Below are 136,348 nucleotides of genomic sequence, written 5' to 3'. Positions count from 1 at the left end.
CGAAGGACAGGGACAGGCTGGGCAACCAATGGGACCCCTCTCACCCACCTCTGACAAGTCCCTCCTCCGGAGGGAATGCAACGGTTCCATGTGGAATGGATAACAAAACCAAACCCTTTCATCCTGCTGAAAAGGACAAACAGCACACCCTTACGTGGGAAACAGAGAAAATCTTATTTTGGTTGACCAGACGAATAGAGTAGACAATGCCCTCAGAGTCACCTTCATTTTGGATTCAGGAAATTGTTTCCCTTTGTCTACACACAAACACAGAAAACGTGCATCAATTCATCCTAATCTCACAGAAATTCACTGCAGCCTAAGACTGTGGGACTGAACACCGTTGTTGCTGGCTGGGACAAGTGATAGTGACCGGCTTAGGGAGTGGGGTGTGCCAGAGATGTGTGTTGGTTCAGTTCTTCTGAGCCCCAGCCTTCGACCTTGACCAGAGCTGATTTACCAGGAAGCTAATGAAGCTTCAGTTTCCCTCACTTGCTCCAGCCCCTTCCAAAGACTGGGAGGCGCCCTTGAAATGCCTTCATATGTGACATAGTTCTTAAAATCTGATGGAAGTGAGTATGGTTATTCTGATATCAAGAAACAAATTATAAACCCCTCCCCCCACCAAAATCCCTCAGATCACATTAAAGTATTAATTCATGAAGAGAAAGACAAATTTCCAATAGAAATGATAGATTTCTGTTAGGAGTAATGAGCGGGTCTTGGGTTATTACATAATCCAGTTAAAGGAAAGGAATGAATTATATGCTCACATGGGAGAGAGATTTCTTTTCTTATGCTGATTCAACAAAAACTAGCATCATTAACAAAGATAACGTAACACCGCAATGGGATGATAGACTGGTTAATGAATGTTGGCAATTCGGAGAGCAGGTAAGATCAATCACTGTATTTTAAAAAATGGACATTTTTCAGCTGATATGTGAAAGAAACCTAATAGGGGTTTTCCAAAATTTGATGATACTTCTTAAAAGGTACATGACATTACCAAGGAGAAATTGTGAGCCTGGAGGAGACTTTCCTGAATATCGCTATTAAAAAGCAAAATGTGATCACCCGTGCTACCAGCGAGGCCAAGTTCTCTTTCTAGTCTCTCTCTAGAAAATGACACGATGAAACTCTGACCAGATGTGAAGAATACTCAGACCAAAAATATGGGAAAGAAAGTATCATAGAAGCTTGATAGGCAATTAATGAGTTTATTTGTATCAGGCTTCTCATATTTTCTGATTGTTTAATGGTACCTATCAACCTTTAACATTCATAATATGTTGTGATTTATTTTTCTTCTTTAACAACCTGTGCTGGTTTGTTCGGGCTGCCATAGCAAAGACATGCAGCCTGGGGCTTACACCATGGGACATACTGCCTCCCAGGTCTGGGGGCTAGAAGTCCAAGACCAAGGGTGGGCAGGGCTGGTTTCTTCTGAGGGCCTTGGGGGAAGGGCTGTTCCAGGTCTCTCCCCTTGGCTTGTAGATGGCGGTCTTCTCTCTGTGTCTTCACACGGTGTGTCTTCCTTCCATGTGTGTCTGTGTCCTCACCTCCTCTTCGTATAAGGACACCAGTCATATTGGATTCAAGCCCACCCTAATGACTCTCTTTTAACTTCATTACCTCTTTAAAGACCCTACCTCCAAATGCAATCACATTCTGAGGTACTAGGGGTAGGATTTTAACACTTTGGATTTTGGGGGCTGAGGGAGGTGTGTGCATAATTACGTCTGTTATGGTACTCAATCTTTTTTTTTTCAGTTTATTTATTTTTGAGAGCGAGAGAGACAGAGCGTGAACAGGGGAGGGGCAGAGAGAGAGAGGAAGACACAGGATCAGAAGCAGACTCCAGGCTCTGAGCTGTCAGCGTAGAGCCCAATGTGGGGCACAAACTCATGAGCCATGAGATCATGACCTGAGCCAAAGTCGGATGCTTAACTGACTGAGCCACCCAGGTGTCCCTTTACTCAAGCTTTTGTTGTTTTTAAAGAGGGTTTCAGGGGTACCTGGGTGACACGGTTGAGCGTGCGACTTTAGCTCAGGTCATGATCTCACGGTTTGTGAGTTGGTGCCCCGACAGTTCGGAGCCTGGATTCTGTGTCTCCCTCTCTCTCTGCTCCTCCCCCACTTGCTCTCTGTCTCTCTCACTCTCAAAAATAAATGAACTTTAAAAAAAAAAAAGAAAGAGGTTCATATATTTTCTCTAGTTTCAAGAACCAGGAGATCTGGACATATGGGTATCACTTTTGTTTTTAGAATCACCTGTTGTGAAGTTTATAACCCCTTGCACACAAGAAGTCTTTTCAATTCAGTAATGTTTATTGAGGACCTACTATCTGTGGGCACTGCTCACACTGGGGCTCCAGCAAGGACAGCCACGGGCCCTGCTTGCCCAGCCCCCAGTGGTGGTGAGTGCTGGGAGAGAAGAACCCAGTGCTCTGGAGTCCAGACCAGGAGCCTGCAGGCTTCACAGGGTTCCACGCAGGCAGTCACCCAGGGCCCTGCCTATAGAAGGGCTCTGTGCTTAGGGTTAAGATTTGTTTCTCATTTATGAATAAGAGACTCCATGTTTGCCTTTTGCATCGGGCCCTGCACATTCTGTCCCCAGTCCCGAGGAGGGAAATGGCAGCAGCTTCTGGCAATGGCCAAGTTGTCCTGATACTGGCTAGTGTTTTCCCTTCAGAAAAAGTGCGTCCCCCACATCCAGAAGGGGTCCGGTGCGTGCAAGACACGTGGGAGCACTGTGTATGCAATCCAAAACTCTCTCCCTCCTCATGAGTTGGAGGACATGAGTTTTGTATGGGGAGCATTCTGAGGCTTGTGCTCTGGAGTTGGAGGGTGCAGGACTAAGTGCCAGCACTCTCCTGCACGTACTGTGACTGCGGGCGAGGTACTGACCCTCCCTGGGGTGCAGCATCCTCGTCTGTCTCAGGCAGAAAGTCATACATTCAAGAGTCCGTACTTCACACCTGTGTCACGTCTCCTTTTCCAGGCATCACGTTCAAGTCAGAGCAGCGGGGCGGGTGGGGAGGGGGAACCATTGTATGTCAGGGAAAGATCCGCGTTGGGCATGTGCACCGCAGGTCTGAGAAACAGGGAGACAATCAGCGGGGCTGATCCCAGTGCCTGTGAGAGAAAGAAAGAGCCAGAAAAGAGGTTGGGCTGCACTGTCAGTGACCCCAAGTGCCCAGCCAGGAAGCTTGGATTCTAGCAATGGGGAGCTCCTGGAAGCACTTGGGTGAGACCTGATGCAAGTGACAATTGATGAAAATTCATGTCTGGGAATACTCTCGTTCAGCTCCTTTGAAAGCTGAGAGGAAAGCCGGCCCTGCCGCGGGGCTCCTGCTGGACACGGTAAGACCTTACCTCTTTTGATCAGCAACACAGGATACACAATGCAAAGAAGTCCATGGGGCAGCCAGGAGCCTTGTGCTCTGAGGGCCACCAGAACTGTGCTGTCTGTCTTCCTACCCTTCTAAAGAATCATAGCCTTGCCACCCGCAGGCTGAGAAGGGAAGTGTGGCTTGCCTGCCTGGAACATGCCTGTGGGTTGCAGAGGCAGAGGAGGCTGGCTCCACTGGGCTGACTGTCAGGTTGACACGAAGCAGGGTTCATGTCAAAAGTTCAGGAGGAAGCATGACAGGATAAGAGGGAGAGGAAGCAATGTGGACAGTGTAATCATCCCGGGACTGAGACCCAGCATCTGGACTTCCAGCTGCAGGAGACCACAAAGGGCAGTAACCAGAGCTGGTCCTCCCACCAGGACAAGGGGACCAGAGAATGCACGCGGGATGCCGAGTGATGGTGCAGAGCCAGATGATGGCGTGAGTGATGCGGTGGCCCTGCCATATGCAGAGTCTTGCGTCCCCTTTCTCCAAACCTGGCTTTCAACCCACCAGGATGCCTCTGGGGCTTTCCCTTCAGCCTGACTTTGAACATGTCTTTCCTCCAGAGAGGATGTAATAGCCCATTCTGTAATGTACACTGGGGCTACCACCTGGCTGGCCACATGTGCTCCTCCCACTCCAGGCAGGTCTGAGTGTGCACGGATACAGTGAAACAGCTGGTTCAGGTGGTCCAGAGCACCAGAGGGTAGAGAGACGAAGCTCAGGGCCCTTCTCGAACAATGAGACCCTTGGACCCCTCTTAACCTGTCTACTGAAGGCCATTCTTCTGCTTCGCTCCCACAGACACAGACTCCCCCTCTTCTGTAGGACTAGGTTCAAGTTCCTTACATGGCACAATTGGCCTCCATGATGGGACCCTTGCTGTCCTCACTATGTTCCAACAACACAAAGCTATTGGTTGGCTTGAGGCAAAGAGCCTCTTATCTTTGCCTAATCACAGTCTGCCATGGACTACCAAAACATTGATCACATTGCTATCTGTGCCTCTCTCTCCAGAGGAGTGCTGCAGTCTCAGGTGGGTTCCTGACACAGAGCCGGTCCTGAGAGAAGAGAGCATGGATGTGGCCAAGAGACCCTTGCCTCATCTGAGTTCCTGTGGTGGGACCAGTGTAGGAGGGTTCACATCTGTAGCTCCTGATGGGCTCATGAGCTCTCACCTGTGTGTGTTTCTCCCGCCTCTTGCTAAGCAGAAAGGACCAGGACAGGGTGATGTCTCACCAGAAGCAGGGTCAAACCTGAGCCCTGGTAGAGCTACTGTCTGCTAGACCACAAGGAGGAGAAAAGGTAGATGTTGCAAAAGAAATTAGGAGAAATGGGGAATCCTCTGCTTTATGACCTCCTCATCCAGTTGGTACTGGGCTTTTGGAGCCATACACACACACACACACACACACACACACACACATATATATGGTTTTGTGTTTTTTACAAGGACTTCAGAAAGCTTTCAGATATGGTCTGGACTAAAAAAATCACAAGCACTGGAATTGGCTTGAGCTGCAGCCTGAAGGATTTGGGCAAGAAAAAGAGATGCCTCCTCAGAAGTGAGTGCCATCCTCAGAAGGATGCGTCCTCCTCACACTTGCCTCTGTGCGGTGCGGCCGGCTGGATCCCCAATCTGTGGAACTGCAGGTGCAGGTCCTGGGTCTCAGGGGGAGAAAGCCTGTGTTCCTGAGAGCATCCTGGACACCAAGCGTGCTGCCATGTGCCTCCCATGTTTGCCTTCCATCCTGACAACTTCCCAGTGGGGGAGGCAGAGTGGATGTGAGGCTGGAAGGTGTCGATACAGCAGGGCAGGTGTTAAAATACCAAATGACTTCTGCACCAGTTAGAAATAACTGCTGCCCCAGGTTCCCCCGAGGGAGCTCCCACCACCTTTCCTCTGGGGTCCTCAGGAATTCCTTTTACTCCAACACTCGGAGAAGATCCAGGAAGGCCCCCAGCCTCCCTGCTCCAGTCTACCGCCATCCGCTGGTCCACACTGCCTGCTCCAGCCACAGACATCTTTACTCTCTTCCAAGAGGCAGGTCCTACACTGTTTCCATTTTATAGGAAACTTGAGACTGAATGAGATCAGGGAACTTGCCCAAGATCACATGGTTATGAGTGGAGAGATCAGGGGTCAAGCGTAGGTTGGCTGGACTTGGGTCCCCACATCTCACCACAGATCTGAGGGGCAGTCTCTGGAGGGTCTGATAGCCATGGATGGAAGATTCCATGTGGAAGAATCTGGTCTCTGAGAAGTTCCTGGAAACAGCAGAAACATCTGCTGGCCGGGCAGATGCTGGGATGACATCTTGCAAATGCTTTTCTGCTGGCCCAGTAGAAGCTTTTAGGCTGCTCCTATCCATCACTCCTGCAGCTTGGTCAAGAAGAAGCCTATTGAGGCAGTGTGGAGGGTTTTCTGGACAAGATGACAGAAGATCTAGTTCTCATTTTAGCTCTTCCCTGCATATTGGCTGTGTGACCTTAGCCGGGTTGTCTAACCTCTCTGGAGCCCAGCTGACATAGTAGGGTGGGGAGGGAAGTAGTGCTAATGGCCTTTCTGGAGCTTCCCAGAGGCCTCCCCACTTGCCTCTCCTTCTTGCAAACTCAAATCCTTACCCCAGCCACTCATTTTTAAGGTAGGCTGGCATAGCATCCACGATATTTTATAATTGAATGAGGAATGTTTTTATACCCACTTTTCAGGAAAGGAAAACTGAGGGTTGCAGAATACAAAGGACTCAACTACAGTCTCAAGAAAAGTCACTGTGATGGGGATGATGTCTTGAAATATGACTTAAACGAAAAGAAAGCCCCCTTGGGGTACCAGAGCCAGAAACCTATCCTTGGGTGGGGCAAACCTCTCCCCCCACCCTGGTTGGGGACCTGCTAGCAGGAGCCAGAGGCACAGAAGTTCAGAGGGAGTGGCCTTGCCCACCCCCTGCATTCCCCACCCCAGGACTTTCAGCATCTGGAAGGGGACCAGAGGGCCCTCCCTGGCGGCAGGAGGGAGTGACTGAGTCTTGTTTCTCTGGAATGGAACAGGTTTGACAGGGTAAAAAGTCCCTCAGAGCGAGGGGAGGCTGAAGAAGACCCTCTGGCGAAAAGCAACACTATGCAAACAGGAGAATGGGGTGCCTAAGGTCTCTGATAAAAAGCTTTGCCCAGAGATGATTCATTCATTGGGCCCTGTTTGCACTTCTATTGCCAAAGCCTGACTGTTGACTTTTGGTTACAGATTCTCTGCTTCAATTAGGGCCACTAATTGCTTGGATCTAGGAAATGTGCTTGGTTTCCCTGAGGTATACCAATGTTTGAGGCTTGAAGTTCAAGCAGCAAGCCTTTTTTAATCATGACAATGCATGGCGTGTGAGACCACCATCCCCCTGCCCCACCTGCTCCCTGTTCATTCCCATCCTTTGCCTGTTTTGTGTTTCTTCTTAGCAGTTACCACTGCCTGGAACAATTTTATATACATATTTGCTTATTTCTTTGTCTTTTTTCTCTGTCACACCCTCCAGACAAGGAAGCTCCACTAAGGTATGGGCGTCATCTGCTTGTTTGTCATTATACTAATCAATGCCCAGGAGGAGAGCTGGCATGTTGGTAGGTTTTTATGAAAACCTGTTGACTGGATGTGTGCTTGAATGGTTGAATGACTGCTCAACCGGTACCTGATTGTGCTTTATTTAAAAAGTGTTGGGGCGCCTGGGTGGCTCATTCAGTTGAACTTCCTTCTAACTCTTGATTTTGGCTTAGGTCATGATCCTGGGGTCATGGGATCGAGCCCTACATTGGGTTCCTCGCTGAGCGTGGAGCCTGCTTGAAATTTTCTCTCTCTCCTTCCCTCTATCCCGCTCCCCTGCTTATGCTCTCTCTCCCTCTCTAAAATAAAACTAAAAAAAATTTAAGAAGTGTAAACATAGCCCTGGTTCATGCCCTTGTGTTTTGCTTCCCTTAATTTATATTTAAAAGTTGTTTTCTTCCAACTCGGGTTCTCATCCCAACATTTCCACCAATGGAATAATGGAGTCTCAAAGCTTAGGACTGAAAAAGACATTATGATTGCAGAATATTGGATATTAATAAATTTAGAACTTTTGCCTCCCAAACATATTTTCCTAACTCATCATCAACATCTAAATGACTAAAGAGCAATACCATCATCCATACTAATCCACTCTCCCTTAGGTTTGACTGAAATCCTTCTTCCTGTTGTGATCCCAGTTTATGAAGGGGACTCCTTCATTTGTTTGTACTATAAATATTGATTGAATGCCTACTGAGAGCACAGTGCCCAGCGTTTGGGATAGGCTGTAAAACCAGTTTGGTATCTACCTACAGAGATTACAGCCAAATGGGCAACATATCCGACAAGTGATCACATAAATAACTATGTAGCTCATTTTGGTTGTGCAATGTGGTAGGGGATAAAATTCCGGGTGCTATGGGAACATAAAACGGTGGGGAGGGCTGGGTGATGAAGTCAGGAGAGGATTTCAGGAAAGGTCCCACAGGGAAAAGGAATTTACAAACTGATATCTGAAGACTGAGCAAGAGTGAATCAGACCGAGGGAGGGGAGAACAAAAGAAGAGCATTCAAGGCAGAAGGAATGACATGTCTGCACCTCCAGAGCAGAGGGTGTTTGGCTCCTTCCAGGATTTTCCTAATACTGAGAGAAATCTTTTATTTTCCTGATTGACCAAGAGGCTTTCAAGGAGGCATGTTAACAATTGGTAGAGGTCCTGGCCCAGAAAATAAAACCACAATAAGTCCTCTTTTGACAGAACCTTTAGATTTCAGCTTCCCAAGATCGGACTTCTCCCTTTAAAACGTACCCTGAATTGTCTGTGATGGTAGTATCCTCAAGCTGATTGCCAAGACACATCTCCAGGGAGTGACACAGCCCTGGGCCTCAGCATGTTCATTTGCTTCTCCGCAGTCATCTCCAATATGTCTGTCCAGCTTTCAAATTGATAAAGGAGGCAGGTGGAATAGAACGCATGCAATGGAGCCCTGACTATAGATCCCCAGAAGAATCCAGATTCCACACCCTGATTTGCTGATGCGCTTCAACCCATCCACAGAGCTTTGACTAGACCCATTTACAAATGGCTCATCTATGCTGGATTATTCCTCAATAAGTAAGAATTGTTCTTTTATAACCCCAAGCATAAGGCTATCTTGAAAATCAACTCTCTGTTGGCTTTCTCGACCTTGATGTCCCATGGCCCCCTCAAACTCACTGTCTATCATTCCTGCCATCAAACCCACACATCTTGCTGTCCTCTTGAATTTAGAACCACAATGCCTTGAGAACATTGTGGTCATCTTCCTTAACACCTTCCTCTCTCATCTTCCACATCCATAGGTTACCAAATCTTACTGATGGCATTTCAAAAATGCTTCTCCAACCTGATGTTTCTCCCCAGTCCTACTGCCTTCTCCTTAGCCTGGGTTATTTATTTGCTGATCTTCCAGCTAGCACTCTATCAACCTATCTCCAGTCTGTCAGTTATATTGCCACCAAATCATCTTCTTGAAAAAAAAAAAAGCTGAAAAAGCCCTTATTGACTCCTCATTGCTTAGCAAACCAGTGATTCTCAAAGTGTGCAGCACCATCACCTGGAAACTTGTTAGAAATGCAAATTCTCAGGCTCCACCCCAGAGCTAAGGAATCAGAAAGTCAGGTGACAGGACCTAGCAGTCAGTTCTAAGAAGACTTCTTGGTGATTATTCTGGGGCTAAAGTTGGGGGTACCCAAGTAATCAAATACAAATTTCATAGCCTTTCACACATGGCTTTGAGTTATTTGGTCCCAGCTTCTCCTTCCAACTTCCTATAGTCCTGAAAATTCTTGTTACCCCAAGTTATTTACTTTTCTCTATGTAGGTCAGACCCCTTCACCATCACATACTTTTATAGGCTATTCTTCTGTCTGGAATATCCTCTCATTATTCCTGGTCAAACTCCTACTCATTCCTAAGAGCCAGCTCAGAGGTCACCTCCTCAGTGAAGCCTTCCTCAACGGTCCCAAGCTACACTTAGTTGCCGATTTTCTGGGCTCTTGTAGCCTTTTTGTTGACAATTTAGTTAGAGATGTATCTGTGGATGTGGCTTTCAACATAGGGAATGGATTTCTATCAGATAATTAGAGGAGGTGCTTATGGAAAAGATGTGGAAATGATAAAGGCCAGTCAACGCTGCTATGCCTTAAGGTCCCATCCTTTCCACTCACTGCTCTTCTGGGAAGGATGACATCTCTTGTGCTGAGTCCATATGGTTGGACAGGGTGCACGACATCTCATAGAAATTCCACAAATTAAAAAGAAAAAGACTGAATGAACAAAAGACTTTTGCCTTGGAAGGGAGGATGAGAGTTTCGAACTAAATTTGAAATTCCTGTTCCCAGAGAAATAATACAGCAATGCTGATCTTTATACTTCACGGGGAAGCCGCAACCACCTTCTCCCTAGCACAGTTGATTGTTAAGCGGCTGGATGGGGGAGGGAAAGTGTGGGGTAGGAGGGCCACTCATGTTCCCCAATCTACTGAAATTCTCTGCTGCTGAGAGCTGCTGCAGGAGTCTGGCAGCTCCTTCAGGTGGAGCGATTGTTGGGGATCTCCGCTGTACTTTAGCCCTTCAATCTCCCCTGTGTGCCAAGCACATGCCATCCTCCTCACGCCCCCCACCCCATTGCGATTGAGCCATCAGGGTCCCCTGAAGCACTCAGCATCTTCTCCATTACTGTGTTACTCAGTTAAAAGCCTTGTGCCTCCAAACTACACAGACCTCCGGGGTGCCAATCTGGGTACTTTCCCTTACTAGCTGTTCAGCCTTGGGCAAGTGATAACTTTTTTTAACCAGTGTTCTCAACTGCACAAAAGAGTTAAAACTCCCAGGTGCACACGGTGCCTTACACAGAAAGATCAGCCAGTAAATGGTCACCATTACTATTATTTATTCTTTGGTCCTTATCTTCCACCCACTAAGCCCAGTACCAGCTTCCAATGTTTTCCTACCAAATCAGAAAGCCCACGATTCCAGATCCTTCTGTTTTGGCTGGTGGAGGATGCCTGATGCCTTTTCTGTCTGTAAATCCTCAACCCTGATCAGCCTGTTTTCTAGCCCCAAGAATGTTCATTTTCCATATGCTCCCCAGCTGGCTACCAGCTCAGTCTCCTAAAGGTTAAACTTGTGTTCCAGGGCATTCTTTTCCAGCATTACCTTCCCTTAAAAAAATGCAATACATCAGTGGTTAGGATATCAAAGCAGCTACACACACACACACACACACACACACACACACACACACACAAATGCATGCATGCACACACGCCCATCCACCTCCATGCATCTCCTTGTGAAAAACCATCTAACTCTTTAGGCTGTATTTCACAATTTCCCAGTAAACTTTTATGCTTTCTTGCCACAGAGACCTCTATTATTGACAGGCAATGTCATTCACTGAACTCTGTAACAACTCGGCCAAACTCCTCAGTGATAGCCAGCTTCTAGAAAAGGCTTCTGTTATCTCTTTGCCTTCTACTTCCTTGCTTGTCTGCACCCCTGGCTCCCACCACAGGCACGTCTGTGCTTGTTTCATTGGCCTTCTGTATACTGTAGCCAAATATAGGCCAGCACTGAAGGAAACAAATCCACTGCCCCTCAGAGTGCTTCTGACCTGCTCGGTGGTTCTGCTCTTCTCAGCTGGGCCAGCCTCCATCTGGAACCAAAGACCCAGAGGTTCCAGTCAACACTGAGGTGCCTGCATTGCAGCTTGTTGTGAACATGTGTGCCTTTTGAGACATCCACTCACCCGGTGTAACTTGAGAAGGTATGTGTAAGGAGTCTGGGTCTCCTTAGATTTGGGGGTTAGTCTGAAAAAGGTCCCAGTTGAGGGACCTTTCTGATTCTAGCCTGCAGTGGCTGTGGCTTGTCCTGGGTTTGTGGAACCCCGAGCACATTCAAGGACCTTGGGCCAGGGTTGAAGACAGTGTCGGGGGGCGGAGGCACGGGTGGGGTTAGAGTGGAAGGAGGGACTGCTGTAGGCTATTGGCTATTCTCCAGGCTTCAGAGCACCCTCCCTGGGGTTGAGCAGAGCTGGAGTTCTGGGAGGCAAAGCCAAGCCTAATCGAGGACCTGGCATTGGATTTGCACACCCAGGGCCGTCAGAGCTTGAAGTCTGGGGGATGCATCTTCCTGGTGAAGCCAAACAAATCTCTAGGTAGCCATAAACTGACTACACAGATTTCATTTCTGAACACATGTTCAAAGGTGATAAAATAAATGCAGATGGTTCCTCCAAGCTGCAGTGGAGCGTTTTTACATTGACTAAATAAACTAAAAAGCACACATGAACACATATAGGGGAAAGGGAACAACAAAGAAATCCTCAAAAATGCCAACCCTCATTGGGTACAAGTGTAAAGGAGATGTAGCAAGAACAAGGCTATCTCAAGAATTTGCGAGAAGGAACAAAATACGCACTCGTGCACATCGGAAAAGCACATAGTTGCTAGTAGTTCCACTGAGGAGGGTTAGGAATACCTTTCTTGGTTTGTCAACTGAGGATTCAAGTCCAGTTAGGAAGAGTGGGCCAGGGGAACTAGGTAAATGTTACCCTGAAGACTGCCTCCTGGGAGTTGGTGATTAACATACTTTAATCAGGGTCAATCCTCCACTGTGAAGTTTAGAAATTCCTACCAGAATTCCAGAATGAGGACTCCTGCAAATCCCCCAATAGCTAATCATCATCATTGTCATCATCAGTAACACTCAGAGGGACTTACAAGCCAAGAACTGGATGATTTGATTACATTGTGAAACAATCTTATGAAGTAGGCTCTATCCTCATTTTATAGACCAAGAAACAACGGTTCAGAGAGGTTAAGCAACATGCTCAAGTTCACACAGCCTGTAGATGGAGGCAGCCTGTAGACTTAAGAGAGGGCAGAGAGAAGCCCCCACCAATGGCCAACAGAGCTTCTCACTGTTGCCATCATTAAGAAAGTGAGGAGTGTCCAGTCTGGTCACAGCTCTCTGTGCAGGAGAATCTCATGATGCTGAAAGGCCCCATCAGGACAGGTGAGCTATCCATGGACATGTAGATGCTGGCAACAAAGCTCAGCCAGAGCCTGTTTCCTCCTATTCAGTGAAGCTTGTCACACTGAATCATACCTCCTTGTGTCATGAAGCTCCAATAGGAAACCAGGCAATAAGGGAAGATGAAGGTGAGTGTAGAGTTTTCCTGGAGCCAGACACCAGCCCGCCAAGTCTCCTCAATCACAGCGATGAGTTTAACTTTGGAGCTATCTCAATGGCAAGTATTGATGCTGGATAGAGACGTGCCTCCTGGGAACCCTGAGGAAGGCTCCACCCTGGGCCCACAAGCCCAACATGTTGACTTTGGCAGCACTTGAATGCCCTCTTGTGCCAAAAAAAGTTACTGGAACCAGGTAATGCTTCATTACTCTGCCACCCAGCACAGGGGAGGCAGAGCCGTTCCAATGGGCTGAAGGCTGGAGTCCTTTCTGGAAGGTTTTCATCTTATCCTCAGGCTCACTCTCTCGCCAGAGCTGCCCTTAGCCCAGAAGCACACTGCTTCAGACTTGCTCTCAACGTGCAGGCAAACTTCTTCCGCTAGGGATCTATTGTTTAGGGATGGTGCCTTCCCAGACTGGGGTCTCTGTCACCCAAGCCCGTCTCCCCAGGTGGCCAGGCCCTCTAGACAGGCTCTACACCGACTTGGAATAGCAGTTCTAGAAAAGGAGCATTAGTTCCAGCCTGAGAACTGGGCTTGGCTCAATCATAAGACAGCCACTACTCTCAACTGGTCGGTTGTGTTCTTCTTCATGAAGCAGGAGCTACAAAAGGTTTCCACGCAGGCAACTAAGCTCTCCTTTTCCCTAGGGCTGTTAATGTTCATTCTGAAATGCAAAGTGTTGCACAGAAGGCGGGGGCCAAGGAGGCTTAGAGAAGAGGAAACAAGACTGTGTCCTCATTCAAGCTTGGATTTACCTCTTCACTCTGCCACCTGCCTGCTCAATGACTGTGGGCAAGTTAAACCCTCAAGTCTCAGTGTCCTCATGTGTAAACTTGAGGTTGTAATGCCTACCTCAAAGGGCTTGTGACAATGAAGGGTGGCAGTGTTTGCAAGTGCTTAGCAGAAGGTGGGCACAAGGCAAATTCCTCATGTCCTGCCTTCATATTTTAGGCATCCAGAATCAAGTGTAGTATAATGATGCTCTTAACCAAAGCCACTGCAATTTGTTGAATCTGTTTCAAGAGGCTCATGCCACATAAAGAACATATATTTTATTAGGCATGTGTTAGAGAAATCTTGGGGCCTGGGCTGCTCTAGACAGAGTACACACAGGCCCTGAAGGCAGGGGAATGCAGGAAAGGCACAGGACTGGGCTCCAGAGTGGGAGAGTGGGTATTTGTGCCTCAGACAAGATGGGAGATGAGAGTCCTTGGGCTCTAGCACCAGGGGGAAGGTCTGCTTCCCAGTGGGGAAGGGCTTGGGAGAACCACCTGGGGGAACTCCTTAGGCTTGCCTTTGCAAACTGGTGTGGCTATCACCATGGCAATCTCTTTGGGACTCAGTAGCACCTTCCTTCCATCTCAGAATGATGAATCCACCAAAAAATGTTACAGAGGGATACAAGAGCTAAGAAAGAAGAGGAAGGGAAGGAAGATGGAACTATGTTGAATGCCTACCCTATGCTAGGAAATCTAGTCTATAGTGGTTATTTAGCTGACTCTTCATGATAGCCCCATGAGTTGGCAAGAATCCCTATGTGGGGACCTTCTGACCCTAGGAAACAGAGGCTCCAAGAGGCTTCAAAGCCTTGCTCCCAGTCACAAGGAAGTGAGGACCTAGGATTTGAACCCAGGTCTGACTCCAAAGTGCAACCATTTTCTAATTCCTCATGCAGCTCTGGGAGGGGCCCCGATAGGAGTGGGGAGGCCATGTGCTCAGAGGATCTCTGATGAGGAAGGAAGTTTGCTGCCGTGTGTAGATTATCCATGATCCACTTCAGCTTGCTTTTGGGTAACTGTACAATTGTTCTGTTACAAACAGTTAAAACATTTTTTCCTATATGCCTAAAAGGATGAAAACCACTTACAGAAAGCAAAACAAAAGGCAAAGCCAAAAACCAAAAAAGAATCCAACCCTTAACCCCAAACCCCAAAACAACAAATGTGCTGAAAAGAAACTTCCAAAACTAAAATTGCCAGGTTTGTTATTATTGTTCCGTGGCCGTAATGTTGGAGCAGATCATGATTTTAATTGGCAAAAGTGACAGCAGAGAAAGGAGAGAGCAAGTCCTTGATGGTGAACTTGCTGGCCAGAATTAAGTGTGGAGCTCAAAGCTACTGGGTATCATTTCAACGGACGTGGTAACAGTGCATTTAATGAACTAATCAAACATGAAGTATACCAGAAGGGGGGACATCCTGTGTCTACACACAACTCTGACAGCATCTGATTTTAACAAGTTTACTAAAACGACAGTCATGGCCTTGACAATACTGAATGCAGAATACTGGTGTACACAGATTTTACAGAGCGGCAGAACGGCTCCTGAGAGCCGGGTCACAAAATAAGGTTTAACAGATGGCAGAGGCCTGAGGGAAGGCAAGCACACTGATTTTATTGAGAAAAAAGCTTATATACTGTAGGGTTGCTGAAGTTTAATAAATAAAGGTCAACTTATAATATATAAAAACAATATAAACATTTATATGCTACATGCATATCATATAATTTAAAGTAATAATTTATATATGGGGAGAGATGCCAATTTATGTTCTTCCAATTTTTCTCGACAAGGCACACACACAGGAGGTGTCTATCCGTATCCATCGCCAGCCTACAAGTTTATTGTTTTCTGACGTCAGTGCGCGGACGTAGGTTTGGGACGTTTTGCACTGAGAGTTCCAGTGTTTATCGTCAATCCCCCTGCAACCGTTTTTGACAGGCCTGGCTTCTTTACATCTCGTCTCATAAAAATATTGTTTGACGGGAGAGTTGCCGGTTTTGATCTCCCCCAGCACCGTGACCTGGTGTCCCCGAATGTCGATGGCCGAGGACTTGTCGGTTACCCACAGGCTCTCGCTGTCGCATACCGAGTACTCACCTCGGTGACTCTTGTGCTCCGCGTACCTCTTCCTCCGCGACGTTCTGTTGGCCGCCACGGGGTTGCCCACGTAATCCTCCATGAGATACAAGGGAGGGGGCTCCAAGGGGGTGCTGTCACTCAGCAGGACCCGGGGCGAGCTGTAGCGTCTCTGTTGCCGCAGGAGTTCTGTGTCCATTGCAGTCACTGGCTGGAACTCCGACTTGGTGGGCTCTCCCTGCTCCGGCTTTCGGGGGGCTTCTGCTTTAGGCAGGGTGCTCTGGTAGTTTTCCTTAACGTCCACCATCTGCTTAGAGAGCTTGTTTTTCAAAATATCTGCCTGGATCAGCTTAATAATCAGGGAATTTAGCGAGTCTTCAGGCAAACTCCTTTGATCCATGTTGTTACCTTGGATGCCACGGAGATACGCGAGAAATATCACATAAAACAAGATGGACATCACCTTGTTCACCTGTAAGATCTGAAAAGGAAACGCAGGTGTTAGTAGCAGGCTGTGGCAGCTGAATCCATGTCATTCTGGGTTGAGTAACCCTGTGAGAGAGCAAGCAAGAGCAGGGTGTCACCTTCCAGAGTCCTCTCTGATGTCAGGGACCAGGGCTGTCAATTTCTCTCCTTGGGAAATACCGTCTCAATAGGAGTCCTCTGAATCTTTAAAGTACCTTTTTCTCTTAGACCTCTCAAATCTTCCCTCCAGCATTGTGGCTGTGTGATAGGGAAAGAAGTGTGTGTGTGTGTGTGTGTGTGTGTGTGTGTGTGTGTGTCTTGTGCAGGTGAGAGACAGAGAGGGCAAAATAACTTTTTTTAAACCAAATACATGAGTGGCGAGATCTACAGTACACAAGAGTCAGGGCTCTCCCCAGGACCCATGTTCCTAGGAGCCTCAAAGGCAGAGGGACGATGAGGTGAGCACTTTGGACTTCTGTCTCTGCTCTCAGAAATCCCCCACGGCATCTGCGTTTGATGTGTGCTCTATCTGCAGCCGTCTCTTCTGTGTGGACGACGTCCTGCTACTTCTTTAAACATCACTTGAGGGGTGCCTGGGTGGCTCAGTTGGTTGAGTGTCTGACTTCAGCTCAGGTCATAATCTCACCATTCGTGGGTTTGAGCCCCGCATCGGGCTCTGTGCTGACAGCTCGGAGCCTGAAGCCTACTTTGGATTCTATGTCTCTCTCTCTCTCTCTGCCCCTCCCCCATTCACGTTCTGTCTCTCTCTCTCTCTCTCAAAATAATAAATAAACATTAAAAAAATTTTTTAAGTATCACTTGAGCCTGAAAAGACCAGAGTCCAATGTACCTTGGCAAATTATGAAGAAACTGAATCTAAAAATTATAAAGGTGTGTTTACATTCTTTTAGCAACTGGAGCAGACTTGCAATTGTCTCAAGGAACAGAGCTCTACCGCCCTCCCCCACACCTGATGAAGCTTCTGGGTCTCTCAAAGAAATACCTGAGGATGGGGTCAGGTCGGCTGCCTGCATGATGTAGCCTCAGAGATGGGCTCCTCCCTCGCCAGGCCATGTCTGGTGGACCTGTTCTCTTGACCTTGTAATGAACTTGTGGGCTGCTCCCCACTCTGTGAGAAGGCCTAGCCAAGCTCTCCAGTGGACATGCTTCACCAGGGTGCCCAACTGCTTCACAGAGAACCCCCCTCCCCGCAAACCCTTCACAAAGGGGAGGCCCTGCCAGAGCGCTGCTTGTAGGAGATGGAGACAGAGCAACAACCAGCTCAAGTTAATGGGCTGGACTTGCCCTGAACAGCAAGATTCCCTGTGGATTCACTTTTGTTTGTTTGTTTGGCCTTTTAAGTTTCTAGTACAAAATGTTTCCTTTGGTGGCTGTGTCTTAATTTTGCTATCTCCTTGTTGAAGTGGCATTTTAACCCATCCACACTTTCCTTCCGTTGCCACAGCAGAACCTCTAGACGTGGTTTCTGTCGGGTCCTTACGGAATTATAGGGCTGGCCTCAAGATACCTTTCTGGCTGGTTCTCTCTCACTAGAGCAAAGCCCAGCTTTTCCGAAGGTCGGTGCTGCAAGGAGGCGCTTCAGGTGGGGAGGGCTGGCTACAGGAGTGATCTCCACCTGTACTCTGTGATCCACACCACTGCCTTGAGGTTTCCATCCCTTAGTTACCATCACTACCAACTCACTGGCCTCCAGGGCTTCTCAGTTTCCCCTTTAAGGCTCTAAGCATGGAAAATAAAAAGCCTTCCCTCGGTTCACCTTTGGTATTTGCAAAAAGACTTTACTAAATCCAGGGGGAAAATAGAAGGGAAATAAACAAGAGCGGCACAAGAAACAGAAGCAGCCCTGCTTACCAAGTACCCATGCCCGAGCTTGCCCAAGCTAACTAGCTCCCGGGACTTCCAGACGCAGCCTCTTTCCCGTCTTGTCTGAAGCACTGCTCTCTCGTTCCCAAAGGCCAACAACGCTGCAAGCACTTCGCTCCAACTTCCTCCTCCTGGCCCTTGGCCCACCTCTTTGATAAGGGGACCATCTTCTTTCCATGGGAACCACTCTTGTGGGACAAATGACTCCTTCAAGGTCAAAGCCAAAAGAAGGATTCTAGCTTTGCTGCCCACCCCTAGAGACTGTCCCAGGAATTGTATTATCCTAGGAAAGTGGTTCCCACAGGATAACTGCTCTCCCTCCCACTCTGCGTATCACTGACATTTCCTTCAATACTGCAGGCTTGACAAACTGAAACTTGAGCCCAAAATGAATGGCATACGTGTAGCTAGAATTGCACGCTCATTCCCCGCCCCCAAAATGGAATACAGCTGCAATAAAATAACTGGGGACTAAGAGTCTATCAAAAAACAATTTATGAAATCCTCTCAAGGCCCAGCCACTGTAAGCTAAGAATACATAGGATACCTGCTCGTGGGGAAATAGATCAAGTAGGGTCAGTGAGAGAGATCCTAGGGACATGGAGAGTAGATGTGTAGATTAGCAAGGTAATTTACAAGGGGGAACAGACAGGAAGCAAAGTGGATGGTGCCAGTGGATGGCCTTGAGATACAAAAGGAAGAATCTTTATGGTGCTTGAACACGGAAACAAAAGCTTGTAGGAGTAGAAGAGAGATATAAAGCAAGCATTTAATCCAAGTCCTGCATTTTATAGATGAGGAAAACTTAATTGCAGTTGAAAGAGGAAGAGAAATGCACAGGGTAGAGGGATCCCCTGCACTTCTGGCCAGGTGGCCCTTTTGGTCAGATTACAGCTAGGCTCACACTCCCAGGACCCAGCCTTGTTTGCTCTTCCAAAAGCTGCCAGGACAAGCTTTAGGAGCCGTGTGCACGTGTCGTTCTTCTCCCCTGGCACACATTCATCACCTTTCCTGTTGAAGTTATTTTCATTCTTCAGTGCCCAGTTGGAAAGCTAACTTCTCCACAACCCTCCCTCCCCCACCCCAAAGTAGTAACCACCACTTTCTTTGCAATCTCTCAGTGTGTTTTCCAATTGCCTGTGGTACAAGGTATCACAGGCCTCAGGGCACTCCATGCTTTCCTCACAAGATCCCCTCTTTTCCAAGGCCAGGAGCCCTTTCCTGTCTGTGCCTCTCCCCTGCAACCTCTCCATGGTGAATACGAGGTGGAGGTCTGGGTGCAGTGAGCCAGGAACGGAAGTGAGGGTGGCTGAAGTCAGGACAGCTACCTAAGTTGCAAAGCCTTGTGTGAAAATAATGGTGGCAGGAGGTGTGACTGTATGTGAGCAAACCCTCCCAGCCCTCAGGTGTGTGCTCCATGGTCCCACCAGACTTCACATATAAAACACAGATTTGAAGATAAAATTCTTAAGAACTTCAAAATGGTAACCATAGAGCATTAAAGCGTGAGTGTGGGATCCCCTTCTTGAGTGCAGGACCTTGTGCTATGGCACTTGCTGCACACCCAAGAAGCCAGCCCTGGCTGCAGAGATTGTTTGAAGGTAAGAGTAGCCATCCATTTTTGGTCAGGAGGGACGGGCAGAGCCCAGTCCACCAAGGACTGCATGGGAGGGTGTCCTGTTCAGAGCTGTGGACGAGGGCTATAACGTCAGCTGCAATCTGGCTGGGAGAGCCTGGGGTTGTGCAGAGTGAAAAGGCCCTCATGACTACCTGTTTTCCTTCCCTGGGCAGTGACAACCAAGGAAAGTGGGAATTAAATGGGGGCAATGGGAGAAGTCAGGATCACCAGGAAGGAATATTTTATCACTGATATGGCTAAAAATCACCAAAGCATGCTGACCATAAAAAGCAGACCGACTTTTAGTTGATCTTATTACTATTTTTAGGTTCTCTCCTGACAATATTCACTGCTGTACCTGGGTGGACCTGCTCCTACCACCCCTACCTTGTTTGGCATTGCCTCTGGGAGCCCAGGGCATGGGGGGAGGGGGCTAGAACACAGGTCTCCTGACTCTTTTAGACAACTCTGGCTCTCTCTCAAGTCCCAAGCACAGAAACTCAGCACAGAAAAATCAGGCCATCATGGGTGGGGGTGGGGGTGAGACCAAAAAAAAAAAAAGTGCTAATATAACAAAGCTTCCAAATGCCTCTTAGCATCAGTCCTACCTCTTTCTGGAGCTCCACTGTTTCTTACCATCAAATCCAAAACCTTATGATGATACCTGGGAATATGCAGTGGGTGGAAATCATCTGCAGGCTGGTCAGTGTTTCTAAGGCATTTGCAAGGCTGCATTAAAAACCCAGCAGGGTGGGGCACCTGGTGGCTCAGTCAGTCAAGCATCCGACTTCGGCTCAGGTCATGATCTCATGGTCCATGAGTTCAAGCCCCATGTCAAGCTCTGTGCTGTCAGCCTGTGCTCCAGCCTGTGTCTGGAGCCTGCTTCAGATTCTGTGTCTCCCTCTCTCTCTGTCCCTCCCCTGCTCATGCTCTGTCTCTCTCTCCCTCTCAAAAAATAAACATTAAAAAAAGATTTAAAAAACCCAGCAGGGTGCCTGTGGCCTCCACCTTGATAATCTGCTTGTAGATTTTCTGTAGAGGGCAAGTCTAAGAATGGTGCTAATAGAACTCTCTAAAACACAGATGTTTGAAGGAAACTGAGGCGTGGCGTGGGGTGGAGGGCGTCTTCTAAGGTTCGACGCCTCAGTTAACAGTAAAGAGTGACAGAGGACACCTGGTTCCTAAGCTCAATAAAGATCATGTGGCTCATGCATAATCAACATTATTGTGAGAGGTACATAATGAAATCTGTATGAAAGCACTGAGCACAGTATCTGGCATGTTGCGGTACACTGGAAATGTTATTGGGACATGAACTTGCATTATCTGTGGCAGCAGAGTCGCTGCATGCCTGTCCTCGAGGCACACATACAAGGTACCGAGCAGCTGGAGTCAGGAATTCCTTTTCCACAGACAACCCACAGCAATTTGCACCAACACAGAGCTCTCTCCCAAATGCCACCACTAGCAAGTGCTTGGATCTCAGACCAGCCACACTCGTTGTGGGAGAAGAAAAGATTATTGTGAGCTGGAAGCACAGAGAATAGGAAAATCACAAAAGCAAACAGGTATGGGAGGCTGGGAAGTGGTGTTTCTGAATAAGCCAGGGGCAAGAAGGGCCTGAATCTGAGCTCTGGCTCCTTCTGGTCACCAGAGCCTGCATTTTCCACCCCATCTTCTGGGGTGGGCTTTCCCCAGAAGACGAGTTCCCTGGAGTGGGGAGTAAGAAAAGGAAGGCAGCGCCAGCTTGACCCAGGCATGGCACGTCAGTGAATTTTTCAATTTAGAAGGATCTCTATGCTCCTTCTCTTTCAGTCAAGTATCCAAGTATCCTAGTGTGTTATCATCATCTGTATGTTCCTCTTGGTGAAGGGCCCATGTCCCCTTCATGTACACATGCCTGCTGCCTAGCACGGGGCTGGACCACTGCAGAGTCCCCATGTCTCCTTAGTGAATGAATGCCTACCATGATCAAGACCTGCCCAACACACTGCTCAGTGGCCTGAGATCCTGTATGGGCTTCTGCCAAGCCTGGTCTGGAAGCCACTCAACTCGGCCTTCTTTTCCCAAAGAAAATACAAGGCCTGGCTCTGAAGTAGGCCATGGTCCCCAGGCTCTTCTTGGCTATAATTGGAAAAAGACCTGTTAAAGACCTCAGTAAAACCCCCTTCCTACACTCTCCCCAGTGCCCATTTCCCCTGCTCAGAGTTTTCCAAGATCCTGACCAACTAGCAGATGCTATTTTCCTCACTTAGAAATGCTTTCCCACATATGGTGTTTTCTCAGTCCCCGGAGCAACATTCCTACAAGGTTTCACCATCCCTCAAAATACTCAAAAGAGAGCAATTTCTGATTCCTCCTTTCTGGCTCAGTTTACAACACACACAGAGGGCTTTTGGGCAAAGCAGCACAAATGGAAAAGAGAGCTGGGTAGAGAGCCAGGGTGGGACAGGACCTGAGCCCACAGCCACTCATGTCTGTCACACACAAACACCTGGGGGCGCTCTCCTTTGAGCTCCAATTTCCCACTCCAGGACTAGCTTCCCAGCACCTGTGCCTCCCCCTGAGCCAGCACCTAGAGACCTTGCTTGCTGCACACGTGTGGAGTACATTGTTAGCCTGGATGGAATGGGAGCATCAGGAACAAAAATGCTACGTGCCAGGGGCCGACATACATTAAATCTTTAATCTCAGTAACAGCTCCTCTGAGGTATGGACGAACGTTCCCCATTTCAAATGGGGGAGATTGAGGCACAAGACGGTGAGTAACCAGCTAATAAGCGGCAGAGCCAGGATTTGATCACAGTCTGGCTCTGGAATTGATGCTCTCAAAGATTATGCCATGTGGTCCGTCCGTCCCCGGCCTCAAACATTCCAGAGAGTTTATTTCCAGAGGAAGTTCAAGGTCCACGGCTGGGCAGAGTTTCCAGGTGTTTGAGGACACTGTTCCTATTTCTTCCTCCCCATATTCGCTATGAAAGTGTTCACCATGAAAGTAAGCAAACTCTGTCCTGCTGGGGCCTGATGCCCTCCAAGGTCAGTCCCTCTGAGGGTCACCCGTCTCTGCAGAGGCCGTGTGCTGTAGTGGACAGGGCACCAAACATACCATCTCAAGTCCTGGCCTTGGTGCCAGCACTGGAAACCAGGATGACTTACAAACAAGGCATAGAGGCTATGTTCTAGCTGTTCTCAAGGAGGAGGCATGAGATCAAATGTGGAGGCACTTTTTAATTTGCCAAGTTTTTAATATGCAAATTCAAGAGATTTCATTATTTCTGGTACAGCCACATCCTCTGGAGGCAAATGCATTTCTCTGGCTGGGTTAACAAGGACACTGTCCAGCTGTATCCAAAAGGGTTTAATTCTTTGGAGAATTTCTGAAGCTATGACATGGTCTCTGACTAATACTAAGGGCTCAAAAGACTCCATCCTGCCAGATAACCCTAATATCTTGTTCAGGGACTGGAAAGGGGGAGAGGTGGGAAAGCGATAGATTTAAAGTAGAATGACAAAAGGGAAAGGAATGTGGTGGAAATATTAAACTAAGGCCATATAAAAGACTGGCAAAGCTTGCTCCCCATATCTTAATTAAAAAATTAATTCAAATTGGCTTTGTTCTGAACCCAGGTCCTGGGGCCTGAAAATTAGTCAGTGGGGCCACATGAAGATGTTCTGACCCATGACAAGGCTTGTTGCTGGAAGAGAGAGCAAGAAAGAGAGAGAGAGAGGGAGAGAGGGAGAAAGGAAGAGGGAGAGGGAGCGAGGGAGAGAGGGAGAGAGAGAGAGAGAGAGAGATCCTGGTGGAGCCTCTGCTGGGGATTGGTCTGGTTTTGGTTAATCTCTTTATTAATGATCCGGAAGCAGGAGAGAGGAAAAAGTGGCAGATTAATTAAAATGCACAGATGACGCTCAAAGGGAAGGTGCTGCAAACAGCGGTGAGGACAGACCAATTATTCCCCAGCACCCATGGGGGTTGGCAACCTGGAAATAGCATGATGAGATTCAAACTGGAAACACGTAGGTTAACTCACTGGGGGCAAGATGAATCCAAAACCAACAAGGGAGGGAAATGTTTGTAAAGGGATGAAGGGAAGGAGTGACTTGGAATGGCTACAAGGAGCAAATGAGAAATGAACTCACATGACCAGGGCTGTGTGGGTTTCCACAGCACCGTCTTCTCCTATAGCCCTATGTTCTTTTCTAAATCTCGCCTCATACATTCTGAGCTCGCCTCTGCAGTGGCAGCAACTCTTCCGTTCCCTGTCTCATGAAGCATAAAGAATACATAAATTGAGCCTTAGAGAGGGCAAGAAATGGAGCCAAGATCAGAGAGCAAGTGGATGGCTGTTTACAAAAGGTGCTGATGAGCATGCTCTGGCTTCCCCCAAACCAGAAGTGATCAGGGACCCAAGGAAGGAAGACGCACCTCTCCTTGCTTCATCTGAGAGGCCCAGTCCCTAGGCAGACCCACACCTACACAGTCAGAACAGGTGAGAGCAGGGGGAAGGATTTGGATTGCTCTCTTGTTCCTCTTGTTAGAACTTACTTAAACTCAGGGTTCTGAACTTGCCTGACTTGGACAACACTTGCCCCGAGATCTGGGACAGGACAAGGTCCTCAACTTTCAGGAGATGCTGGCTCCCCAGGGGCAACAAGGCACACAGTCATCAGGGAAGGCACATCCCAGGATGAAACAAAACAAATAGAGAACTTCAAAAGTCTACTCACCTCCCTCGGAAAGGAATCTCTGACACTGGTCCCTCTTGGAGGCCAGTAAATGAGGAAGAGAGACTCTTGAACTGACAAGGAGCCCATATTCAAAACCCAAGCTCAATGCCCTGAGATGGAAGTTGAAAGCTGTGAGTTTGCTTTTGCACAGCTGTTGGAAGAGGAATTTTACGTTATTCAAAGCATACCCTCTCCTGTGGCCCCAAGGCAGTGAAAGACGGAAGGTATGGCACATGTCAAAACAATGTGCATCAGCAGCTCCAAGAGCAAGGTAGTACAGTTATTCCCCAGGCCAAGGAACCCTCTGGCATGGCCCCCATCTTGGCAAAGAGATCTGAAAGAAGCCTGGTATGCCAACACAAGCCCCAGGAAATCCAGATTTTCTTTATCCTTTGCATACGACAGACTCTCATTTCATGGCCAAAGGGTGGACAAGGAAGGATCTGCAGAGAAAATCTGAGTCAATCCAGCTACTAGTTATAACGGCATGTGTTTACAAATTTAGTTTTCTTTGTTCTGGACACTAACAATCCCCCACCAGTGTACATAAATGTGTGCATATATGGGCTCATGTGTGTGGGGGGCATGCTGCAGCCCCCTCAAGATGAGGATGGGGTACAGCCAGGCTATTTCTAAATGACTGTATCATTTAATATTCTAAGACATTTTGGTTTTGCTTTCTGCATCTGGGAAACTCCATTTTCCAAGTGTAAAAACATGCAAGAGAAGGTTGCTTCAGTTATACAGGCAGTTGGGGGTACAGCTGGCATTAAACTCTCAGCATCAGAGAATAATGGTCCAAGTCAACTTTTTGTTTTAGATTTATGCCTTGTGTTTGAATTGGGTTGATGTGTCAAGCATCTGCATTACCTGCAAAGTGCTATATAGCTGAAAGGTAATATTATTACAAGGTAGGGACTGCTGAGTGATCTTTAATAATGAAAATAGATGATGACAATGATGATGATAAATTACTTATCTTGTCCACCTGGCCAAGAATGAGTCTCAAAATGGCAGAAAAAGAAGTTGGCTTCATCTTGAGTGCTGGAAGCTAAGGGAAATCCCAAAGCACGACTTCCATTCACACTCCGGATGCCTCTTCCAAACCAAGACCGCAGCTGACTTGGCAATACCCAAACCTTTGTGCATCAACCAGGGCAGCGGCAGCAAGACCGGGATCAACCCAAACCATAATGGTTTGGCCCCATGAGGACTTGGCTGCAGTGTGGTCAGATGGCAGCCTTTCTCCTCCAGGCTTGGCAATAGGGCTCGTGTCAAATATAGCCTATGTCTCCCCCTCAGCCTCTCTGCTGGCCCCACGGCCAACCTCCTTTCATGAGAATAAGGGATTGGCAAATAGTCCGTGGCCATCTTTGGTCTGGATCCCCTCTCCAGGAAACTCATGGCTGAAGACTGAGTGCCACGGCTTCTGCCTACTTTCTGGGCACCTCTTCCCTCTGCTCACCCTGGCTGCCATCATTCACCTGAACACCCTGGCAGACCAGCAAACCGAGGCAGGAGAGACGTCTATGTGATTTCCTGGACCTCTGCTTGCCCCCTCGTGAAAGGCTACGGGATGTGCACACAGTAAGAAAATCAATCTTCCACCAAAGCTGGAGTGTGCGGTAGGCACTTTGTAAACATTACAACTCCAATCCCAAACAGTCTACTGACTCTCTTTCTGGGCAGCTGGGCGAGACTGAAAACCAACCCAGAGCTTGTCCTCTGAAAGCAATTTTGGCACCAACACTCTGCACCCGAAGCTGTCTTTGATCACAGACACAGTCGTAATAATCGCTTGTAATAACAGCTAGCATTACTGAGCCGCGCCATATGCTAGGGACTTTGTGGGACACTTTACATGGATTATCTCAATTAATCCTCACAGAGACGATTATTATCCCCACTTTTCAGTTGAGGAAACTGAGGCTCAGAAGGATTAAGTCATTTTGTCTGGGATCACATATCAACTGAGAGGCTGAGCCGGGATGCAAACCCCTGTCGGTGTGACCCCATGGGCCTTACTTGTAGCCAGTACCGCATAATGCCTCCCAATTCATTCCAGAGAGTCTAAGGCACCTGCCACTTGCTTGCAGTGAACCAGGCAGTGAGTGCCACACTGATATATTAATGTTCCTTTCCTTTTTAGAGAAAGGGGCTTCCAGGACAGGGCCTCCGGAATGTAAAGAGTACATTTCACAGTCTAAGCCTGGTGTCACCAATTCACAGTGGCTGAAAAATATATCTATGGCATGTGTGGCTAACGGGCTCATTTATACACTCCCTGGCTTCCCAATATGTAAAACACTTCTTCCCTCCTTCCTTATTTGATGGTAAAGAAGACCAAGAACCCAGGGATTTCTTTAGAAAATTGCTGGATTTTCGAAGGTGAGACAGATTCCGATTCTATGGTTTTCTTTGTAGTATATTTGTGGTTGGCAAGCAAAAATAAAATAATGTGGACTCCTGGCACATTTCCTGCTCTGATTCATGAATAAAACCCACTCTGCCACTCATGAACTTTGTGACAACAGGAGAATCATTGCTCATCTTTGGGTCTGAATTCCTGATGATATTTCTCCACAGGGTGCTGCTGGTATTTGGGCAGGATAGTTATTCATTATTCAGTCTTGTCCCCCACACATGAAGCTCTGGTCCCCATCTACTAAATACCAATCATGTCCCCCAGTCATGGTGACAACTGAAAAAATGTACTCACACTTTCTGAATACCATCTGGGGAGGCTGTATCCCTCCCGGTTAAGAATCACATAACATAATGCTGGTAGACTGAAGCAGTGGTTCTTAACCATTTTTGGATCATTGACCCTTTTTAGAATGTGCTAAAAGCTAAAGCATCTTTCCCCTGAAAAACATGTTCACATAAAAGAACAACTTTTCAGAAAACTTTCAAGGCATTTCAGACTCCCTGAAGTCTAACCCAGAGGTCCACAGACCCTAGGTGAAGAATTATCAAACTAAAGGGTTTTAAAGCTTCTTTTGAGCTAGAGTCCTCCATTCTTCTATTATCCTCTGCCAACCCTGAGCCTCATTACTGGTCTCATTTTCTGGTCCTCCCCATTCTATGGAGCCAGCACCAACATCCTAATCCACTAGGATTCTCATAGCATGGGAAGATTATGGCAGGAAAGTGATCTGCCCCAAACGGAACAACAAAATTAGTGGAAGAGCCAGAAATAGAACCCAGCTCTCCATGGGGCACCTGGGTGGCTCAGTCAGTTAAGCATCTGACTCTTGGTTTCAGCTAGGGTCATGATCTCACGGTTCGTGGGTTTGAGTTCTACGCTGACAGTGCACAGCCTGCTTGGGATCCTCTGTCTCCCCATCTCTGTCTGCCCCTCCCCCATTCCCTCTCTCTTTCTCTCAAAATCAATTTTAAAAAAGCTTAAAAAAATAAAGTTTAAAAAGGAAAAAAAAGAACCCAGCTCTCCAGAGGACCAGCCATGTGTTGCTCATCAGGAACCAGCACAGGACAATATATTTAAGAACACAAGGAGGGGTCCTGTCCACAAAGCTCACTGATAGCAGGGCATCCTTGAGGGGGCAGAGGGGTCCCGTGTGAGCCTGACCAGCATGGCACCTTTAACAATACAATGTGGGTGGTCTGAGGTGCCCATAGCCTGACCTAGCCAATGAGGTAGCCCATGGAAGCAGAATCTTTCCCTTCTTCTTCCTTTTACAAATATCTGGGTAGCATCAACACCATCCTCCATGTGATATCCACATTCCTCAAGGGCTTTAGGATTTTGTGCATTTTCCTTCCCATGTGTGATCCTGTCATTACTCTGCATGACCTCACCTCCATGCTGATGGCTTTTCCATCCCTCTGGTGTCCCTGTTCCTCAATGTCCTTAAGACCAATGCTCTCCATTATGTTTGAAAACTTCATTGTTTCTGGAGAGCCTCTCTGGATTCTAACTGTCATTATGCTTCTCAGGATGCTACTGAGTGTGGCTGCACATTCTCAGAGGAAAAGCTGGAGGTCAGAGGACTGCAGGCCAGTCACAGAACCCTGGACGATGGAGACAGTGGAGCCACCCTGGAAGCTTGAGAGGGGATGTTTAAGCACAAATAGAGGCTCTCTTGATACATCAGGTATCAAAAATGGTTCAATCTACAAAGAGGGTCTAGCTGGAAAATACACTGGGGCCAGATAACATAGACAAGTATGTTGCTAGTTTAAAACACAGCTGCCCATTTTTGACACTCCTATCTAGAGGTGGTATCTGTGTGCCCTCGTATGTGGGTGGCCTGTGGCTGCTTGACCAATATAGTAAAGCGTAAGTAATGTTATATGACTTCCAAGGCTGTAAGAGGCCATGCAGCGTCCACCTGTTGCTGGAGCCCTGAGCTACTGCATGAGTCATCTGGCAGGTCGCAAGGCCACCATGTTGGAGAGGCTCCCCTCGATGGTTTTCTGTCTGGCCCTGCCAGGGCACTAGCCTTGCAAGTAAAACTGACCTAAATAATCCAGACCAGCCCATCACCCAAATGAATACCACCAAGCGACCTCTGTTAAGGCCACATGGCACAGAAATATCACCCAGCCCAGCAGTCCCCAAATTCCTGACCCACAAAGTCACGAGAAATGAAAAAATGGCTGCATTTTATGCCACTAAGTTTGGGGTGGTTTGCTACATAGCGAAAATAAGCAAACACCCAGAGCTAGAAAAACTATACAGGATTAAATGTGTCATTTGTTAGTTTCAATGATGACATTTCATGAAATTTGTCCAGAAGCGTCTGAGTAAACTCCTGGAGGACAGATCTAAAATGAATCTCTAGGACCACACTGCTGGCATATTGCTGATGACTTGAGGCAGGAATTGTGAACAGGAGCCTTGGAGCCACCGATCACCTGAAGGCATGCTCGAGCCCAGGTGCTGAAATCCCGAAGGGTCTGACTGCAAAGGGTCTGACTGCAAAGTGCCAAAGCAGGGGAGCGAAGCCACCCTCTACTCTTTGAGGCTTCAGGGTGTATGTGTGTGTATGTGTGTGTGTGTGCGTGCACAGGCACATGTGTGTACATGTGTGCCTCTGTGTGTGTGTGTGTGTGTGTGAGAAAGACAGAGAAAGAGAAGGAGGGAGGAATGGAGAGAGGGAAGGAGGGAGGGACACAGAGACAGAGAGGTAGACAAGGCTTTCCTGAATGGGAGTTTTCGACTGAGTCAAAGGCCGCTAGATGGGTGGCCTTTTTCCTGGCCAGGGAAAAAAAGAAGTGGGAATGAATGTCCTCTCCGAAGCCACCACCACTGTAACCCCAGAAGGTGTGTGCACTTAGATCCATGTTAGAAACTGCTCTACCCTGCCACTGTCCCCCAGATATCCTGCACCAGCTTACACTTTCTTCCCACCCACCAGGGAAATGGCGGGCAGGTAGCCACAGACCAGGTACTACAGGAAAGCACGAAGGCAGGAGAGCTCAGCTTCAAAAGGAGCTTCTGGCGATGGTGTGGAGGCCCACAAAATAGGCCATAATCATTCAGGCCACTTGTACTTTGTTCCAAGAGTGGGTGGGGGCAATGCCAGCAGCCCTTGGTCTTTAGAGGTGGGGAAGAAGAGGAATTCCAATCAAAGCATGTGCCTGGAAACAGGCCAGGCAGCGTGCAAGCGCACATGCGTGTGTGTGTGTGTGTGTGTGTGTGTGCGTGTGTGTGTGACTGTGTCCGCATGCCTGTGTGAACATCTGTGTTATGTCTGTGTGTGTATGCCTGGGTGTATGTATCTGTGAGTGTGTGTGTGTGTGTGTGTCCGTGTGTGAGTGTGTGCATCTGCTCTGAGTGTATAGTGTGTATGTGTGAATATCTGTGTGTGGGTGTGTAGTGTGCCTACATGTGCATGCCTATGTGAAAACTTGTGTGTTTGTGTGAGTGTGTGGTGTGTACATCTGTGTGTGAGTTAAGTGTATGTGCACACTTGGTGTGTGTGTCTATGTGTCTGTGTGAATATCTGTGTGGTGTGTATGTCTGTGTCTGCATGTGAGTGTGTGGTATGTATGCATGTGTGTGACTGAATATTTGTGTGAGTGTGTGCTTGTGGTGTGAGTGTGTACGTGTGCTGTGTGTCTGGGTGCTTGTGGGAATGTCTGTGTGTGTGTGGTGTGCACATCTGCGTGGACATCTGTGTGTGAATGTGTATGAGTGTGTGTGTGTGTGTGTGTGTGTGTGTGGGTTTACGTGTCTATGTGAAAATCTGTGTGTGGTACGTATGTCCATGTGTCTGCATGTGAGTGTGTGGTATGTATGTGTGTATCTGACTATGTGACTACTTGTTTAAGTGTGTGCATTGGTGTGTGTCTCTGTGTTTGTGGGAATGTGTGTGAGTGTGTAGTGTGCGTGTCTGTGTGGGTATCTATGAGTGTGTCTGCATGTGAGTGTGTGGTGTGTGTGAGTGTGTGTGAATGTGCTGTGTGTGTGTGTGTGTGTGTGTGTGTGTGTGTGTGCGCGCGCGCGCACGCGTGCACAGTACGTTGGGAGAGCGAAGCCAAGAAGGGGAGAAAACCGAAGGGTTAAAAGGACTCCAAAGACGGGGCCCCCTGCTCCAGCTTCCCATGTAGTCACTGTGGGACCTTGGACAAGCCTTTTTTCCCCACCTTCCAGGCACTGGTCTGCTCTTCCACAGAGTGAAGGGATCAGAACAAATCATCCTAAAATCATTCCGCTATCAGGGTGCCCCCCTACAGGGGTCTAAGGCAAGGCTCTAGGCTGACACTCTCTTTCTGGCCCCCATGGACACAGAGAATCAAGGGGTGGCCCCGGGGGTCTTCCATAACTCTGCGCCCCACCACACACCCACCAGCTCTGCTCATTTAAGGAGTAAGGCACATGGCTCCGGTGGCCTTCTCTGGTCCCTGTGAATTGGAAACATGTAAGGACAGGCAGGGGAGAAGCCCAAGAGATAGAGAAACTCTGGGTCAAGTTTGCATTTCTCATTATTTCTCCAACCCTTCTCAAATTCCTTTTGTTTAGAAACCTCCTTGAGTTTCTGAGGGCTTCCCCCTCCCCCATCCCACCCCTGAAAAACTCTAGGAGCTCCTCCAGCCTGTAACCCTTCCCGATAACACGTTCCATATGTCGGTCACTCTCTGCATGAAACGTCTGCACTCCCTTTTCTGGTCACATCATCCGTGGGCTCCCCGCACTGCCTCTCCGAGAACAGCCCATCAAGCCCCTCTCAGGCTGGGTATTCAAGAAGCATGGGTTTGGGTCAGGCTGGCGCGCTCTGTGCTTTTCATCCCGGGGCCGGTTCCCGCTTAGGATTCTTACAGGTTTGCCTCCTGAGCTCCTCTGCCCCAGCCCGCCACGCCCGCCGCCACCGCCAGCTGCAGGGAGACCCTCCTTTAAGCACTGAGGCTAATTGAGCAGTGCTCTGACTGAGCTTGCCACATTATTTGCTTAGAGCATGCTTTTATAGCAAGGCAACACAGCATTCTATTGTCTTCCTTCCCCAGCCCGGCTCCCCCCTCCTCCCGTGGCTAGCCACCATGGTAAATAAAGGCTGAAGAGATTTTTCCAACATAACTTCCAATGCTCCTCATGGGGATACAGGCAGCCTTTCCATCCGTCCTCACCCACCCTTACCCCATGCACCCCAACCCCTCACACCAGCCCCCTTGTGACTTTCTGATGCATCTTCTGATGATTGGGCTTGACTTAAAAAATGGCTTCACACTAGTTTTTGTGGGTTTCCGAAGAGACAGAAAGTAGGTTTCCATAGCTCTGGAGGGGTTGAGTTGGAAGGTCTGAAGACCTCAAACTGGTCGAGGGAGACTTGGAACTGTGTATAGCTCCTCTTCCTCAAAAGCGTATTTGTACTTAATGGCTTCATCCCTACAGGTGCTCTGGGGATGTAGAGCATCCCCCTCAAGTAGAGGCCACCTTGAGACAGGCAGTGAGGCAACCCCTTGACCTAAGAGGTGCAAGCAGGGGCAACTGGGGGAAACATGAGACCCCAGGGGCTAGAAAGAAGGCTCGGGGCTTTCCAGAACAGACACATGGATCCAAGGCAGACAAACACATCTGGGGACATGGCAGAACCATCAACTCCCTTACAGGAAGGAAGGATGGTACACTGAGCACCTGTTATAAGCCAAGGGCTGAATTTAAAACTTCTATCCTACTGTCTTTGGGCTTTTTTGGTCTAGATGGAGTTAGGAAAATTAAAAGAGAGGGTATTTCTATTTTAAAGCTGAGACATTTAGGGCATAGAGGTGGTGAGTGATGGGCTCAAAGTTGTCATGGCTGGAAGTAAAACTATAATCAGAATTCCGGCTCCCTGACTCCTGGTCCTGCACTCTTCCTAAAAGACAACCTTCTCTATTACCAAAGTCTTCCAGAGTCCATAGGGCATACCACATGCCTGTGATCCCCCAGGGAGCAGAGATCCTTCATCTGTCTGTGAACTCTGGGAGAGCCCCTCTAATACGAAATGCAGACCTCACTTTTCTCTAGGCTCACTGGATCCTGGATGCACCAGCTTATACGAAGTGGGTCATTTCTGAAGCTGGGCCCCCTCTGGCTGCAAGCCATGAGAGCATCCTCCTGTCTAAGCAGATAGATGGGACCTGCCATTGGCCCAAGTTTTGTGCCCACTTTTTTATAAGCCACCCCTACCCCCACCCTCCCCAACCTGCCTCTCTTCAGTGGGAAGATGGACTGAATTCTGCAGATCAAACAATAGTTTAAGCAGAAATGTGTGTTAAAAGCAATCTTTCTCCACAATACCTGTATTAAGAAAATGACAACAATGAAGGAAAACATGTCTGACGATGGGTTTGGATGATGCGTGGTGGCTAATGAGACAGCTGAACTAATATAATTGGGGGACTGACTTCAGAAGCTCCAATTACGCTTGATGGGTTTGGCAAGGGACGCTGTAATTTGGTGCTAATGAATGGATTAATACGGAGGGTAAGCTGGAACCCAAGAATGTGCAGGAATGTGTCCTGACACTGTGCTGGGCATGCCGTGGTGGGGCCAACAGGGACCCGATGAACTGAGGTGGAAAAGGTCATAGGCCTCATTATAGGCAGTCATTTCTGGCCAACTGACTAGCTCTTCCACCACTGGACCAGCTCACAAAACACTAGAGCCATCTATTTCAGGGAGATCTATTTCAGTTTACTAGAAAGCATGCTGTAGTGAGTTTCCAGGCATGCAGTCTAAATGCCCAGATTAACTGGATTTAATAGAGCCGATGGCAAAAAAGTTTTCCTTCCAGACCTGAGGCTCTGTGATTCTATGTTGATGTTGTGAAGGCACAACACTTCACCACAGGGAGGCTGATGGGGCCACACAGATGTGTGGGAGCAGTGAGTGACTTCCACCCCAGTGTGGGTGAGTCATGGTTGGAGGGAGGGGGTCACTGCAGACTGCGGTCAAACAGAAGGGTCTGGAAATAAACTGGCATTGACTCAGGATGTGGAACTTTTGATCCTATAACATGATACATTTTAATTCCCCTTGGTGATGTTAATAATGTAGTTGGCTAATGCCACACTAACAGAATTTATGAAGCGCCACTCATCCAGGAAAAGGAAGAAGTAATGACCTCAGTTTGCATCCTACTTATGCTTCTGAAAAGGTTGAGTGCAAATCAAAGTTTTGTGAACTGAATTATATTTTAAAGAACACTAGAAGGGCTTACAACAAAAAAAGCTTATTGTGGATTCCCATGGAAAACAGTAAAACATCATTCTTCAATTAAAAAGAATGTATATATTAGACTAGTTTCAGCTTTAAGCAAAGTAAATCTTTTAATGTAGAGCAACTGTGCTGTAAATATGTTAGAATTTCACAATGAACACATATGCTTTGAGATTCAATTCTTTACCAAGGCAATACGACCTATTTATTTGATGAGCTCTTCAACTATCTGGGTGCCCTGTTAACATGCCCTATTTCCTATGGCTTCTTCTCCAGGAAATTAGAAATCTGGAAGAAGGAAAGAGGCATGAGAACTTCTTGAAATCTGGAAGAAGGAAAGAGGCATGAGAACTTCTTGCTGGAAGTTCCCATTTTTTTCCACTCTTGGGTGTTAAACGATGTCAGCTTAAGTTCCCATAATAAACCACACTTCAGTCTCCTCAAAGGTCCCAATAAGGAAGGGAACAGAAGAAAAAGAGGGCAAGCAAAAATCATGCACTCTACTTAGTGAAGGTTCCAGAATAATTAGAATGTCAATAATGATCATAGTCAACCTCACGGAGGTTGACTCTGTGCCAGGAATAGGGCTACACGCTCTATAGTCATAATTGATTTAATTCTGCAATAACACTCCAAGGAAGGCCCTCCGGTTCACAGTCTCTTCTCTGAAACCCTGTATTTTACTGTATATCATCTAATACTCTCAATGGACCTGGGACAGTACCCCATGATTAAACAAACTAAGATTTTCACTGCAAAATTATAAATGCTCATTGAAGGGAGTGTCCATTCAGGTCGTATTTTGTAGCCAAGTGCATCTGCTGTAATCTCAAGAAATGACACTGGGTTTTGGAGCTTTTTGGGGTTTGGATTTATAAAGAAGAGACTGGGGGGCATTTACTGGGCTCTCTCTTTCATAAGTAAGAAACCACTCCCAAGAGAAAGTAGCTTGCCTGAGATCACACCATGGCCATACCACATAGTTAAGTAGGCTCTGAAGATGAGTAGCAGACCTGCAGTTCGAACCCATGCATGTCTGACACCAAAACCGTGTTCTTAAACACGAGGCCATGCTGGTGGTGCTTCTCGGTTAGGTCCTGAGAGAATGGAGACTCCCTACAATGGTTTTTTGAGAAGACAAAATTAAACTATGATTGCATACACCCTTTCTTATGTTTAAAGAATTTTTTCCTTAAATACATTTCTGTAGAGAGAATCTTTTTCTTTATAAAATAAGAGCATATTGAAGAATATTCTAAAAATGCAAAAGTATATAAAGACATCTATCAGCTCCCACAAGTATCATTATGGAATATTTGTGTCCAGCCTTTTTTAAACACATGCAAAGTGTTCCTCTGCAGTACATGGTGGAGAATGTTTAATATACATCATCCTGTGACTTTCTGACTTAATCTTATAATTGAAGCATTTTCCCATCATATTAAAATTCCACACAAACAAAATTTTGATGGCTACATAATATTCCATCATCGGAATGTGTTGTAATTTACTGGATTACACCCCTTTGTGGGAAATTTATTGTTTCCAATTCTCCGCCCTCATAAATAAAGCTGCAGTAAACGTCTCCATGCGCAGAGCTGACTGCTGGCGTGAGTTAGTGCCTCGCACGTGGCCTCAGCCGTTCCCTCACCCTCAGACACATCTGTCTTACACAGCAGGGCTCCGGGCTCAGGTGGACTGGAGCCTCCCTCCTCCCCGCCAGCGGCCAGGCTGCTGGGAAGCAGGAACCCCACGTGTGCGCTGCCTGCTGCCCAGCAAATTCACCTTCCCAGATTTAACTCGGCCCTTGCTGTGGATCCACAACACACCGCTGTTGTTTCCAGGTCCTCGGGACGGCTTTTTCAAAACTACACTGGTCCCCTGAGGTCCCTTAGAACACTGAAAACCTTGCCTCCTACTGCACCAAAAAAAGAGTCCCTCAGACAGGAATTCCTTAACTCCCTACCCGCCAGACTCTGCTCCAATGCACATGGTTTAAGGGACTGGTCCTGTACCCCCCAAACCCACTGCACTCCCGAAAGTGATAGGGGGTGCTATTGACCACATGGGTGGGGTAGGGCCTGCCCTGCGTCAGCCATCATTTCCTCGGAGTGGCCAGTCATCCCTGTCACAGCCCCCTCTAACAGGACCTATGGTGACATGCTGGTCCTACTCCCTCCCATTTTCTCGGGAGCCTCATTCCATCTGGGCCTCCACCTGGGCTCTATCCTCAACTTGTCCTTTCCCCACCATGGGTTTCCTCCCCTCAGTACACAGTGTCTACCTGTTGCCAACCTTAAAAAAAAGGAAAGAAAATAGTTGTCCTCCTCCCAGCCCAGCTTCGCAGAAGAGCACCTGCCATTTCGTCCAGCTCCATTTCCTCAGCCCCCTCGCAACAGACAGGATCCCCACCTTCCATCACCATCATCGGGGCGCCAGTCCTACCAGGACACCCCTGAGCACCTTACTGAAATCGGACAGAGCCTGCAGTCCTTCCTGAATCTGTCCATCTCCCTCCTTCCTCTACTGTGACAGCACTCTCACAGTTTTGTCCAACTGCCACCAGTACGTACCTTCTTACACATTCAGTGCTGTCTCCCCAAATCCTCCGTGTTCTCATCTGTGCTTGCGATGGTGCAATTGTGCACACCTGTCCACGTGTGGGTAACCCCCATAATCCCCACCTCCGGCACAGACCTCAGTCCTAGACTCCACGCCTGCAGATGCAACTGCCCACTGGACATCTCCACTTGACTGTTTCCGAGGCATCTCCAGGGAGATATGTCCCCAAACGACTTCACCACCTTCCTCGAAACGCTGCTTCTCGGGCCTTCTGTGCTAGCTCTCCGGCAAGGGCACCAGCATTCACCACATTATCATGCTTGAGTCTTCACTCTTCCCTGCCCCCCACATCACTGATCTTTAATTCCAGGTGATTCTGCCTCCTCTGTTTCTCCAAGTACATACCCCTTTCCTGCTAGCCCACTCCTCTATGGACTGGGCTACTTCTCTTGCCTAGGTGACGTCAATAGAATCTTAGGTGGTCTCTGAGCCCCTACTTTTGTCTTCTCCCAGACTCCCTGGCATTTCTTGTCCACACTGGAAGGGAATGAGCTTTCTCGAGTTAAGCCTTACCGGGTCACTCCCCAGCTGCAAAAATTTGTTCTTCAGGATAAAGCCCAAATCCCTTGCCCAGGCACGGGGCCCTTCCCAGTGGTTCCTGGCTGACTCCTTTCTTGGCCTCATCTCTCACTGTTCTCCCCTTACTCTATGCACACTACCCACAGGGAGGGGCTTCAGTTCTGTAAACACACCCTATGCCTTCTCACCTCTGCATGGACTCTCTTGTCTCTCCTCATTTCCTATTTGTCTGTCTGCCCCTGTTCTTATTGACCCCCCCAATGACTTCCCCTCTGCACTTCCCACAGTCCTGTATAACCATGCTTTCACTGTCTGTCTTTCCCAGCAGACCAAAAGCTCTCTTTCCATGTCTGATGTCCCTAGCACCTACAGTGGTACCTAGTTCGTGGTAAGTACTGTATAAAGGGTTCTAGAAACAAGAAGTCCCTGGAGCCAAAGGATGAACCTCTTAGGAAGCATGACCATTTATGCTTTTTCCCTGGTGTAGTTATTATTAGGTTCTTTCTTTCATGCTCACTCTTCTCCAAAACCCCTTGATATGGGCTACTTGCATCACTGATTGATTGATTGATTGAGTGAGTGAGTGTGTGCTTGTGCACACTAGTGAGGAAGGGGCAGAGAGAGGGAGCGAGAATCCTAAGCAGGCTCCATGCTCAGTGCAGAGCCCAACGTGGGGCTTGATCTCACAACCGTGAGATCATGATCTGAGCCAAAATCAAGAGTTGGATGTTCAATTGACTGAGCCACCAAGCCACACCTAACAGCACCCTTTAAAGACACTTGTTCAGAGGCAAGACCAGGAAGGTGGATGGGTCAATCAGTTGAGGATGCTCATGTGATGGCTGGGAGGAGTTTCTGGATGTACTGGGAGATGGTGCATGATGGGGGTGATCTCTCATACAAAACTGTGTGTCAGCGACTGCCAAAAAAGGATTCAGATGCCAAAAAAGAAAAATAAAAACTTCAATTCTAGTAGCCCCAGCTTACTGCCCAGGAGCAGCATGATCGCCTCTCATTAGGAGAAGCAAAGTGGAAGGCAGCTGTCTGGGGTGTGGAGAAGGACACTTGGATTAAGCGGGAAGGAACTTGCCCCAAAGTCCAAAGCCCCTCTGGACCTGAGGCTCCTTTTCCTCCCTCTCTACCTGCTAGTAGACCGTGATGCTTGCAGCAGGGCTTCCTGGTCCTGTAGCCCTGGCATAGCCAACGGATCAGATTGGGGATTCCTAGGGATGGGAGGGAATGCACAGGACCGGAGAACCTGCAAATAAAAGCAAGTCCAATAGGACTTGAAAATGTGAGATTACAGCTGGGCCAAAATGCCCCGTTAGCCACTGCTGTGATGCTGTGATGCTGTGAGGCTGGGGCAAGGCCCCAAGAAGACCACTTACCAGGTCAAGGGGCCCGTGCGGCTCTAGGTGACTACTGGGCGTCAGTGGTCCTGAGGGCAGTGCCCACATTTCAAGCATCTCGGCAGCCTCAGCGCCTAGCACCATGCCTCGTGCAACATGAACAACACAATTCTGTGTATGGATCATACAGGATTTACTCTCAGGAGAGGCACAAGGATCTGGGAAGAGCCGATCAGGGAAAAGGTAAAGAAAAAGAAGGCCGAAATCCCTCATGGTGGCAAAAGAAGGCTCGGGCTCGTGTCTTTAGCAAGACCACTTAGGGGAGAGAAGGCTGGTTTTGAAATGAGTAAATGTTGGAACCCTACAAGTAAACCTCAGAGAGGGCCCAAAGGAAAGTAAGGCTCGAGGGTTTTTTTCCCCTTAAGAAGTTCACTGAATAATAGCTCTTGGAGTAAACTGATACAGATATCAACAGAGAAATCTGAGGTCACTGATACTCTAGAGCAGAAAGCAAAAGGTTAGCTCTCAGACTAGCTCCTGGCAGTGGTGGTCTCTGACCTTGCCATTTCCCTTAGCAATACCTTCCCAGGAACCTTGGACCCAGGGGGGAACAGGTGCACACAAGAAGAGATCAGGGAAGGTGGTGACGCCAGCCTTGAAAAATTGCCCAATCGCCTGGCATCATGGGAGATCAGTGCTTCCTCACCCCCACTCCCAGGCTGGTTCAAATCATAGCAACAAAAACTGACCAGAACAAGGGACAGAGTAAGTAACTACTGAGGGGGGTGGCAGTGGTGGATCCCAAATGTCATCATAGTGCCTAAGTTATACACTGTTCTGTGTGTTTTCAAACTGATTGGTACAGTAGTTCAGTGAGATAGGAGGACCAATACTCTTTTCATTTTAAACCTAAGCAAACTGAATTGCAGGAAGGTTAAATGAATCGTCCAACGGCCAACAGCCAGGAAGCAACACAGCTAGGATCAGATCCCCCAACCCCAGACTCGTGTTTTTCCCTAAATACTCACGTACGCTACATGCCTAATCACGCTTTCCCTTCCCACTGCACAGCGCCCAACCTGCTTTTCACCAGTGCAGTCCTAGAATTCTTACCCATTCCATGAAGATTTTTCAAATTATTCCCATGAATAAAAAAAAATAATAAAAACTCGAAACTTCTGAGAGCCTTATTATGTATAGATGGCAACCTTACTGTTAGCTGAATAACATACCTCTCGCCAGGTGATGCTTCCTCGATAAGACCTCAGATACCACATTTGTCAAAATGAAACCAGGTGAAAATTGACAGTAGGCAAACAAAGGTCTCAGGGCCTCCAGGTTGGTTTTCTGTCTTGTACATAATACATTCCTGCATCAGACTTATAGGGGTTGTGCCGTGCACCGGGGAGCTCATTCCCTGTCTCCTTGCGCTCCAACCACTCCTCAAGACAAAACCTCCATGACGCTGAACCCTACTTTCTAACTGCCACTGGGAAGCAGAGACTTCCCTGCCAAGACATCTATCTGTCCCTCAATTCTGTAGAGGTCCAGAAATCTCTCCCCAGTGAACAAATTCAGATCTGTGCAGAGAGCCTACTCACTCTCCAATGCCTTTTCAAGTAGATTTCTTACCATTCTTCACCACCATCCCTGTCCCTGCCCCCGACTCCTTTGTGTGTCACCAAGAAGAGCTCCCTAAGAGAATGGCCACAGCGAGAGATGTGCACAGTAAGGGTCATGCTTGAGCTGACCCTTCTGAAAGGCCTCTAGGAAGGGCCATGGCTTCCCCTCGGCTGTCCGTGCCCCTGCGGTCTACCCAGAAGCTTCTTACCGCAAAGTTAGTCCCTTCCCTTTCCGCACGCGCTGGGTGGAAATGGAGCATCAAGATCCTGCTTTGATATTTCAGCATTAATTTAAAATTTCAAGATACTATTGCATTCGAGTTTTCCTAACCCACATAGTGCTTCTGTGTGACAGACGAGGAAACTAAGGCCTGATGAGGAAAGTGACATATTTAAAGTTACTCCCTGGTTGATGACATAAGGGGAAGTAGGAATCCAGGTGCGCTGACCCCCTTGTGAATTGCTGTTTCCAAAGGCAGTCTGTTCCGCATTAATAGCCCATGAAACAGTCTATAAAAGCCAGAGGAATTTTTAGTGCTACAAAAGACCTTCAAGTCAGTAAGTCCACCTTCCTCAACACAAAGTATACTGTGGAAGAATAAACTATTGAAAGCTTCAATTGCAAGACCCAGTAACAGAACAGGAGAGAGGAGACTAGTCATGGAGGAAATGAATTGCAACTTGTGTTGCCAAATAGAAGGGTGGGGAAGGGAAGCAGCTCAAAGCAGGTGTTGACAACATGCCCAGCTTTTGTGAAAATCAGCACTTGGAAGACACACATTTTGTATTTCAAAATAACAGCCCTTTTCAGATGTCACCTGGGCTGCACACTGCTTTTCCAGTCAGTGTGTGTTTTACTGAAAAGCCGCCCCGGGGCGGGGTGGCATGTCCTGAGGATGCATTTGGATTCTGTAAGTGTCTTCGGGTCTTTGGGTCTCTGCTGGCTCTGCTGGCTGGTACGGATGGGCAAAGGCAGGGGAACCCATTATGTCACCCCCAAGTCCCCTTTCTCTAGTCCCCACTGCACCAGGACCCAGGAGAAGGCAAGGGCATGCCTGTCTGGGATAGGAGGAGGAGGGCACAGCCCCTGCCCTGTAGCTGAGGGAGGATGGGTAGTGGAGGAGATTTACCGACGGGAACTGCACACATCGACCGTCCACTCTGGTTACAGAGGGTCTCTAGGCACAATGCCACCAGAACACGGATGTCCCCACTTCCAGTTGGGCATCCAGACCATGACACAGGATTTAAGAATAGACTTCAGGGCAAGGGGGTGTTTCCTGCTGCAAAACCTAGATGTGCTGGACATTCCCTCCTGAAGCCTGTGGTAGTTAATCCAGCTTCCTGCTCTGGGTGGAAGATAAGAAAGGGCTCTTGTCCCCGTATCAGAGAAGGGGAAGAATCCCAACTGTAGATTTCCTCCCCACACAAACCTGTCCACCAGAAGCCCCTCTTAAAATGAACTCATGAACAACTAATAGTGCAAAAGGGAAATGGGGTTCCTCTCATTCTTTTTTTTTTTTTTTAATGTAGGGAATCTCACTAAATCAAAGACATGCGTAATTAAAAAAGAACAATGGAGGCCATGAGTCAAAATTTATCTCACAAAAATTAAATGTTAAAAAATGCATGGTTCAAAATTATTTTTCTATTATGTTGGAACGTTTTGCTTTGGACAGAGACACACTTTCACCAAGATTTGTGACCTTCTGGTAAGGCTTGGCCACTGTTCCCACATTTTGCCTTACTGGTCAGGGTCAGTTCTGGATTAGTGATAAAATCCCATCCAATTCTATGTTCATCCACAGCCTATAGTTAAGCAAAGATGAGGGAGCTTCCCCATTGTGCTGCACACTGCAAGATGGTGAAGCCTGGGCAATGTCCAGTGCCCTCTGTTGTGGTGCCTCCCAGTATAGTTCTCTGCCTGTCTCTAGGACTCTACTTACCCTAGCTCCCCCATCCCCCCCAGCTATGCTCCAAAGAGCAGGTGTAAGCTTTGTTCAGCCCCCCCACCCCCCCACCAGAAGTGTCCTCTCTTCCCCTGCTGTTTGGGAAAGTGGCTCTGTAGTCACCATCCTCGGACTCTTCCAGCTGTGGCTCTGAATATTGTAAAGTTAATTTTCAGAATTCACAAAACACTTTCCTCTCTTCAGTGCCTGGCTCTGGAAATTAGAGCCATGACTTGCCAGAATCGATTCTGCAATTTAATTGACTTCCCTGTTCTAGATGGTGTCCACCCTCCCCAATGAGGTGATGAGTGTTAATGACCCCACAGGTTGCCGGGGTGGGGGTGGGGTCTTCACTATCACTGGGAACATTGTCCTGCTTTGCTATATCTGCATAACCAGGCAGCATAATTACTGGGCTAGTAGAATTCAGTATGTGATGCATGTACCAAGATTCTACCACTAAGCTTCCATTTCTGACTTCATATCCATGCTGTAACAGACACTTCTAGGGCCTCCTTGTGCCAGAGCTTCCCCAGCACCTCATATCCTTTCTTCCAGACAAAAGAAGGGACCTGTAACAGGTGGTGAATGAAAGCTGTGAAAACACTCCTAGTAGTGGGGATGCATGGAGACGCAAACCACCCACCTCACTCTTCACTACCCTGGTACGTGGATGAGATTTGGGGCTGGGGATGAAAGAAGTCAGCCTTCAGTTGATTGCTCATTTTTGGCCCAGATTTAGATACCTCTTCTTAAAAAAAAAAGTTAATGTTTATTTATTTTTGAGTGAGAGAGAGACAGAGCATGAGCAGCAGAGGGGCAGAAACACAGAGGGAGGGAGACACAGAATCTGAAGCAGGCTCATGTCAGAACAGAGCCCAATGTGGGGCTCAAAGTCACCAACCTTGAGATCATGACCTGAGCCAAAGTCGGACGCTCAACTCTTGAGCCACCCAGGCGCCTGGATAGCTCTTCTTAAAAAGTAAAAAGAGCCCATGGGATTCTCAAAAGGAACCCAGTTTAGGTGACATGCATTAAGACACTGATTTAGAGAAAGATGAAAAGAAATTAAAGGCATGATGGAAAATGTATCGCTCCTTCAATCTATAATACACATACATTACATGTAATATATACACATATATATGCATTTAAGTGTGTATATATAAAACAGCCCAAGAGGTGGAGGACACAGCGTGAATTACACGGACAAATCAAGGCAGAGTTGATATGACGGAACAGACTGTGATTATGTTGATTGAAACCAGGTTTAAAGGGCCAGGGGAATTTGTTTGGGAACAGAGAACAGGACCAAAATATTCCCTGGGAGAGGAAATCTCATCAGAGGAGAACCACGGGGGGTGGGGGCAGTGGGGGGGGGCGGGGGTTGAAGCGGGTACAGCGGAGAGATGGCCGTGTCTGGGGAAGTGGGAGGAAAAAAGATTCCTCTGTCCACTTGCAAGGGGTGTGCGAGGTCTACAGCATGAAAAATCCAGGGGAGAGGATGGTGGGACAAAGGGGAATCTGGGCAGGGAGGGCGGAGAACAGGAAAGGCAGCCAATAAGCACCGGCCCCTCTATCCCTCTGCGGCTGCGGCTGTGTGCTGGGAAATAAATCCACTGCGATGTGGTAACTTAACAGTGAAACATACCTCATTTCTAATTGTCGGAATTCAGGGATGGACGTTCATCATGGTTAGGTTTGAAAGAAGCAAGATTAATGGACAGGTCTAGCAGGACGAATCAAAAGAATCTTTTTAGGTGCAACCATTTGAGGAGGGGGAGAGGTGGGAAGTAGAAGAATCTGGCATTTGGCCAATCCCTTGGAGAAGAAAATGGCAAATTCAGAATTCTTACCTTCTAGGCTGGTCAAAGCCACTCACAGCTGCAGGTGGCCGCAGCCTGACTAGATGACAACCTCTCAGATACATGACAACAGGAGGTCATGCCCCCCCTGGGTGGGGGGAGGGGGGGTGTCTTCCTAAACACATGCTTTGAAATGATGGCGGCATTTAAAAAACAGTCATCACAGAAGACGAGGATTTTAGCACTTAGAGGAGCAGAGAGGTCATCATCTAACTCCTCAGCCTTTATTTTACAGCTGAAGAAACCAAGGCCCAAGGAACCAAGGTGAGCTGGCCCAAAGTCACAGCCACTTAACAGTCCAGCTGGCACTGGGTTCTGTGTAACCAATTAAATGTAAGTTTGTACCAATTCTTTTTTAGTTTTTTTCCCTTTCTTTTTTTAAAAATTTTTTAATGTTTATTAATTTTTGAGAGACACAGAGAGAGTGCAAGCAGGGGTGGGACAGAGAGAGAGGGAGACACAGAATCCAAAGCAGGCTCCAGGCTCTGAGCTGTCAGCACAGAGCGATGTGGGGCTTGAACTCACAAACTGTGAGATCATGACCTGAGCAGAAGTCAGATGCTTAACCAACTGAGCCACCCAGGAGCACCCCCCACTTTTTTCCCTTTCAAGTTGTGTCCTGCTTTTATGACAAAATTATAACCTTCATCAGATCAATTAAATCATAGAGAGGACACTCAAGGGAATCTGGCTTAATAATAGGTTAAGTTAAATACAGAACAGAAATAAGCACCACACTAAATCCTTCTCCTTCCCAGGCACTGGGATGTGTACATTTGGGAGGACAAAATTCTGCTTTTTGAATGCAGTCACTGATAACAGGAAGGACAGAGGAGAAGTTCTGGTGAAGATCACATAACCCAAATCCCAGAACCAGCTCTTCCTAATTTCCTTCCAATGCTCCCAGACAGCCCGGTAAGTCCTTACTCTTCAAGGTCATGGAAGAAAATTGTAGAGGTGGTATGTTCCTGCTGCTCCTGTTCTCTCCCTCACTTCCCTAAACAAAACTAACAAGTACAGAGAGTTCAGGTTCCCCAAGTCGGTCCCAGGGCAGACGGCTGCCAGTCCTCCTGGGAAATCCCAACCTACAGCATTTCTCGCCTTGTTCATTCTAAAGTGGAGGAATTTTTATTTTCAAGTTCGAACAGGAGACTCTACCCAGGGGGAAAGAAAAGGCAAATAACATTTCAGTGAGTATGCAGTACTTTCTGGATATATTTCTCTACCACATTTGAGGAGATTCAGAGTTTTCATTTCCCCTCTTATCCTTTTCCCTGGACTCCCCTGCAGCATGTATGTGTGCACACGCATGTCACTTCTGGAATGATTTGATGCTTAGGAAAGTCTGGATCAAAAGGAGAATTTGTCAGAAGAATTATGAGGGAACAAGAAGTTGTCATAAAAGACACCCTTGGGGCTGGCAGAATATTCTTCTGGCCTTATTCTTGCAGGCTGGTTTTAGAACTCAGCCGCACAAGAAGGGACAGCCCCATTCTGCTGTCCCAGACTGGGAGCTGCCCTCATCATGGTGCATCCCACCACTGGCCACAGGGGAACAGGGCTGGCCCTTCAGGAGGGACACCGAGAGGTGCCGGAGCTGGCTTCCCAGACATGAAAAGCTCCAGTACCGACCTGTGCCCGTGGCAGGATAGAGGCACCTGCAGACTGGAGCATGGGCCTAACCATTCCCTCAGGCCCTGCTTCTGGCTTCCTTGGCCTGGTGGAACTTACAACTCCCAGCGATCTTCAGAGAGGCTGAGCAACAAATGGTATGAGGATGGCTGAGTCAGAGGACCTGCCTTTCAGTCTGGGCTCTCCCACACATCGAAATTGGGTGGTCCTGACTGACTCCTGTCACCTCTCTGAGCCTCAACAAGTTTTTCTGTGGCAATGCTTCATAAGTGGCCACAGGTACTGGTATGAGATGAATACCAACCTTTCCCGGAGATGCTACTGCTGTGGTGCCCTTGTTGGAGCAGCTTAGTAGGTTCCCTGGACTGGGGCTCCGGAGATGCAGTGCCACCACATGAACCACACAGTAGGTGGCTCTGATACAAGAGGGCTGGCTGGAAAGTCAGATAGACCCACACTGGAAGGCCTGCCCTGCCATCTCTTAGCCATCTGTGCCTGTATCACACAACGTCTGTAAGCCTCAGTTGTCCCAGCTATAAAACCAGGCTAGCGCTGCCTACCTTGCAGAGCAGTGAAGAGGAATAAATGAGGCATTTCATGGCACACTGCATTCAATAGATACTAGTTCCATTCACTTAGGAAAAGTACCAACTTTGACCTTAATCCTCCCACTGGTAAGCTTCTGGGTAATAAACTCTGCCTTCTTTCTGCCTCAGGTGAATTCTGTGCAGAGGAAACACCATAGCACATGTCATGGTGCCACCACCTTAGGAAGCAGATCTAAAGAGCTGTCATTCTCAGCAGCAAGGGGTCATTCTAGATCAAAGCCGTGGCAGCTGCCCTGCTCTGGGCGACAGGCTGCAGCCAGTCCTCTGCCACCTTGAGTCTGGCTCTCCATGCAGCTGCCCCCAATGACCCCAGTCCACACTGGCCTCTCCCAGTTCCAGAATGCACCTCTGAAGGGGGAAGGAGATGCTTCTCACTTAGCATGGAGTGCGGAGCAGCACCGAACTGAGGGCAGGAGTTATGCTCTGAGTGACAGACCTCACACTTGCTACTTCTGTGGGTTGTGTGCACTGATTCACCTTTCTGAGCCACATCTGGAAAAAAGAGATGATGGCACCTGACCTGTCTACTATAGGGGCCTCTTTCCAGTGTCAGTACATATAACATGACTCTCAAATGAAAGCTCAAGAGAACGGTTGGTGCAGATGCCAATGACAACATTTCCCAGGTGAGTGGCTTGCCTTCCGGAGGTTGTAAGCTATGCAGGCCCTCGGAGGTGGAAGTCTTCCCATGTTCTAGCTTACACCCTCCATCTGCAGCCCCCACCCCAGAACACAGATGCCTATGTCAAGCACACAAGAGAAAGAAATGGATATTGAATTCAAATAAATGCACAGGGTACAACATGGTCATTCTGAGTAGTGATAATTGAGAATCGTCCTTAGATTGGAGCTCTCTAAACTTGGCCCAGCGTCACAATCATCTGGGAGAGGTTGACGTTACAGATTCTCAGGCCCCAGTCTGGGCTTACTTTATCAACATACCAAGGAATGGGGCCCAGGAACCCACATTTCAAATAAATCCTCTGCAGTGGCTCTAATAAGCATCAGGTCTGGGGACCACTACTCCTTCCATGCCTGCCTGTCTGCCTCAACATTGGTGGGAATCTCTACCCTACACGACCCCAGCACCACACCCCACACAGGAACTGGTCAAAGAGCACTTACTGGACGGCGATTAAATTCCAAGTAGTGGCCCTGCAAATACAGAGCCCACTGGAACCTCCCAGATGAGAAGACGGGCAAACTGTCTACCAGTGCCAGGGCAGGAAACAAAGCATGGCTTAGGCCAAGCCTAGATCTCGGCCCCTGCCTTCTACTTTCATGTGGAGACAGATACCACGTGGCAAATAAATAAACAAATTCCTATCACCTCTCATCATCATCACAAAATTAAAAGGGGCCAGACCTAGAATAACCCAATTCAGCCTCCTGATTCTACACGTATGGCAACTGACGTCCAGAGAGTGAAGCAGCTGCTTGGCCAAGTTCTCACAGTGAGTGGGCGCCCCAGTGGTACAGTGTAATGGGAAGAGAACTGAGCCAGCCGTCCAGTTATCCAACCTTTCCGCAGACCCGCCAAGATCCCACACTGGATCTGTTCGAGTACCTGTACGTATCAGACTTGTGCCTCTAAAATCCAACCTCCGCAAAAGAGAGCATGTTGTCTCCTAGGCCATGTCCTTTGTCTAAATCCATCCTCATAGCAACCTGTACCCATCAAGGCTTTTTATTTGTGCAGCCTCACTCTGGGGGCTCCTTCTGCCTTTCAGTCCTACTGCCTCACCCCAAGCATCCCTGCCCACCCATCCAGTGCCCTAAGGCAAGACTGATCCCAAAGACTACAATCGCTGACCTCCTCCACAAAGCCTTTTGGCATCTGCCTCCCAAGGCTTTTCGATGATGTCTTTAGATTTTCTATTTTGCCCTGACCTTTGTATATTTCTTTATCCCCCACCCCCCATGACAGTTTTTAAGCTGTGTAAGGGCAGGGACAACATTTTTATGGCATTCAATAACCCCTACATTGTCTAGTACACACTTAGGTGATCAATAAGTATTTTTTTCACTTGAACTGAATCTTGACCTGATGAAACAATCTAGGTCCTGTCTCTTTCATTCCAGAAGAAAGGGCAGAAAACCCTTGACTGACCTTTGGTATGGAGCACCCATATTTGAATGGAAAGATATGGGCATCTGGGTGGCACAGTCAGTTAAGCATCGGGCTCTTGACTTCAGCTCAGGTCATGATCTCACAGTTCGTGAGTTCAAGCCCCACATCAGGCTCTGTGCTGACAGCACGGAGCCTGCTTGGGATTCTCTCTCTCCCTTTCTCTCTGCCCCTCCACTGCTCGTGTGCTCTGTTTCTCTCTCTCAAAATAAACAAACTTAAAAACATTTTGAATGGAGGGGCGCCTGGGTGACTCAGTCAGTTAAGCATCCGACTTCAGCTCAGGTCATGATCTCGCAGTTTATGAGTTTGAACCCCGCATTGGGCTCTGTGCTGACAGCTCAGAGCCTGGAGCCTGCTTTAGAATCTGTGACTCCCTCTCTCTCTGCCCCTTCCCTGCTCACATTCTGTCTCTGTCTCTCAAAAATAAATAAATGTTAAAAAAAAATTTTGAATGGAAAGATGAGTCAAAATCCAACGAGAATTTGAAGCCACGTGGAAAAGGTTTACTCAGCTTGCCTTTTTCAGTGCAGTAGGATAAGAAGTAAAATGCATGCATTACATATGACATATATATGTATGTAAACTTGAGAGGGCATTTTAAAGACGTCAATATCTCAGGATGCATAAATTTATGATAGCAAGGGCCCAATTTGCTCAAAGAATGGTCCCTGAGGTTGCTGCTCTGCAAATACTTCCTTCCCAGTCTGGAGGCAAATCTGGATTTCAGTCTGATATCATCTTACTCCTGGGGATGCCCTGCATACCACTCTGCAGTCATCTGACCTTGGAATGAGGTTAGCACAGCGACACCTCCTCCAACAAACCCTCTCCTGCCACCTTCATCCATGTCAACCAGTTGTATAAAGATCTCTACTGAGATCTCTGCTGGTGCTTTCTTCAGTCACGGGAAGATGCCTGGAGAGCCCAGTACTAACACAGGCCTGGTGACGGCACGTGGCCACACACTTGACCTGTCAGGTCCTGACACGTGGGTGTTAAGTGTGCCCTCCCAGGGCAACAAGGGAGCATTATATTGGCTCCTGAAAGAGAGATTTCCTGAGCCCTGTGCGTATGAAGTTAGAGTGCGGCAGATTTAGAGGGCCCAGCTGTCCTCCATGTGCCCTCCCTGAGGACACAAAAGCAGCAGCAAGGGGGAAAGAAGTACCGTTCTCTGTTCCACACATTGGGAGGTGCACGTGGTGCCTGTGCCACTTCAAATCATGTTTGCTTATCATGTGCTGAGTGCTTACACTGTGCCAGGCGCTGTTCTAGGCCCCGCCACATACGCCATCTTATACTTTATACGTTCTCCTACTTAATCCTGACCTCAGACCTCAGTGGTGAGCATGTTTTGCTTATTATAGAAGTTAGACAAACATTATTAGCAATTAATTATTGGTAAGTTATTGGTCAGGGACTAGAATTCAGATATTTTGATTCTGAGCCTAATGTTCTATTAAATGAGAGGTTTCAGTGGGTTTCAATCTAAGTTCCAAATCCAGTTGATGGATACATATGGCTACCTAAAGGCCTGTATAGAGGACTGAAAGACTTGGTGAAAGTCAGTGGGAACAAGTGCTATGATTGATTAGCAATGTCTGCTATGGGCAAGAGAATGATAGTAAGGAGTGCTGTGATTGATTAGTGAGGTCTGATATAAGCAAAAGTAGAGAGTGTCAGCGTGTGTGATGAATTTGTCACCCTTGCACTGAAGCATACTTCAGTGAATGACCTAGTTACCCTGATACAAAGTTTTAACACAAATCTAATTCCCCACCACAACTTTTGAACAATTAACCATACACATACCCCTCAAACATTTTCAACATTCTTTTAATTTTCTTTTCCCAAGTCTTCCAAGTTCTCCATATTTTTAAGTTGCTAGCCCAGAAAACAAGTCTCAGATCAGCATGGCTTATGGACACAGATTTCCCTTCTAAGGGCTTCTTCCTGTAGGCTGCCCCTGTTTGACCTTCCTCATTATCTAGAAAGGCCCTTTGGGGATGGAAAACATTCTCAAAACACTAAGGGTGGCATGTTTTACATGACCCTTGACAATTGTTCCCTGGAATGACCATTACTGACTGAGGGCTACAGCTGATGGAACGTGAGGAATGGAGTCCAGGAGAGTCGGGTGTGTGAGGACATGGAAGGAGGATGGCAAGAAGGCAGGACTACACACGGGGGCCAAAAGGCAGAGCACAGGCAGCTGACCAGGCACTTTCCAAGGGCAGGCAAAATAGCACTGCCTGTTTTGAGCAGGGAGCTGAGGAGTACAAACAGCAAGGCTAATGATCAATAGCCATCCAGTCTAAAAGTGATTCACTGCCTTGTGCAGCCAACCATTGAAAAAATAAAAATAAAAAGGGAGAAGAGAGGGGGAAAATGTCTCTTCTTCATTTTAGCTCCACTGTCTTAATCACTGAAGTCATTTGGACGTTGTGCTTCAGGCAGAACTGACCGCAGCTGAGAGCCTGGAGAAACCGGATCCTACCCTGGGCCCCCTTTAAAGCGATTAAACTCGTATCAGACCAGGCTGGACCCCCTGATAGCAAAGACGTCATGCTTGGAGCAGCAACCCTGGGAAATGCTCATTGGGCAAATCAAGACCTTAAAAAATAATTACAGTTCACACATCCTGAAGCAATAATGACTTCAAAACTCCCTTCACATGTGATTTATATATAAGCACATTTCCCCCTTGAACCTTCTCCCCCATTCCCATTCTGCTCACTCCACCCAAATCCAAGTGGTTAGAAAGTCAATATTCTTAGGTCCTGCTAAAAAGTCCAGATGGAGAAACCCTGGTCTGTATCAGGAGGGAAAGAACTGCTAACACCACCTGCCATTAAAATTCTCATACACCCAATTGTGCATGAATGTGAGTATGTGCATGTATTCCAAGAAGTTCAAAGGAAAAAAGAGAAAAATTAATTAAGCCTACACCTCTCTGCCAAGGAATCAAATGCTCTCTGGGGCCTGGTTTTGAGACAAAGAAATGTACTCCTGCAGGGCTGCTGGTTCTGATCCAGTTTATTGTAGAAAGAAGAGAGAATGAGGTTCAATCTGGGGTGGGGGCACTGGAGTTGACCTTGCCCTCTTTTGTTGTCCCTAAGAAGGTGTCCCGGGTTGTGAGAGGGAATGACCACTAAATGTTCAACTATTATATGCCAAGTCTGCCATGGGTAGAGGTAGAAAGGAACATATAAAGATGGAGAAATCCCTTGGGTGGTTGGCCTTGTGGTGACCAATTCTGCTTCCATGAGATCCCAAGGGGGGACTGATAAGTGGGATCAGGAAAGGGGAAATGCAAGAGGATAAGCTGGCCCCTTAGGACAAACTGCAAGTTGGAATGAGCATCTGGGATGACTAATGTCAGTTGTAAAGACGTGAACTAAGTGCTCAGACTGAGCTCCCATGCGTGTGAAGAAGACAGAACGAGAAGCCAGACACCCTGAAGAGGATGCAGATGAAGAAAGGTGTCCCCTCAAAGGCCCTACTGATGGGATCTGCTCTAGGATTGCGGCCCCTTCTGGAAAACAACCCAAAGCACCTTGATAACCTGGGTCTGGGACATCAGCTGAGCTCTGGTCTTTTCTTTCTCATATTGCAACTGCAGGTGTAAAGAAATGGAAATGAGATTTCACAGCTAGGCAAAGATCCAATCCGTATGTTCCTCCCTGAAGATAACTGAAATAGAAAACAGTCCCAATGAGGATGGAATCACTTATAAGACTTCTGGGAAATAGCCTCTTGCTGAGGTGTGAAGGGCAGGAGCCAGTGCCGGATGTCACTCTGTGGGGGGGAAAACAGCAACATCTTTGAGAACTAAGGGCAGACAAGTCCTTAATTGAGCAGCCTGGGGGCAGGCACTGAGCCTTGAGCTTCTCAAAGCCTCCTCCTCCCCCACCAGCAAGGACTGGCTGCCTCCTGGGAGCTTCCAAGAAACTTGATGGGTGTGGTCAGTCTCCATCCTCTGACTACATCCCATCTGAGAATCCGGAAAAGGAAGAGATGATGAACTCTAAGCACAGAAAGGAGAAAAACAGTTTGGGGGGCGCCAAATCAGGTGTTTGCTTTGGGAGCAAGTAGAGTGCTCAGTAATGAGAAATGGGGACAGGAAGGAAATCAGCAAAGACTGAGCTACAAACTTGACTGTTAGAGTCAAACCTGGTTCCCCAGATTGAAGGTTGATGGGATTTCCCATGGCATGCCAAGAGACCACAATGAAAAGTGAGTTACCATTTTGTAAAACAGAAGAAGGGTTTGGGCATGTCCATGTATGAGCATGATGTGTGTGTATGTGCGTGTGTGTGTGTGTGTGTGTGTGTGCATGTGTGCGCATGCATGCTCCCTTTTCCTACATCATTGGTCACAGAGAAAGATGGACCAGTTTGTCTACCTGCCAAAATCATTTCAGAGCTTGCTTCAAAGAAGGAATAAGCTCCTTGTGAGAAGGGATTAAATCTCATTCAACTTTTTACCTGGCTGTGTGGCACAGAGTAAATGTTTGCCAGAGTGAATGAGGGTTAGTCACAGTTCTGGGAATTCCTAAATCCTAGGCCCGACCTCAGATCCCATTCCAGGTTTCTGCAGGATAAATACCTTCCATTCACTCATCTATTCATTTGACAACTACATAAGTCAGGTACTGCATTAGGTGTGTTTGGAAATGATGCTATGAACAAATGGGGATAGTTCCTGCCCCCAGGAAGTCTTGAGTCTAGTAAAAAGGTGTTGAACAAGTGGTTAGAATACGAAATGCTGTTGTTAGGAAAAATATGAGAGGATGTAGCAGGGGACCCTAGCATAAGACAAGGGACTGGGGACAGACTCCCAAAGGAAGTGATGCTCAGGCTGACACCTGAAGAGTGATAAGAATCAGGCAAGAGGCACTGAGGGTAGGGAGAGATTGTTCTAGGTAATGGGAGCAATTACCTAAATACTGAGGCTCAGAGGCAAAAAGGCACACTTGTCTTCCGAGGAACAACAAAATCCAGTATGGCTGAGGAAGAGGCAGAGGGATAGAGGAGAAGAGAGAAAAGGAGGAGAAAGAGAGGGGAAGAGAGGGAGAGGGAGAAAGGACGTATAAAGAGAAGGGAGGTTATGAACAGTCTTGAGAGTTGTGATAAGGACTCAGAAGCAATGGAGAACCAGTATAAAATTTCAAGTGGAAAAATGGCCCAATTAGCTTTGCAAAGTGTGAATAGCGAGAGTTATGAAAGTGGCTTTGACTAGGGCAGTGGCAGTGGAAATTAGGAGATTGGGACAAACTTGATAATTCAGAGCTTAGAATTAGGATGACGTGGAGGGTGCCTGGTCATGGGGAATGAGAGTAGGGCAAGCTGGGAATGACCCCCAGACTTCTGACTTGACCAAATGCTGTAAGAGGTAGATCCATTTACTAAGCTGGAAAACAATGGAGAACATTCACTGGAGGTAGAGCAGGGTTGTAGCACATGGGAGCCCATGTTGAATTTAAGACGCACTGAGTGTTAAGTACCCTTAAGCCATTTGGGTGGCGTATCTGCTGGACAGCTGGATACATGGGTCTGGAGCCTCAGAGAAAGTTCCCGTGTGTTTGGGAGTCAGTGTTGAGCAGACAGGAGAAGCCACTCGAATGCCTGACATTGGCTGCGGAGAGTGTGGGGGGAGAGGAAAGCCCAGGTCAGGCAGAAGAGAAAAAGTCAGCTAAGGAAAGTATCACAGGAGGACAGGATTTCAAGAAAGAAGACAGCATGGAAAAGGGCCACGCAAGACGAGGCTGGCTCTCTTCACTGGGTTTAGTGACACAACGGCCACGGGCCAGAGGAGGCTCTGTGGCATGTCAGTGGTGACAGCCAGACTGCAGTGAGGTTGAGCACTGAACAGAAACCGCAGAAATGGAGACCCTACTGAAGAGCTGAGGTTGTCAAGAGGAGGAGAGAATCAAGACAGGAACTGGACTGGAGAAATCCCACAGTGGGGAGAAAGACACTGGTGGCCTGAGGGACCCTGGGGGCCTAGCCTCTAGTTCAGAGACCCCAGGAACTTCCTGGCAATGGCACTCAATGACTAGATTAGATTGATTTCTAACTTCTGATCGTGCAGACCTCAAATCTTAATATGCCATCAATTTATACAGTTCCTGGAATTCAAAACACTTCATAAATATTTTCTCTTTGTTCTCACTCCGTACATGTAGCGAAAGTAGCGAGATGATTATTTTCTTCTTTTCGCAGGTGAGCAAACCCGGGCAGACACTGCCTTGGCCCCGGGACTGTGTGTGTGGGTGGCAATGGGAAGGCCGCTCAGCAGACCCCTTCTTCCTCCCGCAACCCTTTCTCCTGGACCAGTGGCTCCAGGATGCTTGGCACACTCGTGCTACTAACACAGCAGTTATTCAAGGACTCTGATAAACTTGGACCCGAATCACTTGACCTAAGGAAGCTTGCTCTGCTTCCCTGTCTATTTCAGGAAGCCTGGTGAAACTCTTGGCAAATATCAGAGCGCAGAAATGGAATCTGGTCCTCGTCATCCCATCTGGGCTGAGCTGTGGAGGGAATCTTACACAAACCTCTCCTCCAACAGTCAGACACTTAGCTGACTAATGCCAGAGCTCTGACCCCAAAGTCACGGCTCCAAGGGGGAGGGGTAGAGGTGGATTCCCCAGGCTCACAGCCGGGGCGGGGAGGAGGGGCACAAACGAAACAACCTAGACCACCTCTGCACAGAGAGCTTTCTGAAAAGCGAGCGGCAGCCCTGCCTGCGGCAGTTGGGTCCAGTCAGCCCCAGCAGCAGGGGGATGGATTAAATAACGCTGGCAAGGTTCCACCTAGGGCTGAAGGTTCCAAAGCTCCCAGTGTTCAGTACGTTTCTACAGTGAGAAAAGGAAGCTGAAGTGTGTTGCAAAATCACAAAAGTTGGAGATCATTCATTCGTTTTGCACTCATTTAATCAATGTTGGTCAACGTAATTCTCTGAAAGGGCTGATACAGCCCCTCCTAAAGGGCATTTGGGACTGTGTGGAGGTGGTCCTGGGTGTCATGGTGACTGGAAGAGGGAAGATGCTAGTGGCACTTAATCACCAGGCACTGTCCTGTGCAAACTGCCCACGGCATCCCTGCTAAGAAAGCTCAATGCCCATTGCAGACCTACAGCCCACCCATTGACTGTGGACTTCCCAGGACACTGGAAGGAAGAAACCATCAACAAGAAAACAGCTGGCCTGTCCTGCAGTGGGACCACACCCCTCCTTTTTCTCTACTCCCAGTACTGACATGTATCCTGTCTGGGGTGGGAAATTATGATCCGTGTGTGCCAGAGTTGGTTCTGTTTTCCTAGACTCTGCAGACCGTCTAATTCTTCCCACTGACCTTCATTCCTGACCCTTCTCCCTGCTCATCCCTGCCAACCACGAAAGGGGCTTCAACAGAAGGATGCACAGGGCCAGCTTCCTGCATCAGCATCTGGGGGCCAGCAGCTTATTCTGCTGGGTGCCCCTAAGCGAGACACTCACTTCTCGGAGCCATCCCTAACTTCCCCTTCCCCATCTTCCATAGAAACATACACAGGATGCAGCAGGCTAAATCGGACGGCATGGGCAGGGCTAGGGTCCTGTGAATACAGGGCAGTGTGTGTGTATGTGTGTGTGCGTGCACGTAAAGGAGAGCTAAACAGGTGATCATGGCCCTAAGATTCACTTAACCTATGAGGGCAGGACATCTGCAGTGGGACCTGGAGCCAGGCCCGGCACTGCTGCCCCATCCCAGCTTTCAGGCACCTTCTTCCACTCAGCTCCCAGTGAAAGCATGGGATAGAGCCCCGGCAGTCGCAGGCTGTGTTCAAGAAGCTTGGCATAGCCTCCCAGAGCTGACAACGATCGAAGACAGATGTGTGCAGTCAGAGAGTAATGCGAATCATGAAAAGGAGTAGCAAGCTTACATGTGGAAAGAGACAGCAGTTGTGGGGGAGGGGGGCAGAGGAGAGAAGTGGGAGCTGTTTAAAAAAGCACTGGGTGACCCTGTGGGTGGGGCAGCTCTGCTGTGAAGATACTTCCACAGGAAGAGGGGCTGGACTCTCTGCAGGGGGCCAAGAGCTCCCATTTGCTCCACCTATTAGGCTCTAATTGAGAGTTCTGTTCTGGCCAGGAAGGGGCCCTAGGGAGCAGCCATCTACCTCCCAATCTCACCCATGGAGAAACCAAGGTCCAGAGAAGTTGAACGCCTAGTCTAAAGGCACACAGCCTAGTGGCAGGACTGGGACAAGAATTCAGGCAATCTTTTGCCACCTCCTCACCAATCTGGTGCTTCACTCCCTGAACTTTCCTCTTCTCTCAACCCTTTCCACACTTACCTCCACCTTCTGCTTTCCCAGACCCCCATCACGTCCTGCTGTTCCCTACCAGCTGGCCTCCCGCTGTGCGTTCTCTCTGTGGACCCTAGAAACTCCCAAATTGGTGGAAGAGGGAGACAGGAGTCATGTTGAAAATAAAAATGGTTGGATTGAGACAAGGAAGGCAAGACACCTTCCTCCTTAGCTCTCAACTATTGGTGAGACAGCCAGAGACTCTGCTCAAATGTCTTACCCCGCTTCATCGTAATCCTGAAAAGCACTGGCTGAATATTTGCACAGAGCCTACTCTTCACAGCATGAAAGTGTGGAGGAGTGTGAATCCTTAACGTCCTTCCTTCCTCTTATGGGTTGAATTGTGTCCCCCCCAAAGATACATTAAAGTCCTAAATCCCCAACACCTCAAAAATACAACTGTATTTCGAAATAGGGTCTTTACAGAGGTAATGAATTTAAAATGGGGTCACTGGAGCGGGTCCTCATATAACTGGTACCCTTATAAAATTGGGAAATCTGGACACGGAGAGATCTGCACAGAGGGAAGACAAGGTGAAAACACACATGCGGAATACCCTGCAAAGATTAAGGATCTGAGTGATGCATTTACAAGCCAAGGGACACATCAAGCTACCAGAAGCTGAGGGAAAGGCATGGGACACTTCCTTCCCTAGCACCTATAAATGGACCACGGCCCTGCCAGCACCTTGATTTTGGACTTCTGGCCTCTTGAACAGTAAGGCAATAAGTTCTTGGTTGTTTTAAGCCACCCAGGTTGTGATGTGTTGTTATGGCAACCCAAGAAAACCCATACAGTACTTCCCAGGTAGTCGTCTTCTCAGCTGCCTGCCCTACCCTAGGGCCTCACTCTGTTGTCCACAACAGATAATTTAGGTTGAGTTTTTGTCAAGGTGCCACAGAGCACAAGCTGAATCACGTATATGTCGTGGATCCATACAGCTCCCAGAACGTGTCTAGGAAACTCAAACTGATGTCCCCAACCTTCCTCCCTCTACGCAGGCACTCCAGGAAGTCCTCGGTCAACATGCCACTGCAGGTGGGCAGGCGAGAGGAGAGCTTCAGGACAGATGTCCCTGGTCTGTGGTCAGCTGGCAAAAAACCCCAAACTAGTGGGGGAGCCGGAAGAGGCATGAGGCTAGGCGAACGGGATAAGAAAATCTAACTACCCACACATCTGCTGGGAGAACAAATCCAGCTCGACACAGATCCAAGAGGTTTCTAAGTAATAGGGAGAGTGATTGTGCCATGCAGTGCACAGAGTCAACTGGAAAAGCTGCCGGCCAGGTTCTGAAGTGGAACAAACTGATAAGGAGGGCGAGCCCAAGAGGGATGGGAAGGAGAAGCATGCACACGCAGCTGGATCGGGACGTGGGGAGAAGTCCACACTCTTTAAAATAGTAGGTGACCAGGGGGAGGGGAGAGAGAAGGAAAGAAAAACACTCAAAGGGAGGAGGGAGCTGGTAACAGGGACTGGAGAGGAAGTCACCAGCAAGTCACACACAGCCGTGCGAACATGCTCCTGACAGACTTTATGAATTAAGTCAAAACCATATGGACACAGATGTTGAGAATGACAGTCTGTTTATCCACCTTAAAACTTATTTAATAAATCGCCATTTATTAAGAGCTTCCTGTGTGCCAGGAATTGTCTGCAGCACTTTACAGGATTCAGCTGTTTCATCCTCACACAATCTGATGAGGTAGTTCGATTATTAGCCCCATTTTACAGGAGAGGAAATTGGGGATGGCAGGCGGGCAAGGTATCTTGCTCAGGTCACCCCACTAGTAAGTGATGGAGCTGGCCTGGCTCCTGCACCCTGCTTCTTTGGTGGTAGGTGGGGTGGGGACAGAAGACAAGAGGAGCAATCCAAAATTAGATTAAGACCACACATATGCCCGAAAGATCCAGCTAACGGAGCAAAGGGTAGGTGACAGTCTTTCCCATAATTCAAACTGTTCTTCACTAGTGCTGCTCCTGGGGGCAGGAGCCAGTGATGTAGGGACATGGGGCTTGGGTGAGGATCCCCTCTGCTGCTCAGATCCCTCTAGGGGCTGATAAACCTTTTAAAAATCACCACTATTTAGGGGCATCTGGGTCGCTCAGTTAAGCATCTGACTAAGCGTCTGACTTCGGGCTCAGGTCGTGATCTCACAGTTTGTGAGTTTGAGCCCCACATTGGACTCTGCATGGAAAACTCAGAGCTGGGAGCCTGCTTCAGATTCTGTGTCTCCCTCTCTCTCTGTCCCTCCCCTGCTTGCAATCTCTGTCTCTCTCTCTCTCTCTCTCTCTCTCAAAAAAAATAAACATTAAAAAAAAATTTTTTTAATCACCACCATTTAAAAAAGTTATCATCTTGGGGCACCTGGGAGGCTTAGTTGGTTGAGTGTCCACTTTGGCTCAAGTCATGATCTTATGGTTTGTGGGTTCGAGTCCCATATCAGGCTCTCTGCTGTCAGCACAGAGTCTATGTCAGATCTTCTGTCCCCCTCTCTCTCTCTGCCCCTCCTCTGCTCATGCACTCTTTCTCTCTCAAAAATAAACAATAAAACAATAATTTACAAAATTTAAAAATGTTAACATCTTTAAGCTGAGAAAGATAACTTCCAGAAATCTATTCTAAGAAAATAAACAGATATGTGTATAAAAATCTACATAAAAACATAAAAATATGGTTAACTGTGGCATAAAAACAGTGGCTAAAATGAAAATACACCACAGCAATGAAATGGTTCAGGTACAGTGCATGATGGACTATTATACAGGGAAAATCATCTTACAAAGGATACTTCAAGACATGGGGAAATACATACAATACGTAGAGGTGGAAAAATGCCACTTAAAAATAGTTTATAAGGTGTGAAGAGCTCCCTTACTAAGAAGAAGAAACATACACACAGAGATACATTAACATACACACACACACACACACACACACACACACACACACACAGAGAAAGAACTGCAAGGGATATATACTAAAAATTGTCTTCCTCATTTATCCTAACATTTTCCTAATTCTCTGTAGTTCACATGCATTGGAACAGGTACTTATTTCACAATCAGAAGACAATGTTGTATGTTATAACTACTTCTGGGAGGGTCCCAAAGCTTTAGCTGTCATTTTTAGCTGTCTGTCTGATGAGACTTTCCACCGACCAGGTGCACCAAGGAATTCCAAGCAGCCTCAATCAACTCCATGGTACTTTTTTGGCCCTGATCTTAATTTAGAGAAAAAACAGAAATTCTGAATTAAGGAGACAATTGTTTTGTGTTTCTAATTAGATAAAAGAACTATAAATATGTTAACGATACCTGCTGATTTAATAGGGACTCAATGAAGGATCATGTTCAGGAGGTCAAGTGGGATGAGGGTGTCTATGTGGCGGGAGACTGTTGCTTACTGCATCTAGTAAATGATAGATGTGCTGTTTATTCAGCTACAATGAAAGGTGCTAGAGGGGGGGAGAACAGAAGGGAAATTATCTATAAATAAACAAGAAGGCAGTGTGATGTAGTGGCTAGGAACACAGACTCTAGAATCAGAAGAGTGATTCTAAGCTTGGTGCCACTGCTTCTGAGCCATTTAACCTTAGGTGAGTTATGTGGTAATTTCAGAAATAGTTACTGAACAACTATCATCTGCCATGTCATATTCCAGGTCTTGGAGATAGAGCAGTGAAGCAAGGATACAAAAATGCCCTGTTCCACATGGAATTTACTTATAATTGGGGAAAAAAGATAATACATTAGGGAAAGCAAGGAAAATACATAGTTTCTCAGATGATCTTAAGAGCAATGAAGAGAAACCTGTCTAAGCCTCAGCAGCCTTGTCTACAAAATGGTGTGGGGATATTCAAATAGTTATTCCATTGAGTACTTGTGAGAATTCGTAAGATCACACATATGACACTGAACACGATTCCCACTTTAATAAATATTAACAATTACCACTATTTTGAGATTAAAGGAGCCAAATTTACTCCTCTTGTCTGAGTAATGACACAGGGAATGATAAGAAATGGTTGCAACCATTCAGAAACTGCAGAAGCAAAGGGGATTCATCCCGAGCGATGGAGGAAACATTAAACCATCATCATGTAATAAGGTCTTGAGTTTCTTAGTGACTGAAATAAAGAGCAAAATTTTTCTCACTTGGGGTTTATCCAACCCCATAAGAAGTCAGAGGAATCCCTGATCACTTCTATCATCATTTAATACAGATAATATCTGCCCTTTGGTTTCTCCCACTTCAGGATTTAACAGAAGGCACACAACCCAGGGAACTTCACCTGCTCCCATGCTGGTCTGCCATCATTTCTTCCCCAAGTCTATGGATTGCAGAGGCCAAGAGGAAAGGAGGTCTGTTGCTCCCTTAAGTCCACATGGCCATTTGGGAGTCATGAGATTGGTCGAACACTTCAGTGGAGTTCGCCCAAAGCCAGGTGGAGCCAGATTACAGACCACAGTACAGATTTCCATCCAGACTTTGGGAATGAGCTCCCAGAATACAGGGGTGCTTCTGATCCATGCCCCAACCACTCGGCCAATGGCCAGTGAAGAAAGAAAGAAATGGTGCCCTGGCTAGGCAGGAGGAAAAGCTTTCCAGAAGTCTATTTTATAAGCTTTGGATTCTAGCCTCCTGGAGAGGAGAAAAGTCATCAGAAGTTAGAAGGGGGCACAAAGAGATGTGTGTGTTTGTATGTACATGTCCCAGCATATGCATGTGCAAGAATGTTTTAAGTAACTAAACGCACAGCTTAAACCAGATGGATTATCCTGCAGTTTCACAGACCAGTAGCTTATTTTGGGTGGACCTCAGAGGAGCTAAGTGATTTGTTTGCACTTGACATCAGAGAGGATACTTGTTGTTAGTGCTTTTCCTCTTCTCTGTGAAGTCAGGTTTGGCAGAGCTCTGGCTCTAACTCAGGACTCAGAAGTACTAGGATTTTCCCCGAGGCCCCACTGCTATACTTATGTCCTTCTTTTCCCGGGACTGGGGTGACAACATGAACCTAGTGTGGAACACAGAGAAACACTTCGGGAACACTGAACCTCAAGCACTACAACCTATAAAACAGAACCCTGTGAGCTGGTGCATTGTGTTAAACTAGGAACAGATGAAGACCCCAAGAGGAGTTTCCAGAAAGTTCAAAGAACGCTCTAAGGGGGGAAATAATGCAAACCAAAAACAGAAAAACGGAAGGGAAGCCATAAGGGGATGCAATAGGCCCTTTCCCCCAAACCGCACTGCCCAAGAGAGGAGGAAGCTACCCTGAGACACAGCTTTTATTACTGCTTTGCATAAGCTCTCTCTTTCAGGCACATTGGTCAAACCCTAAACACTCCATGCTTTTCCCCGCCTCTGTGCCTCTGACTGCGCCATCCACATCTACTGCCCAGAAAATTCTCTTGCCTGATCCACGGGTCTCCTCAATCGCCTACCAAAAGTCTTTAGAGCTCTAACTGCCCTCCGTGTGCAAAATGCCCATTGCCTTAAGCCTTTCTCTTGAGTTTTATTTAGTCGAAGATGTCTTATTTCCCTAGATGTACTATATGTTCTTAGAGGTGGGGAACCACACATTTTTGTACTGCCCACAGCACAGGACACAATACCTTACCATATCAGGCACTCAGTAGCTCACTGCCGAATGAGTGGTTTTTTTAGAATCAGAATTTATGCCCATTAGGTCACTGAGTAGAGTTCATTTTTCAGAGGAGAGAAATGAAGCATACTGAACATTCTGACTTCTTTTCTTTCTCTTGTGCTCCTGATGGTGGCACACACGGCAATCGGGCATGGAAAGCAAGCTCTTTCCTGGGGGGACTTCCAGAACCCCACAAGAACAATGGCGTTGGGGTTCCGACTGTCCCTTCTTCCATCACAGCTTTCCTCCCCTCACCCTCCACTGCTCGTCCATCAGCAAATCCTGCCAGTCCTGCTCCCAAAACAGATCCCCAAACTTCTGGCTCCCTCACATCTCACTCATGACCACCCATGTCCAGGCCACCATTCTCTTTGACCCACGGTGCTGTCATCTGATGGTCTCACGGCCTCCCCAGCCTGCCCTCCAACAAGTAGGAGAGGAACCTTTTAAAAAGGTTAGCCAGATGACATTATTCCCTGCTCCAAACTCTCCCCCAGTGGCTTTCCACCATACTTGAAGGGGAAAAAACTCTGGCTTCCCGACACATTTGCTGGGGGCATGGGGACATCCTGGCTTCTCATTACACGCTTCAACTCATCACACAAATAAACTCTGTAAATGGCCCATGAGGTCCTACACAATCTAGCCAGCCTCTCTTGCTCTCTGTCCCAGCCACACAAACCCTTCCTGCTGTGTCTTGAACACAGCAATCCAAAATCCCCTCTCCCACTGTGTAACATCACTTTGTTTTATTGTCCATCCTGGCCCTGATCCCCATAGGAAAATGTCATTTTTTGAAGTATTTCTATGCTTGTTTGTCTCAGCATTTATGGATTGTCTCCATTGGAATGTAAGCTCTGTGAAGGCAGAGAGTTAATCTTTTCCATTCACTGATCTATCTACCACATCTGGAACAGTGCCTAGCATATAGCAGGTGCTCACTAAATATTTTTGGATGGAAAAATCTTTCAGGATACTGATGTAAGAATTATTGCCAACAGAGCTCTTCCAAATGTCAATATTAATGCCAAGAGAAATTCCTAGAGATCAGAAATTGAAAGCCATGATTTTATAGCCCTGGCCAATCAGCCTGCTTTTTAAAGTTATCTAGTTGAAATTTCTCATGGAAAAAAATAGAAGGCTTTTAAAAATGACCACAAACCTTCCCACAAAGATGTGTTCAGCAAAGATAGATCCTGCAGCGCTGAAAAGAGTCTTGCCAAATTCTGTTACCCATTGTCCTGCTGTAGGTTTGCCTTGGGTTCAGTTCAGTGTAACCAACATTTCTGGAACACTGGAATTAGTCCTGGTGAATACAAAGATGATTAGAATAAGGCTGTTACCAGCAAAATGCATACAGATACACAGGAGAGACAGACACATGAGCAACATATTTTCATGGGACATGTAGTAAGGCTGTAAATGGTAAGCCAGAGATCTGTTTTGGGCTTCAGGGAAGGTTTCCTGCATGAGCAGCTGTAACAGTCTGCCAGGCAAACAAAGGTGAAAGAAATCCTAAGCTCTGGGAAAAACATAAACAAAAGTATGGCTGTGAAAACCCTGTGGAGGCAGACAGAGTATGTCATGGAGGGACAAGCAGTCGTATTCCAGGAGCTTGGACTGTATTTGGTGTGTGATGGAGAAAGCCTTCTATTGCACCTTATTTATTTAAACATACAAGTGTTAGGTGGTTTGGGGTGTGTTGACACTTTTCTTCCATAATCACCAAAATTGTCCATCAACAAAAGTCCCGGCTAATGTGGGAAACAAAGAAAAGAGAGGCAAGACAATGGCTGAGACTTCTGAAGTTCACTCAAAAGTTAATCTAACAATTAGATCAAAGGCTACAGTAAAAGAATTTCACTAATGAAATTATATATTTCTTACAAAAAGGTATGTAGCTTTATTGAAAGGATGGACAAATGGAAGCCAGATAGACAACAACTGTAGTTCTGAACAGAGAGGATGCAGCGTAGGTGGGCAGCCCATGAGGTTGGGTGTCAGAGATATCTTGCTTCTTTCTGATCAAGGCTCCACTGGGCAAGCCGCTTTATTTCTCTTGAGTCTCAGTTTCTCCATCTGTAAAATGGGGGAAATTACGGCTGTCTTATCGAGTTGCTATGGGGACTGGGATTGTACCTAGCACAGTGGATACCTGGTGTCATATCCCCATATGCAAATAAATCCTGAACAAAATTATCACACTAAAAACCTTCCTCAGGGATCAGAAAATGGTTATCTAATTGTCTAGGGTTTAAGGATTTGAATCTTTGCCATTTTGGAGAATCCTAAGCCCTTCATTGTTTAACCTTGTGTTCAACTTAGAAAATGCAGGGAATTAAAAGTAAAAGGCTCACATAATTGGGAACCTCATTATACAGGGAAGGTCTGCACACTTTGACTCTATGAGGAGAGTCCAGAGGATCTTCAGAGAGAAAAGCTAAGATCTGTGCTTGGGAAGGGAAACTGAGCAGCAGACTAGCAGCCTTTCATCTGGAAGGCAAGTCCCAAGCTCCTGGTGCTGCACAGCACGTGTGAGGCACAGGAGAGGACCCACCTATGAAACCACCCCCAGCCTTCCTAAACTACAAGCAGAATTCATTTCATGCTTGTCAACTCATGTAAAGGACCTGGTTGAATTGCTACCCAAAGATAAAGACATGGTCTTTGGCATAACCAGAGGCTCAGCAAGAGTCTTGTAGGAACATGCCAACCAGTCCTTTTCTGAACAGGATGCTCCATTGTGGTCTGCTTCTTTGTCACCTGTATCAGTCTGCATTTTGTGAACTGCTTCTCTCCTCCCTGGTGCAGAGTCTCCTAAGGAGGGGCTCTGCCCTGTAATTCAGCACAGGCACTGTGTGTATAGCCCAAAAGAGACTGGCTTCTTCAGACTGTCCCTGTCTCCACTCACTTAAGAATCCTCATGTGCCTCACTGCTGTTTTCAGTTTGGACGTGATTTATTGATCATTTTAATGGATAATATGGGGAGTAAACGCTCAGTCCACAGGCCTGCACTCTGAGAACAGTTGCACCTCTGTTGAAAGGCTGGGCTCCCGAAGTTATTTATGCATATATATTAAGCATTCAGAGAACTTTGAGGGGAATCCCTTTCAAGATGGCAGACTGAGTACCCACTGCAATTCTCCTCTTATATCAAATCCACGTATAGAACAGAAAATACATTAAAATAAATTTCTACCTGCCTGGGCTTGAAAACAAGCAGGGAGACTTGGCAAGAAACTGTAAGGAATCCCTTTCAAAGAAGGTAAACATTCAGGAAGCCACAGACAACTTGAGAAGTTGACACCAAGCACAGAAGCCACATGCAAGGAATATCGTAGAATCTGCCACAGAAGATAAAGTGGCAATAAGAATAAATGACCCCCTTTCTGAGGAAAGCCAGCACCATGAAAAGAAAACAGCAAACTAGTACTGGGAAAACTCAAACCCAAGGAAGGAGTTAAAAGACGAATCAAAAAACTGAGCAAGAGGCATAATTCTTTGCAATACCATTTTTCTATTTTATGTATATAAAATAAATCAACAAAATGAATTACGGGCAAAACAAAATGCAATCAGAAAGGGACTGTGGATATTTCATAATCTCGAAACTATAAGGTGCTGCATCCACAAAATGAGACTAGGATGTTTCAAGGAGATTTTCACAATGAGAAGATAACTGAAAGGGCAGGGCCACTGCAGGAGGGAAGGTCATCCATGAGCTCTGCAACCAGACCCACACTGGTGCTGTTAAGAAACTTGTATTTTGCAGATACAGATGTGTCCTTGTGGAGGGAGTAGAACACCAGCAAGCAGCTGTACACAAATTGGGTGACTGGCCTCACAGAAGGAGTGGGCAACCTGTACTGAAATAAACTCAAAATTCCTAGATGACATTCTGACTGCCTGGCGCATGTCCATTCTCAACTTTGTTTCTCCAGCAGCCCTTTCACAAATGGCGGTACCCTGAGCTTAGACCCTCAGATGACATCATCAGAAAGAGGTAAAGGAGGATTCTTTCAAGCCACAGCTGGAACATTTCTTCCATTTCTTATGGTGCCATCTAAAGGCTACCTCCCAAAGTCCCAAGGCTGCACAAACACCCCGGTGCTGCAGGTTCTTGCTCAGGAACATTGCCTGACTTGGAGGACAGCCATCTTTCAGACAGAACAATGTCCTATTAGCATAAGAATATACCTGTTTAAATCATAACAAATATTTGTAAAGTAATTTACAGCTTGCAAAACACTTTCCTGGGCATTATCTCATCTGAAATTCCGCATTAATTACGTTAAGTGGGTAGGGTGTATTATCCCAGTTTACAAAAGAGGAGACTAAGACTCCAAGAGGTGGTGACTATTAGTGATTGACAGAAGTGGAAATAGAACTGGGTCCTGTTGCTTAAATGTTAGTTCTCAATATAGTTCGCAGTAATGAGGTTTACATTCCTTCACCATTCGCTCTAAGGCAGAAATAGCCTGAGGAGCATTTTCTCCTGAAACTCCTGTGCATAATCCTATGGGGAGGGGGAGATTGGAGGACCACTCTTTATTCTTACTGTCAAATGTACTTAATATTCCTCAATACTAGTGTCAACTTTCTACTTAGTTCATGGTCCATTATGAACACGATCTAGATTGGATTTGGGAAAACAATATAAATTGCCCAGAGTCCAGAAATAAATGCCTCAGCTCATCAATCTCCTCTCTCCTTTGAAACATTACTGTCCCTTGATTAAAAAAACAAAACAAAACACTGTTGAAGGTGATTGCTGTGCATATTTGGGGTGGGGGGATGGTGGCAGCTGCACCTTGCCAAGAATGACTTCAGTTCCACACACAAGATACACAGAGAGAGAGGGCCCTGGGCTCTCTGCCTCCACTGCTCTTTGCAGGGCCTGTGTCTGGCTGTGACAGTGCAGTCCTTTAGCAGTGCCCTGTGCAGGCTGAGGCCTGTCCCCACCTCAATGCCCACTGCCGCAGATCAGGGTCACACCATTGTCTGACCTCCTTCCTTGAACCACCTTCCCAGTCTTCACATCTGGATAGCGTGGCTCACTCCACCTCATTATAGTTCCTAAACCACCCTCAGGCTATACTCTGCTGTCGGGGAATCCCAAGTCCAAAATGCTTCCAGAAGCACACACTTGCAATGGATGTTAGATGTCCAGCCCCAGCATGTCTGACAGCATACACGGTAATATCTTTTTGTAAATGAGAAACCCAGAGATTGCAATGATTCCAGATGGTCCACTTTACAATTCAGGAATATGTGGTTGGAAACGTAACTTTTTCGGACCTTATTAATTTTTTCAAACCTTGATTTTTAGCTTCCTTCTCTGACCCTCTGCAACCTGGCCCTCCTGCAAGCCCTGGCTTCCTAACAAGAAAATGTCAAGGGAGAGAACAACTATGTTCTTGGACACAGAAGCCATTGGTTAAAGCAGGGCCTCAGGCTGAGCCTCTTGGAAGCCTCATCCCAAGACTGGCACTTGGGCTGGATCCCACAGAGTCAGAGGGAAGAGAAGTGCTTACTTTCCCAATGAGCCATCGAGCAGAAATCAGCAGCCCCGATCCACAGCTAAGCCTAGAGGAGGGCCTCTGAGTGGCATGCATATTCCCAGGGAGAATCAGTGCAGGAAATCGGATCATTCAGAGACCACAAACCATTTTGCATCCTAAACGCACTGTGGAAAACTGGAATAATACCTGCTCCTGAGGGCTGTTGGGGGAAACTAATGAGATGACATATACCAAAGTGCCTGTACAGCATTACTGTCCTGGGAATGTTGGCCTTTCTTTCTCCTGCTCTGCACCATTCACCCTCAAAAACCCCTCCAGTGGATGGGGCATGGTGGTGCACTTCAGAATGTGCTGATTACCTGCGATCTGTCTCCTGATTGCCAGTTTCTGGGGCAAATGTTGGATAGGTAGGGAGTAGGACAGCTCAGCCCAAACTCATTAAACATCCTGAACTAGGTGAGAAGTCCACACAAGCACACTAAGGGTGAGGATGGGCACAGATGGGGCAGAGTGGGCTGGTTCTGTGAGCCAGGAGTTCTCAATCTTGGCTGCATGTTGGAATCCCCTGGCAAGCATTAAAAAATACAGATGCCTCTGTCTCAACTCTAGACATTCAACTTCAACTGGCCTGAATGTCATCCAGAACAACAACCGAGCCAAAGGGAAAGGATGTGCAAAGTGAGATGAGCACAGCGAGAATGTGGGCCTGTCTCTGTTGAACAAAGCCCTTTGAGATGACACCTGAGGTTCACTTGGGCTCCCTTTGGCTTGACCAAGGGGAGTTCTTGAATTCCCACACCCCAAGCTGCTGGACAGTATGCCCAGTGTCTGTCTGGGTCACTGTCACACACACTCTCCTAATAATAAGCTGAACAATGTGACCTTGCAAGTGACTCTCTGTACAGATCCAGTGCTGAGGAAAGTTGCAAAAACCTCTTGAAAGAGGTTCTGTGGAATTTGGTATTTTTAGGAGACTTTGAAACACACACACACACACACACACACACACACACACACACCCATAATAATCATGTATAGGTGGATCTGATGTTCAGGACCCAGGAACCTTGGCATCTGTTCACACTCTACCTTACACCCGTAAAAAGGTCTGCAACACAAGCAGCCCCCTCTGGAGCAAGTCACTGTCACAGTTTCAGATTTTCTGGGGGTGCAACTCCAAAAGCCACCTTCTTTTTTGATTTAAATGGAATCCAATTAAGATGGAAATGCATAGAGAAAGAAATGCTGCCAAGCACCCTCAACTCTGAACATTATGATCTCTTGCTTTAGTTCCTATTTCCCCACAGTCAGAGCCATGCCCATCAGTGCACTGCCCCCCATCTTCCCAGGCTGGGATCATCTCCTCCAGCCAGCATAGTCAGAGTTGCCAGGGACCAAATCAGGCTATGGCTCCTCCTCTGCATTCCATTCATTTGTTCGCTCACTCATTCATCCTTCCATCAATCCAACCAACAGTCAGGCTTTCATTGAACAGCTATATCGTAAGAGCCATCCTCCACATTGCAGCCAAGAGTGATCCTTTTTTGAAGCAAAAGCCTGACTGTGCCCTCTCCAGGGCTGACTCCAAGTCTTCAGTAGTGCCCCATCACTCTTGGGGTAAAGAGTGAGCCCCTGTGGGCTCCTGCCTATTCCACACCTCATCCCACGCTGGTCTGTGCACCACCTACCCTAGCTTCTCTGCAGCCTTTTCCCACCTGCTTCCTCACCTGGAACTCTCTTACCCCTCATCTCCTCCTGCTTTCACAGATGCTTACAAATCACATCACAAGCCATCAGAGAGTCCCCCCACTAGTTGTCTGGCTCAAACTGATGATCTCCCTCCATACTGGCTGCTCTTGGAGGAATTTTCCTTTCTATCTCTATTGTAGCCCCTGCTCACTATTTGTCTTTGGACAAGAGTCTCAGACATCCTTGTGCCTCCAGGAAAACACATGGAAAACAACCAGGATCTTTCTCCAAACCCCGAACATTTTTTTCCCTTTTTAGTAAAAAATTGGACCTTCTCGAATGGCCCTATCCTTGACTGTGCCTCTGACAAGTGGTCCCCCAAAAGACTCAGGACTTGCAGCAGACAGACGGTAACTTTATACAGCAGCCCCAAAAGGAGATGTAAATACCGAAGGGTGTGCTGGGAAGACATGTTCCCTATTCATACAAGAGCCAAAAAGTAAAAGGGAAATATCAGAGGATTAGAGTGACAAGCTGAGGTCTCTCTGCCAGTAATCCAACCACATTCAGCTTGATTTCCTAGACTTGCTAATAGACCACAATCTAAAATATCTTTCTCTTATTCCCCTTACACACACACACACACACACACACACACACACACCACAACACAAGAACATGAAATGAACTGAAGGTTTCCTTGGTGATTGTTTACATGCTAAGAAAAGAGGGAAGAAGAGTATGAGGGTGAGTGATGAAAACAACTTTTTCCCACTTTAATCCACAACCATCAAAAAGTCACAGATACTTAAAACAAAAAACAAACACATGGCTCCTTTATAAAAGCAAAGGTAGGCTGAATTCTAGTGTGAGGGAATCCCACACTCGAGCTATGACCAGTGCTAGGGTACCCACACAGTTTCCTTTGGGGGAGAGATCTTTGACTCAAGAAGATAGATTTTCAGAAGGAAGGTCCAGGACAGAGATGGAGGGGAGGAATGTGGCAGACGCCTCATGAAGCCATTCACCTCTTCACATTTGTGTTTGTGTAGGACCCAAGATTCTTCCGGGAACTTCTCTCTCTCCCACTGTGTGTGGGGCTATCAGGACAGGCAGGGACACATCTGGAGGTGCCCCTCCCTGCATGGGATCCAAGTGGGACTGTGGCATTGCTGCTTCCTGACAGGCTGGACAGCAGGGGCCACCTCTCAAAGTCATGCAAGCATGGCATGTAATGTAGAGTCAGGGACGGGGTGGCCCTCAGACAGCAAGACTGGCAGCCCCAGGTCACAGCCCCTAGATCCCAGAACTCCCAGTTCAGAGCCAGGACACTAGGCACCTCCCTCAGGAGACTCTAATTGAACGCTGGAGTTGCTAACAGCAGAGCTGGTCATGCTGGTCCACATGTCTTTCCAATCACCCAACCTACAAGGACTCCTCCTTCCTCCAAACTCTCAAAGTCTCCGTGGCCCCTGCCACTAATGTGCCACTTCTCACACACACCCTGCACCCCTGCCCCCACCCATCTATTTCTCTGCAGTCTGTCCCAGACTCCCAAACAGACTGCAAGGCTCCTGAAGACGGGGCCCTGCCTTTCACCTCGTGGTGTTCCATCTGGTTCTTGCCTAGCATGGTGGCTAAGAAGAACCAGGTAAGGCAGGAGGCCCCCCAGAAAACAACACTTTTGTTAAGCAGGTAAGAAAAACATGGAACAGATGTGTTATGTTTTTTCTTAAAGGTCCCTCATAAATTCCCAAGAAATTACTAAATAAGGATTCACTGTCTATTCTCTTTCTCCTGGTATCTGGACCAATTAAAAACAGGATAGGAAAAAAAATGCTGAGGAGCTCCCTGAGCAGGAGGGACTTGGAGGACAGAAGTGGACAGTAGATGGCAGTCTGTCCCTGTGGTCACAGAGACAATAACTAAGCACTGAGGCTACAGGGAGAAACAGAGAGCTAGGTTCAAGCAGATGCACCTCCCCTCTCCCCTGTCTGTACAGACTGAAGCCAGGAGCTGGGAAATTTCTGGAAAGCACACCTGTGAGCACACACACTTAAACATCTACCAAGCCCCAACACCTGTAGAACATGCACCTGCCCCAAACTCTCCCCACAAAGAACCCCGGGCACGCATCCGAATGGGCTCTGAGCACCCACTGCCAGAGCCATGGCCTGGCATTGGGAACTCGGGGACAAGAAAACCACTGACCTACAGGAGGGAAGGCTGTGCCTGACCAAGAAGATTCCCGATCATCATTCAGGCTAAAAAACAGCACTCCAGTCAGGAGCCCTGCACTTGATCGCCCATCTTCACACTGCTCCTCCCTGGAGCACAAGGATGTAAGCCCTCCGTCTCCCTCACCAGCTCTGTATCCTCAAGGTCAGAGGTGTGGCATTCACCGCATCTTCTCCAACATCTGGCACAGGGCCTGCTCCTCAGCAGCCATCAACACGATGTTTATTGAATAACCTTTCTACATGTACTTTCCAAGTGTCGAGAGATGGACTGTCCTAATTCGTGGGCAATGACAGCCGACTCGTCTGTGACCAAGAGCACAAATTTGCAGAAGAGCTTGGCAGACTAAGACATGAGGGGAGTCTCTAAGGAGAGCAGAAACAGCCTTTCTCAGTGAGCAGGCAGGGAGCACCATGACCCCAGTCTTGGGACAGGCCAAAAGGAGACACAGAGAACACAGCTCGGGACCCTCGGCGAGGTACATCGCCTCTCTAAGCTGGCCCCTTAGCGCTGCAGCCTGGACTCACGGATGACCTCTCTTGCATTCATTCACCAACACATTTCTGTAGCAGACAGGGCTCAGGTGTTGGGGGACACAAAGATGAAAAGACCAGACCCTTTCTTCCCAGAGCTCACATTCTAGTGAAAGGTAAGAATGCATATAAAACGCAGCCTGCTAAGTGCTATAACACAGGGAGGCTGGGGAGGGAGCCACGGGGTCTCAGGAGAATACAAGGAGGCTTCCCAGAGAAGGCAAAGATGTGAGGGATGACTTCCATAGCCCTGGTGAAGAAGGAGGGGAGGGCATTCTAAAGACAGAATATATCCTCCAGGGCCGTCTCAAATTCAAGTAGAGTATACGTCTGCCACTTGTGACATTTAAGCCACATCCCCTTAGGCATCCATCCATCCAGGTTCTTCTACTAATCCCCATTCCCACCACAGAGGATGAGGTAGGAAAGGCTTCAGGGATCACTAAAGCTAGTAGTCCTCAACTCTCTCACTTAACACATGAGGAAAGTGAAACCTGGTGTGACTCGGGACCCCCTAAAATTGCACAGTTTCTGCTGGAGTAAGAGGGTGGAGTCTGGCCTTCTTGCACATAGCTCAGGATCCTTCTGATTTAGCTTACTGAATTCTGCTACCCACAAACTACTTTATCCCATATAAACCTTTCCCTATGCTCCCAACTTCCAATCCAAGATCTGCCACAAATCTGGCAAGCTTGCTTCTTCAGCACTTTATAAACATACACTCATCCATATGTTCAATAACTTATCTGGCATCACATAACTTAATTTCCTCCTCCACCCCCTCCACGTTTCTGCACATAAGTCCTCCAGGCCAGCAGGGATACCTGGAAATCCCAGGCATGGGCCACAGTGAGGCTTAGGGAGCAGCAGAATCACAATATGTGAACTGTCACAACTGGCAGGGTCCTTTGACCTTCTACGGAATCCAATTCACTCTCTTTCCAGAAAAGAAAACAGAGACCCAAGGAAGGAGAGTGATTTTGCTCAAGGTCACAAAGCTACTTTGTGTTCTTCTCCAGGAGATATGGGGCAAGCTGTTTCAGGAAGAAGCTAGGTGTCAGGAGAGCCAGGCTCCTTCCCAATTGTGGGGCACACTTGTTGGCAATCAGGTGATTCCCAGAGCTGCATTTTCCCGTGGAACCCAGTGGAAGCAAGGGACATGCCCTATGAACAGTCAGGAACAGGTCTGCTAGATACAGTGTGGAAAGAATCCCAGACTACACATTTGAAATACATTCCCTCAGGTGTAATTTAGAGCCAGAGGGGGAGGATGTTTTTTTAATTCTAGGGTCTGAGACCTAGAAAGAGAGGGAGAGGAGGCAGTAAATTGCAAGGACCTGGCTGTCATAAATAAATAAAAATAAAAGGGCTATGTCCTCTTACATAGAAGAAAAGCATCACCCTACATATGAAAAGCTGTTTAAAATAAAGTAGACACATATTTTTGAGCAACTACAATCTCACAGGCATCAAATTAGTGTTCTACACTTATTTGCATATTGCAAATACCTTCAGCAATAGAACAAAGTCATTCGCATTAACTGCCTTGAATGTACTGATAGTGGTGGTGGGGAAATCAGCAAAGGGAGAGGAAGAATAAGAGCCTGCAGTCACATCCTTCAGAGATAGCAACATGCACCCCAAGCACCCCTCTGGTTTACCTACTTCTGGTACTTCCCAGAGAAGGGCATGTGGCAGGCAAGTGCCAGGGCTGGGGATCTACAACTGCATTGCTGTGCATCAAATACAGTCTGGGGATCCCAGTCCTTAGCAGCAACCTCTGCCCCCAACCTTTCAGCAAGAAATTGACATCCACTTTGGCCCTGGTTTAAGTGGAGGGAGTTCTCGAGCCTATCAGGGAAAGCCATTTTCCAAATTCTGAAGAGCCCTCATGTTCTCCATTCTCCCTCTTTTACTTTGATTGCATGCAACCCTCATCTCAGGACTCAAGAATGCTGGGACCTACCACCTCTCGTGGGCGTGTGGATCAAAACCAGATGTCCAGATCCAATCTTACAGAGTTTACAAGGAGGCAATTGTGGCTTAAATCAATACCTCCATTCTGGAAGGGCAGATACCCTTGTCAACAGAAAGGGGAAGTAAAGAGGGAGGGCCGATGGGAGCTAAGACAGATCTAACACATGCTTGCCAGCAGGTGGCTAAAAAGCCTCAACACATGAAAATGTGTTGTCTTGCATATGAAAATGAACCTTCCAGTGGAGCAGGTCACCCTGCGTGCGGGGTGAGAAATCAAACAATCTCTAATCTGGATGACATCACAGAACTCAGAAAACAGAATCTGACTGGCGGGTGATGGACTTGAGATGGCCTCAGGCTTCAGGATGGAAAGCCAGCACATCAGCATCTACTTGTGTAACCATGTAAGCATATCCCTTAACCTCATGCAACCTCAGTCTCTCCATCTGTACATGAGATCGCCCTGGGCATTGAGATACTGCCATGCAATTGTAATAATGCCTAGAACCTAGTAAGTACTCAAATATCAACCACCACCATCATCATCATCAATCATCATCAGTCATCTTTTTCTTTAAAGATTTTTTTTAAGTTTATTTATCCTGAGAGAGACAGAGATAGCATGAGTGGGGGAGGGGCAGGGAAAGAGGAAGAGAAAGAGAATCCCAAGCAGGCTGTGTTGTCATAGCAGAGCCTGAGGCCGTGGGGTTCGAACTCACAAAACCGTGAGATCATGACCTGGGCCAAAAGCAAGGGTCAAACGTTTAATTGACCGAGCCATCCAGGGGTCCCAATCATCAATCATCTTAAAGGTGGGTACTTGTCTTAGTCACAAACACTGACACCAAAAGGCACTCATGTAGAAACTGGATGATTTGCATCAGGCCTACCTGAAACCAAACCCAACCCCTCTTAGCTCTGCACATGCTGTGCAGGGTAAGCCAACTTCATGAGCATTCTTGCCAAAACAGAACACTATGGTAAATTCTTTGCATGCCTTTCCTACTTTGACTAAGCCATTCCCTAAAGATACAAAACAGGAGTTCATTTAGGGTGTGCCAAGATGCACTCCAGGCAAGCCACTGATTGTGTTGGAGGATGGGGCCACTGTAGAAACCTAGGATGGTGGAATTGGAATGGGACTTCGAGATCTTCTAAATTAAGCCATTCATTTACAGATGGGTGAATCAAGGCCTGGAGAAAGTGCCCAGGGTCACACAACAGCTGATTAGTGACAGAGCTTAGTCTCAAGCCAGATCCCCCACCTCCAAGTCAGCAGGCTTTCTGCTGCCCTGGGGCTGCTTGACATCACCTTGTTGGCCTGAGATCTTTTGAGATCAGTAAGCTACCATTTACTCCTACAGCTCTGGCCTTAAATGAACAAGACCCTTAAGATTTTCAAGAACCTTGACTGAGCAAATCCATAAAAGATTTGGGTCTTTTCTAAAAATGCTGTTAAAAAGTGAGCAATCACAACAGACCACACCAAATTTCACTTCAAAATCTGCTCTTCTCCAGCTAATCACCACTTGTACTCAGAGGTTTATCCTGTGAGGATGCTGAGAGCCAGAGAGAGCCTCTGGTGGTTCCCAATTAAGGCTGCTTGAGAAGGACTGTGGCATCAATGAGGACATGAAACAGCCAATGCATTCTGATTATCCAGGGGTGCATGCACTCTCTAGCCCCTTGGTATTTTTCAGTAGAATGAAAGGCTGAGTTACAGAAAACTATCAACAACAGCAAAAAATACTTTAAAGATCTCAGGCATCTGTATGTGCTTTCATGTGTTCTAAAGTGAGTTCTCTGTACGGTTTACTTTTGTCCAGCCTTGATTTTAATAGAAATCTGTCCAGCCAAGAGTGAGGTACCATCTATACTGGCCTCATACTTCTTAAAAGTTCACACATCTTCCATCCCTGTATACAAATGATCTGAAAGAGGCAGCTACCAACTTTTCCCATCAGCTGGCCCTTCTGCAAGAAGCAATATGATGATCATGTAATCTGAGCCAGGCAGCCATGTACCTACCACCCATGACATAAGCTCTGCAAACGCCTCCTGCCTACCCAGGCCCCTCCTGAGATCATGTGTCCCCCAGCACACGCACATATATCCTGTGCTCTCCTCTGGCTCTGCACATGTCTGTCCATGCACAAAGTACATCCACAGACCTTATCAGCAGCACCACACGGGGCTTACACTGGTCTCCAGTAGATTTGGTCCCTCTCCAACAGACTCAATTTTAAATAAAAATAAATCTAAAACCCTGGCAACGGTCATTAGTTCAACATCTCCACTGCCAGAAACTGCCTGCCTCATTAAAGAGTAAAACAGCAGCTGGTGAGGTCTTGAGGCAGGGTGGTGGGTTTTAAAGATTTTCTGTGTCGGCCTGACTCCCCTCTCTCACTTCAGCCAACATGGGAATATGCGGATTTACATTCCCTCCAACAGGGCCAGAGCACTGTAACTGCTCAGAAGAAGGTCTGAAGGAGCCTGGAGCAGAAGCCTCCACTCAGTTAGTTGTCTTGAATGGAGGGAAGGGGAGAGGCCTGAACATCTGATCCATCTGGGAGAGGAATTGCAGGGATGGGAAACGTTATGTAATTAAACTCTGCTGGCCTGTCCCGCCTGGGGAATGTGAGACCCATCAGCAGTGACCTCTTCCAATCAACTTAATTGGCCCAATCTCGCCAAGAAAAGCAACTGAATTGGTTTAGTGCCTCATGGAAATAGCTTAGCTCCTGACTATTTATGGCCACTGAACTCGAGGATGGGAGCCTGAGTCTGAGCCAGGAGTTGACAATGTGTGCTGACTTCTGGGAGGACCGGGAGGCTACAGTGGGTTTCCCTGCCTCTCTCTGCCCCCCACCTCTGTCTCAGGGGAAAGACATTTTAGCAACTTGCTGCATTGGGCTCACCGCACTTTACAAGCCCAAAGCCTCTTACGAGGCAGGGTCTTGCCTCCAAGGACCCGCAGTCTAGAGCAAAACAGACCATCATTGCAACCCAGGATGGCTGGACTTTGCTCCTCTTTTATTCAAATATGCCAAGGATAATTACTATTTTCTCTGTGTTCAAAGTCACATTTATTTTCAGGTCGTGGTCTACATAGTTCATGTTAAAGAACAGGAAAATGTCTCTGATAATTAATAACATCGATTTTGGGGCCACCTTTCTTCAGAATAGTTCAAGGACCTTTCATGAATACTGATTTCCAACTACTGCAATGTCGGTTAGGTTGCCTCCATTTCTTGGATGAGTAATCTGAGGTAGTTATAGAAAGTTCTCTTTGCAAAGTACATGAGCAGTAGACATGCAGTGGGCATTAAGACTATGTTGCCAACTTGGGAAGGGGTATAGATCTCATTTTTACCATGGTCACAGACATGCTAGTGCCTGTATTCAATGAGACTTCACCTCTGAGTAAAGCTTTGTACTCCTCCCCATACCAAGCTTTGACTGAGGGGAAAGCAGAGTGAACTTTTCTTCTCATTGAGTCATTCCTGGGATTAGAACACTTTCCCCAAAATCACACCGCTCCAAAGGGGCACAACTGAAGTAGAATCAAGGCATTCCCACCATCCTCTGAAATGTCTGCCACCAGGTCTTCTGACCAATGGTCACACCCTATTTATCAACTCTCTCTTACGCAGATGAATTTCACTTAAAAATAAGGTAGAACTTCAAAATGACACAGCTCTGATGTCATGAATTTTAAAATGTCAGGAGTCAAATAAAGTCTCCCCAATTATATGCCCTCACATGATTAGAACCTAATAAATGAGGTTCCCTATCATCTGGTCTGGGCAAGCATGTATGTGCAATCAAAAGCACCCCCCTCCTGCTCTGTTCCAGGGACCTCACTAGCTGTCTCAGAATACGAACGCAGTCAATGTCACATTTCCCTCACTCCTCAAATGCTCCCGGAAGCCTACAGCTCTTCTTTTATCTATACCTTTTGTACTTAAAATACACATCTGAGCATCCAAGACAATTTTCATCTTTCCTCAGGCACACAGAATTCCTGCCAAAAAATATGCCCTACCCCCTCGTAAGGGCCAGAACATATATTCCTTATATCCTCTGACTCGCCTTCTCTTAGTTACTTAACTTCAGCCTTACTGTGTGTGTGTGTGTGTGTGTGTGTGTGTGTGTACATGCACACACACATACATGCACCCTGGGTTAGCTACACACTCACAGCACAGAAAACATCAAAGATTAATAAGACACTCCCAATCCGATATGTCAAGTCTCATTCCTCATTCCTGCTAGTGAGGAAGTACTGCACATTTCCAGAAACTCAGTCCTCAAATGTATCAGGACCTGCTTTCTGCCCTGGATCACAGCACCCACCCCCCCATGCCCAGCCCACACCTACTATGAGGAACAGGAACACCCTTCAGCTGTATCCCCAACACACAAAACCAGACCTCATCCCTATCCTTGTGCCCCCTTTTTACAAAATCACAGATATATTTCAGGTCAGGTTCCCTTTGGCCCCTAAGATCCATAAACATCTCTAGACTGAATTATGGTTCTTGAAGAGGCCTCAACTGGCATCCAGCTCTTTTCAGTCCTCTTGGCAAAACTGCAGCAGTCAGCTGAGTCCGAAAAGGAATGTTTCCAGGGCACGGTGCCATGCCCCAGTACCCAGTAATGGGCTCAGCATCCAGTAGGCATTCCACAAATATTAACTAATAATCAATATTAATTGGTAACAATGAATTCCTCTATTAAATAAGAAACCCATCAAATAACATAATAGAACACGCACCTCTGCCACCAGTAATGCAAAATATATTCCTCCCCTCACTCCAATTTTATGTGGACGTCCTCCCTGATCGTCACCTAGTAATGACACACAGGGCTTTTCTCCTTAAATGTATAGCCCTCATTCTAAGCCTTGTCCAATTCCTTCCTCTCTGAGGAGGTAGGGAGGGGGAGAAGGCAAAACCCAACCCAGCATCCTTCTCTGTAAATGCCTTGTTTCTCCATAAAGAGTGCCTGAGCCCTCACTTTCCTATCCTCTGCACACCCCAGTGCCATCCCAGCCACATTTCCCCATGCACACTCAAAAAGTTCACACTCGGCTCTCTGCAGATAATCTCTCCCCGCCCGCCCCCCCCCCCGCCACTCCTTCGGTAATCCTCAGGAGCCCAACCTTCCACACACACGTCCACCTTTCGCTGCTACACACAGCCACCCTCCCACGCCACACCCACTCCATGTGTCTGTGCAGGCATGCACAAGCCATCTGTCTTCGACACACTGTACCTCTCCTCCTGCTCTGACACCCTTCACAGGCACAGATTTCTCATTAGCTACACCTATGTTCCCACATGCTCTCATCTCCTGCCAGTCACACATATGCGCATCCAACAGACTCCTCAGAAATGCACACCTCCACTGCGCACAGAGCAGGGTGGAGCTCCAGCCCTCCGGCCACCCGCAATGCACACCCTGGTGCAGAGACTTTCCAGAAACCTCCTTCCCTGACCACACAGAGCACCCAAGGGTCCCACTCTCCCTCCCTAGCAAAGCAGATCCATTCACACAGAACCCAGCCCTCCAATTCCAGCTACAGTCCCGTCCTTACCAACTGCAAAATCTTATACGCTCCTTGCTGCAGGCCCGCAGACTTGCTATTTTCCTCCAACACTGTTCACAGAGCCTGCTTTCTTCTCCTCTCCCCCTCCCCACTCCCAACACCATACCCAGGTCTAAGGGTCTGAGCCCAAGGCAGAGGCGGTTGGATTTTGTCCCCTAAATTCTACCTCTCAACTTTCTTTGTGCAACATGTCAGGAAGGAATTGGGGGCGGGAGGGAGCCAGGCTGAGTATGCTGGAGAATTTCTGGGTGTAGGGAAAACGGAACCAACTGCAAAGTTCCCTCTGTGTTACAACTTTCTCCCCTCCCGACATTTAGGGCAGAGGGCTTAGGTGTTGTTCTTGCTCTCAGGTCTGTCGGCTGGGAGAGGACATCTCTTTATGAAAAAGCAGGTTGTCTAGCACCTTCTCTAATAGGCTCTAGGAGTGACACCCACCTCCTTTCATGCCAAACCTCCCAGCTCCCGCCCCCTGCTCTTCGCACACATAAACAGCCCCCCCAGCCCCCCTCACCCCCCCGCGCAAGGCGCCCCAGCTCTCCTGCTCTGAGCCCAGCGCTCCGGCTGGGTCCAAGAGGCTGTCTCCACTCCGACTCTGAACCTGCCGCCCGCCGCCAGAGGTCTAAAGGAGGCGGTCCAGTTCAATGTTTCCTCCACCTGGAATGCTCCCAGACGTGGGAGGAGCCCTTACCGGTTAGCAGCCCCCACCCGGTTCGGCGCGAGGGTCTCAGTTCCGTGCATTTAAAGCGCAGCTGAGGAATGCAGCAGCTAAACTCCCCCCAAAGAAGCAGCGCCTCCTCGCCGCGCACCCACTGGCGCCCGAAAGCACCAGAGTCCCCTCCCCCACCCCTCCTTTCCCGAACCTTCAACTTCCAAGCGCCCCAGATTCATTTGGAGTAGGAGTAGCGCTTTGGGGCAATGGGGTAATTTGGCCCACCGGGGGTCCTTTTGACTCCGACCTAGTTCCGCTGGTCCCCGGTCTCCCAGCCTTCCCACACCGCCGCCTCAAATTCCGAGAGCTGGCTCGGAGAAACAGCGAGGAATTCCCCAGGGACTGCCCGGCCAGCTTGCCCGCCGCTCCCCGCGCGGTCCCAGATGCACGGAGAACGCGCGGAGCTCCTACATCTGCGCAGAGACCCGGGGTGGGGTAGCCGCGGGGTGGGCGCTGGCCACAAGGAGTCCGGGGTGCGTGGCCGTTGCCGAGAAAAGCTTTCGGAAGAGGCAAGAGTATTCCAGCACAGGTACGCCGCGCCGGGCGAGGAGTTGCAACTCCCAAACTCGGAAGCCGGCGTCCCAGTCCGGAGCTCCGAGTCCCCTCCCCCAGCCCACCCCCGGGACCAGGGAGGGGGAGGCATGCAAGGAGCCCCGCGATGTTGGGAGCCGGGCGCCGGGCGCGTGCCGGGGAGCCGTGGTGACACGCTCGACTCTTCCCTGCGCGGGATCTGTCTGCCACCCCCTTTTGTTACAGGATGCACGGGGAGCCCTCTCTGCAGGAGCAGACGGGTGTGTTGATTGGGGGTTGGAGGGCGGTTCTGCTGAATCTCTTCGCTGCCCTTCCGTCGTCCCTATTTCCCCTCGCCTCCGCCCCCATTTCCAATCCAGGTCCCTTAAACCTGATCACTTTCCCAGATATTGGGCGGTTTCTCGGGCAGCCCAGGGACGGGAGAAGAGGTGGGGAGGAGTGTCCGGTGTGTGTGTGTGTGTGTGTGTGTGTGTGTGTGTGTGTGTGTTTGAGTGTGTGGTGGGGAGGGGGTGGTTGCGGTTGCGCCTCGGCCTGGGCAGATCCCAGCGCAAACTTCGGGGAAGGCTCAAGCCCGGGAAAGTGAGCCAGAGCCGAACGATGGAGGTGGGGCGGGGTGCAGAGTTGGGGACCCCCGCGCTAGTCCACTGGAAAATCCCCCTACTCAGCTTCCCACCCCTGAACGTGCCCACCCAACGTACCCGCCTCCCCTTACCGTGGCAGAAGTAACCATGGCATCCGTGTGACTGTTTCCAGGGACGTCGACATGAAGAGAAAGGTGGACGCAAACTCGGTCATTCAAAGTCTCTCCCACCCCGCCGCCTCCACTACCCAGCAGGGGGAAAAAAAGAGAAGAAGAAAGAAAGAAAGAAACGGGAAGAAAGTAGTTGCGCCGGGCTCTCTCGCGGGGCCGCGCGCGGAGCTGCTCGGTAGGGAGAGGAGCCTTCAACTCTGAGTCCCGCGAACATAATCTGCGCGGTTATAACCAGCCAACCCGGCCAGATGGCTCCGCGCTCAGCGCCTTAACCCCTTCAGCGCCGCGCCACCCGCCCCCGCGCCCGGCCGCCGCGCGCCTTGCCAGCCCAAGCCCCTGTGCCCCTCCGACTTGGGGCTGGCGTGGGGTGGGCAGTGGGGCGACGAGGTCATCTTTCCTAGCCTCTCTAAAAGAAAAACACCTAAAACTTCCAAGTTAATAGTAGGCTTCACTATCCCCTTTAGAGATCCAGGAAAAAACGAAATATTCAACTTTTCACTGTATTTTACATGTTAATGTCTTCAGCCTGTCTTATTTGTTTTTTTTTTCTTGAGAAACTTCCTTTTGATCTTTTTTTTTTTTTCTTTCTTTTTATTTAAGATTTTCCTCTCTAGGCAGAAGGGCCTTTCTTGCCCCTTCCCCCTGGCGGCTTGGGTCTAATGTGCAAACTCCTCCTCCAAACCTTAGACCCTTCCAGCTCTAGATCTCTCCCCACCTCCTATCAAGCCCACCCGTCACTCCTTCCCCCACCCCACAACGCGAACACGCCCAAGGACAATCACTCCCCAGCGAACTCGCTGCTCTCAGGGACCAGTACCCAGGACGCTGTGCGGGAGGTCAAGGACAGCGGAGTCAAGAGGTAGGGGGAGGCGGGGTTCAGGGGGACCTAGGAAGGGGCGGCCGCGTGTGTGTGTGTGTGTGTGTGTGTGTGTGTGTTTGCGAGAACGTGAACGTGGAGGAAGAGGGGGATGGATCGGAGACTCCCATTTCACCCAGCCTCCAACTTCTTCTAAGCACCTTCCTAGAATGGGGCCCTGCAGCTGAGCACCCGCCCAGCACCCACCAGTCTGCACGCGGGGACAGCGCGGGGAAGCAGAAAAGGCAAAAGCCACAAACAAACCTCGTAGTAGCGCTTGGAAAGTTGTGACGCTCACTCCCCCACCCATAGATTATTCGAGGAAAGGATGGGAGGGAGGGGGCAAAATCTCTTATTTCGCGATAATTTTAGCTGCCCATTAGACCCCACTTGTTCTGAGATCGTTCTCTCTAAATTTACCGAGTTAAGTCATCTTGCTTTCGTCCTTTTGCCATCAAGAGAAGTGAGAGTGGGGGGGTGGGGGGGAGAGAATGTCGCTTAGGGGTCAAGGAGAAATTCAGAGCCTTGGAGCGGATTTTTGTGCTCCTGACCGCCTCCGGCTCAGCTCCCCGGGCCAGGGCGTGGCGGACTCCGTCCTTGAGCCCCCTACCACTTCCTCCCTGCAGTCTCTGCCACTCTTTGGCCCCATCTCGTGCCAGGACCTTTTGATTCACGCGCGACTGGGGGAGGGGAGCAAGTAAGTATCCCGTCTCGTCTCGTCATGCCCTGCCATTCCAAGGTGGGTAAGAAGCAACCCACTCTGTTTCAGCCGGCGTCAGGTTAAAAAAATCCAAATTCCTAAGACTTGTTTGAGAATTTGGTCAAACACCGAGAAGCAAGGGCACTGCGCCTACCAGATCAGGCCGAACCCGACGCAGAGCAAGGCTGCGGGGTCCGAGCGGAGGTAGGAAGGGATGGGGAGCCTGGGGGCTGCGTACTAGATAGATTGTACCTGCCTCATCATTATCCTGGCTGCTGGAGGCTGCCACATCGAAAACGGCCAGAAGCGCCCACTGAGGCCCAGGGGCCGCACCTCCCGCAGTCCCTGGAAAGAGTGGGGTCCTCCTTCAGTGCCTCCCTCGTGCCAAAATGTTGAGGTCCTCCTCCGGACCAGATTAAGCTGCCGAGTTGTTCCCTCCACTCGGCACACACAGCACCATGAAGGTTTGGATTGGGCGTGATCTGCTGGGTTCTGGTTTTCTCCCTGCGCTCTGGCCCGCCTCCCTGCCCTCCCCCACTTCCCGCACTTCACCCCCACCTCCGCTGTCAAACGAAGGGTTCAGGCCCAGTTTCAGCTCCACTGGCCAAGTTCTAGGGGCTCCTTTCTGGAGCTCCAGGTCCTCCAGTAACCCGAGGGTTGCAGGGAAAGAGGTGGTTGGCTCCTGCTGCAGCAAGGAAAGGGTTAAAAACATGTGCGGGCTGATCCGCCTGCAGCTCCTCGGTCACTGGCAGTCTGGAGGGAGGAGGGGGAGGAAGGGGGCAAACTTAAATTTGAAAAATCAGAAGAAAAAAAAAAGAAGAAAAGGCAGCAGTGAGTTTAAGACCCGATTTGTTCTGCAGATGCTGTGCACGGACTGGCCGCCACACTTTGCCAGGACCTAGGCAAGCACAGGAAGAGTTTGTATTGTTTTCCAACTGGGAGTTGGGGGGGGGGGGTGTCCTGCACTGGTGGGTCTGTCTTTGCTTGCAATCAACACGCCTTGTAATATGAGAGGTGACACCTTAATCTTGCCAAATATGTGTGGTGCCTTTGAGAGGGGGTGGGTAGAGGGAGGGGCTGAGGGAAGGAGAGAGGGAGAGAGAGAGAACCAGACAGAAACAGAGGGTAAAAGATGCATTTTCCTCACTTTTTTTTTTTTTTCCAAATGGAGAGCTACTGGTCCTTTCCTTTGTGGAAGACCTTTTTCAGAAAATCTCCCTCTAGCCGGCAAGCTGCCTTTTCCTTCACTGTTTTCCTTTCTGTTTCAGAGTAAAAGATTCTTCTCTCCTCTCTAAAGAAGACTAGGGATTGATGCCTAGGTCTCTCTCTTGGCTTCCAAGAGTAGCAAGGTGATCAAAGAGGAAGGTGACTGGAAAAAGGAGTAGAAGGTGTATATTTTTAAAAAGAGTAAAAGATAATTGTATGTAATGTAGATTCATTTTGGAACTGCAGAACATTGGGACTTCTAAGCAAATCCGTTTCTCTAAATAGAGGAAAATCTTAGTGGTATAGACAGCTAAAGCAAAGAACAGAACTAGGAAGTAAGCTGCTGAGTTCATGCCCCATAGACAGTGCTGGGTGTGGAAGTCCATCTAGGACTAGGTCTTTTCTGATTAGCCAGGTAATCGCTTCTCTTCAAGTTGACTCTTTGGTCATGGCCTTGGCCATCCATCTGTTGACTGTATTTTTAGGTTGCTGAACTTTCTTTTTCTCCCTGAAAGTTGTTTGTGAGGGCAGGAACTAGATCCAGTGATTGAAAGCCCCCTTACAAAATCTCTCCTAAAGCAAATTTCTGGAGCATGCTTTCTGCCCACCCTTATCTTTTGCAATAGCACCACTCTGTGGTTGAAACACTGAACAGAAACAAAATGGAAATGTTGGAATGAATTATGCCCTTACCTTGTGAGAAATAGTATTGATCTACTGGATGTTTCAGTTAAATGGATTGTGTGTTGCAGGGGCTGCTCAGCATATGACAAGGGAGGGGGTCTTGTGCAGTAGGGGCATGCAGTTAATTCGTTATGACACAGTGACCCAGGAAATGAGAGAACTGGGACGAAAGGCCTCCAAGGACCCTTCCCTCTGAGACCGCATGTGGCAAGGCAAGCTTGGTTCTTTTCCCCAGCACCATACAGCTAGCCTTGAATATTTGTCCTCTCCCATTGTGTGTGGGTTTTTTTCCTGCCTTAGATTGCTAAACTGTACTCCACACCTTAGCCTATCCTAAAGTATCTGCAAGTTGCCTCTTCTGCTGCTGGAGGGCACTGTGGAGAGGTTTGCAGAATGCTTGCACCTACTTTCTCTTGCTCCACCCTGTCCGTCCATCCCCACCCCCACTCACTCAGACAGCTGCTTGAGCTCCTGGAGCCCGAAAGTCTATGTTTCTGAAACAATTAAAGTGCCTGCAAAAGGTGTTTGCATAGGGATTGCTAATTTAAGGCCCAGTAAGGCTGTGTGTTACCTTGACTCCTGGCACTCAAAAGATTCCTGGCTGCCCACCCATTACTACACACTTGTAACTATAGCATTATTAGCCAACAATCATGTGAACCCGTGGTGCCAATTAGCGACTCTGCCCAAATGTCCTGAAGAGTGGTGGGAGCCATTGTTCTTTTTTTTTTTTCAAAGTGGGTACAGATGTCTGTAGAAACTGAGTGACTTTATGTTTATTCAGCGAACGCAGGTCTTCCCTAAAATGTCCATCATCTTGAGGAAGTGCAGCTTTGATGCTATCAACCTTGAGCTCTAAACAGAGTAGGGAGACAGATCTAATTCTATCAGCCTCTGTGTCCCCCCCACCCCCTACATTTAATAGTTAAGGATGCTAAGGCTCTGGGTTCTCCATAAATTTCCCCAGGGAAACAAACAAACAAACAAGCAAACAAAAAACCAAACATAGTAACAGATCAGGAAGTAGAACTCATTAAAAGAGTGGGTCTTGGAATTGTACAAACCTAGATTCCATGCTCCCTTCTTCACTGGTAGCTGTGTGTCTTTGACAGGTTCCTGAACTTCTCAGAAACTGTCTGTAATTGGCAGAAACAATGCCAACCTCATAGGAGTATTATGGGGACCACATGAACTAATTGATTTAAAATGCTGGGCACAGTCCAGCACAGTGAAGGCACCAACTCCCAATCTGATAGCCCTTCTACCGGAAACACCGCCAACCACACGGGTGGGGGATCTTAGCCTTTAGAAAAAGCTCCGGAATGTCCTCTTTGTTACTTGTAAGCTGTCTTGAAACATTTCATTAATGTAGCTTTATGGTTATATATTTTTCCCTTGGACAAAGACAGAAAGAACATAGCAGAATGAAGTAGTGGACATATTTGGAATTTAGTTTCCTAATGCAGGCCTCAGAGAGCATGAAAGACGTAGTTGAAGGATTTCAGAATCTCATCTTGTTTGTTCTTTGTCTCTAAGGCAGAACTGCCTCATCATGTAAAAGGAAATTCCACCATGTCCTTCAACTTGTAACAGATTGCCTAGTATATTATTGGTTTGTTGTTATTGCTAATTATGTTCTAGGGCTTAGATTGAACAATATGATGAATTGCATTGAATAACAATGGATCAACTCATTTTGTGAAATAGCATACATATTCATAATTATGTTTCAAGAAATTACCCATAATGATAGAGGGAAGGTATGTATTCCTACCACACAGGTGGATCTAGAAATCATAATAAAGTCTCCTATTTCACCAGTCATGACATGAATTCCTAACCACCCTATAAATTAACTTTATGCTGCACCAAACTCCACTCATATAAAAAATGACATTAAGGTTTCCTAGGTAACTAATGCACTTCCAAAGGGAATAGGCCTCAGGAGACAAAGAGGGCAGGGAAAAGGGTGGGGGGTGGGGAAGTGAAGAAAAAGAAAAAAAAGAACATTAGATTAGACTCATGTGACATAAACAAAATATTTCATGGGGAAGGACTCATAAAGTTTTATTGCCTAGGTTTGACATAGATATGGCACAGCTATTAATTCCATCTTTGGATAATAAAATACTCAGTAGGCTAGCCGTCTCTTTAGGGATGCCAGCATTTCATATTGGAAGTTCAGATTAACAAATGGTGAGAGAAATCAGTCTTTTTCATTTATCTGCTAAGCTGTGTCCACTCACCAGCCAGCTGTTTCTTGAGCCCTCTATGGTTGTATTTAGACATAACCAAATTTTTGATATGAACGTGAAAAATAGGACTGATTTGGATGTTTTGAAATATGCAGATGCTTTTGATCTTATAGACTGGGAGCAGGTTGAAGGGACAGGCTCCAGGTCAGGTTTCCCACCACTCCTACTCCCACCTGCTGGTCTTTTTACTGTGGCTTCCTTCTTCTGGGGAAGGGCCTGGGGGCAGAAGAACATTTGAATGCCTAGGAGGAAATGGAAGATGGTAGGTGGAGCATAGATTTTAATTTATGCTGGAAGAATTTTGAGCAATTCTGAAAGATGGTGAAACCCAGATGATGTCTATGAGCTGGAGCCTGGAAGAATTAGAACATGAACTAGATTTGTTGCTGCTTTGTGAGCTGGGGGACTTCACTAACCTTTCCAGTGTCTTGGTTTTACCATGTGTAAAAGGAACTTAACCTCATTTTCTTGTATAATTGGGAATATAGATAAGAAAACAAAGAAATACATTAATTTGAATAAAGTTGGGGGTTTTGTATTACCTGCTTTCCACCTACAGTAGCCGCAGAGTGATGTCTGTGGGTGGAGACTCCCAACTGGTTACAAGCCACATCCAGGTAATATCTCTGTATAAAGTATGGTTGAGTTTCCCTGGTGGTCCATATAGTGGAAGTGTTCCTGCCCATAACCACTGGGACCGTCAGTGTTGAGTGCAGCCTGCCTTTTGCCTATTCCATGACCTGCTGGAAAATGGACACAAGATGCTGGAAAGTTGAATGTTTGCGTCACACAATACCATTTAGTATTGAAGTCATTTTGGTATTTTCTCTAGTTGGGTACTTGGGGTAGGACTGAGGATTAGAAAAATCTCTGCCCACACCTTCCACTTACTACCCTTAGTAGGAACTAAGAGGTGGGGGGGGGGGGGGAGGAAAAGTCTGGGAAGCAAATGTATAAAAATCCAAAGGTGAAGATTTCCCAAGTATTTAAGGCTAATGGGGACCCAGGTCTCCTTACCCTTAAATAGGCGTAGGCCAGTCTAGCTATGTGTATAACAACATATAATAACACATCCTATGAATACTCTCTTCATACCCATCTCTCCTCAGAATTCAAGGCTGGGGGAACCTGGAAAAGGTCACTTCATCCATCCTCCTGACCTTGAGACAGTCCTCACTCTCCACTGGCAAGTTAGGTACTGTTCTGATTTTACAGGGTAGAGTGAGGGGCAGAGAAGGTTCATTCTATTACCCATGTATCCTTGAAAACATTCTCTTCACTTCAGTGGTCTAGGAAAACTGAGGAAGGGGAATTAATCATAGAGTTTTTTACTTTAAAGACCTTATGCCCAGAATTCCCACAAAACACCAAAAAGAGGTGTTAACAGTTCTTGGGGGCCAAGAAAAGCTGAGTTCAAATTAAAATAAGCTTACATACTTCTACTTTCCCCAACACACACAAACAGACAGACAGATATACCCATGTAGCCAACCCATCTGATGATTTTCTATATTTACCAGTCAGTTCACTGGCAGTTCTGCTCCTGTTCTCACCCTCAGAGCAGGCTGTCCTCAGGCCCCCTTCAGAATGCAAATAATGCTCAAGCAACAATGAGTACCCAAGCTGGGGCCTCATAGAAACATAAATGCCCAGTGCAGGAAGGAATGTTAGCAGGTAGGAACTTCTTTACAAATCATCATCATAATCATCATAACAATAGGTAACATTTATTGAGTGTTTACTGAATACCAGGTACTGTTAATAATATTAGCATAATATGCCAGGCACTGTTTCAAGCACTGTGTGTATGTATAGATGTATGCACACGTGTGTTTGTGTATGCTGGTCTTAATTTAGTACTAGACCAGAGCCGGTGTTCGTGTCTCAGCTCCTATGTGATTGATCTTAGCCAAGTTAGTGTCCTCTCCTAGATCTCAATTTTTTAAATCTGTAAAGTGGAAATAATAATATTATGTGCTCTGTAGGGTTTTTCTAAGGATTAAATGATTTATAGGTAGGTACTATTACGATTCCACTTTACAGATTTAAAAAATTGAGCCATAAAGAGTTTATATAACTTGCCCAAGTATACATAGGTAGTAAATGAGGGCCAAAACAGAGGTTTGAATCCAACTGCTTGTTACCTTTACACCATCCAACTTTGAGACAGTGGTGTTTTAACAGATGAAGAAACCAAAGCCAAGAAGGGGACAAGCAACTTGCTTAAGAACACTGGGAGGAGCTCAGATGTGAATTGGCTCTCCTGTCTATAGTCCAAGGCTAAGACCAGCAGTAGGAAGGCTGCAATATCCAGAGTCAGTTCTCCTGGGCTCAAGGTTGTCCTGGGGTGGTGAGGGAAGGAAAAAAATGGAGGATGAAGTCGAATAAGTTTAGGTCCACCTGTGGGTCCTTTGTGTGTCTTTCTAGGTGCATGTAACACACATCAGAACGGTGATTTGGTACATGGAAAAAGGAATGGTTTCAGCACCTACCCGTCTCTTCAGCAGGTTCCTTTGTCAGGATACACTTGTATAATTACATGACCGCCTTGAGTCAGGGAGCTTCCACAAGAGCAGGACAAAACCACATAGTGCCAGGTTACCAAAAATTCTTCTAAGGGTGCAGGCCGTTGGCATGGTGCCAATGATTAAAACGCTAATCAAAACTACTGTTTGCAACATCAAGATACACAAGAAAATAGTAGTGCCTCAAGTCTCTCATAAGCAATAAGTCTGTAAATGCCCACTCAGAAACTATAGAATCCTGGAGTAGAACATTATGGCCAGTTGATGTTTTATTACATATATTTCATTTGAATCCCATATAGTCACCAATTTATAGTCATGCAAATGACTTCCTCTAGCATAGACATAAACTTAAAGACCACTTGGAGCTCAGACTGAGCAGGGAAGCCAGTGTTCAAAACCTGCCTATGAATGGGCTTTGAATCTGGAGCTGCTGCCAAGATAGCAAGCATGAGGCATCAGATTTGTGTTTCACTGCTTCACCATGTCCAGCTTCTCTGCCTCCACATGAGGATGAGAGAGTTCCACTGGTTTTTCTCCCACTCAGTAAAAGAGGCATTGCCAAAAGCTTTCAACAATGAGTCCAAAAGTTACAAATTAGCTCCTTAGGGTGAATAGAAAGAATAACATTGAAAATGACGGACAGCAATTGTCTTTCTACCTGTATTGATCTCCTCCAATTAACTGTGGACATATTAAAAATGAAGGGAATGAAAGAAGTACACAACCGAGTTGGAAATAGCTTTCTATACATAGAAATTAATAAACCAAAACCTGTTTCCCCCCCCCCCCAGGGTAAGCAGGGAGTCCATGGTTCAGATGAGAATGGAATCATAATTGGCAGCAGATTCGAAGTATGAATCACTGGTCCACACTCCATATCTCAAATTGGAAAACTGGCAACAATGTCGAATCAATGAATGAATGACTTATGTTCTTTCAGATGGGAAAGTGCCTGAGATTCTTCTGATCAAATCCCCCATTTTACAGAGGAAGTTATTTAGAGGCTCATCAGTGAGAGTATGGAAATCAAACTCTTGATTCCCAGGATGCTGTTCTTAGTCTCCTTTCTATACAACTCTCAGGAAATAAACATATCTCATGCTTTTCTTCTGGAAATGTTTTCCATTTTCCTCTAATTTGTTCCCCACCTTTTCTTCTTTCCTTTATTTCATAACTTGCTTCAACTTAGTTTAATATTTCATTTCCTTTATTTTGTTACCATTGTGCACCACTGACAAAACAAGAGAAAATTAACTTCACATGCAGAAGCCAAGGTTGCAGTAGGAACAGGAAAAGACTTTTAATCACAGGAGAGGTCAAAGGACAACTTTAATAGTGGAATAGATACTTTCCCATTGGTTAGTCCTTTCTGAAGAGAGAGAGGACTAATTAGATGAATTCTATTTTTCAATAATGTTATAGATAACCTTTTCAGACTTTTCAGAGTGAATCTTTTTTTCCCAAAATTATTCTTCTTGCTTTTTAAAGTCTTCTTTCCTTTATATTAAAGATGGCAAAGGATCTATTTTGATGTGGGATTATTTCTTTGGTAGATTAAACAATTTTTTTTCTTGCAATCAAGGTATCCATAAAACCTAGAGTCAAATTATTTACTCTCTTATATATCTCCTAATTCCTTCCTTGTAAAAGAGCTGACTGCAATATCTGTCCTTGGCATTATGGATCTCTGGAGCCTAGCAGCATCCAATAAATAAGAGCTGAAGAAGACCACATATCTACAGGGTTATGATGTAAATGAAAATGTGACTATTCTAGAAGACTTCAAGGGGTAGAACTAGGATTGATGAGTGGAATTTACAAGGGTGCATATTTCAAGTCAGGATAAGGGTGATGATTCTTACACAGAGAATTTCCAAAAATGGAGTCAATTGCTTCATAGCTAATGAGTTTTTTTCTGTCACTGGACAAGCTCAGGCTGGGACCACCTTCAAACAATGTTGTGGAGGGGCTTCAGATTTGGATAGGTGGTTGGACAGTTAAGATCCCTTCCAAACTTGAACTATCACATCTCAGTGATCTGGTCACTTTAGCAAGTATGTATTTTGCTAAAACATGATGTATATAAGTTGATATTAAGTTTATAGTTGATATATTAAGATTTTTTTTTAGTGGTACATAAGTAAACATTTTATTTTTTATTTTTTTGACTTTTTAAAAAATTTAAATCCAAGTTAGTTAATATATAGGTTAATAATGGTTTCAAGAGTAGAATTTAGTGATTTATCACTTACATATAACACTCAGTGCTCATCCCAACAAGTACCCACCTCAATGCCCATCACACATTTAGCCCATCCCCCGACCCAACACCCCTCCAGCAACCCTCAGTTTGTTCTCTGTATTCAAGAGTCTCTTATGGTTTGCCTCCCTCTCTGTTTTTATCTTATTTTTCCTTCAATAAACATTTTAAATTATAATAGTTACATTTAATTTTTTTAATGTATCAATTCAAAATTTCTTTTGAAAATACATTTACCAGGGACTTTCACTTCCATTTATAGCAGACCAAATTCTAATATACCAATCTTTCCACCAAAAATACCTAGAAAAGCTGGAAAAAATTTTTTAAAAGCCATCTGAAGGTCTTATTTATGATATGGTTGTGTAAACAGTTCTACAGATAATTATATACTGGGGACAAAAGAGTGGACAAAAGCTAGCAGATTCTCAAGGGGAGTTGACATTTCAAGAAAGAACAGGATGGAGGGAGTTTTCTGTCTTTTACAGTTTCTAGCTAGAGGGCAATTCCCAACTGGTACACTTGAGGTAGCAAAAGCTTAAAGGGAGAAATAAACAATTCCCAGTGATAGCTTGAGATTTTAATACTTTATGCATTTAGTAGAACTTACACTAATCTAAATACCAATAAAGGCAAAGATGATACTATCAATCACCTGGACTTAATCATTATTTGTAGAACACTACACCCAATAAATACAGAATAATACACATTATTTTTCTTTTTTAGAGAGCGAGCAAGCACGTGAACAGGGGAGAGGGGCAGAGGGAGAGAGAGAGAATCTTAATCAGGCTCCACACTCAGCATGGGAGCCCAACACAGGGCTCTATCCCACAACCCTGGGGTCATGACCTGAGCCAAAATCAAGAGTCAGGTGCTCAACGGACTGAACCACCCAGGCGTCCCCAGAATACACATTCTTATCAAGTACATGGTTTGTTTACAAAGAAAGTCTATATGCTGGATAATAAAACAATCCTCATTAGATTTAAAGAACAAAACCACACAGAGTATATTCTCTAACTACAGTGGAGTAAAACTCAAAATCAATAATAAGATATGTAGAAACCCTTAAGTAATTAGAAATTAAGCAACACACTTTTAGCTATTCCATAGGTCAAAGAAGAAATCATACGGGAAATTAGAGTATATTCTGATATCTATGGTAAAAAAATACAACATATCAAACTCTGTGGGATATGGATAAAACAGTGTTTAGAGGGAAAGTGACACACTTAAATGTTATATTAGAAAGAAAAAAGGTCTAAAAATCAATGACCAAATGTTTCATCTTAGAAATTTAGAAAGAGAAAGGGAAAGTAAGCCAAAAGCAAATAGGAAGAAGGAAATCATATAGGTAAGAGAAAAAAAGAAATGAGATAGAAATTAATAGAGCTAAAATTTGCCCTTTGAAAAGATCAACAAAATTGGTTATCTCCTAGCTAGATTGGAAATGAAAGAGAAGGAAATAACCAATATCAAGAATGAAAAGGGATTATCACTCAGATCCTACTGATATTAAATAGAAAACAAGAGACTATCATGAACAATTTCATGCAATGAATTTGACAATGTAGATGAAATGGACAAAATATTTGAGCAGGGTAAAATAGAATATCTAAATAGCCTTTTATCTATTAGAAAAATTGAATTAGTTACCATAAACCTTTCCACCAATGAAACAATAGAGAAAGATGGTTTCACTGACAAATTCCATAAAAATTTATGGAAGGAGTAGTATCAGATTTAAAACACTTCACAATTTGTTATATGTGTAATGTTAATACCAAAGTTTGATAGGGACTTTATTTATTTGTTTGTTTGTTTGTTTGTTTATTTATTTATTTATTATAAGATCAATTAAATATATTTATTTATTTATTTTTAAATATGAAATTTATTGTCAAATTGGTTTCCATACAACACCCAGTGCTCATCCCAACAGGTGCCCTTCTCAATACCCATCACCCACCCTCCCCTTCCTCCCACCTCCCATCAACCCTCAATTTGTTTGCAGTTTTTAGGACTCTCTTATGTTTTGATGTTTTGGCTCCCTCCCTCTCTACCCTTTTTTTTTTTTCCTTCCCCTCCCCAATGGTCTTCTGTTAAGTTTCTCAGGATCCACATAAGAGTGAAAATATATGGTATCTGTCTTTCTCTGTATGACTTATTTCACTTAGCATAACACTCTCCAGTTCCATCCACGTTGCTACAAAGGGCCATATTTCATTCTTTCTCATTGCCACGTAGTACTCCATTGTGTATATAAACCACAATTTCTTTATCCATTCATCAGTTGATGGACATTTAGGCTCTTTCCACAGTTTGGCTATTGTTGAAAGTGCTGCTATAAACACTGGGGCACAAGTGCCCCTAAGCATCAGCACTCCTGTATCCCTTGGGTAAATTGATAGGGACATTATTTAAAAGGAAAGAAAAGAAAGAAAGAAAGAAAAAAGAGAAAGAAAAAATAAAAAAGTGAAGAGATAAAGAAATACTAAAGAAAGTTGTAGACCAATATCTCTTATGAACATAAATGTAAAAATTCTTAACAAAATATGAACACATAGAATGCAGTAATATATATTATCGCCAAGTAGGATTTATCCTAGTAATACAAAGTCAGAAAAACAATCAATGTAATTCACTCTGTTGATAAAATAAAGAAAAATACAGTATATTTTTAATAGATTCAGGAAAAGCATTTGACAATATTAAATCCAACATCTATTTATAATTCACACACACACACACACACACACACAGCAAACTAACAACAAAAGAGAACTTCCTTAATCTGATAAAAGGAATCTATAAAATACCAACAACTGACATAATAATGGTGAACTTTTGAACACATTTTCCTTAAGATCAGGAACAAGGCAAAGGATACAAATATCTTAGATATCTTTCAATCGGAGACTGAATAGCCAAGCTTATCCAAAGTTTGTATATTCATGTAATGGAATACTCTTCAGCAACAAAATAAGAACAAATTATGGATACACAGAACAATATGAACTTCAGAAATATTATATTGAATTAAGCCTTACACAAAATCATATGCTGTATGTGCTTCCATATTTATGAAGTTTTACAATAAACAAAAATAATCTATTGTACAAGAAAATTGTAGTAGCTGTTGCCTATGGGGTGGTTGGAGTGGGAAATAATGGGAAAGAGGCATGAATGCTAGAGATTTGGATTATACAGTGTATACATTTGTCAAAACTCAATCTGTGTTTACTTAAAATTTACAAAATTCATTTAATGTAAATTTTTGTGTCTAAAGAAAAATGTCTGTAAAGCAATATTGAACTCTAGTTAATGAAATGCATGCTGACATATTTAAAGGGAGGTGTCTCATGGCCTTAATATATTTTAAAATGCATATAAAAAGTTGAATTGATGGATGGACAGAAGGATAGATAGATGGGGATACATGAAATAAGCCAATCATGAAAAAATGTAAATAATAGAATCTGGTCTATGGGTATGTGTCTGTTCACTGTAAAATAACATTTTCTTTATATCTGAAAATTCCCATACTAAAATATTGAGGGAAAAAATATGTTTGAAGTAATTGGAAAGCTACCACAGCAGCACGAACCATAAGGGGACAAGATCTAAGAGAAAAGGGGAGCATAGAGAAGTGAAACTGGTCTTCAACTGCATTTTTCTCTAGAGCAGATGCTGATTTTAAGTGGCAGCTGAGAGAATGAAAAACTGAGGTGAACTTTCAGTAATCTCTCTAGACTTCAGAGGTAAAAATTGGAGTTCAAGAATCACTGAGAAGTGCTTTCAATTTTGATTGTTGAAAGGCTACTTCTTAAAATAAGGGGGAACCAAAAATAGAACCACTTTTGCAATGACAGAAACCCAAGTTTCAATCAGCTCAAAATAGGATTCAGATAATCTTTTCTTAGCTCAAGTGTCTAACAGAAACAAAAGAAAATCCTTACTGAAGTACACCATGCTTCAGTTATATGCATAACTGTTCTTTTTACACACACCAGGAAACATGTCCAAATGAGTAAGAAACAAGAGGAAAAAAATCAGACAACTGGAAGAAAACCCAAGGATATCAGTATATTGAAGTTAATAGACACAGATTTTAAAACAATGTTAAAAAATTAATAGTAAGATGAGGAATATCATGAATCTATTTAAAAGAATCAAATATAAATACTAGCACTGAAAAACACAACACAAAGTTAAGAATGTTGTTTAAATACAACTGAAGAGGAGATTAGTGTACCCCAAAAATCCAGTTAGAAGCGTGGAGTGGACAAATATTAGGATTTCAAAAACACATGATACATAGAGGAGAGAGCAAATACACATATAATTGGTGCCTGAGTAGGGAGAGGAAAAGAGAATGGTGCAGAAACAATATCGACAGACATAAGGTCAAGTATTTTCAAAAGTTGATGAAAGACACCAACCACATATTCAAGAAGTTTGGCATACCTGGAATGGGGTAAATGGCAAGAAAACTGCACTGCACATCACAATAAATCTGCTGAAATCAAAGACAAGAAGAAAAACGTGAAAGTACGTACCAGAGAAAAAGACACATTATCTTCAACTGCAATAAGATTTCCCAATGACTTACCAGAAAAAACAATGAGGGTAAGAAGACAAGAAAATATCAAAATATAGAAGAAAACAACAGTGAATCTTGAATTCTTTATCCAATAAAATAGCCTTCAAAATATGTGAAGTTGTGTTCAGCTAATTAAACTTTGAGATAATTTGTTATTTAAAAATCTGTTTAAATATTAAACGGAGTTATTCTTACATAAGGAAAATGAGTTCATACAAAAGTAAGAAAATATAGGAAAGAAAACAACAAAAAGCAGTGACAGAAAAGTTAAATATGTGGCAAGTGTGAAAGAATACTAACTGTATGAAACCATAAAATATCTTACAGAATTAAATTCATGACAACCAAGCACAAGGGATAGTCAAGTTGTAAATGAGTAAAGTGTTCTAAGATCCTGGCATTCTTTAGGAAGGGATACTAGTACTAATGTGTATTAAACTCTAATAATTCAAGGTTACTTGTTGTTGTCTCTATGATAACCACAAAATGAATAACAAAAGGTTTGTTTAAGATGTTAATGTTGGGGTTGGGGAAAACAGTAGTTCCAAAGGCCAGAAAAGAGAAAAACAGCATGCTGCAGGTGAGACAGAACTAATAGTGGAGTAGTAGGAAACTGAACCCAAACACATGTTATTTGCAAAAAAAATCTTTTCATTTATTAGCAGTAAGTGATTATAATATGAAATCTAAAAAAAAATACCATTTCAATGGAATAAAAACATTTGTATCTAAGTAAAAGTCTAGGAACAGATGTATAAGAGCTTTATATAGAGAAATACAAAACATTATTGACAGAAATTAAGGAAGATTTATAAGAAAGGATGTACCATGTTCATAAGTTAGAAGACTCAATACTATAAAGATGTCAATTCTTCTCCAACTGGTTTATTCATTTGATATAGTCCCAAACAAAATAAAAGGAAAGTGTGTGTATGTGTCTGTGTGTGTGTAAACTGATGAACTGATTCTCAAGTTTATATTTTAAAATTTTCTGAAAACCACCAAGTTGAGCCAAATCGGTCTTAAAGAACAGCAAAATTAATGACTTATATACTACCTAATATCCTGGGTCATTGTGAAGTTACATTACTTAAGACATCGTGGTATTTGCACAAGAACATAACTAATACATTGGGATGCCTGGGTGGTTCAGTCATTAAGCATCCAACTTCAGCTGAGGTCATGATCTCACTGTGAGTTTGAGCCCCCCCGTCAGGCTCTGTGCTGAAAGTTGGATCCTGAAGTCTGGAGACTGCTTTGGATTCTGTCTCCCTCTCTCTCTGCTCCTCCCCCACTCACACTCTGTCTCTATCTCTGTCTCTCTCTCTCTCAAAAATGAATAAACATTAAAATTTTTTTTAAATAAAAGTTAAAAAAAAAGAACATACTAATATGTTAATGGACTGGCATAAGGAATGCAGCAGCAGATCCAGAGTATATGATCACCCATGGCACTGAAAGACGTGGAGAAAGAATAATTAAAAAAAATAAACTGTGTTGGATGAATGAGATATTCACATGAAAAAATATGAATCTTGCCTCTATTTCATACTATATACAAAAATCAACTACAGTTGAATTGCAAACCTAAATGTGAAAGGTAAAATTATAAAGCATATAGAATATATCATGAAAAATTTTTCATGGCCCTAAGATAGGAAAAGATTTCTTAAGACATAAAAAAAAAACCCACTAATCACAAAGGAAAAGATTAATAAATTGGACTACATTAAATTTAAGGTTTCTCTAAAGGTACCATTAAAAAGTTAAAGGACAAGTCAGAGAAGATTTTTACAACACTTATCAGGAACAAAGGACTTATGCCCAGAACATATAAATAATTAGTACAAATAAATTAGAAAAAGTAAGGCAATACAATAGAAAAATGGTTAAAGGCTTGAACTTGAAAACACTTCATTAAATAGAATATCTAAATGCAAAGGTGTACAATCTCCTTAGTCAAAATGGGAATGCAAATTAAAACCACAAAGCACTACCACCACATTCAATCCATAATGGCTCAAAACCAAAACCAAACCAAAACAAACAAAAAACAAAAACAAAAATGAAACAAAAAAACAAAATAAAACTGGCAATACCAAATGTTGGTAAAGATGTAAAGCAACCAGAAGTGTCACATACTGCTAGTGGGAATATAAGTTGGTACAATTATTTTAGAAAACTGTTTTATCAGTACTTATTAAAGGTGAACATACACTTATCTTTGGCCCAGCAATTCCACTACAAAATGTATACTTAACAGAAATATGTTATGCTTCTGCACCAAAAGACTTGCAAAATGTTTGTAGTAGCAATATTTTGGGAACAATGTAGATGCCCCTCAACTGTATGTGGCATATTCATAGAATGGAATATTCTATAGGAAAGAAAAATTATGAATTATTGCTACATGTAACAAACATAGATAAATCTAACTTCCAATATATTGAACAACAACAACAATGAAAAACAAACAAACAAACAAACAAACAAGGGGCACCTGGGTGGCTTAGTTGGTTAAGTGTCTGACTCTTGGTTTTGGCTCAGGTCATGGTCTCCTGGTATCTGGGTTCCAGACCCTTGACCAGTTCTGTACTGACAGCATGGAGCCTACTTAGGATTCTGTTTTCCCCTTTTTCTACCCCTTCCCCTCCTCTCAAAAGTAAATAAATAAACATTTTAGAAAGGCAGACAAAAAAGCTTACATAGTATCATAATTTCATTTTTAATAAGTTTCTAAAAGAAGCCAAACTAAGTTGTGGTTTTTGAAGGTAGGATAGTGATTGCCTTTGAGGAGAAGACAAGTGTCATGCTTAAGAAAGATAAGAAAGAGGCAAGATGAAGTGTGCCTGAGTGGCTCAGTGGGTTAAGTGTCTAACTTCGGCCCAGGTTATGATCTCACAGTTTGTGAGTCTGAGTCCCAAGCTGGGCTCTGTATTGACAGCTCAGAGCCTGGAGCCTGCTTCATATTCTGTGTTTTTTCCTCTCTCTCTGCCCCTTGCCTGCTCACATACTGTCTCTCTCTCTCTCAAAAATAAATAAACATAAAAAAATTAAAAAAATAAAGAGAAAGAGGCAGGAGGAGGGCTTCTGGAGTGTTGGTGGTCATTTCTTGATTTGAATGATAGTTACACAAAAGCATTTACTTTCCAAAAATTTATCAGGTTATATATTTATAACTGGAGAACGTCTCTACATGAATATTGTACTTCAGTATTTTTGTAGAAAAAGAAAAACATCTAAGTAAAATAAATTAATTAATCAATTTAAAGAAAAATAGTAAGTTTATAATAGTATCAGTAAGATGCATTATGGGAAAAACGTGGTTAGTGTAAGATAAAAGTTTAGGAAATATTGGGCTTGTAGTAACTTATGTTCTACATTTTTCATTTTTGGGCTATCTTTCTGTCTCTAATTAGGCTGAAGCCAAAGAGAAGGTCTGTCTTGACTTTTTAGATATTTCCTACCCTTCACCCTCCTGCTGCCTGTGGGGCCATGTCACACTTTTAGATCTCATCTGTCTAATCCCTTGAATTTTACAAAGGTACTAAGCAACAGGGGAAGTTTCAAATGTTGTAACATGCCTTCAGTGTCTAAGTGCAGACTTCATTCCACTCGAATTCCAGTAAAGCTTGGTGATTTTAGTATATACACCACCCTACATCTGTGAAATCCCTTCATCAGTTTCTCTTGGATGGCCTCCATTCTAAAATGGGCTAATATGTGTGAGACAGCAGAGGATAATTAAAAAGAGAATAGGAAAGAGAAGGAAAGGAGAGGAGAGGAGAGGAGAAAGGAGGAGAGGAGAAGAGAGAGAGAAAAAAAGGAAAGGAAAGGAAAGAAAGAAAAGAAAAGAAAAGAAAAGAAAAGAAAAGAAAAGAAAAGAAAAGAAAAGAAAAAAGAAAAGAAAAACAGGCCCCACAAAGTCACAGGGTCTGCATTGCCTCAGCGTTCAACTGCTTCAGGAAAGGGATCAAGAGGGAAGATGTGATCTCAAGGTATTGTGCATCTCAGACACAGGGTGTTATTATTTATCACACAGTAGGCAGATTGCTTTAACATGTGAGAGGAAAGGTAAAGTTAACTCTCCTGAGAACACCTGTAATAGGTCCCTCATGGGGCTTGTACTCAAAAAATATTGGTTGAACTAAATTCATGCAAAGTCATGGTCTCCAGAAGGCCTCTGTCAAAAAGTATAAATTGAGGGGCATAGTTTGTTTGTGCTCATTAGCACATATCAGTTTATCAGATGAGTTAGATCAGGTACAGAAGGCACATTCTGTTGGAAAGAAGTAGTTAGCCCTATTGGGGTGGCAGCCTGGTTGGTGTACTTTAGAAGCCATAAGTGAATGGGAGAGATAGTTTTGTCTAGTGGTTAAAAACTCAAATTCTAGAGCCACTCTCTTTGGATTCAAATCATCTCTAAATTTAGAAAAATTACCAAGCTTTTTGTGCCTGAGTTTCCACATCTCTCAAATCAAAATAATGCCTGAGTGGAAGGAATGACAGGAAACAAGTTATGAGGACCATTCTAAGGAACATCTATGAGTTGTTTGCTTCTATTTGGGCTCCTTACTTACAGTGCCCTTTCATAAAATTACTTAGTCTTGTTACTGTTTTGCCAAAATCAGTTGCACCATTAATAACTGTTTCCTCCATCTGATATGCCAATTAGTGTTTAGAAAAGTGATCCAGTATAATTGAAAGGACATTAGATTAGGATTGTTTTGAATTTGCATCAGGGATCTACCACATAATACTCATTAAGCCACTGTCCCCCTGAGAGATTCACTTTTTATCTGCAAGATGAGGGGCTGCACTAGACAATTTCTAAATTTGTTCCCCGTTATAAAATTTTACAATCCATTTAAACTTGCCAATTAGGTTCAGGCTCTGAGCTAATGGAAGTGTTCAAGATGCGCCATGACTTAGGTGATGTTGTCACTGACTTCATGAGACAACTTTCCCATTCCTCATCCTGTGGTCTTGGGTGAATAACTAGAGTCTTCTGTTCTCCTTGATAAATAGATAATGGGGAAGGTTTTCTTGTGTGTGTGTGTATGGAGTACTAAATAGATTCCAAATCTATTTGCAGCCTCCATGGGAGAAGAGACAAAGAGAGAAAGAGGTTACCCAGTAACTTTTTAAACTCAAATCTTCGGCTTCATTAAACTACACATTAGCATATGAAATGAATTGGCATTTACAATCATTGATAATTGTTTATAATATTTGAGATATCATGAAAAATGGATCAGATACTGGAAACAGGCAGATATTTTTGTTTTTAATATAGGAGACAAAGATGACCTCAAGACACTATAGATTAAATTGAACATTCTGGGGTGCCTGGGTGGCTCAGTCAGTTAAGCATCCTGCTCTTGATTTTGGCTCAGTTCATGATCTCAGGGTCGTGAGATAGAGCCCTGAATTGACTCCATGCTGAGCATGGAGTCTGCTTAAGTTTCTCTCTCCCTCTGTCCCTCTCCTCTGCTCATGCATGCTCTCTCTAAGAAAGAAAGAAAGAAAGAAAGAAAGAAAGAAAGAAAGAAAGAACCGAATATTCTGAAATGAGTCTCTTGTAGGCAGCTTGCATATGGTTCTTGTTTTTTAATGCATTCTAACACCTTATGTCTTTTGATTGGAGCATTTAGACCATTTAGAAAAGATGACTAAATAGATGGCTTTGAGTCCTTAGACTAGAAGATGACAGTCTCTAGGATCTAGAAAGGATTCACTGAAAACTTGCCATAGAAGCTGATCAGTCACCAGGGAGTCTAGCTTTCTCAGTAGGTTGAGGTCCACCTGTAGTCAGGTCTCAAGAGACATAAACAAAGAGCTGGGTCCACGTTCTGTACTTCTCATCAATAACTTGGAAGAAGATAAGATTTCAAGCTTTCCAAATTTATGGATTAGTTTGATCTTGGAAATATTTGTTAATATGATGAACAGCAGAAATAACATTCAAAAGTATTTTGAAAATTGTAATATTGGGTAAAAACTGGCAATATCAAATTAAAAATGAAATAAAAGGACAAAAATATTTAAGGCCTACATTTAGATGCAAAGGAAATCTTGCCAGGATAAGAGTTTGGCCATCTGGCTTGACACTGAGTAGTTCATGTGGAAGAGAGCAGGAGGTTCAGTAGAACACGGACAGAACCACGATGGCAATAATACAGTCTTAGGCTGCATGCATCCAATGACCTTTAGATTCCTGAAGGGAGCTAATTCCCTACATTTGGAGATGTAGGCGAAGTCAGACTGGCAGAGGCCTTTGGGACCCAAAGTCTCTTATAACCGATTAGTTGATTGTCCTTGTGAGCCTCAGTGCAATTTCATCTTGGTGTCTTCTAGCTCCAAGTGCAAGGAATTTCATTTTCTCTCCACTGGATAGTTTATCTTGTGCATGATTATGTCCGGAGCACCAGCCCATTAGGATGACAAATAAACTCCACTGAAATCTCCCCAACTTATCGAATAGTTCCTTTTAAAAGCATTCTAGCAGCAGCTCAAAAGAGCTTTTGGAGGCAAGGTGCTTTATCACTCAGAGAATATGCTCAAGGGTCTTTTCCACAAGATGAAGCCAGGTTCCTATAGGAAGTTGCAGCCTGGAGTCTGACAGCATCAAGAAGGCAGAATCACAGTTTATCAAGTGAGAGAGGCTAATGGTTAAGAGCTGAGCTGTGCGGGTCAAATCCAGGTACAAGACCAAACCCCTGCTGTGTGACCTTGGGCAAGTCACTGAGCTTTTCTATGCTTCTGTGGTCTTGTTTGAAAAATAGAGAGGATGATGATAATAGTACATACTTAACAGGAGTGCAAATGAGCATTCAATGAGCTAATATATTAAAGAGCTTGGAAACAGCTGTGTGACCTTGGACAAATCACTTGATATTTCTGAGCTTTGTTTTTCTCGTCTCTTAAGTGGGGATGATAATATTACCCACTTACAAAGCTTCCATGAAACTCAAGATTATGTACAATGTCTTTTTCATAACATCTGGGGCTATAACCTAGACAGATACTAACCAGAGGGAACCATACAATTTCTCTAGTCCTTTGATGCATAACCTATTCCAAAATGATGACCCTGGTCTGAGGTCAAGTAATAAAACTGTCATCATGTCCCATACAGAATAGTGACAGTCCTTCTGGTATCCATTAACTAATATTATCTATGATTACAGAAAGACACAAATCCAAAAATTCCTTTAAATGGGTGTTCATTTTGATAATATTATCATGTACATTCACCTGAAAAATGGTAGCACATGTGTGTACAAAGCACGTGCATCTTACAGCAGCCTTTAATGATGACCCAGTAAGACCACAAATGCAGCAGTGTGTGGACATACTTTCATGTGTGCATAGATGAAGCTGGAGGTGTGCTCTATCCCTGCACCTCTGGAAAAATCAGGCCATGGTGAGCTCTGCACTGGGTGTCCACCCCCCCCCCCCCAGATACCCATGCTACTTGCTCCACTTCATATTAGGATTTTCCTTCTCCCCTACCTTCCCTTGTGAAATGTACCTCCAACACTCTTGCCAGCCTACCAGCGAGTGATGAGTTGGTCATGGGCTTTGGAATGGCAATGACTTGCTCTTTGCTGTCTGTGTGAACTTGAGAAATTCACATCACCTGCTTCTTGACCTATACAACAGAGATTCCAATAATGCCTTCCTTTCAAAAATAAGTAATGTAATATGTGTCAAATACCCAACGTAATGCCTGACAGTCAGCAGTTGCTAACTGCCTTACTTGTTTCCATTTCTCCTCCTTACATGCCTTTCTACCTCACTACAGTGCCCAAGTCCAGTACATTTTGGATAAGAGATAGTTAATAAATGTTTGGGTGATTAACGGATCATCTGTCAGTTCTATGTCCTTTCATATTGTTTGAGTGAATGGTCATTTTAAGTGACTGAGCTGAAATATCAGGATATGATTAGAATAAAACATTCTTATATTTAAATATGTCTTAACCCAGGGAATAATTAATGTAGGAATTCCAGATACCCATACATGCCAATGAACTACATATTTGGATCCAGCATCTTCAATGTACATCATGATATGCTTTGTCTGAGGACAGAAATCACACAGGTGTGGTTCTTCCTCTGTGGTCAATTAAGTATATGTTATAAGGCATTTTGATTCATTTGTATCTGCCCTGTCCCTATCAGACAGCAAGAAACTTCTCTGGACTATGTCATGTTCACCTTTGTACCACCAGTGTCTATCATTAGTTTGACATATACTAGGTGTTTGACAAATGTTGAGTGAAGGAATGAAAAGCTAAAAGAAAAAAAGTCCAATCATATGGCCCTCTTGAAACAGGAAAGTGTACATCTTGCATCTGCAGAAGGCAAGTTGTTATTCCCCTTGGTGGAGAAGCCTCATCTGATCCAGTGGGAGGGACCTACCTTGACTCACCTCTCAGACGAAATGTCTCCAGCACTATTTTCAGGACTTGGCCTTGACATTTAGAATTGGACACACCAGGCAGCCAGCAGAAGGCACACATTTCTCTTCCAAAAATACTATACTGGGAAAGAGGAAATATATCTTACTTTTCTGAGAAGTAATTTAATTATCCAACAGCTAACATGACCATGGAGACTCCCCACATAGCTTTTGGGAGACTCTGATCTCATTCCTTTCTCCCTTCAGTGTGGCTTTGGTTCAAGTACAAGGTAAACCAATGGCACTGTCTGGAGGCTTTACAAATAAGGTGCTTACCTTCTCTGGCTAGTGACCTTTCCCCAAATCTGACCTCATTGGCATTTGTCTGTTCTTACAGATTAAAAAAACATTGCCTAGAATCTTTTGAGGGGGGAGATTCCATACCTTTGTAATGAGGGCAACCTTGACCCTCACCTCTATGACTTACTTACAGAAGCACTGGAAAATGTCTTAAAGCATTGCAGTCCCTTCCTAAGTGGGGTCCCTCTTTGCATCTCTCCCCACTCTGGTCTTTCTTCCTGCTGTTGCTTTAGTAATATCTCTAAAAAACCTAGAGATTCAAGTCAAAATATTCTGTCTTGTCCAAGTTGGAACCCTACCGTTGAGCCTACAGGGTAAAATTGAGATCCGTAACCTAAATTCCCAGTCCTTTTCCCGCTAGGCCTTTCCTGCCTTACAGATTTTCTGTCTTATCTCCTAACCTTCCCCCAGGAGATGCCATCCTATACATCCTACTCTTTCAATAGGAGCTGTCATGATTGTGCTTTTGCATCTTCTGTCCTCTCTGCCTGGAATTACTTTGCATATTCAATCTCTACTGGGATAAGAAGCAGCTTGAAGTTGTGGAGAATTCCCCATCCCCTAGAAGAGCAAACTTACATGAAGGGACCTACTCTGGCCAAAAGACACATTTCATCTGTTGGTCCTTTATAAAAATGGAAGATTTTTGGGGTTCTTGGGTGGCTCAGTTGGTTAAGCATCTGACTTCGGCTCAGGTCATGATCTTGCCGTTTGTGAGTACGAGCCCTGCATCGGGCTCTGTGTTGACAGCTCAGAGCCTGAAGCCTGCTTCAGATTCTGTGTCTCCCTCTTTCTCTGCCCTCCCCAGCTTGCACTCTGCCTCTTTCTCAAAAATAAACAAACATTAAAAAAGGAGTGAGAAAAAAAATGGAAGCTCTTTTTTTCTTGTGGGTTGGCCTAATATATATGTTTTCTTAAGAGTATAGGGAGCTGCCTTGCTATTGTGGGCTGAATTGTGTGTCCCTCAATATCATTGGTTGAAACCCCAACTCCTAAAACCTCAAAGTGGGACTATATTTGGAGATAGGGACTTTAAGAGGTAATTAAGTTAAAATGAGGCATTAGGGTGGGTCCTAATCCAGTCTGACTGGTGTCCTGCTAAGAAGAGGAAGTTTGGACACACACAGAGACACCAGGAGAGCATGCACATGGAAGAAAGGCCACGTGAGGACACAGTGAGAAGATGGCCATCTGCGACTCAAGGAGACAGGCTTCAGGAGAAACCAAACCTGCTGACACCTGCATCTTAATCTTGGAGCTTCCAGAACTGTGAGAAAATACATTTCTGTTGTTTAAGCCACTGAATGTGTGATATTTTCTTATGGCAGCCCAAGCAGACTAATATGCTTGTAACAAGAAGGGTTTTCTTAATAATCTCTGGATTCTTTAAATTCTTAGTACTTAGAGCTTCTTGGAAAATAGAAAATAATTAATAAATGTATATCAAATGACAAAAAGAATCTAGGATTGGCATCACCCAGGAGGGATTGGATGTAAGCAGCATGTTCTGAGGGAAAGGACACACCCAGCCACAGAGAGACCTGGGGAATTTGTAGGAGTTGAGGGCATTAATAAAAACATGAGGGGATTTAGGTACTGCTGCTCACTCCCACATCAACAGCCAGGCACATGCCACCCTCTGAAGACATCTCTTTCTTCCTGAAGGCCTTCACATTACTTTGACATGACAGTGAGTTTCAAGATTCTTGGCTTAGTTTTCATTTATTATAAGGACATAAGAGGTCTCCTTTTTTCCATGTCAAAATTTATTAGTATAACCTCCACCCCACATAGTGCCTTCCACCTCCACCTTAAAAATAGGACATTCCTCTTTAGTGAAATAACATGCCAGCAACAAAGACAAATGGAGAGCAGTAAGAAAAAGAACTAGGGAGGCTGTGAATTGCTTTCTTTCTTTCCCATACAAATATAGCAAGAGAATGTCCAAATGCATTATAGTGCTTTGGGGAAAGATCTCAGCCCATTTATAGGGGAATAGTGAGGACTCTGGTTTTTACTGAGCCAACTTCTACTTGAGGGAAAATTGACGTTGGAGCCAAGTTATACCCAGAGCAACCTTTTCCCTGTCTTCCTCCTCAAACTACATCTCCAGACTGTCTTCTGGGATTAATTTTCCTGTGTCATCCTACCTATTACAATGTTTCTTTTCCTCTGTGTGGATCCCCCATGCACTTGCATAGTCCTGTTGCATAAATCCAATTTATATTTGTTAGTATACATTTTTTTTGAGAGAGAGTGAGAGATTGCACAGGTGCATGAGCAGGGGAGAGGGACAGAGGGCAGGGGGAGGGAGAGAGAGAGAGAAAGAGGGGAGAGAGAGAGAGAGAGAGAGAGAGAGAGAGAGAGAGAGAATCTTAAGCAGACTCCTTGCCCAGCACAGAGCCCAATGCAGGTCTCTATCTCATGACTGTGAGATCATGACCTGGGCCGAAGTCAGGAGGTGGATGGTTAACCAACTGAGCCCCCAGTCACCCAAGTATACTTTTTAAAAATCAATTTTATAAAGCTTTTGTTTCAAGGTGTGACTTCCTGGCTTAGTGTCTGATGCCTATTTGCTTTGCAAATGTTTGCTTACCATCTGAAAGAACAGATGAGATTAAGCTTGTGTCCCTAGGTAGGGAGACCTACACCCTAATACATAAACACACACACACATACACACACAAATAATTCCCCATTCAACACCCTTTTCTTGGTAGACCACGAGCCTCAATGAACTGTCAAACTTTCACCTGCCTGACGGGGTGTCTTTGCCCACATTTGCCTTTAACAGGGCCTCATGCCCTGGACTGCTAATTCTTCATCAGTCCTATCAGAACTGCCCAGTCTCAGCTCTTGTCATGTCAGTTGCACCTATTCCAGAAAAATATTTATTAGCCCAATGAAGTTAATGGTGTCATGTCAAATATTGCCAGAAGGCCAATGGGTTAAAGATTATTTTAAGGGAAAGGGCCTCCTTAGATTACATCACAAATGTTTCCTGTATTTTAAACTGGCTCTACTTGATGCCTTGGGGCTATAGACAGTCTGCTGCAGAATTTCTACCTTGATAAGCATTTGGAGAGAAGCCTGATTAGACTTAAGTCTTTAATATGGTAAAGGGAACATCTCAACACTTTGAAAAACATGTTCTCTTATAGCTCTATGCAATTTTAACATTTACATATGGGCCAATCTGATCATTTCATATTCAGTCAATAACTCATTTCTATTCTGATTTCCAGTTTCTCAGTGTGCAACTCTGCAAAGGAGCAAGACTGTGCCTCCACTTCTCCTTCAGGGTGTAGAGACTAATGATCTCAACCCCATATAAGCCCTCCAGAGTTGGAGACAGCTGGTCCTCTAAAGCAAATTGGACAGTACAGCTGATGAATGAGGCAGCGTTAATTAATGAACCTAGAATAAATGGCTTATGGTAATTCCTTCATTCAGCATATATTTACTCACAAAACAGCTTTGTTTTGATTTTTCTCAAGGAGACTCTGACATCTCCTTGGAGGTATAGAAAAGTCAAAATCTGTTATTTTCAGAAAGAAAGGGCGAGGGAAGAAAGAATAAAATTTACGTTCCCAGTTTGAAGTCCTCTAAGCCAGAGCGTACCATATGTGATAAAACATAGGTACTAATAGTCCACTTCTCCTCATCACTTTCTTATGTGGACCCAAGGAATCCCTGTTAGTCCTGAGCCCATCCATTAGCAAGGCTAATGCACTGATTCCTCCAATTCCTCCAAATTTGTAGTTGTCCCAGGCATTCATGTAGAATGGATTTTTTAAAAATCTAGCTTCATAAAGGAGTGCAAGGAGAAAGGATTTAACATTATAAGGAGGCTTGTCCCATTCTGGCAATGTGGGAACCATTGGCTTTGTTAAAAGCTCGGGTTTCATAATTAGTAAGAAAGACCTGTGCTTCAATTTTCTAGTTTGAGCAAATCAGCTCACCTCTCTAAGCCCCGCTGTCTTCATCAATGAAGTGGGGATAACTACACCTACCTCAAAGAGGTGTGTGTGCATATGTGTTTTGGGTCAAAAAGAGAAAATGTCTGTGAAGTGCTTCTCACTGTATGTGGAACATAGTAGGTTTTTAATAACTTTTAACTGCAAATGTCTTCCAAGTTTCAACCCTGAGAATTGAATGAAGCCACATTCACTTCTCCTTCTTTGCATCATGCCTGCCTCTTCAGCTCTGAAAGTTCTTCCCTCCCCATGGACCTGAAGGGTGGTTTAGGCAGAATTATGGGAGCCCCCAGTGCCCATTCTGTGCCCCAATTGGCACCCTCATCATCTCAGAAGGCTTCATTGAAAAAGATTCCTATCTCAATTCCTTTTCTCTCTCCCTCTCTCTCTCCACACACACACACACACACTCACCCTGGGATGGGTTCTCCAAGAGGCCTCCCAAAGCTCCTATGCAGTCTCTAGTATGCTGTGAAAAACTGTTCAGTGTCAGCTGAAGGTCAAGGCTTCCATAGCCTTATGTAATTAAAATATGGTTGTGGAGATATAAAAAATGAATCAAAGAATCAATGCGCTTCCTTGCACCAAATGGAGAAAAAGCCCTTAGTCGAGAAGGAGTGAAGGGGAAGCCCAGGCCTGTTCTCTACATCACTGAACTTCTTTGCTTCATGCTTAAAAAGAACTCAGAGGAAACTCTGGAGGACTGCATAATCCAGCCAAGGGCAACTGTGCACGAACCTCCCAATATCCAGCAATTTCCCAGGCTCTCCAGTGAGGGCCTGCTTGGTTTTCACTAATTTAGTCAGCTGTGCAAAGGAAACAGAGGGGTTGCATTTGGCTCTGGGGAATTTTCATTACGCTGTATTATTAGAAGGGAACACTACCTTATGGAATAATATCAGGGAGAGTCTCATGTAACATCAGACCTAGAAGTGTCCTTAGAGACAATCCAGTTCAACCCCAGACTTTAAAGAACAGGAAGCTAAGGCTCAGAGTGGTAAAGTGCCTTGCTCGAAGCGAAACCGGTACTGTAGTCAGTGACAGATCTCAAGCAACAACCCGGGTTTCTAGGCCACGTTGCTGCTTTATCTGTTTCGTTCTGGCATAACAATTCCAAGAACTTTGGAATCCAGTATGCTGAGGTTTGTATTCATCATTTATTTTTAAACATTGGGGATTCTCCTTATTATTCTTATTTCAGTTACTACTACTTGAGGGAAGGACACATTGAAAAATAGGGATGAGTGAATACAGTCACTGAATGCTGCTCTCAGCTTGCTGTCTGGCTACCTGCATTGGCTTAAATGAACTACACAGTGGACAGTTATTGGCTTCATTTGCTTCCAGGCAGCCAGTGTTTCTTCCCCCAGTTCCTGGGAAAGCAGGCAGTCCCTTCTTTCTCTTCCTCGCTGTGCTTCCTGTAGATTAAGGGTTCAGTGACATCTTGCCGAAAGAAAGGAGAAATGGATAAATGAGCAAGTGAATGAGTTGGTTCCCATCTGTTGGAATTCCATTCTTTTTACCCTTACTCTCTGGTGTCCTTGTTCTTTTTTCCGCAATGTCTAGAATCACAGATTTTTAGAACTAGAAAGGAAACTCTAGGTGAATAGATCTAACCCAGTCACTTTCCAGAATGGGGTTTGGAGAGAGTAAGTACTTGGTCAAGGGTCACAGAGTGACTCTGTGTCAGGACTGGGACTGGATTGCAGCTTTTGTGACTCTTGGTCCAGGAACTAAGTTTTCCTATCACTCTATTCCTTCTATTCTCATGTCCTCCCCCAGAACATCCCATACCTTGGCTAGGAACCTAGAAAATGTGTTCCAAGAGCTACCTCAAAAGCTCATGATATGATGTGTCCCACGGTGGCATTCTCATTAAGAAAGAGCCCACATAGCTGGAATAATGGCAAGCGTGCAAAGCATGGCTAATCCCCTGTACTGAAAGATAAACATCCACTTTCCCTCTAACCAGAAGGACCAGTTTAGCTCAGCTGAGACCCATTTGTGAAAGTGGTGCTCCCCCAGGCTTTCTGAGGTCTGGGGCCAAGAAAGGGGGTGGCAAGGGTCTTCATCATTTCTCACCATGGATTATTATTCTCTAGACTATTCTTCTTTCATATGATGCTCACAAATCTCTGAGGCTGGTAGGAGTAATATAATACCCATCCTTAAGGACGTGGACACGAAGCCTCAGAAATTAGAGTGACTTGGCCAATGTTTTGCAGTTGCTACTGCAGAGTGAGGCCTCAGGTGCCTGGTGGTGGATTTAGGATGAGACATTAAAGTGGGTGGATATTCCTTAGTCTCTAAGGCTGACCTCAGCAAGAACAGCCATTACTTTCCATATCACATTCCTTGGCATCACAGCTCAAGAGAGAGAATTAGACTGAAAAAATTGTGAATCTCAGTGCAAATATTCTTTTTTCTCCCTAAGACTTTCAATGAGAGCCATGTAATTAGGGCACTTGCTATAAGAAGGCAACTTGAAAATGCAGCCCCTCTCACTAAGAAGTTTTCTTCTATTTCATAACAGTCTGAGGTGAGCAGCTCAGACTGGTAGGGAAGCTTCACTCCTCAAGGTTGCACAGGGACTTAGGTTTCCCTTGCATTGTGGCTGTGCTGTTGCCTATGGTGTTGTCTTCCTTTGCATGATAGAAACTGGGTCTTGACCAAGTCTCTCTTCCAGGCTATGGGAAAGGTAATGAAAAGAAGTGAGGACAAGCATTTGTCTCTAAGCAAGTGGCATGGAATTTGTGCCATTTTATTATTGGTAAGAACTTATGGCATAAGGCTACTTCCATCTGCAAAATCTTGGGAAATATATCTTGTAAATGGGTGGGTGTGTGTCCAGCTAATTTGTGTGTGTGTGTGTGTGTGTGTGTGTGTGTGTGTGTTGGGGTGTGGTTCTATTACTAAAAGAAAGAAGGGAGGTGTGCCTGGGTGTTTCAGTCGGTTAAGTGACCCACTCTTGATTTCGGCTCAGGTCATGACCTCATGGTTCATGAGATGGAACCCTGCCTTGGGCTCTGCACTGACAGCATGGAGCCTGCTTGGGATTCTTTCTCTCTCTCTCTCTCTCTCTGTCTCTCTGTCTCTCTCTGCCCCGCCCCCACTCTCTGTCTCAAAATAAATAAATAAACATAAAAAAAAGAAAGAAAGGAAAAAGATACCAGGGACAGTTAGCGGTCTCTGGCACAGTGGCTGAAAGATCAGGCACTTCTCTGAGACTTACTGGTAATAAGAAAAATAAGACTACTGCACCTTTACTGACTACATACTGAAGGCCAATGAGTAGGTTAAGTAGTTTATGTATGTTGTCTTATTTAATGCTCAGAATAACCGGGTACCTACTAAGAAAATATCCACTCACCACTGTTCTTCAACTGTTAACTATGCTTAATGTAAAAGCAATCCAAAGTGGCATTTGCAAATGGTTCATTCATTCATTCAGAAAGTAAAAAAAAAATATTGAACACTTTCTCGGTAGCAGGTTCTAGGCTTATCTTTGCTTATTTGATGCTGAGCAAAGCAGACATGGTATCTGTCTGTAAGGAGTTTATAACTAAATAAGGAGATGGGCATTAACTATGTAAAAGCAGCAACAACAAGTAATAATTCCACAACTACAAGTTGTGGGAGGTGCTGTAAAAAATGCCATGAGAGAAAACAGTGGGAGGAGGCACTTACTCTAGACTGAGTGACTTGGAAGGCTTAGAAGAAAAAGTAACATCTCAGCTGTACTATGAAATATGGACAGGAGGCATGGCAGGAGTGGGGGTGGATGTCTCCAGGGAGAGAGGACAGCCTGTGCAAAGACCTTCAGGCAGGAGGGACCTTGGTCTGTTTAAGGTCTAGGCAGGAGACCAGCTTAGCTGGAGCTTAGTGAGGGGGAAGAGCCAGTAGGAGATGAGGGTGTTCCAGAAGGCCCAGGGCGGGCCACACAGGGCCTTGAAGGCTGTGTTAAGACAAATTTTCATCTGGTACCAATGGGACATTTTCAGGAGTGAAAGCATTGATTTATGTTGTATTAAGATCTCTCTTGTTGATATATGGAGAATGGAGAGGGAAGAAACAAGAGTGGAAAAGGAGAAAAATTAGGAAGCTATTGCAGTAGTTCAGGTAAGCAAGGATGGGGGCTTGGGCTAGGGGTGGATAATGGAGGTGGAAAGGATCCCGTGCGCTTGGGATCTGTTTTGGGTTGAGTGATGGATTGGATTGGATATGGTGGAGAGGTGTGGCCCTGAGTGAAGTTAAGGAAGAATGGCTCTCCTGGGTTTCTGGTTGAGGGATGTGGTAGATGGCAGAGATGGTGGTGAGCTGGTGATAAGCAAGGTGGGCTGAGTACACATTCTGGAAAGTCTAGCGGCTAAGGGACTACAAAACTAGGTTAGTCCTGTTCTGGGTGAATGCTATACATGTGTGTCACAAATGTGCACTGATAAATACCAAATGAGGAGCTCTTTGGGAGCTATAGTCAGTTCACCAGATCAGTCTGGGGTGCTGTGGGCAGAGCTTCTTAAACTGTCTGTCAAGGGCCATCCCTAAATCATGGGGGAGAGCAATAGTGCACCCTGGGATCCAACGCTCCAAAAAAAAACAAGCTTGGAATTATTTTGTCTTCTGCTTTATCATAAAAGCTAATGTGAAAAAAATTTTCTATTCCATAATACATATGCATATATATAATATATGTATATAAATGTAAATAAAGTATCTGGAAAACATTTATAAATATATTGATACATATATATCTTGTAAGTATCTGTGTATATATGATGCACTCATATTAATATAAATTATATCTCAAATTGCTTATAATGAAGTGAAATTGACAATCCAGGAAGAAGGGTTTCATTTACACTGAGGTTTCCTGTACCTCCTGGCATAAAGCCTGGCATTCCCAAGGGGTATGTACCCCCTTTTTGAGGAATATGATTGTCAATGAATGCAAATTAGGATAGAAATTGGTAGATCTGACTCCAGGGTCATCTTCAGTCTTGAGTGAGATGGTTTTCCCATTCCTGAGATGGTGATAATACTGTCCATCTACCCAGCCTACAGTGGCTGACTGACTCCAAAGTGTCACATACACATGGCATGGCATTGTACTGATCCTCTGAGCAGCATTGTCTGTCTTGACAAGGGTTGCTGTGCCTTTCCGTTCCTAAGCTGTCTGCTGTGTAAAGACCAAATTAAGCTGAGCAGTAATAGCAACTATGATAATACACTATACTTCTGGAACTGACCCAGGGCACACACCACAGATAAACACACACACACACACACACACACACACACACACACACACACAGGCTTCTTGTTTGAGGAGGAAGTACCTCCCCAGTCCTGGGCTCATTTCACAGAAGGGAGATTGGGAGGCCTGGCTGGGAGGTGACCTTCATTAGCTCTGAACCTGTGCTTCCTCCTCTTTCTTTCTCCCCTTGGAGATTTATTTATTCATTTGCTTTGGCGTAGTTAATGGGGACTCAGGTTGGGAATGGCGGGTGGCCAGTATACTGCTGCGGGTGGTGGAGGATGTTATATATTGCTTCCTGAAAGGTGACATCTGGGGGCGGAAGGGCGACATCTGGGGGAGGGCAGGGCGGGAGGAAGGGAGGGAGTGAGAAAGGAGGAGATGGGGTGGCTGAGGTCTGCTCTAATTGAATACCTAGTGAACAAGATGGATGATGCCCCCCAGGGAGCAATTAGAAAAGAAGTAGCAGGAAGAAAGCAGAAGGAAAATGCTGGATGGGGAAGGAGAAAAAGAGTCACAGAGAGACGAGGCCCAGTGGTGGCCAAATCTCAGAATAATGTGGATAAACCAGGCAACCAAGGTGGGGATGGGGTGGAGGGTGGAGGCAACATCCAACAGCAAGCACACCAGAGGGCAGGAGCAGCTGGGTGTGATTTGAGAGAGGTCTTCTTGTCTCTGCTTTGCATCTCATATCTCCATGTTTGATGATGCATGGAATTCATTATTTAGCTTCAGGGTTTTGAGTCCCCTGTGGGAGGCAATATTTTAAGCTGTTGTTATTGTTTTACACCACGGTGTGAATGAGCTGTGTGGTGGTGGGGGTGTTTAGGAGCAAGTGAACACCTGGGATGGGGAGAAAGCAAGTGAGGGATAGGAGAGGAGGTGTGAGGAGGAGCGGATGGGACCCAGGATGAAGAAACACCAGTTTGGTCTCCCTATCACCCTAATCCTAGTGCTCCACAGCTGAATCTGGATGGCTCTGTGCTCTGCTGCAGAAACACTGAGGAAGTGACATGGGGGTGGGGGTGACACGGGGAGGTGAACAGGTGTAGCTGGGGCAGTGTAGGGAGGAGGGCAAGGGAACATGTGTAAATATTGGGAAGACATAGGTGGAAACCTGGTTCAAGAAAAGTAAGTGTCAAAAGCAGAGGCTCTTAAGGAGAAGCTAATGGACAAGAGTTTTTGGAAGGATGGTGGGTGGGTGGCAAAATGTGAAGGATCTTAAATATACACTATGGAGTTTGGACTTGACTTTATAGATCACCAGAAAGAACACTCAGAGCTTTCTGAGCATGGAGAAGAGAAGAGGAAGTTGAGAGGGAAGAAAACCAGCACTCTGACCTTCTCTTAATAACACCCTGGGAAGGGAGGTCTTACCTCTGCTTTCTGTGGATGAGGAGCCTATGACCTGAGAGGCTGCACAACTGGCTCAAGAACCTTGCACTGAAAAGAAGCAGAGCCAAGATTCAAACTCAGGTCTGATTCCCAGATCTGTGCCTTTCTTTGACAACACATTGGAGTGTGTTAGTAAGACTGAAATTTTCTACCAATATGTCATGTTTTCTTAGTGAGTGTATGAGCTCTAAGGCTGCCAAAATGAATGACCACAGGCTCAGAGGCTTATGACAACAGAAATTTATTCTCTTTAGGTTCCAAAGGCCAGAAGTGTGAAATCAAGCTTCCCTCTGATGGTTGCAGAGAAGAATCCTTTCTTGCCTCCTCCAGCTTCCAGTGGCTGCAGGCATTTGTTGGTGTGGACAACACCACTTCAGTCTATGCCTCTGTCTTCACACAGCCATACCTGTGTATCTCTGCTCCTTCTCATCTCTTATGAGTACACACGTTATTGGAATGAGGGCCTATCTTAATCCAGGATGATCTTGCCCTCAGATCTTCCACCTTATTACATCTGTGAAGACCCTTTCTCCAAATAAGGTCACACTCATGTTCTAGGTGGATGTATCTTCAGGGGGCCACTACTCAACCCATTGCATGAGTGTGTGAGGACTATAGAGACCAGGGCTCTGGGATGTGCTTTTTCCCTTTTCCCCTCAGAATCAAACTGGTGTGGGTATGACCTCCTATAGTTTTACCCTCATTGGTCTTGTTTTCTTCTCAGAACAGCCCAGCCAAGAAAGGAGAAGGGAGACATGGTGCTTGCCCTCTGTGTAGATGAGAAAACAAGGCCCAAACTCAGAAAAGCTACCCTGTGGGTCCACAGTCAGGCTGGAACTAGTCCCAGTTGGTGGTAGGGCGAGGGAGGGGGCCAATTTCTTTACCGACAGAAACAGCTCCTGGTTCCAGACCATCTGAAATAATAGTGGCATCTCCTCTCCTGACTGTCAAGACCAATTTCTTGTCACCACAATTTGAGCCTGAGCCCTGTGGTAAGTAAGAGACTCTTAGCTAAAAAGACCCTCAGTAATGGCTGAAAGTGAAGGAAGGTTTTAAAAACTTTGGCCATTAAGGGAATTGGTCAACGGCTTTCAGAGAGCTAAGGGGGCACCTTTCCTCTATTTCAGGTATTCCTGGCTGGCTGGTGCAATGGCTGTAGGTGCCCGGGGCTGCTCTTTGCTGGCTACCTGAAGGGCTCACCACCAAGCCCTAAAGGCGGCAAGGGGTTACATTTGTGAAGGACCCATGCAGGCCCTGTGCCCTGGGTTCTGACACTGCCCTTGGCATGGCTACAGGAGAGGAGGTGCTTTGAAAGCCCTGGGCAGTGGTCACTGAGTGAGCCTGGGGGATACGGCAAGGAGCATGCTTTAACACGAATGTGTTTTATGTGTCAGGAGAGAGATTCCAGGAGTATTTCAGAGGCCCCTCAGTATCCACATCAGGTGTTGAGCCAGCCCCACTCTTCTGCTTCCCTGTGCTGGGACCCAGATGTCTGACATGTGTTTGCTGGGAAGGAGAGTGGGAGAGAAGAGCAGGGAAGGGGAATGGGGGAAGGAGAAAAGGGAAAGGGAGAATGGAAGAGAAATTGGTAGGGGAGTAAGGACTGGAGAAAGACAGAGAAAGATAAACAAAATGAAGGGAAAAGAGAGAAAAGCTGATTGGATGTTGTGTAAGGGGAAACTAAGGTGACTCTTGACTGATTTGTTCATATGAATGGGTAGCCTCTGATCATTACATGTCACTGCCTGGATGCTCTTTGAAGCCTTGCGCTGAAAAATGTTGGATGCTTCCAGCCATATCACTCCAAGAAGAAGAAGGAAAAGGAGAAAAACATTCACCTAAGTTTTTATTTTTGCATGATAACTTTTTAAAAACAGCAAATATGAATTTATGATACTTTAGAATAGCAAATATTATCTTATTCCAAAAACTACATTTTTGATGACCTTCCTTTGCTAATGTCCCAAGAGCAGGCTTAAAGCTATGCTTATCAGGTAGAGCTCAATAAACAGATAAGCATCTGCAAAACAAAATGACATCATCATGAGAGTCCTTATATTTGTTTGGTAGTTCAAAATGTACAAAGCTATTTCCCATATACTGTATTTGTGGCTCCTATGAGAAAAGAAAGAAAAGTTTTTTCATTTTTAATTGGGAGAATATACAGTTAAACAAAAATGAATCCTAGAGTCTCACCATCCAACTCTTCCAACTCCTTAGGTTTTTCTCCAGGATGCTGATAATTATGCAGATGTGAGGATGGTTATGTAACATGAAGAGGAACATTCTACTTCAAAGTTGTCCAAGAATGGAAGTTGTTAGCATCAGGAAGAAGCGAGTAGCTCTTTGTAGAAGATATTGTGATTCCAGCTGCATCCCCACCCACCCAGCTTAACATATATCCACCTTCTAACCCCCAGTACCTATGAATGTGCCTTACTTGGAAATAGGGTCTTTGTAGATGAAATTAAGGATCTGGAGATGATATCATCCTGGTCTCAGGGAAGGCCCTATATCCAATGAATGGTGTCCTTATAAGAGGAAGGAGAGAAAGATTTGACACATAAACACAGAGAGTTGTATAGATGTCTCCCAAGAAATCTGAGGATCAGAAAAGCAGGTTGTTGGCCAGGCAACTTTTATCTAGTCCTCAGATTTTATGACTCAGAGCATTTTAGTCAACTGCATTATGTATTTACAATTTAGTGTTTTGTTTGTATGCTCAATATAATTTTATATGAATTTTGTTTGTGTACAATTTCATATTTTTACCTGTAATAGCTATATGCCATCAAAAGGAATATATCACAATTACTCTGTTATGTGAATTGTTATAGTGGTTTTTACTATTATATATAATGCTGCCACAGACCTGAGTTCTTATGCAGCCATCTTTCTTTTGATATCCCATGATGGTGCTTCTCAGCTGGGGTGAGGTCTCCCTAGAAACATTCATGTCTGGAGTGTCTGGAGACTTTGGCTGTCACAAGTTATTGGCCAGATTTACTACTGGCATCTAGTGGGCAGAGGTCAGGGGTGCTGTTAAGTGTCCTACAATGCACAAGATATTCCCAACAAATACTCCTCAGTCCAAAATGCCAGTAGTGATAAGATTGGGAAAACATGCCTTAGGATAAAATCTTCGGAGTGGCATCAATCGGTCCTTGTGTTTGACTCTTAATATATGTTGGAGGAATATAAGCACCATGTTTAGAGAACAGGTTCAGAGAGCTAAAGAGATTTGGGCCACAGTCCATGGCTACCAGTGGCTGAGCCAGGGCCACAACTTTGGTGCACACTTCAGGCCAGAGCTGTCACTGTCCTGGCCCAGCTGTGAATCCTCCACAGTCTAACGCCAGGAAAGCATCCGACAAGCTGTCTCAGGACCAAGAGCCAGTGAAAGATAAACACATATGGCCTTTGGAGCTGAGGCTTTTGATGATATTGGGGGAATGAGTTTACTCCTCCTCTAAACAGAACACCAATTACCGCTGTGCCAGGAAGACCTCCCTAAATACTATGGCCACCTTGCCCTGCTGCACTGTAAGCACCTCTCATTGCCTGCACTGATCACAAAAGCACTTTAACATGTCTCGCACATGGTAGGCCCTTAATCGATGCTTGAAAATGTCTGGATGATGATCAATTTAATAGCTTTCTGTGAACCATCCTGAGTACACAATTATTAGTCTGAAATGGTGACTGTGGGAAAAGACATGCTTTTTGAAACGTGGAATGGTGGCAGAGCCTCTGAATGCTTCTGAATGCTTCTGAATGCTTCATTCCTGAAACTCAGGGGATGCTTTCCTTCAGATGGTGGGGGAGCCCATTCCATCAATACTCTTGGAGCACGATCTGGAGTGGAGACACCTCCATGTCATATCTGGGGAGCTTGTTAAGAATGCAGAAAGCTACTTTATAGGTTTAAAATCCATCACCTCCCTGAAGCCCAGAGCTATGTTTATATGTAAATAGTTGAAGTGAGGCTCCCCTTCCCCCACCACCATCCTGGAAGGAGCTTGAGTGTTCAAGAGAATTGCACAAGGGCAGAGAATGGGCAAATACAAGAAGACACAGACATACACATGTGGCGCTGTCTTCCTCAGGTGGGAGAGGACTGGGTAGTAAGGCCATGAGTTAATGCCTGATTCTCATTTCCCACCCCTTCCCCTCAGGCTGAATGTGATCAGATCCCTTCAGTGGGAGCTGCTTCGTTGGCACCCAGCATGTGTTCAGGTGGAAGAAGGCAAGAAAGAGAAAGAAGGAAAATCTCCATACCACCCTACCCTCAAGGTTGGAACAGGTATAAGCCACATTGCTTTATGGATTACTGAGTAGCAATAAGTACCCTCCGATGGTGACCCAGATGAAGAAGGGTAAATAAAATTCCCCTTCATTAGCGTCAGTGTCTGTGGGACAGTAAACAAGTGTCCTCTATGCAAGTTCTATTCAGACAAGAAAATTGAGAACCAAAAGGGTTGGTTAGCATCATGGTAAAATGGCACATTGCAGTCTCTTCCCCATCTGTGACTGTCTCTGTGTCCCTGTGAGGAGAGACAGGACCCACCTGTATGGTCTCTGGGGACCAGCAGTGTCAGGCAGGGGACACAGTTGTCCATAAAGCCAAAAGGGAGGGCATGGTGTCCCAATCTGTATACCACATGAAGCCAGTGAATCCCAGTGTGTGATCATAGCACTTAACTTCTCCCTTCCATGCTGCAGTGGAACTGAGTGAGGCTCTCAAAAGAGCTTCGAGAGAGTCTCTGAAAGGCATTGCTCATTTCAGAGGGCACATTGCCTCCCCGAAGGACAGTTTGGTTGCAGCGGAGCAGTAAAAGTGTGTAAAGTGTGTTGCACATAGAAAGTCCCTATTGTCTGATACACAGTGGAACAAGTGGCCTGGACTCCTTCCAGAGAGATCCTTCATATTTTTAAAGGAACAAAAATATCTTTCATGTGGCAAAAATCACAATCCTCTCCTTATCCATCAAAGCCCAATGAAAACTTAACCTCTTTCTTTCTGGTTTATTTATTTTTAAAGAAGTGAACATATTGGCATAGCCCTTTTTTTTCTTTCCTTCTTTCCCTCACTTCTTGCCAATTTTGTTTAAAGTAGTGCAGGCTGAAAGGTGGGTGTGGAGAAGGGGTGGCCATGGTAATAAGGATAGACTATAAGTAATAGTCAAACATTCAACACATATGTAGTTATGCATGCACTCAACAAATAAAAATATTTTTTTATTCACCCAACATATACTTATTGAGCACCTATCACGTTGGTACTATGAAGAATAAGCAAAATGAATAAGCAGGTCTAGTTAACATGGCAAAATGTGTATGCTAATTACTGCAATATGAAAGTCAGTGCTTTATGATATACATATATCATATATATACATATATATGTATATCATATGTATATCATATAAAATGGTATATAATTTGAGAGAAAACTTTCAGCTCAAAAGATCATGGAAGGCTCAGGGGAATCTGAAGATGACATTTTTGTTGGGCCCAAAGAATACACAGGATTGAGGCATGAGTGGGTGGGAAGTCGTAGAGATTACCGACAAGTGAACCTGCATAAACTACAAGATGGCAACACAGAATTATGGGTTAAATACTGAAGATGGTAAATCATACAGGTTGGATGAAGTTTGGATAAAGTGCATGATGAAAAGTAGTGGAAACTATGTTTGGAAAGATATGTTGGTATCAGATGGTGGACTATATCTGGTGGATTACGCTGGCTGCCTAGGAGTGGAATATAATGAGAGCGGTCCTTCACCCACACTCACAGACAGGTGCATGGAACTGAGGCAGGAATAGCAGTTACAAGGCTATAGCAGTGGCCAAGAAGAAAGGTGATGAAGACCTGAACTGTAACAATGAGTTGGGATGGAGAGGTTAAACCATGGAGGTTGAATTGACAGGATTTATAATTGATCATTTATCAAGCCAAAGGAGAAAGCAAAGTTCAAGATGGCTTGAAGGTTTCCAGATTGTGAAGTCCAAACCAGGGTGATCTGTTAAAAGGAACTGGAAATAAAAGAAAAGTAGCTGACTCTTGAGGGAAGATCAGAAATTCAGTTTTGGAAACAAGCACTGTGTCACTCTACTGGGATATCCATGTGTAGATGTGTATCAGCTCTTTTTCTGCAAATGCACGGTTGCAGTTTCAAAGTTGGGAGCTTTCAGAAGAAAGGTTATCATTAGTGCAGTGAAGCTGGCTGAGATTGTCACCAACACATCTGGATGAAAAAGAGGAGAAGAATGGGCCAGAGGAGAGAGAAGAGGAGAGGTAAAATCTTTGGATAAGCTGTGGGTTAAAAAAAAAAAGATTAAAAAAAAGACATTGGAGAGATAAGAAAACAGAGGAGGTGGGGGAGGAGGAAGAGGGGGAGGAAGAGTGTTCAAGAGGAGTAATTTGAGAAGCTGGTAGATAAAAAAAGAGTACTACAGTTTCTTGGGAGTTGAATCAGACATTATTAGGTTTGCTGTATGAAATGGAAAATCAAAATAACAGTGGTTTAAAATTTTAGAGATTTGGGGTTTATTCCACATATAATAAATCTTAAGTAATCAACTGGCTGGCATGACTCCTCCATGATGTCATCAAGGACCCTGACATTCTATGCATCTGCTCCATGACCTTTTGTGAATGTCTTCCTTATTAAAGTTTGTCTTACAGTCCAAATGGCTGCTGGAGCTCCAGCCATCATATCCACACTGCAATAAGTGGAAGAAGGGGGAGAAGGCAAAAATGCTTGTGTCTCCTTTTTGCACACTTTTTAGATGATCTCCTGTAAGTCCTATCAGACAGCTTCTGTACCCCTATTATTGGCTGCATTGAGTGGCAATAGGACTGGGAAATGTGCTATTTGCATTATTGCCCAGAATAAAATGTGAGTCTATTCATAAGTAAAAGGGGAAACAGATACTGGATAAGTAATCAGTAGGAAACTCTACCATAGAAGCCAAAGGTAGAAAATGTTTCATGTAGGAAAGTAGAGCCAATGGCAATAGTTTTAAAAATGTGGTCACCAAAACAGCTGCTTCAGCATCACTTGTGAACTTGTTAGAAATGCAGGCCTTTAGGCTCTACCTTTGACATATTGAACTAGAAACTTTGAGGGTGGGACCCAGCAATCCATGGTTTTTTTTTTTTCAAGGAAGAAAAAGCAAATTATTTATTGCTTTCCTGTATCCCTTCATTTTCTTACAGTTAATGTGTTACTTTTATAAGGAAAATCACTTATAATTTCAAAAGAAATACAAAGAATAAAGTTAACATAATGTAGATATTTTTCTTTAAAAGGCAGTGAAACCTGATCTGGAAAGCTCTATGAGGAACAAAATGGAAGGTCAAAGGGAAATGTATCAATTAGATCTTAACATTGTGGGTTTGCAATTCAGCCATCATCCTCTCTTCAATCAAGAACAAGTGTTATGTGCTAGGCTGCTTCAACTTTATGAGTGTTTTCAGGACAGGCAGCAACAGAATTTACCTCAGCTGCTTTATGAGAAGGTGAGAATGGTTTTTATTCTATTTATAGAGTTGACCATTTAATATTGAAAGAGAAAATAAGTCGTGCAGAGCAAGCTATCACAGACCCGAAATCAACAGTTAGATGCTCAACAAACTGAGCCACCCAGGTGCCCCTAGTCCTGCCCTGTCTTAATTACTAAATTTAATTGTTAAATTATAATGCAGTGTGATCCATGGGTTTTAACAAGCCCTCCAGGTGATATCTGATGCTCCCTAAAATTTGAGAACTACCAATCAATAGGTTTAAATGCTGCCATTTATCTCAAATGGTTTGCTTCAATTATCATGGGTCAGGCAGAGTATCAGGTCCCTCCATCTATATTATATCATTCAATAGATGGTTTAGTTAAGGGACCATATGAGCAAATAATAATACTTAAAATTACACCAAAATGATTAAGTGTTTCTTTGGTCTTATTATAGCCCAATGAAATCCTTCTGAACATTCCTTTTTATTTTACAGGATTAAGCAATTATGTGACCATTAAATGATTATGTGACCATTTTGTTTATCTGCATTTTTAGATTAAGAGAGTTTTGACATGAATGAGTTCCCAACTTCTGTGAATATATCTGGTCACATGTACAGTGTGAGGGAATGTTCTAAGAGAAAACACACAATTATCTGCTACTAACTGGGGAAGGGAAGAGACACACTGAATAATCTTATAACTGTCAGGTGATATAACCATGGGCACTTCTCCTGTAACTTCTAGTAAGAGCTGTGAACAGATAGAAGTGGACTGCTTACAGTTTTTCTTAGTTCATATTTCCCCCATAAAAAGACCAATAAATAGGCAAATGATCCCAAAGATTGTTAGGAAACTGAGGTAGGAAAGATCATCGTTCCAGATAATCTTATTACTGGATGATCAGCCAGAAAGTTACCGATAGCCTATTCTCATTCATTCATTCATTCATCCATTCATTTAAGCAACATTTTTAAAGTGCCTACCACATCAGGTATGGTACTGAGCGTGGGATACAAAGACAAGTCAGATCAGTGTCTGCTCTTGAGGAGTGCATGTGCACTCTATAAAGAGAAGAGATGGGTGGGAAAGACATATGTCATTGAGAGTTAAGTGGTAGACATGGGTGCAAGCCTGCGTGGAGCACAAAGGCCAATTCTTTCTGGGAAGGAAAGGATCCAGGATTTTACTCTTTCAAATGGTTTCTGCTCTAGATTTGAAGTTTTACAGGGTAGGGGTAACACATTACAGAAACTCTTCCTTTCTCTTACTGCATGTCAGTCAATGGGCCCTATAAACCTCTAATGATGATAGTTCTGTGGTGCTGTAGCCAATGATCCCACTGTTAGCAAAGTCTTGAATATTCAGAGCCTTCTGCTCTTGCGTGCTTACTCTAGTGTACAGACCCACATTAGTATCCAAGGGTCAAGCCTGAACCATAACCATTGTTTTCATTAGCTCTGTGTGTGTGTGTGTGTGTGTGTGCGTGCGCGTGTGTGCACTCATGTGTATGTGCATGCAACATCTGGAGAACATTAAGAGAGTAAAAGACCCAACCCGATCATGCTGTAACACACTATTGTTATTGAACCCAGGAATCCTATAAAAGTTGTCTTTGACTCCAGAAAGAATATATTTGTTCCTACACCTGTTGTTGGCTATTACCAAGTGACTTCCTATGGTCTTTGGTCAGATGCATTTTTCCCCCTTATTTTGACATTTTCTTCCCTAAGGTCATTCTGAATTTCTCCCAGACACGGTTCATCCACAAAACATGGTGAGACATTCCCATGACACGGAGGGGTTGGGCAGACTGCTCCCAGGAGTGGCAATCTGCACCGCTTCCACTACTCCTATTGTAAAAATGTCTGCCATGGGAACTGTACTGTAATCCAACTCACCATCCATAAGGGAATGAAAAATAAGGCCTGCAAGGTGACAAAATTGTGTTGACCAAGGGACAGTAAAGAACATAGCCCTACCACAATACAGAGTGAACATTGTATGGGTAAGACAGAGATAGTGTAAGGATTTTATAACCATAGGCTAAGGAGTCTGGACTTCATGTGTCCTAACTAGCCACACAACCTTAATCATGTCCCTTACCTGGACCTAAATTTCTTCTTCTGTAAAATGAATCAGGTTGGATTAGAAGCCTCTTGTGACAGGTGATAAAGAGGAGGCACTTAAAGCAGTTCAGTGGTGTGTTGGAAAGGTCGTTAGGGAAGAGTAATCAGGACTGTAGAATGGATGGCATTTAGGAAGTATTGGATGCAGGGAATTCACCTAAGAAGTTATTCCAGTAGGCCAGCCTGCTTCCTGCTTGACACCTCGGCCCCTGACTCCTAAACCTGAAGCAACAGACATTGTGTCTCTGCTGCCACCACTGTTGTGTCCTTCCTCCATTGCTCAGAAGTCCAAGGCAGGGCTAAGTGTGACTTGCTAACAATAAGTTCCCCAAAGAGTTCAGCATTATGTCTCCTCCTGGATGGTTGTAGGACGGGTCTCAGAGGTGGTGCGTCTGCTGTCTTCCCTGCTGACTCTCAAAGAGCCAGTTAAGTACGTCCTGCAGAAGCAAGTTGCTAGCATCGGTGTGGAGGATGCACCATAGTTCTGTCATGGAACTCAGTTTCTCAAGTGCACAGGCAGCTCTACAAGAGCCAAGGGGGGGGGCAGCGGGCGACTTTCCCCTACAGAACAAGGGCTAGTGCTCTCCTCAGCCTTTGCCACTGGCACTTGCCAAACTTACTTATCATAACATCTGTGTTTGTGTAGAACTTATGCCCTCAAAGGAGGTGGGACAGATGTTGTTTTATCCATTTTATTTACAAGGAATCTGAGACTCAGTGTTGGGGTGACTGATCCAGTTTACAGAGCTCCAAAGTCAGAGCTGGAATTTCCCCTGAGTCTCCCAAATCCATTGGTTGATTCTGGTAGATGGTCTAACTGGGGGTTCCTGGGAGTCCACCCAACCCTGGAGAGATTCAGTTACTGGAGAAAGAATACTCCAACCTTTCTCCTCTTATCCTCTTATCCTCTCTAGCCAAAACCCCCATTTCCAGAACCCCCTAGGAAGCCTAGTGGCAAGATAGTTATGGGTGATGTGGCAGAGAAGGGCAGAATGTGGCTCTGGAGAGGCAAATAGAAAGCACCCAGCTCACCTGGCATCCCATGCAGATCTCTATCTCTGCACTTACCACTTGCAGCCAGTTCCCCTAAAACAACATCCTAAAAGCCACCAATATTCAGTGCCTGCTGCTCTGGGGTAGAAGGTCATAACCTTCTCTGACATAACTCAGGGGATCAGTGAACTTCAGTTGATGAAAATGTCATTTTTGTTCTCACTCAACTCTGACTGAAATTTAGTGTTGTTTCAGTTAGGAAATAAGTAAAAAGCCAAGGTGTATCAGTAATAACTGTGACATTGTCAGCAATAAGATATTTTTATGTATATTACAGATTTGACAGGTATCTGGAAATAGGCTTACATTCCTCACTACTCCAAAATTGCAGTTATTATTAGACTTGCCTATAGATGGTGTTATTTAATGTGTTTATAAAAAAAAAACAAAACAACACATCTAGATGGGTGATGGGTACTAAGGAGGGCACTTGTGATGAGCACTGGGTGTCGTATGTAAGTGATGAATCACTGAATTCTACTCTGGAAACCAATATTGCACTGTATGTTAACTAACTAAAGTTTAAATAAATAAATAAATAAATAAGAAAAAAAAGAAGTAAAGAAAAAAAGCACATTATTGTATCACAGATTTGGGGTTTTTTTTATTGTTTTTGACAACAACTGTATCTCAATAAAGTTGGTATCCTTTTTAGTCTCATGTATTTATACACTTAATTTTTTTTTCTGAGTCCATAGACGTCATTAGACTGCTAAAGGGGTCCATAGCACAGAGAAGTTTTAGGAAGCCTTACTCTCTGGGTCATGGCAGATCTTCTAGAGCAGGGATCTGAGAAAATCCTGGAGACACTGTGACTCAGTTGAGAAAAACTCTTTTCTACAGCTTTGGTTATGAAAAAAATAAATCTCAGATCCTATTCCAGAAGGGAAAGTGGTGACAAAGAGGAGCTGAATTGCTCAGCAGGGGCTGTGCAGAGATGCAGAAATTGTCATTTTGCTAAGGCTTCTTGCCTCCCCTGGGCGTTTGGGTCCAAGGCCTGGGGCTTGGCAAGGGGGAGGGGCAGGGCACCCCACCTACATATGGAGGTGGCATCCTGGAAAGGGCATGGCTACCTGCAGACCAGGTGTGTGTGTGTGTGTGGGGTGGGGGTTAAGGTCATTGCCACCCATGTTCATTTTTCCTTTTCTGTGCCTTAGTTCTCCTATGCTCTCCTCCACCCTCCACACACTCCTGACACGGCCCACAGTCAATTCCCACTTGGGGAATTAGGGGCACAGTAGTGAGAGGAAGGGGTGGCAGCCTGGGGAAGTGAGCCTGAGGGGCTGGTGATGATGATGGCTGGAGAGAACCTGGACAGGAGTGGCAAGCAGGGCAGATGTGCTGGCCTTGGGATTCCTGAACAGTTCCGGAAACCCTCCCTAAGAAGAGCTGACAAAGACTGGATTCCTGCAGACATGCATACCGCGCTGGCTTGGCTGGGTTCCCCTACAACGGTGAATCCAAGATGCCAAATGACTGCAAGACACGTCGTGGCTTTGCACACCACCAGGAAAGAAAAAACGCTGCCAATTATAGTTGTGAGGCACCATCAATTGTAAGATGGGTCCTGATTTCAGACCTGCTAACCTGTGAATAAATGTGTTGTCAGAATTGATGGAATATGACAGTTAAATATTTTATTGAAAGGAGAATCCCCCCTCCCAGGGTTGGCAGGCTCAGGAACATTCATATTTCCTTTGGTGATTGTTGGTGGCCTTGTTTTTCTCCCCAGTGTGAGAGCCATGACTGTCTCCTAGCCTTTCTCTTTCTCCAGCATCAAGCACAATGTCTTTCTCATGGTAAATTCTCTAGAGTGGTTCCTTGTGTTGATAACCACTGGCTGGAGGTACCAGTGAAATGGTGAATTGATGCAAATGTAGTCAGTGGCATTTCCAGGTGAGGTGGGGAGTGGAGGAAGCCATCCAACCCAGTGGGAAGGATTATTTTACCACTGACATTTTTAGGTTTTTTTTTTTTTTTAGCTCATGGTGATAATAAAAAGCAGATAAACTTTTTCTTAATGTTTATTTATTTTTGAGAGAGAGACAGAGAGACAGAGACAGAGAGAGAGAAAGAGAGAGAGAGAGAGAGGGGCAGACACAGAATCTGAAGCAGGCTCCAGGCTCTGAGCTGTTAGCACAGAGCCCTACATGGGGCTTGAAACCACAAAATGTGAGATTAAGACCTGAGCACAAGTCAGAGGCTTAACCCACTGAGCCACCCAGGCTCCCTACACATCAACTTTTAACCTATTTTATTATTATTATTGTTTTAAACCTTCTGCCCACAATACATGCCCTTAGTGCTTATGCCCAGGGCAGACCACTCCCTCTGCCCTGTTTGTGTGCCTCACATACATGTAGGAAGGGGTGAAAGTGCCAGTTCACTGCCTAATGGACCAAAGCAAAGTCAGCAGCCAGACTTCTCTGCTGCCCATGTGAGCAGTCATGGCCTCTGTTTGGGATTTTGTCCTGAAATCCTGCAGATGCTAAGGAGCTCTGAGAAGAGGCACTGAATGCAGAACTGAAACGCAGAACAAATGAACAGCTCTTACTAAGTATTGACATCATGCTCCACATGCTGTCCCTCTCCCTCGTCTTCCTATGACAGAATCAACACCACCATTCCCATAAGAAATGATTCCCCAGGGAACCACTGAGGATTTGCTTAATGACTTCTGAAAGAACCTCTGATGTTGGTACCATGAATTGGGAAGGGAGGGTGTTCACACGGGGCTGCTACCTTTGTAAGCTCTTTATCTCAGCCTTGTATCCCAGGGACTGGCCCAGCAAGCTTGGTGAAGGCTGAGCAGGCCATATTTCCCCAGGGATAATAGGGATAGGGAGAGGGGGAGGGATGTGTTGACTGCATCTTGTTGGGATAACTTGTGAGGCCTGGGACAGCCCTGTGTTCATGAGTCACTACAGCTAAGTTTAGTGCTGGCTTCAGTGGCAGAACAGATGGGCAGTCAGAGCAAAGACATTCTGCTCGACTCTGGCCCAGCACAGCCCTGTCCAATTGGTCAGCATTAAGGCTGATCCAGAGCAGCCGGGTCTGTGGTCACACACACACACACACACACACGCACAGAACAGTGCTCCCAGGTCCTGGGGATGACAGGCAGAGGCCAGGAACTGTGACTTCTCCATTGGATCACTCAAAAACTTTCACAACGCACCAGTTACGCAAAAGAAATACAAGCCCCCTCCCCTTCAAAAAGCGCACAGTCCGGATAGACCATAATTGCACTGTTGTATAAACAGGATGCCAGCAGATGGCAAGTGGATGGGAAATAACAATGACTGAAACTTGGACAGTGTTTTGCGATTAAGAAAGACTTCTCTCAAATCTATCATGGTATTTGCTTCAAATGGTCTTCACGTGAAGTTGTATTATCATCCCAAAGTTACAGATCAGCACAGTGGGAAGTAAAATAAGTTGCCCGGTGTCCCTCCCAGTGGAGACAGAGTGAGGGAGCTGGTGTCCAGCCTTCCTCCCTCAATTCTCAGTTCAGAATCTGTTTCACACCACTCTGTTGGCTTTTTGTGTCAGGTTTTTTTTGTTTTTGTTTTTGTTTTTTAGGATGGGTTATGAAGTACGGGATACCCATTTGCTCTGTTAGGAGACAGTGTGGTTTAAGAGCCTTGGTTCAGAACAGTATTGGTAATTTAATGGTCTTGGCATCTCCTACTTTATCATTCCCTCAGCCTCTGTTGCTAACTTAACATTTCATTGGGTCCCCCAAGAAATAGTTGCTTTTTTCCCTTCCTGGGCCCAAACGTGCTTTATGCTGTATTTGTTTGTTTGTTTGTTTGTTTTTGTTTTTTTAAGAAATGTAATTTTAGGGGCACCTGGATGGCTCAGTTGGTTAAGCATCCAACTTTGGCTCAGGTCATGATCTCACTTTTCATGGGTTTGAGCCCAGCATCAGGCTCTGTGCTGACAGCTCAGAGCCTGGAGCCTGCTTTGGATTCTGTCTCCCTCTCTCTCTGCCCTTCCCCTGCTCCCACTCCCCCCTCCCCCAACTCTCTCTCTCTCAAAAACAAATAAACATCATAAAAGTGTAATTTTATTGCTTTTATGTTCACAGAGTATCTCTGCTAGTAGAAAAGAGAAGGTAAGAATACATTTGATTATTCTACTTAATAAATATAGATGTAGAAAAGACAGATTGATATAGATGTACAGTGATATTCTTTATTACCCCGTAAGAAGATAGCAATCGCTAGTGATTATCACATTAACAGCATGTAGTTTAACAGCAATATTTGTATGTAACGATTTTCTAAGAGCTCCCCATGCTTACTTATTTTTATTTTTTAATCGAGATATAATTGATGGATGGCATTATATTTAGTCTCAGGTGTACGATATGATTTGATATTTGTATATATCATGAAATGATCACCACAATAAGCCTAGTTGACATTCATGACCACACATATTATGCATAGTTATGAATTTTTTTCTTGTGTTGAGAACTTTTCAGATTAGCAACTTTGAAATATATAATACATTATTATTAACTATAGTCACCATGCTGGACAGTGCATCCCAAGATTTATGTATTTTATAACTGGAAGTTGGTTCCTTTTGACTCCCTTCACCCATTTCCTGCTTTATCCTCTTTATACGCTTCCCTGCTTCTTCAGAAATCATATTTTTCTCGACCCCTTGAAAAACCTGTGTCCTGGACAAGGTGATAGTCAAGTAGGTGGGAAAATGTTGGTATGATTTTTACGGAGTTGAGAAAGTACTACAAAACCTCACTGAACCACTTTGCACCTCCCCAGTGCCCCTCAGGACAATGGTTAGATTTAAGCATAGTGGCATCCCCTTCACCCTGCATTCTAGAAATTCAGGCCCACATGCAACCTCTTCAAGGAAACCCACTCATCCCCTAGCCAGGGACAGCCCAGGATTAGTCACCCAGGTGGGAATCCAGACTGCAGGTTGTTTCAAGTCTTTTATATGCTTTTTCAGGCAAGAACTTTGGAGATCTTATTGTTCTAGGATCTGTTATAATCCTCTGATGGCCACTTCCTGGGTGTTCTGGCCTGAACTCAAACATACTCCCTATTTTCCCTTTAGACATGGCTTTTGCTCATTTCCAAATTCCAGCTTTTAACACAAAACATAAAGGTGTCTGTAAGGATGAGTTCTGGCCACTCTTTGGATCAGGAGCAACTAATCCTGTTGGATGTCACCTCCTAATGAGATGATTTGGATATCTTTGGGATGTGGGGAGAGAGTGGGCTGAAGCGGAGGGAGAATGCATGGGGGATGGTGTTGGGTGGGGGTGGGAATGCTGATGTTGGTTTATTGATAGTCAGCGGGATGACATTCTTGTTTCATCACATGATGAGTGTTTTCAAGGCACTGAGCCAAGGCCAGTCATAAACCTGTCTAGGGAAACATCTCAGTGAAATATTCCTGAGCTCACAAAGCAGAACTCTACAGAGGCAACACGGCTCACCTGATTCACTCCTTGAGGCAGCCATAAAACATGTGATCTGGAGAAGGTGGAGGTGGGTGGGCTCATTGCAGTCAGTTGATGACAGAACCAGGATTGGAACCTAGGTCTATTGAACCCCAAGTTCATGTTCTTTTCACAGCTCCAGAGTGTGGACACTCTGATGATAGCCACTGTCAGTTCCCTGACTTAGTTATGTTCCTTTTCTGCTCTGGGCTTCAGGGTCCTCCTCTGTAAGATAGAGTTTTGGAAAAGCTGACCATATCCCCAGGGCATGGAGGTCTGCCTGGCACTCAGCAGGCGCAACATGAATACTTATGGAATGAATGCCTCAATGTCCCATGAATGTCCATTCTCATATTAACTCCCTGTCTTTAAATCTGCTCTCCATTCCTCAATACGTGATCTTCCACATTCTGCCTATCTTTCAGGGGGGGCTTTTAAAACAAAGTAACTGTTTCTAGTTCATTCTGTTAGTATTATGCCCACTGCAACACTCTTGTGACAAAAGAGGCATGGGTTGTTCATATGTGGTGGACATATGGAAACTTCCGGGGTTATAGTCTTTCCACTGGAATGATGGTCCTTTCTACCTTGTCTCTTATGCTTTGGGTCATTGCTTTGTATCATATTAATGTGCACTTCTTTACTTGTTATTGTTTTAACTGCATGAGAAGGTAGATATCCATAAGTGTGCATATGGGTTCTATTCTTAAGTATAGTCGACCTATGTTATTTTTGCTTCCCTAACATCTGTTTTCTCCTCTTTTAACCCCTCAGTTTTCTTTAGGTAACACCTTTTCCCCACTCTTATATATAATTATTAGAGCAGACCCTACCTGCTTCAGGTAGAGATAATTAGGGTATTAAACCCTCAAGGCCACAGGGCTTTGTTCAGCACTGGACACATGATCCAGTAATATCTAAAGAGATCCAGTTCTTGATGAAACAACCAGAAATAAGTATTTATCTTTCTCATGGACTTGTTTCTGTAGATGGAAGCCTGTACTACCAGCAGACAACCTTCCTACCTCTACCATGAGGGGAATGTTTGCCTAAGAATGGAGCCTACACAGAAGAAAGCAGAGCTGAGAGATAAAGACATGGTTTGAGATCCTGGAGCCAATTGCACCTGAAGTCAACATCCCCCAGGGTTTTAATTGTGTGAGCCAATACATTCATACTTTCAGTGCAGCCAGTTTGGTTTGGGTTTATTGTCACTTATGACTGAGTTATAAAATTCCATTGCACTGTGAAGCTCTGGGTAGCCCAGATCCTCTGCATCTCTCTTATTGTGAGATTTAAGTTGAGAAGATGCTGAGCCCTGGTTTTGTCCCTGTCTCTGGTCTGCCTGTTCAAACACAGCTTTGCACAGAGCCTCCAATGAGGATGGCTTGGGGCTTTGGTGTTGCTGAGTGGAGACTTGCCTGCAATTATCTGCCACTGAAACTGATTCTTATAATCTTCATCTAGTTACATGGTTGTTTTCATGTTAAACCACTGTGCCATGTTCCATAGAAGGTTCAAATAAACCAGATATTAAATTCTGTCATTTAGGGAAAATATCCCCCATTTTATATGTCATCTTATCCTGGCCTTTTTGTTGTGTTCTCAACTTTAGGGAAACCAGTTGCCTAAGTTATCCATATGTTGAATTGTCTTTCCTTTCCTCTCTATTATATTCCAATTGATTTTCTCACATTATAATTTTTTCTGCATTTGCTAAGATTGTCTTGAGTCCTTTCTCTATGTTAATCCTTTGGCTTTCTGAATGGATAAAGAAATTGTGGTTTATATACACAATGGAGTACTACGTGGCAATGAGAAAGAATGAAATATGGCCCTTTGTAGCAACGTGGATGGAACTGAAGAGTGTTATGCTAAGTGAAATAAGCCATACAGAGAAAAGACAGATACCATATGTTTTCACTCTTATGTGGATCCTGAGAAACTTAACATAAACCCATGGGGGAGGGGAAGGAAAAAAAAAAGAGGTTAGAGTGGGAGAAAGCCAAAGCATAAGAGACTCTTAAAAACTGAGAACAAACTGAGGGTTGATGGGGGGTAGGAGGGAGGGGAGGGTGGGTGATGGGTATTGAGGAGGGCACATTTTGGGATGAGCACTGGGTGTTGTATGGAAACCAATTTGACAATAAATTTCATATATTGAAAAAAAAATCCTTTGGCTTTCAACTACAACTGTCCTTTTCCTCACTGTTACTTATTCATTCATTCATTCATTCATTCATTTTTTTATTTAGTTCTTGAATAGTATTATTTTTACCTCAAAGTTTTCTCTTAGATTTGCCAACATCTTATTTCACTTATTTTCTTATTTGGTTTTTAAGCTATTTTTAAAAACTTGGTTTGGGTTCTTATTACATTTTTCTAGAGTATGAAGCATTAGCACTTTGATTCTGTCCCTTGAATTATGTTTCTTTCACACTGAGATCTCTTCTTCCAAATTTTGTGTTCTTATTTTTGTAGTTTTCACACAATGCTTGACGTGAGTGAGTGGTTTGCTCTGATACCTGTTCTGATTCTAATTGCTCTGATATCTGTAGGGGATCTTGGCTTAGCTCTTTTCCCTTCTGTGTATGAGAGCTGTGTGTCTTCGCTGTTTATCTAGGTCTGAGAGGTTGAGAATTGCATTCCATCCACTTCTCTGTATGAGAGTCAGAGCTAAGAGTCAGCTGGAGCTATGCCCATTTTCTTCAACGTCTTATACCACAATGTGTTCCCTGGATAGCTGTGTCTTCTCCTGTCCTGGGATGGCGCCCACCCCCCCACATTCAGAACAGGTCCCAAGAGCATAGCTTCCAACAGGGAGGGCCAATGTAGGTTTATTACTGTATCACCCCACTCTCTTTCATGCCCTGTTTACTCCCACCCAGCAAGAGAAAGGTAAACATACCCACTTCATCCACCTCTCCTTATTCAAGAGGTCTAATAAGATTTTCAGTATTTTGTCAATTCAGTAGCTCTGTTTCAGGGGTGAGAGGATGCCAGGAATTCCCTATTTTTATCCTTGGGTTCCACCTTTTGAAGTTTTTAGCTTGAGGTTGTGTCTTTTTACTTGTTTGACTGCTGGTAGTAAATTTCTGCTGAATTTTAATATATTTGTTCCCTAAGTCAAGTGCCAGAGACATCACCAGAGGCAGCATCACCAAAAGAACAAAGGCTCTGCAGCCTGTCAGATCAGCTATGGGACCCTGAGTCTCTCTAAGACTCAATCTATTCTCTGGTCATGAGAGTAGTCACCTCTGTGTCTCAAGTAGGAAAAGTACCGGGGTGCCTGGGTGGCTCAGTCAGTTAAGCGTCCAACTTTGGCTCAGGTCATGATCTCACAGTTTGTGAGTTCAAGCCCTGCATCGGTCTCTATGCTGACAGCTCAAAGCCTGAAGCCTGCTTTGAATTCTGTGTCTCCCTCCCTCTCTGTCCCTCCCCAGCTTGCTCTCTGGCTCTCTCTCTCTCTCTCTCTCAACAATAAATAAACATTTAAAAATTTTAAAAAAGAATAGTTACACTTAACTTGCAGAACTGTGGTGTGGTTAGGAATGCAGTATGCAATGGAATGTCTGGATGGCTCAGTCAGTTAAGCATTTGACTCTTGATTTTGGCTCAGGTCATAATCTCATGGTTTGTGAGTTCAAGCCTTGCATCAAGCTCTGTGCTGACAGCATGGATCCTGCTTGGGGTTCTTCCTCTCTCTCTGTCCTTCCCCTGCTTGCACTCTTTCTGTTTGTCAAAATAAATAAATAAAAAACATTAAAAAAAGGAATACTGTATGCAAAATACTTGGCACATGATACACATTCAAAATTGTGACTGTACAAGTTGTCAGGCCAAGCAGGATGGGCATCCTTCAATGAAGTAGTGTAGAGCATAAGGGGTGATCATTTTGGGGTCATGGATTACTGTGTGCACTTTCCTGTGGTGTTTA

At 45.2% G+C, this 136,348-nt stretch overlaps 1 protein-coding gene and 1 long non-coding RNA gene across 5 annotated transcripts; one reads left to right on the top strand and one right to left on the bottom strand.

Annotated features, from left to right (window-relative positions):
• Nucleotides 1–14,853: 14,853 nt before the first annotated feature.
• NTF3 (neurotrophin 3) lies at nt 14,854–81,794 on the bottom strand. 4 transcript variants are annotated; one of them, XM_007089647.3, is made up of 2 exons: nt 81,706–81,755; nt 14,854–16,012 (listed from the first exon to the last, which is right to left on the bottom strand). In XM_007089647.3, the coding sequence occupies exons 1-2, from the start codon at nt 81,721–81,723 to the stop codon at nt 15,218–15,220; spliced, it is 813 nt and encodes a 270-aa protein (XP_007089709.1). In that variant the 5' UTR covers nt 81,724–81,755; the 3' UTR covers nt 14,854–15,217. The 4 variants fall into 4 exon arrangements, 3 of the variants coding, with proteins under 3 accessions (XP_007089709.1, XP_015396346.1, XP_042847570.1); XM_015540860.2 differs by lacking the exon at nt 81,706–81,755 and adding an exon at nt 63,345–63,431; XM_042991636.1 differs by lacking the exon at nt 81,706–81,755 and adding an exon at nt 40,212–40,229.
• LOC122240281 lies at nt 40,850–44,104 on the top strand. The gene is made up of 3 exons (XR_006219759.1): nt 40,850–40,913; nt 42,510–42,616; nt 44,052–44,104. It is a non-coding gene; the product is annotated as an uncharacterized LOC122240281 (long non-coding RNA).
• Nucleotides 81,795–136,348: the final 54,554 nt, after the last annotated feature.

The sequence above is a fragment of the Panthera tigris genome, chromosome B4 (genome assembly GCF_018350195.1).
Source record: "Panthera tigris isolate Pti1 chromosome B4, P.tigris_Pti1_mat1.1, whole genome shotgun sequence".
Lineage (NCBI taxonomy): Eukaryota > Metazoa > Chordata > Mammalia > Carnivora > Felidae > Panthera > Panthera tigris.
The sequence above is the reverse complement of the archived record's forward strand: the minus strand, read 5'-3'. Positions and strand labels throughout refer to the sequence as shown.